Below are 130,056 nucleotides of genomic sequence, written 5' to 3' on the forward strand. Positions count from 1 at the left end.
TATATACCATAAATAGAATTAAATGACTTTGACTTTTTTTAACAATTAAGTATAATTCGGAGGAAACTTTTTAAAAAGAAAGTCTCTAGCATGGTATAGACTAGGAAGTTTTATATTTATGAGTTTGTGTTTTAGTGCTTTAAACAAACTGCCGGCGGTCGGCGGTGCCGGTAACCTTTCTGTTCATGTGTTTGTGTTTTTACTTATGTGCATATTATGCTACGCATATATTTGCAAGGTTACTGTTACCAAATTTTGTATTGTGGAATGAGTTTACATTTTGTCAAACTGCTTTATCTTTTGCCATTCTGTACATGCATTGTTTTCATATTTTGTATTTTTTTTTTTGTTAATTTTGAACTCGCATACCACAACACTGAGTTAATAGATTATCTCACTATACAAACAGAAGTTGAAATGAAAGTTACAACAGAGTTAAAACACTGTAAAACTGTAAAACAATGTAGTGCAACATGCACTCGGCTTCGCCTCGTGCATGTTTCACAATTGTAAATACCCTCGAGTGCACCACGCCTACACTAACACACTCTATCCTGTGCATCATTAGTATAACAACAGAGATAAAACAGTCTCAGATTCAATCCGATTATGCGCTTTCTGTAGAAACAACCCGGTTCCGCTTTAGCGCACTGTTTGATTACGCGCTTGCAAATGCTAGGTCTATCGGATTCTCTGTAGAAACACGCTGAAAGGTTCGCGCACTATAAGCAAGCATTCGCGCACTCACGAGACGCCCATTGGCTAAAGCAGTTTTTCATTCTGCGCGCGTGCTAATGTAGGGAGAGGGGTGGGGAGTGGGAAGGGGGGGGGGTCGGCTGAGACACCGAGTAATGGCGCTGCCCATGCCAAAAATACACATAGCGCGTCACAGAATCGGTCAATAGGCCCGAATTCACAAAGGTGGTTTCGGTCGAAACCATGGTTTCAAACCTCAGATTTGAAACCATGGGTGGTATTCTGAGGTCATAATTAAGTCTGTAATTAACTTCGTGATTAAGTTGAGAAGTTAATAGGCCCTTAATCATGGGCAAAATTGGTAGGCCTATTCTGAGGACGTAATTAAGGTATGATTAAGTCCCCTGTAATTATCTTAGGTCCCTCCCATCTAATTGTTATTCCATCCTATCAGACGCGTTGTTAGAAGCCAAAATGATGATTGCACGCGCAAATATGCCTTTTTGCGCGCTCCTCCATGCCCCCTGTAATTACAATCCAAGAGCTCCGTGCGCGCACTACTACAATACCTCACCTACGCACGCGAAGATCTCAACCTCTTTGCTCACATAAAATGACAAAATTCCTCGAAGATTGGCTTTATTTCTTTTTTTCTCTGTCATTAACTACTCCGATATCACGCATTACATCGTGTTTTCTCTGCCACAACGATGCTTACCGTCTTCGGTAACCGAGGAGCGGTTGAATCTTGTTATCATGGTATCCGTAGAATTCAGAGAAAAAAGAAATATAGCCGATAATCGAGGAATCTTGTCATTTTATGTGAGCAAAGAGGTTGAGATCTTCGCGTGTGTAGGTGAGGGGTTGTAATCAAATACCGGAGTGTGCGCACGGAGCTCTTGGGTTGTAATTACAGGGGGCGTGCAGGAGCGCGCATTGAGGGGATATTTGCGCGTGTAATCATCATTTTGGCTTCTAACAACGCGTCTGATTGGATGGAATAACAATTAGATGGGAGCCCTTACAAAAAATAACCATGAAATTTAAGGTATTACCATGGTAAAACCTCAATTGCCATAGTAAAACCATGGTGTCGATGGTATTACTACGAGTACCACAGAAAAACCATGGTGATGCATGGTGATACCACAGAAAAACCATGGTAAAACCTCAATTGCCATAGTAAAACCATGGTATCGATGGTATTACTACGAGTACCACAGAAAAACCATGGTGGTGCATGGTAATACCACAGAAAAACCACGGTAAACTATCATTACCATGACATGACCATGGTACTGATACGTATACCATAGAATAACCGTGAAGTCTATGGTATTTCCATGGTCTTACCATAGGCGCCACAAAATAACCATGGTAATAGTATGTTATAATTTTTATACCATAGCACTACCATGGTATTACTACCAGTACCATGGAAAAACCATGCCATCTACTGTATTTGCCTGGTATAACTATACAGGTACAATAAAATAACTATGGTGATGCCGGGTTATGGCCATCATACCATGGCGTACCACGGTATTACCACTTGTACCACAAAATAACCATGGTATATAGGGCATTTCCTCAGTATCGCTGCACTAATTAACCATGGATATACCATGTAATAACCATCATACCATAGCACGGTTCTGGCACTACTAGGCCTACTTGTACCATAGAATAACCATGGAGATACCATATGTAATAACCATCCACAACCACAGGGTCTTTAATTGTACCACAGCATATATAACCATAGTCTTTATGTTATCTTCTGTATTATTAAAGGTACACAAAAATACCCATGGTGATACCGTGGTTCAACAACATATCAATTTTGATATTCTTATAGCTGAAAGGGATTGCACAGTAGGTACTGGTTGAGATGATGATTCAGATTTATAACTTTTTTTTCTGTCAGATGATAAACCTCTTATGAAATATGAAAGAGCATGTACAGATGTAATTTCAAGGATTCAATGTTTTGAAGAAAATTTGTCTTGAACTGTCTGAGATTACCACCCCCCCAAAAAAAAAAATCAAAATGAAATTGACAGGCCCCATCTTTCATTAGGAGCTCTTTGTTTTAATTTGTTTTTAGATATCTCAGTCATTTCTCAGCCAGTTTTCATTAAATAAACGTGTGAGTCCTCTTCTGCTCTTTATCATTTCAAAGAGTGGCTTCTAAATATCTCGCAAAATGTTACAAGCTGAATCCTCATCTCATCCAGTACTGTATACTCCATTTGAATGTTAAATAATGACGAAAAAAGGTACATTCTCTACTGCTATCACAAGGAAAAAATGTTCCCATCATAGCTATCCGTTTGACCCACCTTGTTCAAATAGTTGCAAACTGGAAGTAGGCCGATACTCGTTCACATTACCATGGTGTGAATTACCATACAATTAAAGATGAAAATTAGTACCAACTCACGCCATTCCAGCTGACACTCAATTAAATGAGCTGGCACATTCTGAAAAACACCAATCAATTCCAGCTGAATATGGCCTGGCTCTAACTCATTGATTATGAAGTTTTATTTGTACCAACTGGAAAACATGCCGCTCAACTGGCAGATTCACTAGTTGACTCCACTTAGACAAGTTGACTCCAAACTAACCCTAACAAAAAAGTCCTGTGGTACTCCCTGTGGTACTTGTCGGTACCACACAATGCACCACACACTTGTAATGTTACCACAGGAAATGTGTGGTGCTGTACCACAGGCTTGTAGGATACTCCCTGTAGTACTTGTCAGTACCACACAATGTACCACATAAATAAATGTTACCACAGGAACTGTGTGGTACTGTTTTACAGGCTCATGTGGTACTCCCTGTGGTACTGGTCGGTACCACACAATGTACCACACAAATATATGTTAACACAGGAACTGTGTGGTACTGTGTCACAAGCTCGTGTGGTACTCTGGGATGTACCACAGGGCAGTACCACAAGAAAGTACCACAGGACAGCACAAGACAGTACCACACAAATTGTCCTGTGGTATTTTGGGACGTACCACAGGACAGTAACACAGGAGCTGTCCTGTGGTACGCCAAGGGTTAGTTAACACCAAGAATTAGTGAAATAAAGGAATAACCGTACGACTTTGAGGTACGATTTGTGATTGAGTTTATTTACCGTGGCTAAGAGGGTGACGCCAGATGGCGCTACATCACTTCACATTTAGTGGTATCAAATCATATTATAACATATAATGGCGTGACTCATTTTTCTTTTTTTCTTTTAACATGAATATCACAAAAATGTATATGAAACTTTATGCATGAATATACAACATATGGTTTATGTAGGATCAATATATAAACTCAGTTACTATCAGGTGTTCTGCCTCGGTGCATCAACACAACATAATCATTCCAATTATCCAATCTTAGCATGACACAACAACTGGTAGCTATGCAAACACAACTCTTCAATATAACCATATCATTTGAATTGAGCAAAAACCAATGTGACACATAGTCATCAACTTCAAAATGCAAACTAAATTACTTCTAAATATTTTTTTAAACTGCAAAAGGATTGTTTCTTTCTCTCTTATCTTCTTTCCTATATTGATAATAAATCATATCACGTGTACTACTGGACACATGGCCCAATTAACAAAATAAGCAAAAAAAACAAATTTTGTTTTAAAGATGCATTTGATTATATATATATCAAAAACTAACGTCTCTCCTCCAAAAATACCACCATGCATTAATCGAACATAAAGAATAACGATGACTGTACTAGAGTTTACTAAGCTAAACCAATGTGGCTGTAGACCTTCACAAAAACCTAATGACCAAACAATAATCCCTTACATTGCAAGAACAACGAAAAAAGACATTTTAGGTTAGCAATACTCATGAGCCAATGCATGCAAACGTTAAAATAACTAAACCAACTACTAATGAGACATTATGTACATAACTAAACCTCATGTATGCTAAAAAAAACCGGTAGTCCGACAGCACAATAAACATCTTAAAAGGTACATGCACCTGTATTATGCAAATGATACGTTTAACTAACATAAGTAGAAAAACTTACTTTTTGACTGTACTCAGAACTGTTTACTGGTATAAAAATTGAAAAAAAAAATCACTCAATCTCATTGATAACTGTTTCTTGACAAAATAACAGTAGTACAGGTGCACTTCTCATTCTAAAAATACACCATTACTGTAGAATCAACTATCAAAACCCTGTCCATGTAACGTAAACAACCAAATCAAACAAACATCAGAGTACTAGTGTGGTCGCTGTTCACATACATTATCATTTAAGCATCAAGGTCCCTAATACCAAAAAAACAACAACACATTTTAAGGTACAAACATAGCATTCTCTAAACAATTATCACTCACTTTCCATGGGCAAGCAAAAGTTAAGGGTTACCATGACAAATACACACAAATCTGTTACTCCTTTGTGGTTACAAACGTTATAATAACAAACAGCTACTTAATCCAATCAAATCATTAATGACGAGTAATCCCGTGAGAACATAACAAAATCAGGATTAGAGTGATGAACACACTCTTAATGATATGAACAAAGGTCACATCAATATCAAAGATAAAGGCATTTATAATATACTAGTATTATGGCTTGTTGGAATACGAAAAAAATCATGGGATATATGTTACCAAATAGCAAAAAACCAACAAAAACACAAATCTCATACAGTTGTTTAATTATCAAAGCATAAATAATTAAGAGCATTTGTATTTATAATCAACGGTATTGTAATCAAAATTCACTTCAAAAATGCACATTACATTGTATATTTATTGTATAGCGAGAAAAAAATGGACATCCTCAGATTGAGTGATGGTAACATATAACATCAAGCCAGTCTATATAAAAGAAAGGCATGCTCCTAACTATCAAAAAAGGGTATGCCCAATTTGGGAAGAACAATATACATCTCTGTCCATCAACATCACAGTTTGACATAAAATGGTTGCTGGTAACAAATTTTTATATTTACATAAAATTCCACAGGATAAAATGAGAGCTATCAGTTGCCACTATTTAAAGTATCAGATTGGGGGGGGGGGGGGGGGGGGCGGCGGATGTGATTAATATCTGTTATCATCCAACACTGACGAGTCTGGTGGAGCGACCGGTGGGTTCGCAACGGGAGATGGCGTGCAGGTAAGGACACTCAGGACCCGGGATGTAGAATGTCTCATTGCAGACAACATCAGCTACTTTAGTGGGGGAAAATGGAGAGGCTGTGCCATGCAGTGGGTGGGCCAACAAACCAGGACTGTGATGCCCTCTGTAGGGGATAGACGGTTGAGCAGGTCCACGTTCCGTACCGACTGGAAAAGTACCTTGCGGGTGGTCCGGTGGACAAGTGTGGGGAGCGACCTCGATCCGGGGTGAGCTGTCAAGCAGGTTGCCATCGAATGGCCAATCACCCAGTCCGCTAGGTGGCGAAGTCACATGACCTGGGTACCGCAACATTTCTGCTTGCACGCAATACGTGGGCTGTATGGGCGAACTAACATGCGCCGTTGAGGAGCTATCACCATTTGATGGGGATGGAGGCGAAACGGTCCCGTCATCACCACCTTTGTGGCTGTTACTCACACAATCAGGTACCTGTAGTTGCAGATCAGTTAGAGGCGTGACAGAGTGGATGCAGGTACCATTGCTGTTGGATGAACAGCCAGAATCGGCGAAACTTCTGCTCTCAACCGTGTGACTGCTATCGAAACAGCGATCTACTGTAGGCACTGCGTCGGACATGACCATAGTCCCATCAAGCAACTTGCTAATGCCATGATCAAGACTGGAACTCAAACTCTCACACTCTATGAGCTGGCTGTCAAATACAACTGACTGAAGACAACTCTTGACTGCCATGGAGGACTCAAGGGTGAAATCAACACCTGAGAGCGGAGGTTGCAACAGAGCACTTTTTCCATCAGCAGGAATGTACACAGCTGCACAATCCAGGAGTACTGGGGGCTGACCAGCTTTGGTTACACGGCCAGCTACGTCATTCTCATTGAACCCCTGATTACATTTCTCATGATCACTGATCACTTCTTCAGTATCTCTGATCTCTTTCCTTTGATCTATATTCACACCATGTCCATGTGTTGTTTCTATTCCACCATACTCATTCTCACTTGTCTCAAGTTTGTCACCATGTGCAACATACTCTGATGCATCGTCATCACTACTCATCTCACATCCCTCATCTTTGGGATTCATCGCACATTCCTCATCTTTGGGACTCATCTCACATCCCCCATCACTGGGATTCATCTCACAACCATCATCTCTGGGATTCATCTCACATCCCTGATCTTTGCAATCATATTGGCAATCGCATTCAACCCATGTTCTTCATGCCTGAGACCTTCAATACAATCATGTTGACTGTTCCCCGTCAACCATCCTGAATTGTCCCCATTCACCTCTTCCATGCCATGAAAACATGCGAAAGGCGAATCAACAATTGGAGGGGAAGACGAACCGTACGAGCAAGTGACATTATCACCAAACATGATTTGTTTCCTGGAGGGGCGAACAGAGATGTCATTCTGCTCCATGAAGGGAGCTCCACCAACATCAACTCGAGTATCTAACAAGTATTCATCGTGGACCACCACACCATCAAACACCATCTCATACCCGTCAAACACAAACATGAAACAGGTCAATCCGACGATTTGAGTCTGATCGACAAGACTAGCCAGCAAAACGTCATCATCAAGAAAATAGTCACTGAACCCGAACTCATCAACAGCAACATCAAAACCAAAATAATCAGCTGCGAATTCTTTGATTAGATTGATGTGTGATCCACTCTTCACTTCGACTGAAATTGTCCTATTCTCGGACGTGCTTGCACGAAAGCAAGGTTTAGAGTTTAGCTGCTCGTTGGCAGAATCGCGCAAACTGTCTCGCGCTTGCAGTGACCTGCTAGCCGGACGCCAGCGCTCAGGCGCCCCGGCTGCCGCGGTGGCCAGCGCGGCCTTAGCCTTGGTATTGTCCTATCACACATCGTCGGTGTGTATGTATGGGACTATGCACAAATCGAAATTAAATTGAACCTCTCGTCTTACACCGATTTAACACGGCACGCACGGCCCCAATATAAAGGGTAAAATTTCTTTAGTTGGCTTAACGGCTCGATTGACGCGAGTGAAACCTAGCTGCCACCACGCCAAGGATTAGTTAACACCAAGAATTAGTGAAATAAAGGAATAACCGTACGACTTTGAGGTACGATTTGTGTTGAGTTTATTTACCGTGGCTAAGAGGGTGACGCCAGATGGCGCTACATCACTTCACATTTAGTGGTATCAAATCATATTATAACATATAATGGCGGTATTTTAGGACGTATACCATAGGACAGTACCACAGGGCAGTACCACATGAATTGTCCTGTGGTATTTTGGGACGTACCACAGGAGAGTACAACAGGAAAGTACCACAGGATAGTACCACACAACTTGTTCTGTGGTATTTTGGGACGTACCACAGGACAGTACCACAGGACAGTACCACAGGAAAGTACCCAGGACTGTACCACACGACTTGTCCTGTGGTATTTTGGGATGTACCACAGGACAGTACCACAGGGCAGTACCACAGGGCATTACCACAGGACAGGAAAGTACCACAGGATAGTACCACAGGACAGTATCACGCGACTTGTCCTGTGGTATTTTGGGACGTACCACAGGGCAGTACCACAGGATAGTACCACAGAACAGTACCACACGGCTTGTCCTGTGGTATTTTGGGATGTACCACAGGACAGTACCACAGGGCAGTACCACAGGACAGTACCACAGGAAAGTACCACAGGATAGTACCACAGGACAGTACCACACGACTTGTCCTGTGGTATTTTGGGACGTACCACAGGAGAGTACAACAGGAAAGTACCACAGGATAGTGCCACACAACTTGTTCTGTGGTATTTTGGGACGTACCACAGGACAGTACCACAGGAAAGTACCCAGGACTGTACCACACGACTTGTCCTGTGGTATTTTGGGACATACCACATGACAGTACCACAGGGCATTGCCACAGGACAGTACCACAGGAAAGTACCACAGGATAGTACCACAGGACAGTATCATGCGACTTGTCCTGTGGTATTTTGGGACGTACCACAGGGCAGTACCACAGGATAGTACCACAGAACAGTACCACACGGCTTGTCCTGTGGTATTTTGGGATGTACCACAGGACAGTACCACAGGGCAGTACCACAGGACAGTACCACAGGAAAGTACCACAGGATAGTACCACAGGACAGTACCACACGACTTGTCCTGTGGTATTTTGGGACGTACCACAGGACAGTACCACAGGATAGTACCACAGAACAGTACCACACGACTTGTCCTGTTTTATTTTGGGACATACCACAGGACAGTACCACAGGAATTGCCCTGTGGTATTTTAGGACGTACCACAGGACAGTACCACAGGGCAGTACCACAGGATAGTACCACAGGACAGTACCACACGGCTTGTCCTGTGGTATTTTGGGATGTACCACAGGACAGTACCACAGGGCAGTACCACAGGACAGTACCACAGGAAAGTACCACAGGATAGTACCACAGGACAGTACCACACGACTTGTCCTGTGGTATTTTGGGACGTACCACAGGGCAGTACCACAGGACAGTACCACAGGATATTACCACAGAACAGTACCACACGACTTGTCCTGTGGTATTTTGGGATGTACCACAGGACAGTACCACAGGGCAGTACCACAGGATAGTACCACAGAACAGTACCACACGACTTGTCCTGTGGTATTTTGGGACGTACCACAGGGCAGTAACACAGGACAGTACCACAGGAAAGTACCACAGGACAGTACCACACGACTTGTCCTGTGGTATTTTGGGACGTACCACAGGACAGTACCACCCGAATTGTCCTGTGGAATTTTGGGACGTACCACAGGACAGTACGACAGGAATTCTGTGGTAATTTTCGACGTATACCGCAGGAGAGTACCACAGGAACTGTCCTGTGGTATTTTGGGAATTACCACAGGACAGTACCACAGGACATTACCACAGGAACTGTCCTGTGGTATTTTGGGACATTACCACACGACAGTACCACAGGAACTAATCCTGTGATATTCCTGTGGTATGTGTCCCAAAATCCCACAGGAAGATCATATGGTACTGCTCCACACAGAAGTACCACACAGCAAATTAAATGCGTAATATCACACAGTCGTGCCCCATAGCAATACCACACAACAATACCACACATATACAATAGGAAGTACCACAGAAAAATACCAAAGGATATTCTTTTTTTTTTCTTAACATTTTATACCAGAGGACTATCACATCAGGAGAATATCAAACAGCAGTACCACACAGGAGTACCACACAGGAAAATTGTAAGGCAGAACCAACTGAAATAACAAAAATATAACCAAAAAGCACATATTAATATTCCTCAATTAATTGATGGATGAGTTATGTTGTGAATTATAGCAATTGATTTGCCATTACTTGATTTGCCATTACCTGTCCTATACTCCTACCTGTCCTATACTCCTACAATATTACCTATTTAGTGAAAGTGCTGATGTAAAGCATGAGAAATTTCATAAGGACTTCTGTGGTACTCCTGTGGTACTCCTGTGGTACTCCTGTGGTACAAATTTTTACATAGTTCATGAATATTCATAAAAAGCACTCTAGATTTTAGAAAATACATAAATGACTTAAAAAGTCAAAGTATTAATGATGGGACTTACTTTGAACTTTATGAAAGATTGTCTAATTATGTTATGTTATTCCCAATATCATAGATATTGTTATGAAAGTGTAATTTCATATCTTGATAATAAAGTATAATCTAGTTAGTAACCATGCCTTAATGCTTTACGGATAGACGGCCATATATATATGTACTGATACAATCGATGGCTACCTAGGAATAGGATATGACTATATAGATCTAGCTACAACAACTTTTTATAATAGGACTAGAATGGCACTTGGCCATTAGACTCTCGTTTGAGGTTTAGGAGTAGGACAGGTTATTAAGTAGGGCCATGTTTGTCCTGTTCAAAATCCATCACTCACCTATCAGGAATATGCCTTGATATGTGGCTAAAATTCTCCCAATTTTTTTTTTGTTGTTGATCTATCCTGTGTGGTACTCTCCTGTGGTACCATGGTAATGCTGTGTGGTACTGCCCTGTGGTAATGCTGTGTGGTAATGATCGACCTGTGGTACTGTCCTGTGGTACTGTCCCAAAATACCACAGGACAGTTCCTGTGGTACTGTTCTGTGGTACTAGTCCTGTGGTACTGCCCTGTGGTACTGCCCTGTGGTACGTCCCAAAATACCACTGGAATTCCTGTGGTATGTCCCAAAATACCACAGGACAATTCCTGTGGTACTTTCCTGTGGTACTGTCCTGTGGTACTTTCCTGTGGTACTGTCCTGTGGTACCGTCCTGTGGTAATTACCACAGGAGTACCACAGGACTTTTTCGTAAGGGAACATTTCATTCCAACTGACAGACTGAAACAAATGAAATAAACTGGGCAATTGTCTACCAATTAGAATTCATTGACATAACCTACCGATTAACCACTGGATTCCAATTGCAAGAAACGGAATAAAGTGTCATACTGAAACATGAACTACCCGATTCCTGTATAGATACAGCTGGACATAAACGGGCCCTTAATAATTGCATTGAAATTGACTAGACACAACTGGCAGATTTACCAGTTGATTCCACTTGAAAGCGATGGAATGGACTGGTACACTAGGCCTGTCTTCATTAGCCCGAAGTTTCGAAATAGCGCGCTATCTTGCGGTTACAAACTAGTCCGATGTCAAAATAACGCGCTATCTGTGTAGAGTGAATACGCAAATAGCGCGCTATTTGATCGTGAAATTTGAGAAAACATATAGCTGACTCCAGTTTGAACAAATGGATCAAACTGTGATGAGTGAGTTAATAACAACACACGTAATAGTAGTAACATAGCAATAATGGTGATAATGATGATGATAATAATAATAATAATAATAATAATAAGGTCTTATCCAGGAGAGCCTCTCCAGTGTTGCCACTGCTCTATACCACAGGGCCCTGCCATACCACTAACAGTTGAACAGTTCTAATGAAAATGACAGATTTAAAAAATTAGATCTATTTTGTAAACTGGAACATTAAAGCCTATTGGTTGATTCCAGTAGGAAGAAATAGACCAAAGTATGCCCTTTGACAAAGTGGGATCAACTGGACACAACAAGCAGATTTTTCAGTTGATGATCCACTTGAAAGAAATTGTGTGAAATAGCATACAACAACCAATTGATTCCAGTAGAAACAATGAGTGCACATTAGAGTTCGACACCCACAAATCATACAGCCAACAAATCAAACAACCCATGAATTTGACACCTAGCGAACAAGACCCATATGACTGCGACACTAGGTAAATAAGGCCCACGACACTTTTACAATAAGCCCCATGATGCAATGTCAAGCTTGTGGGCCGTATGACTTGTGGGATGACCCCGAAAAATTTGGACCAATTTGGTCCAGGTTGAATCGACTGGACACAACTGGCAGATTTATCAGTAAAAACTGGCATACTAAAACATCAACTCCATGATTCCAGCAGATTCAACTTTTTTTGAACCAGGCTCTTGTATACCTGTTGCAAATGACTTGACACAACTAATAGATTTAGTCAACTTGAAAGCAATGCAGATTTAACCTACATGTACTTTGATAACGTTTAGGCCGTAACAGTTAGTAGAACCAAGGCGGGATAAATGGACCAAACTGGCATGACTGGGGAAGTTCAAACCAGTTCATCAAATCTGGCAGTTTTACTAGTTGATTCCACTTTTTAAACGATTATAAACGTATCAATACATTACAGTCAAAACTATTATGAGTATACTTGCAACAAATGGGAAAAATCAAAATACCGTAAAGTTCCGTGTATAAGACGCACTATTTTTTCGTCGGAAAACGTTGAAAATCGGGGGTGTGTCGTATACACGGGTACAGTCGAATCACGGAAAAAAATCCGTCATGTACACCCAATTTTATAAGGCCAACTTGGGGCCATGTATGCCCATCGACGTTTGGAAGGTAAGCAATCACTAAAACTTACGGATAAAAGAGCGATCTTTCAATCTGGACACACACAAAAGCTGCAAATACGAGATAAACTTACATCGGCCTTGTGCAGTAACGATGTATCAATCTGGCCATAGACAACAGCTGTAACACTAACAGCACTGCTGTACATGCTACCGATGTCAGTCTACCAAGCTACCAACAGCCAACCTACGTAGCTGGAATACGCGATGTACAGGTATCATTACTAAATTACCGATACCGTAAAACTTATCAATGTACTAGTATCGATATGGCCATAGACAAAAGCTGTAAAATACGGAGTAGGATCGACACTATGTCACCGTAAATATGAACGATGTGTGAAGCATGCATGCATATCCATGTCGTTCGTTTGCTCTTCATTTCACGAGTGCAAGGCCAGCTAGGATAGCATAGCTACACTGTAGCTAGCATGCAAGCCTTTGGCAAAGGCAGCAGCTGCAGAGAGGCTTTTGCAATGGACTCGCGTGCACACAGCGATCGGATCGAAGCGCGCTTGCCCGTTGCGCGCTGTGTGTGCAAGTCCATTGCTCTCTGTGTGCGTGTGCTGAAATTATAGCGAGCTGCCTTTTGCAAAAGGCTAGCACTGTGCATACAAGCATGGTACAAGAGACACACATGTTACTGGTAACAGTGCATGAGTGTAATTACCGTACGCACCATATGTCTTGCCGTATGATCCCTCTGCTACACTTGTTGATGTTTTTCTTATTTTTCGAAATGAACCTTCCAGTCTGACATGCGTCAATATGCGAGACACCCTCTGCTATGTATGACAGCAAAGATCGTACTGTACACTCATGAGTACGATATGCATGACATATGTACCACGATTGAAAGGCGAAACAATAGCAAGTGAGTACCGAGACAAGTCTCGCATTTTGCGTCTTCCATATTGTGTTGATGTCCGATGAATACAGTTAAAAGAAAATATAAAAGGAAACGAAAAATAGAGCAAATACATGCTGCATTCTAGGGAAATTTTGAGCTGAAATAATATGTATGACACACGCAATATTTGCGTGGACATTTTCGTGTTTTTGTTTTTTTTTTTAAATTTTAGGTCCGAAATTAGGGGTGCGTCTTATACACGGGTGCGTCCTATACACGGAACTTTACGGTACATACCTTGGTATCAACTAATTCTAAAGGTAAACCCCTTAAACTCTAAGGGACGTGGCAGGAAAGGGAAGGGCGGAATCCACCCTCAACGTTTCGAATCTGCGATGGAAGAGACCCTGTCATGAGACATTTTGACTTTTTTTCAAGTTCAACTTCAAATTCATTGTTTTTTCCACAGCAAAATAATCTATTTGGTGAACATATATCTCGCTTTCTTCAATGAAAGTATAATGCATGTAATTTGTACAGAGAAAGCAATAATTGAAAACCTAAGGGTACAATGCAATGGTTGCTCTTGCTGGGGTAACAAAAGTGAAATAAATGAAATATGCATTGTGTGAAAAAAGGAGGGACCCACTAAAAAGACTATAAGCTTGCGAAGTGCGTTCCCTTCTCCGATTTAAAAAAATAATCGATGCAAAGATTGATTGAAAACAGCAACAAAGAAACTCTTTAAAATCAAATTATTCTTTACCGGAGCGGATCCAGGAATTCCGTAAATGGGAGGGGGGGGGGGTGGAAGGATCTGTCATGGTGGCACTTTTTCATTTTGTTTTCTGTTCATTTATTTATTTTTATCTTATCAAAAATTAAAGAAGGGGCCCCCTCGAGCTATCACTGCTGTAACATTAATCACTGCCATTCAATGGTTGATCTTATGATTATTATGGTATAAAAGCGGTCAATGAGAATTTCCAATAAGAAAACAAAGGAAAAAATAAAAAACAGAAATACATTTGAAACTCCAAAAACAATTATATACGTAAAAAATGGCGTTTGGAAGTCCTTTAATGTCTGATGCATACAGTCTTTAAACATGTAAAAACAGACTTACAAATAATTAAGAAATAGACTCTATATGCTTTTAATTCGGCTAAAATGAGATGTTGGGCCTAATTTGCACAAATAATTAATTGATGAATTAAAATTAGAAATTGACAATTAAAAAAATTCTTAAGACATATAAGACATAATTTTGTAGATTACAATGTGGTTGTAACACGGGCCAAATTTCGCTACGATCTTAATACTAATGGTCAAGATCTTGTGGGGGGGGGGGGAGGATGGAGGCGAAATTCCCTCCCAAAATGCAAATTTTAGCATTTATAGCCAATAAAGCCCGGCCCGTTAAAGATAAGCAAACTAATTAATTCTTTATATATAACAGCATTTTGTTTAGGAACTAATTCACATTTTGTGTTATCTCATACAAATTCCAAGTACGACCCAAAATATTATACCGGTACGTTCATGTAATAAATGTACAGCCTGTATTTAGTATATGTGTGTGAATGTGTGTATGTGTGTGTGTGTGTGTGTGTGTATGTGTGTTCTTGTGTGTGTGTGTGTGGGTGTGGGTGAGTCTAAACACCCGGTTAGTACTAATATATCCATGGACACAACTGACCTCTTCCCATGCAGTTTAAACCTCATCTACCCAACTGGAAAATGTAACACAAGTTGATTCAAGTTGCACGATCCTTGTTTTGAGTTGGTCTCTGTATCGCTCATGAATATTCATGAGAGAGCATCTAATATGCAAAAGGAGAGAAAATAGATGAAAGACATAAAACCCCAAAGTATATAGTCTGGGTTTAAACTTTGAAGTATGTTGGGAAATTTCTCTTTTGTTACCAACTATTTTAACTTGTGTTACAACAGTGCATATTCATATCTTGATAGGACTAACATTATGTTTGACATGTAGTTAGTAACCGTGCCTTAAAGCCCAAACAAAGTTCTGGTACGCCTGCAAAAGTTGTCAAATTTCGCTCCCAAATGTGAACGTATGCTTAGGAAATGTGCAGGATAACGATGTTATTACAAGATATTCGATGGGTGACGACGAAAATGCGAAATATTAACCAAAAAGGTTCAGTCTCAGTACTTACCCGAACGGGGTCAGGCTAAACTTACGAGATGACGTCAACACGGTTTAATCAGCCATGGATTAATACAGATGTCAAGCGTCTGTCCCGACGTAAGAAGCGTAGCTTTGTCAGGGCTCGAAACAGTGGCAATATTAAAGACAGGGAAAGATACCATGTGCTGAAGAAACAATCAAGAGTAGCTTGCAAGAGGGCCTTGAATGAGTACTTGACTGACATAATCAGTCCACAATCAACCAGCAACCCAAAACGTTTCTGGCAGTACATCAATAGCAAACGCTGTGATGCAAGTGGAGTTGCTGCCCTAAAATCACCAAGTGGATCCTTGCAGCTTGATAGCATGCAAAAGGCCAATGTCTTGAATCAACAGTTTTCCTCTGTCTTTAACTCGAATGAAGATATATCTACAATCCCGTACAAGGGTAGAAGTCCATATCCAAGCATGGGAAACATTTCAGTCTCCCCCGCTGGTGTTTTTAAGCTCTTGTCCGAACTTGATCCCCATAAGGCCACTGGTCCTGATGAAATTCCTACCAGACTTCTGAAGGAATTAGCCAAAGAATTGACACCAATCCTTACCATATTTTTTCAAGCATCTCTTGATCAAGGCAAGATTCCTCTTGACTGGAAAGCAGCAAATATATCTCCGGTCTTTAAATCAGGTGACCGACATGATCCCTCCAACTACAGGCCCATCTCACTGACATCAGTAACCTGTAAGATGCTTGAACACATCATTCACAGTAACATCATGGACCATTTCGACATACACACCATCTTGTCAGATGTCCAGCACGGATTTCGAAAGAAGAGGTCTTGCACATCCCAGCTCACCCTAGCAATCCATGACCTTGCAAAGGGTATTGATAATAGAGAGCAGATTGATGTCATACTGCTTGACTTTTCAAAAGCATTTGACAAGGTGCCTCACTCCAGACTTCTCTACAAGCTTGATTACTACGGCATAAGGGGAACACTCCACAACTGGCTTTCTGACTTCCTCCACAACAGAACACAAAGGGTGATCCTCGAAGGTTCCATCTCGAGCTCTGTCAACGTTGCTTCAGGGGTACCCCAAGGAAGTGTCATAGGGCCATTGCTGTTCCTTCTGTTTATTAACGATTTGCCTGAGTGTCTATCCACCGACTGCACTGTGAGGTTATTTGCGGATGATTGCATGATTTATAAAACAATCAAGTCAGAAGTAGATGCCCACATATTACAGCAAAACCTTGATGCCCTACAGTGTTGGGAGACCGACTGGTTAATGCAGTTCAACCCAAACAAGTGCAAAGTGCTTCACCTCACCAACAAGAGGAAACCACTTCTTAATTCATACAACATCCATGGCCAGCCACTGGCAAACACCAACACAGCCAAATACCTTGGTATTCACATTCAGAACAACCTTAGCTGGAACCACCATATCAATCAAGTTGCCAAGAAGGCCAACTCCACCAGTGCCTTTCTTCAAAGAAACATCCATGCATGTCCAAGAAAGATCAAAGTGCTGTGCTACCTGACCCTCCTGAGACCAATCATGGAGTATGCTAACCCCGGGACGCTCCGTATACACAGTTACACACTGTGGGAGCGTCCTGAGTCAATAGAGTGCTATATCGGTAAGCTTGAAAAACATACACAGTCTGTCACAGATTTTCGCACCTCCGTAGGTTTCGAATATCACGAGGAAAAAACGTACTTTTATAGTATACATAAGATTCTTATCTAATTAATACCCTTCGTTCACCTTGTTCTTGTTCACATTGGTCCAATGATCTTGAAAAAACGTTTTTTTCACGGCCATATACGGGTCCGTATACCTAGCTCCCCATCCCATTCACCATTTTCGAAATCAGTACACAGCAGTACACTGCGCACGTAAATATTCATGTGCTGGCGGAGTCGCAATGCGTTTAGCCTTCTGACAAGGCGTGCGCGCGCGCACCCACCCAGAAAGCAACGCAATATACAGCGAGAGGGTTTGCCAACAGTATGATAAGGCCTTGCCACAAAGCTAGACGACTTGATGGCCAGCGCATGCGCACAAATCTCAAATCCATTTACTGTATAAGATGTAGTTCTCCCGAGTTCCTCTCGACCGAGTCGCATTTAACTCATCAAACCGAGCAGAAAGGGACTATTACCAGAACCAAAAGTTGAACGCAGTCAGTCTTCAACATTACATCTTCACCTGTAAGTCTTCATATTGCGGAATTTTTGCGATTTCATATTGATTTTTAGGCGCTATACTTCGCCTGTCATGATCATGTCTGCTACAATGCGCAGCCCCAACACTGCGTGTTGGGGCTGGTCGCAGTTAGGAGTATGCCAGCATAATATGGGACCCTTTTACACAGGTCAATATCAACAGGTTGGAGATGGTACAACGCCGTTATGCCCGCTTTGTGTTTCAGGATTACCAACGAACAAGCAGTGTCACCGACATGCTTCATAAATTGGGCTGGCCCTCACTCCAGGAACGTAGAGCTCAAGCGAAAGTCTACATGATGTATTGTGTTATGAACTCTCATGTAGACATCCCATCCAATACAATTCTATCCACGAATCCCAGGACCCGCAGGGGCCACTCGCAGATGCTGAACATTCCTCATGCACGTACCCTCATCTACCAGAGAAGTTTTATTCCGGACACAACACGACTGTGGAACAGCCTACCAGACCAAGCCATCAATTGCACCTCTCCTTTAATGTTCAAGGAAGAGGTGAAACATCTCCAGCTCCGCTAGATGGCAGGAGCAGTTTTTAGCAGCACATTTTAATTAGCACTGTACATATGTGTCTTCATGAGCAAACGTTTTGAAATGCACTGTACATGCATGGCTGCACCTAGCACCACACCAGTACGCTGATACACCACAAGGTGGCCTGTACTTTATTGAAAGAAGAAGAAGAACTCGGACTCGGGAATAACTCGGCTTCGCTTTGACGGCGGGATGAGTTGTAATGGTTGTCCCTCTGATTGTACAGTGTTGTCCTATGGGAGCGGCCTGCATAAACTAGCGCTTCGTGTTCTGGCTACTCGCAGTAATGGTCCGAGTTGTTACAACGCGCGCATCAAAAACCTCTTTTACGCGCATGCAAAATTAGTGTGCGCCTATCAAGCACCTCTAAAACAATCAAAGGCGATTGATAAACAACAACAAAAACTCCAAAGACCGCGCGTCTCAGCAACTGAGGACCGCGCGCTGTCATTTTTTTTTTTTTTTTTGTACAGGATTACGTTAGCACGCACTTTCCTGTCCATTCAGTTAGGCCTAAATTGGTATTATGCAGTGGCCAGTAGAATGTGGCGATCACTTACTGCGTGTGGATTGTCTGAAGTAGGGTCGAATTTTTCCCGAGACCGAGTTAGTCTGGAGCCTTCTGGAATAAAAGTCGGTTTTCCTACTATTATTATTTTTCTCAAAATACTCCAAACTGACTCATCATTCCGGCAAACCGCGTCAGCCAGGTAAGTTTCTTAGTGGACTCTTTCGATATATTGCAAGCAAAAATGAAATGGTGCTAGACGGGTTCTCAAGCACTTACCGAAACTTAGTTTTCCCTTTAAACACAAACGGCCTAACGTTACAACTAAAAGGATCGACTGTGTGTCATTGGATTTATAAGTAGGCCTAACGTTAGAACAAAGGCCTAACGTGAGGGCTAACTGTGTTAGACCTCTTTCTTTGGGCAGGTAGGATTTAATTCGGGTAGAAACTCGGGTCTATGGAACGTTTAAGAACTGTTAGTTATAGACTCTATTCCAAGTCAACGTTAGATTTTAGAACAGAAGTAGCTGTTGTTAGGATGCCTAACAAAACAGTTAACGGTTAACGTAATAGCGCACTGTTTGATTACGCGCTTGCAAATGCTAGGTCTATCGGATTCTCTGTAGAAACACGCTGTAAAAATTGATACGAAGATTACCGAAGTTGAGCTGCCATCAAGAGTAAAGTGCGTAGGTGTTGCTAAGTAACCTTGCCTTTGTTGTCTTCTCTGCGCATCGCGCAGTCTGTAGTAATGCCAGGGTGCGTGCATTGTGCTTGTTATTATGACATCACAAAAGAAGTTTGCTAAAGCTGTCATCCCCCTCAGCCGAATCATGAGCCAAACTGTGATCGGACCACTGACTACAGTGAATCGGACTTCTTCGGACTCGGGAAAGTGGGCCAAAGCGTAAGCGCCAAAGAGAAGTCGATAGCGTAGGTCTCTATAGGAAACTTGCGCCGTGCGCCCGCGTGCGCATTTGACTAAAACACGGGGACCATGCACCTTTAAAGAGCCGTTCACACTGGAGCGGTTTTGCGGCAGCGGCAGCGGCAGCGGCGTGCCGCAAAAATCCCTCGCATGTTGTTCATGTACAACCGTTCACACTGGAGCGGTAGCGGTGACTTTTTAGAGCGGCAACCGCAAGCGGTTTTCTCGAATCGCTCCGCAGAGCGATTTTTCTAGTCTGCCGCTGCGGCGAGGTTGCTATTGACCAATCATGATAGAGTATAGTTCGTGACGTTATTATGCGGGTGGGGTCATAAACTTCAGCTTGAAAAAGAGTCTCGCGAAGGTACAATACGTCGATCGAAGAGCGGAACGAAGACGTCCAGAAAAGACAACTTTTGTACAATAAACTCAATTATGTTCACAAAAACACTCCTGAGGAAAATGTCGAATTAGAGACCATTGGTGATGAAATGGGGCTAAATGGTAAGTTGCTCGTTTGGTTTTCTCAAGGTTTCGCCATTTGTTTTGACCCTTGACAGTGGTCACTCTCTTGCAGAGGCTACATTGCAGATTGTAACTTTCCACGTATTTTGCCATAGACGCAGACTCGCTAGCGAAAGAAAGCAGTCTATCAATATCACAGTCCCATATACGCCTATCTATGTCTGATACAGTATTCTGCCAACGTGGTACTGAAGCCGTGAAGTCTAGAGTAGATCTAGAACTACTGTTAGGTCCATCCAGTAGGAGCACTCCTACTGTCCGACTAGTCTCACACCTACTGATGACCAGTAATGTATGGGGTCCATAGATGGGAAGGGCTTCTCATATGATAAATGGACCACAATATGGTCGATTGTATACCGGTAGGCAGGCGGTAGGGTCTAATGTAGTAGTAGTAACATTCCTCAGTCATAAAAAAAGTCATTAAAAAAAGGTTACGTAGGCGTATACAACCTATTTAACCACTTGACTGCTGCAGGCTAGTGTGCACACTGAACCCCCGGGTGCTGATGCATAATAATGCATGTGTATATAATATCATGCCGTTCAAAAGAAAAAAGTTTGGCCAAGATATATTGCTAAAAATATGAAATAGTGAGGCATCATCCTCTCCTGATACCTTCACAGATCCTTCACTGAGGGCAACTTCACTTCTATCATCAAAGGTTTCATCAAAACCCTTCTTCCCACTGCAGGTCGCCATTTTGAATTGAGACTCTATTGACACCTTGGAGATCAATAAAAATCCTCACAAATCACAGCTAAATCACTGATTTTTGGGGGCACCTGTTGCCCATAAATTCAATTTTGGTATTCAGTAGCCCGACCAGACGCTGTAAGTACGCTGTGCGACGTACCTACGTACAGCGACTGGGCTGTGTATAGTTAGGTATTCAGGTACTATTTGCACTGTAGGGGTTGGGGCAGCACAGTGCTGAGGCTTCAAATCACACAATATAGCATGAAGACGTAATATTATGTGGTCAGCACACAATGAAAAGTTGCCAAAGACGTAATATTACATGGTCAGCAGCCAAGTGGTTAACGTTATAATATGCTTCTTAGTATACTACGGTAGACACTCTATTGTTAGATATAATTATTTGATATCATAGAGTATTTTTGAATTATTTCTAATCAAATCAAAATAATGTAGGCCCTGCCGAGGGAAAATTTTGGAATTCCAATCCAAGTATGGTAGGTGTCCAACCTACCGACCGGGTCCATAACGACCGGCCGCGCATTATAATGGCATTGCGCGTACTGAAAGAAAATGTACGCATGGGACTACGCGCAACGGTGTTCGATTATTCACTTGGCTACGCTACCGAGTAAAATGTGGCGAAAACAACTAAGTATTCCCTCTAAATTACCGAAATTTAGCAAAATCGAATAAGGTTTATCGTGTAACTAACGTTACATATATTATAACTAGGCCTACCTTTGCTGACTCGTTGTTAGATGTAGAGTATCCTTCCGTAATAAATTTGACGATTTTGACCGCAAAATTGTCACCGCCGCTCACTTGTACGATCGAGCACACACGTTACACGTACACATACACATGACATAAACATTTTGTCGCCCGCTACGACCGTACGAGTTGATGCAGAAACGAGAAATGAATGTGAAAAAACAAACCGACTCATCTAATTTATTTCAATTACGATGAAAAGTTTCCTTATGAAAATCAATTCAAATTCATCAAACGGTCTTTCAAAAGTAATATCGAAGGATTCAAAATATATTCAAATATTATTGGGGAAAAAATGACGACTAGAAAAAAACAGCGGCCTGTCGAAAAAACGCATTTAAGTGCCCTTTATACATATTCTCTGGGTGGTCGGTGGAAATGAGCAGGGCAACTGAGTGCGGAAAAAATGACACCCCACGCGTTCGAAGCCGCCATCTAAGAGCGCGTACCTCAGATCGCATTTTCAGTGCGCGCTTGTGAATCCGGAGTATTTTCTCCACACGTGAGTAAAATTTCAGGCCAATTGTGAGATTTTTCACGTTTCTATTGATAGAAAAACGTTAGGTGTCCAGTATTATGGACACCCAACCATACTAGGTAGTAGATCCTAATTCATAAGTAAAAATTTGGCATAAATCAATACAGGGAAAAAAATGATCAATGATAAACGGCAAACAAATTCAAATAAAAACAACAACAGAAACACCTAGCCTCTAGGCCTGATACTAGATACTACTGTTAACGTTAGACATAGTTCTAGACTCTAGTCTAAAGTATCTAGACCTAACGCGCGTTAGGCCCTAAAAAAGGTATGTTCTGGGTGTTGACTCTGCCTCTGGTAGGCTCTATACAGGACTAGATCTAGGTCACGTACTACGTACAGTGTTTTTTTACTGCCATACTGCCACCGCACTGGTATAAATGCATACACATAACCACAACTTTGTCCATTGGCATCATTTTGGCATGACAAAGACGATCTACTTGAATTTACTCGCGTTCAGTCTCGCATCATCAGACAGGCAGTCAAGTAGGACTGATTTGTCTTGTTAGAAAGTGAATCAAATCCTCTCAGGCTGAGTCTGATTAAGTTAAGGGTAATGTTTTAAAATCACTTTAACTGTAACTGTACTGTAGCTGGTAAGCATGTGCATTATCTTGTCTTGCCTTTCCAAAGATGCCCACATTTCCCACAATCAATAGACTTGGACGGTTTCTTCTATGTATGGTAAGGGTACCAGCTATTGGCAGGGTACATCAACACTCTGCGTATCATGGCTGTTTGCGTATAGAACAAAAAGGTACGCGTGGGATTAAGTGCCATTTTATAGCTATGAAAACAGTAACAAAGAAACGAAAATCAAGCCAACAAAACAAACTAAACACATTTCAATTACACATCCACTCAGTAACAACGCATGACTATGAAATTCACATGTATTACCTATGGAGGGAAGGGGTGCAGATCGTGAGGTACCCTTTTTCAGCCACGCGAAGAAAATGCATCGCATGCACTAAAATTGCATAATTTTACAACGGAGATTCAGAATCAACAGAACGGTCACGAGATTTGAAATTGCAGTATTTGCAGGGTACAGCTTATTTGAGGAAAAACTTAGGCGAATTTGTTTTATACTTTTGGAATAAACGAGCTGCAAATTAATAGGGTGCCGATAGGTGGTACCCTCATTCATACAATTTAGATGCCAGTGATGCAGTGGTTGGTTAATTGCTGACCCTTTACATATTGTATCAAGGGTTGAAGCAGCCACTACTTCTTCTGGGAGGCTGTGCCAGTGTTGTGTTCCTCGGTAGGAAAGATGACCCTCTGTATTGTGTTCTGCAGGTAATTCAGTGCATTAATTCATGTTGGTAGCAATACCAAATGTATATTTTCATGAATAGTTTCATTGATATAAGCACTTGGCATTTTAGTAGCACTTACACTGTACTGCAAAATGAGCAATTTAAGAGCAAAATCAGATATCAAAAGTTCAGGCAATCAGTTCCTGCATGTGGTGTTGGGTGAATATGGGAGTAAAGGGCTAAGGTGCTTTTTAAAAGAGAGCTGTTTAAATTACATTTTCTTTGTGCTGAGTAAAAAGTTCCCCCTACATTCTTGAACCCATTTTATAAACATGTATAACACATCATTTGTATAACACCTCACTTGTATGAATATTATTTACCCTCAGGTAAACAATGATTGAATCTGCTTCCCTCCTATTCAGCGAATGCGGAAAGAACATGCAAAGGAGGCTGCATCCCTGACCAGGCTTTGATGCAAGCTCACTCATTGACTGGAAAGCTGTGAGTTTCAGCTTTCAGGATTTACTGAAAGTGCATTATTCAAAAGATTGACATTCTAGGTACATTTATACCATAACCATTGTTCAGAACTTGACCTTACTCATGTGGGAGGAAAAAACAACAACTTTATTTTGGAAGTGATGGTACATGTATTGTACTGTACCTGATAATTCTAATGACAACACAGGTACATATTTTGTATGTCACCTAGAACTACAAAGAGTGAACTTCTTAAGAGTGAAATTTCTGTGAAGGCACATCTTTTAATCTTTACCCTGCCCCTTCATTCCAAGGAATGTATGTAGATTCGTCTCTTTCTTTATAATGTATATGGCAACATCCCATGCATTTGACAAGTATCACAATATGCAGCGTGGACCAATCAATCATTTTAATAGTGTATATTATAGTGTACCATTTCATTTCATTTCATTTCATTTCATTTTTATTTCATTTCCGGCCAAAACATATAATACGACAATTTCATATAAACAAATTAAGTACAATGTAACTATTACATTTCCAAATGAAATTTAGATACACATCATTTGTTTACATGACTCAATAAACATACTAGTTGAAAAAGTACATGGGCAAAATGTGACTGAATCATAAGAAAAGAACCATAGGTGCCTAGGTCTAGTAATTGGACCATACCAATTTCATCAGTTTCGGAGGACATGAAAATGCAAGTCAAATGTTACTTTGAATGTAAAATTGTCACTTTTATTTATTTATTTTTTTTTTTTGGGGGGGGGGTGGTCAAAAAAAAATTGACTTTAGACAAAGTTACACTTCTTTGCAAAGATAGTTCTGGTTTGTAATTAAGCTAGACATGGGAAAAAACAAACAAACAAACAAATAGCACCATGAAGGCCAGAATTGTGTGAATTGTTCTGTTGTGATCTGTAGCTTTCTTACAGGCCTGTACTACCTCCCCATTCCCTTCTGAAACAATTTTGCCCCCTGTTTCCAGATATCATGTTTGACTCACTCCTGTATGTGCATAGTAGATCTTCAGCTTTAAAGAATGACCTTCTGATCTTGGTCACTCTTGCTCCTAGTTTGCTGGAGTTGCTAGTAAATATATGATACAAAATTACTGGAAATATCATGTGTATAAATGCATAAGAAAATAGTGCACATCGATATGTCTTCAAAATGTTTACACTGTTTCCATATATGCTTGCCTTCTGCGTTCTTCCAGGAAGGACTGTTTTAACTGCTCATATGTGGTCGACACAACATCCGCAGTCACAGCCCTTCATCCTATTTACTGGAGAAAGCAAATTATGCCCTCTTCAGGTACATGTATCTGCAGTTGTGAAGCACAGGGCACAGTCCTCAAGGCATTGTGGGTGCAGCTGATCTTGTCTTCAAGTTGATCTTCGTTCTAAATCGCAACTGCTGGCCACATTGCATGGCGGTGAGACCATTTTAAAAGGGACTCCTGTACAAATAAGGAGGATTTGAAACTTTGGCATCCATCCCTTATTTTCTAAATTTGCCGAGTCAACCATAATGCACCATTTATTTATCATCTCCACCCTTCCCATATCAAGTCTTCATAATAAAACAGCATTTGCTTGAGAACATACAATGTTATAGGGAAATAGGCACTGACCTTTAATTGTGGTCTCCTCATAACAGTGACCATGTTATTTCACAAGCCATTTGCCATATGGATTGTATTTTGACTATGCACGTGTACTGTGTATGAATGATAAGGTACACTTATATTGATACTATTAGTGGTCAATGCTTCTTTGAAATATGTATTCACTTTTCAAGGAGTTAGTTTTACTTATGACAATGTAGACAAGTATTGAATATGTGAAAAGCTGCTAATTCCATTATTACACACCACTCCCACACATAGTGTGTACAAGTTGACAAGGGATGTATAGAGCACCAAACTGTGACATCGCCATGGAAACTAGTTCTAAATGACCTCACCTGGCCTAAATATCTCTCAACACTATAATAGTGTTGAGAGATATTTAGGAACTTGGGCTGGAACCAGGTGCAAGCATGGTTAGCAACAATAATTGTTGCTAACCATGCTTGCAACTGGTTCCAGCCCAAGTTCAACAACTCTCTTGCTTTTTTAGGAGTTGACTAATAGAACTTGGCATATGTGGCCACTATTACAGGTATATGCAGTATGTAATTAATGTGTTGCCAATGTAATGAAAAAAAAATTCATAGAAAATTTAACCAAAATATTGTGGATCAAACTACTTTCAGTCTTTATAATGTGAATGGTAATTTGTGAACACAAGATATAATTGTCTTCAACTGGCATCCTTCATGTATCACTTGAGTAGTGAAGATGTACCCCAAGCAATTTCATCTATGTTCCTAAGAAGTGATCAAGTTCGTCATGATTATCATACAAGGCAGGCTATTGTGTATCACTTCGCAGTTAGAATTCGACTCAGGAGAAGTGTGATAGCATATCATACATGTACAGGCCCACAACACAAGAATTCTTTGCATTGCTCCCAGGTAGGCCAGTAGCCAACATGCTATTAAAAAATGTGACGAAATTCCACCTTTTCACTGTGCACCTACAGTGTACATAGTACCTGTCACATTTGTGTATTTGACTGTGGAGTATGGATGCAATATTGTATTATGCTGCATGGCAATGAGTAAAATAATTAGCAGTAAAGCAAGCACTTTATAGTGTACCTGAAGCATGTTACTACAGATTTTTGAAAGCATCAAGTTTATCTTGAAACCCAAATCTATAAATGTTTTACAATTTTTACAAGCTTTAAAGCTTTTATGTAGGCCCCATCATATTTCTTATACTTACAAGTGACATTTTCACACGATATGACCATGTGTATTTGTGTCAAGTATATTTTTTTTCTTTTTCTTCTACAATCAAAAGACATGATTGTATATATTTTGTATTCTTGTTTTGTTGTCAATAATTTTGTAATCTCATCATTGAGAAAATGGAAATATGAAATGAATTTGAACTTTGAACTATAAATGTTGACATGGCATCGAATATTATTTTCATTACATGTATAATCTTGAACACTCAGTTTGTACTTTCCTTGCATTAAATTAGTATTTGATGTCAGATAACTCATAACGGGTCATTGCATTATATGCGTAATATGTTGCTATTCTGTTTACTACTTGAGTTTGTTATCTGACTAGCTAAATTGAATCATGTAAGCATCTAGGTGCCCATTTTTGTTGTATTCCTTGGCTTATCCTGATTTTCTTGTGTTTGTGTTTGTAAGTTCAATACATGTCCATATCATTGTAAATCTCAAGCCTCATCCACCCCTATGTATCCGCTCTTTCTTGCTCACTTCATTTGATGAACTCTGTACTGCTCTTTTCTCTCAATCCTATTCTCTCATATATTTTCCCTGTCCTACATAGTATGTACATGCGTATCCGGGCAATTGCCCCAGAGGGCAATTACCCCCTGGCTAAATACTGGTTATTGGTAAGGTAAGAGTAAAGATTAGGTCAAGGGTTAGGAGTTTAGGTTAGGGTTAGGATTAGGTTCAGGATAAGGGCCAGGGGAAGGGTCCGGGGTAATTGCCCAAGGGGTAATTGCCCTAGACCCATACATGTAATACAAGTCCTTTTTGTTTCTTATTACTTAGAAAGATTGGTCCTTATGAGGTTTGAAAGGTGAAATGTAAACGACTGATTTGTTTTATGTTGTAAAGTATGCAGTTCTGCTAGGAATTTGCACTGAATTAATTCTTCTTCTTTTTTTTTCAGATGAAGGAGATGAGAATAATATGCTCATAGAAAATTGGTCCAAGAAACAAATTACATTGGTGTTAATTATCATACATGTACTCATGTAATCATTCATAAAATCCAGTACCATACTACCATTACTGTATTGTTTTGACAACTTATGTGTATGCATTCAGATTTACAAAGTTGCTCATACAGTGTCAGATCTTGTGAATTTTCATTTTACATGTGAATGTGCTATATTACTTCCCTTCGCAAATGTTAACAGTATATGTATATACACTGTACTTTATTTGTGCAACAGACTGCCATATTAGATCACATCAAATGAGATTGTATGTTGCAACCATTGTCCTGAATTAGTGTCTCAAGTACTAAATTTAACATGTGTGGTTTGTATTAGTGCATGTACATTGTTTGATGTGTATTTCGAGTGATGTTTGTCATTTACGGACGTAAGTTGGTTAAAATTCCTGTTAACTAATGTTTTCATTCGGTGGTTAAATTATTCGAAGAAAAGATTTAGTGCCATTCCACAAAACTTGCTTAAGATAAAACCGACCTCAGTTGGCTTTTGGTAAACACTTTACCCAACAGTTGTGTGGTTCACTTGGAAATCGACTGTCTGTTAAAATGCTATCCAGATTTCTGAAAGCGTAGATTTGATGGTGTAATACAGATGTATGAATTTGAAATCCAAACTGAGATCGTGTGTGTGTGTGTGTGTGTGTGTGTGTGTGTAGTTTTTGTTTTTGTTTGTTTGTTTGTTTGTTTGTTTTTTCTAAGAGGATTCAAAACTGCCATTAATTTCTTCCCCATGCATAATATAAAACACATGTTGTGGAGAGTGAAAATGCTACTCTTGTTTTTCCATAGCTGGGAGTACAGTATGTTGGTGAGTTTATTATGGGCCGTTTGTGGATTACATTGTACTCTACATATGTATAGATCTAGTAGGTTTGAGTAGGAGAGTGAATGGTAGGCATATTACCCAAAACATCCCCTCACCTTTGTAACTACAATTCCAGAAAGAGCATGAACTGTGACAGAAATCAAATCAAACATTAACATTTCATCCATATAGAGTTCATCGGTAATAATGATAGTAATAATACAGTATACAGTTAATGTGCCAATTCCACATGACTAACATGCTCAAGGCGCAGTAGGAAAAGTGGGTTATGAAGTACAAAAATCATTACACAAACATGCACATGAAAATGAATGACACAATCATGATGATTAAATATATATATATATATATATATATATATCATAATACCGGTAGGCCTATACTATTCTATGGTAAAAGATTGGAATGACAAGTAAAGAAGTATGTTGCTGGTTTTTCTTTTCTTTTTAAGAGCTCATCTTTCATACAGTTGACTACTTTGCCGACACCAGAAAAAAAAAATACTAGTAATTTTCTCATTAATACGAAACAAGAAAAGATATCATTACTTTGGATGCTGACTAATTTTGTAAAAAAACAAACAAAAAAACCCCCACAATAAACAAACAAAAACAAGGAAAATGTGACATTCGCAGATCATATTTGAGATATTGAGGTGTTGGATGTACACATTTTATGTACCGCCTTCTAAGTATATATGGCAGTGGTCCGATGCAATGATTTCTGCGTGCATACCAATATCAGTAACACAAGGAATATTTTGCAGTTTCATTGAACAGTCTGTGTTGAAAGTGTTTTTTTTAAGCAAAAAGTTGAAAAGCTGAGATTCCAGTACTGATTGTCCAATAGTCTTCTTGCATGTTACGCACCCTTGATTTCCTTGATTGTTTGTTTCGTTTTGGAAAAGTGATTTTGTAAATTTTCAGATCCATGGGAAATGTATTCACGGTATACATGTGGATGATAATTATGTAATTGATTACTAGTAAACTGCAGGTGCCCAAGGGCAACAATCTAATTTGCATTTTACGCGCGGCAAACCGCTCCAGTGTGCACAGCGTGCCGCTGCGGCAGAGTTTAGCGGCAAACCGCTGCCGCTGCCGCTGCCGCAAAACCGCTCCAATGTGAACGGCCCTTTAAGAGAGTCTGGCCAACTCGGTTTTTGGCTTATGTGTTTTGAAGCCTGTGATTGGTCAAAAGCCGGTCCCGTGATCTACAGGCGCCATGTCGTTACTGAAGTGCACTCATACGCAGTGCCCATTTAACTACCCCTTATTTGGCTTACTTATTCTGTTACGTCTGAGCGTACAAGCTAATAACCCTGTAACGCGTAATACGCGCGGTAACGACATGGCGTCCAAATTAGCAGTTGGCCATGCAGACTCTCTTTATATACGGCACTGGCTGTTGTGATGTGCGCATTGCATGATGGGATGTAAAAACTCGAGATTCTAATCCCGACCGTTCACACGTACCAGCGCGGGGCCAATTATCCCGCTAATTGGCGAACCAGCGCAAGATTTCTTGGGATTAGCATCGCGATGCTTATCCCGCTAATTTTCGGGTTTTTTCTGTCCACACGTGCAAAAAACTCGGGATGACGATCGCGATGCAAATCTCGAGATTTGTATCCCGCTAATTGGTGTACGTGTGAACCCGGCTAATGTTGCTAGGTAAGGTAGACGTACGCGCACACTAGCGTTGTGCAAATTATGCCCCGCGCCGGAAGTGCCCTTGCTACCAAGTGCACTACATCTTGACGAAAAAGCCACATCCGGGTACTTTTTACGTCATTGGCGATAGCGATAATTAAAGGCGTGGTCTATCACCTTTTATTATTATCGGGTTTTTTTTTTATATCTCGGCCATTTGAAAACCAATTTTCATCAAATGAACGTTGAATCCTTCCTGCAACGTGAGTGTGGTCATCCAGGTCAGGGTCAGTAGTTTCCATCCAATGTGTGTGTGTGTGTGTGTGTGTGTGTGTCTCTCTCTCTGTCAGTGTGTGTGTGTGTGTGTGTGTGTGTGTGTGTACGTGTACATATTTGCATTGCATTGAACATACATAAGACTCAGCAACAGCATACAGGGGAAGGAGATATGTTTTTCATGTTTTAATGTTTTTCATGTTTAAAAAACAACAACACAATGCTAGGTGTGTACTGTACTGAGCATGCTCAGTGTAATATTAAATAGGGGAAATCCCTTTTCTGAGGTCAAGTCCACTGTTGAAACCATGGTTCCAAACCGTGGACTCAAATGAAACCGTGGTTTTTAGAGTCCACTGTTTGTGAATCGCAGACTCGAAACCACGGTTTCTAAAAACCATGGGTTCTAGAAACCGTATGGATAGTTTCATTTTAAACCACCTTTGTGAAGTCGGGCCGTAGTTTCCCCTAATGGTCGTGGTGTTTGAAAAGTAAACTTGGGACGAGAGGGCGACTTGTTAAAATCACCTAACTTGCTATATACAATCCCTTAAGTCGTTATATTAGGAAGCGGGGGTGTGAAGACAACTTCTCAAAAACTCGCGTTTTGACAGTGGCTTGCTCAAACGGTTCTAGGTCAACAGTGTTATCTTCTGGACCATTATACCCTACACCTTTTTCTTCCCTTCTATTTTTACGTTTTATTAGATCAAATCAAAATCACACTATTTACACACAATTGACAACAATTTGAATAGTGACAAGAGAACACTTGGGATAATTCATACACATAGCAACTTTTAACGTATGGAGACACCAGGGTAAAAACCATTCCATGGTGACTCCATATGACACATAATTTTTGTTTTAAATCAATAATGAGTTATGAACATGACATACACTGTATTGCCTTTTGAGTGCACCGTAGGATAGAAAGATATTTAATGTATCAAAGTACTGTCACCAGCAACAAGAGTCTTGATCAGCTCGCTGATCACCAATAAAATGTTAACTATACATGTATCAGAAATCAAACTTCCATTTTTTTAAATGAATTGGAGGCTTATTCCTTTCTCAGCCAAATGATATTCTATTTCTATTTGTTTTTTAACAAATGATTTAAATCCATTGATATTAGGTATAGATGATGCTTTTTGATTTACAAATGTGACCGTGTATCACAAAAGCAACAAAAAAGTCGCACCTCTTGATTTTACGTGAGGCCTAAAAAAAAAAAAAAAAAAAAAAAAGGTGAAACGGGTCAGCCAAGTCAATGTCGATTTTTTTTTTCATATTTTCTGAAATAGTTACTCTTATTCTACATTATTCCGAAGTTTGGGATCGTAAAATGAATTGGAAAGTGTGTTTTCAGCAGTTTTTCTACAACCGTTTTTTTTTTCTTCTTTTTTTTTGTAGATTAGTGTGATCAGGTTTGTCGTAGAGGTTAGTTTTCATTGTTTTTAAAACCCTCACACATTTTCCCATGTCAACTCTTAGTATACTAAGAGTTGACATGGGAAAATGTGTGAGGGTTTTAAAAACAATGAAAACTAACCTCTACCTCTACCTCTAATCTTTGAAAGGATAAAGCTACTGCTTTGTAAGTTGGTACATAGTCACGGAAAGAATAATGCTTATTAGAGTATGAGGCATCTTAGCTTAATTTGATTACCCATTTTTGTTGTTGCTTCGGAGATTTACAGCCTATTTTTTTTTTGTCCCATTCGCTGCACAGCTAGAACGGCCTATTAAGATTAAGTGCTTGAATAGACCTTATACTTTACAGCATCTTTTCTCAGTACAGTAAACGCTTTTCGAGATGATGTGTTTTCTTTTCTATGTTTAGCTAGGTTAGGAGAGTCCATTTGAGTTGAGTTATACATAATCTTAAAGCTTTGAGTCTGGTCTCTCAGAATCTGCCCCCAAACTAAAAACCCATGTCTGGCGACTTTTTGTTGGTTTTGTGATGCAGGGTCACAAATAAATGTAAGATAATTTACCACTAAAATTAAATATGTAACATATTTGTCAGAATGATACACCAAGCAACTTATTGAAATTAGTAAAATCAAAATCAGAATCACGCTTTTGCACACATTACCCAAGACCCAGAGCTTTGCCCTGACCCATAACCTTATGATATGATATAATGATAATAATAATGATGATGATAATAATAATAATGTAATGTTCTTATATAGCGCAATTCAACACTATAGGTTCTCAAAGCGCTTTACATACATACATAATGAAACAAAGTCACAACTGAAAAGTGGCAAACCACATATCATAACAATATAATTCTAATACTCCTGAACATAGCCCAAATTCTAACCCTAATCCTAATCCCGAACTTAATCCTATCACTAAAAGGTAATTAGTCAGAGGTGATTGTCCTTTTGGGGTAATTGTCCTGTTACGGTTCAAACTCATCAAGGCTCTTAAGTGTCTTTCTGTCTCAGACCAATTTAATCGCTCATTTATAGACGAGTCTTGTGTACTATAAAACAAGCTAGTCTCACCAAGATATCTTCTCGTCTCATTGTTTAGAGAAAAGAAGTTTGTTACGGGACGTTCGCTGGACACCACTGTATATAGTCGTGTATTTATAGATGGAGTAGAAGTAGTAGCGGTAAAAGTAGTAGTAGTAGTAGTAGTAGTAATAGTAGAAGTAGTAGTAGCAGTAGTAGTAGTAGTAGTGTAGTAGCAGTAGTGGTAGTGTAGTAGTAGTGTAGTAGTAGTATAGTAGTAGTAGTGTAGTAGTAGTAGTAGTGTAGTAGTAGTAGTGTAGTAGTAGTAGTAGTAGTAGTATGTAGTAGTACATATAGTATAGTATATAGTAGTAGTAGTAGTAGTAGAAGTAGTAGTAGTAGTAGTAGAAGTAGTAGTAGTAGTAGTAGTAGTAGTAGTCGGCGGAGGAGGACGAGGACGAAGAGTAGCAGTATAGTATACACGTAGGCCTAGTAGAAGGAGTGTATGTAGTATCAGTAAAAGTAGTACTATAGTGGTAATAGTAGTAGGAGGAGGACGAGGAGGACGATGATGACGAGGAGGACAAGGACGAGGAGTAGCAGTATAGCATAGTAGGCCTAGTAGAAGGAGTATAAGTAGTAGCAGTAAAAGTAGTACTAAAATAGTAGGAGTAGTAGTAGTATATAATAATAATAATTAAAGTAGTAGTGAATAGTAGTAGTAGTAGTAGTAGTTGTAGTAGTAGTAGGAGCAGGAGGAGGAGTACGAGTAGTAGTAGCAGTAACGGTATAGGCTGTAGTAGGAGTAGTAGTATAGTAGTGACGAGTATTATCATGTACAATCGGTATATGCGAACGTATTGCTTTTGACATTAGTTTTTAAGTCTATTTGCAAATGTCATTCCCCCCCCCCCCCCCCACCAAAGGCTAGGCTCTTAATATGTATACCGTAAGCTACTAGTGTTTACGCGAAGTCTAGTCTAGGTCCTGGGATCCTTACACAACTTCGAACATCGGTCATCGACAATATAGGGAGCTTTAGATTTTTGCGACGGGGACGTACAGAGGAAAAAAAAAATTCTGAGCATGCGCAAAAGCGCGCATCAAGTCGATCTGTTTATAGCTAGCGTCGTCTGAGTTTTTCACTACGCGTTCTTGGCTATCTTTACGTCCGCTCAATTTACGACGCAGCGAGCTACCTGATGCACCGATCATCATAAAATGGGGGCGCCATTTTCTTTGCGTCCCAGCATAATCTAAAGCTATCACTTTTCAGCACGACGCATGGTGAGAGGAGAACGTCCAACGCACTCGTCGTCTCAAACGTCCGCGCCGCAAATCTAAAGCTCCCTATCGTTGAGAGGGTCCAAGACGCAGCAGCTTGGTGTATCACCAACACCTATGGGCAAGACTCAAGTGTAACTATACTCTACAAGACTCCATGGGGCTGGATCCTTCACCAAAAGGAAAGGCCAAATGGATATCAATTACAGGGAATATATTTCTCTGAAGGAAAACCGGGTCAGTAAATGGGGATATAACCACCAATATGCATCAAACATGTTCAGACAGATGTTTATGCACATTCCATTCTTCCCAATAACATTCAAAGAATGGAATTATCTGCCCTCATCAGTTGTTACTCAATCGTTCCTAGGTACTTTTAAAACAGAATTTTAAAAAGAGATCATAAAATCATCGCTTTAAGTTCCGGTGACTGACCGCAAACGACACACTTCCAGTCTAAGCACCTCTTACGGAGCTTTTTAGGAAGGTATCTACCAACTACCATGAAAGCCCTAAACCCCTTTAAAGCTCTCCCACTGATACTATAAGGGCTTAATTTGCCAAACAAAAGTAATGGAAAAATATGCTCAATCGAATCAAAAGCCTTCGAAAAAAAATCAAGGAAAACACCAAGTGTTACAGAAGCGTCGCCTATAAAGCGTGGATATTGTATGATGAAAGCTAGCAAAGTGTGAGTTGTGCTTTATTTTCCCTGCATCTGAACTGTCGATACGAAGGAATACAATATGTATTTGCAGTTAACAAAAAATTAGAAGAGTTTACTTAAAGCCTTTCCAATATTTTTTGAGTTTGAAGTTAGAAGGTTGCATGTATTGGGCGGTAATTATTTACAGATTCTTTCAGACTCTTTTGGAATATGGGATTAACTCTTGCGGTTTAAATATTTTTCAAGGACTTGTCCACTCGATAAGGATTGATAAAGTGAACACTAACGTTTGTCTTTTTCTTCCAAGGCACAAAAGTAAAAATTGCAAAAATGAACAAGTTGTATTTCATGCGTATAATGCTCTTCCACGTAACAATTTGAACAAAAGACAATTATTTAAACACAATAAAACATGAATTCAGAGGCAAACATTTATACCTTTGATCTCTACAATATCTTTGAAGCTCAAAAGATCAATAAAGGCTAAACATAATGGAGGAAAATGAAGAATTTTCTGTCAAATTCAGATGAAATGAGAGAAGATGCAATATAACAAAAATGGTAGGATTTTGAATTGATTTCTCAAAAGGAAAATTGTAAATTATAATTGGTTCTTAAGTTTGTCTAATGAATTCTTAAATTACTAAATTGAATGAATGAAATAAAGATATTCTGTTCATTTAATCAGGTTTGTGCCCTTACTTCCTATGTCATTTGAGTTGACATAAAATTCTTCTTTTCATCCCTTACATTTCCCACTTTGATTTTGTTTGAGGTTATAAAGAGATAAAGAGAACGAAAACTTGTTTTTGCTATTACATTAATGTCTCTTAATGTGTTAAACTGGTCTTTTGTTATCACTATCATATTAAAGGACATTTGCAAATGAAAGGCATTATGTCAATTTTTGCAATTTTCACTTTTGTACCTTGGAAGACAAAAACAAATGTGTTCACTCATGCGTAAAGTTTCCCTTTGTATTGACCTACTAGGTTGATAGCCAATTAAATTACCTTTAATATGGTATATAATACATCGATTTTCATCAAAATTTTCTATGAAACTTATGAACTCAAAAAAGTGTTTGCTCCTATTTTTTCGCTGAATGTATTTCATTTCAGGTTTTTAATCGGCTAATAATTGTGAATTTGAAATTAGATGGGTTTTGACAGTCATAGCCTCTCGAAATGGTTTGCACACACAAACCATTGTCACATCTATGAATAACTATATACTACAGCCCAGTCGGCTGCTTGTGTATAGTTAATCTACAGTATATAGGCCTACATACATGTGCATATAAAAAGGTTCAACATTAGCAGTAGCCTTGTGCCACCACAAAATGTCTGGTCACCAAATTTTCTAAAAGACTATCTTTTGGTGAAAATGGATTTCAATATTATATCTCCTATCATTTTGAGCCACAACATTTCATTTTCGGGCCACCAAAATTCAAATTCAAATAGTTCAACAGGCCACGAAAAATAAAAAGTTAGTGTTGAGCCCTGCATAATCACATATATGTATGCACACACACACACACACACACACACACACACACGCACATGTATGTATATATATAGTATACATGTATATCATATATGTATAAATATTATCTACACTCAGCAAAAAAAAAAATAAGAAAGTAAACACTTTTTCAAGTTCATCTTTCTCATAGACTATCTGGCTAAAAATAGTGTTTTATATACCATGTTAAAGGTAATTTAATTAGCTACCAACCTAGTAAGTCAACGAAAAGGTTAACTGTACGCATGATTGAGCACATTCATTTTTCTCTTCCAGGGCACAAAAGTAAAAACTGCAAAATGGACAAGTTGTTATTCAAGCGTATTTGCTCTTCCATATAATGAGAACAAAAGACGAATTCAACACAATAGAAATGCAAATCAATTTGCAAAAAAATCAAGTTATGATCTATATAATGTCTCTGTAACCCTCCAAAGATAAAGAAAGTCAAAAAAATAATGGAGGAAAATGAAGAATCTTCTGTCAAATCAGCAGTCTAAAGACATGAGAAAAAATTATGGTAATAAAGAAAGTTAAATTTGAATCGTTATTCAAAATTAAGAAAATTTGAAATATTTGGTTCTTGACTTTGTCTCATGCATTCTTATATTCCTTAAAAGGTAAAATGAAGAAATTCTGTCGATTTTATCACCTTTACGGCTTACCCCCTACGTCATTTAAAGTTTGAATTGATGGAAAATGCTTATGTTCCACCTTTAGTTTCCCCACTATGTTTTTGTTTTGAATGTAAAGGGAAACAAGGGAACGGAAACTTCTTTCTGCAGTTTCACTCATGTCTTTTATTGTGTTAAATTGGTCTATTGTTATCATTGCTGCAATCATTCTGCAATTTTGACTTTTCTGCCTTGGAGGACAAAAACGAATGTGTTCACTCAAGCGTAAAATTTCCCTTTGTACAAACCTACCAGTTTGATAGCCAATTAAATAATCTTTGATATGGTATATGACACATTGATTTATATCAAAATCTGCTATGAAAAATATTAACTGGAAAGAGTGTTTACTTTCTTTTTTTGCTGAACGTACATGTCTAAATGTACATACTATAATAATTTGGCAGATTGATATGACTTTTATTAAATCGCCATTCTTAAATCATTCTTAGAAATAAAAAAATGTGACTGTGACTTGGGTCTACATCACTGTCCTAGCAAAGCCTGGAAATTTGGGGATTTTTAAAAAAACTTTTCAAATTCAATGCTCAAGTAGCTCAAATTTTTGTCATATCTCACCACAATCCCCATTGTTTTCCTTGCTGCACTTGGATGTGGAATTTCACTTTTATAAGGAAAGCTCTTAATTATAGTTGATTATTTGTATTCGAAGCTGATCTATGTTTGTTCATTTGTTTGTTGTTGTTGTTTTTTTATCATTGTAAAGCGCTTTGAAACATGTTGTATTTAGGGCTATATAGATATTTCATATCATTATCATTATTATTATCATAGGTTTTTCTCGCCCAATTTCTCAGATTTGCATTCGAATTAATGAAAAGGCGTTCAAATTCAAGTGATTCATTTTAATTATTTGAGTATTCAATTTCATTTCATGTCATTCCTTCTAGATTTTATTTCATTCAATTTAGAGAGAAATTCATTCAATTTAACGAATCAAGTTGGCATTCCATTTTGTGCCAGCTGGATAGACGTTCAAATTCGTGCCAAATACCAGTTTCCATTTCATTTATAGGAACACAACTTCATACCTTGAACATTCGAATTCAACCAACATAATATGTATATACAATTTCTACGGGCCTTATTTCACCGTCAAACGATTGGATGATACAATTTCATTTTATTTTCAAAGTCTCATTTAATCATCTTAATTGTATTGGATGCACATTGTATTTCTTTCCTGTCAACCTTTCTGTCACTTGCAATTCATCTCTAACAGTATGGATGTAACATTTAGGAAAAAGCCATATCCCAGAATCTTAGGGGTCATATACGTCCAAATCCATATCGATCTATTTTGACTCCATTCCTTAGTTCCCCGAGTTCATATCATAAGTTGCCGCAATCAGATCAGCTGTAGATAGACCTATTTCACCAAAGGGTTATATCGTCAGTTTTGCTGGTTGTCAAGGTCATGCTTCATCCACTAATTCTGTCCGTATTAGAGATGTTCATGCATACTCTGTAATGTAGCAGCGGCTAAAATCGTGTATGAATAAAGTGTAAATGTATGTGTTTGAAAGTGGGGTTATACAAGTTATTAGCTAGTATGAGTAAAAAAATCACATTTCAAGGTATATCAAGTTTGCATATATATTCAAACAGCTGAGCAACTACAAAGAATAAAAGCAACAATGAAAAAGACTGCCCATTCTTTGTAGTTGTTTGCCTTATCATGAATACGAATTCCTTAACGCTCTCCATGGCGGTGCTGATGCCAATTTGAATGCATTGCACTTGCGTTTTTAATTTGAATGCCCTTTTTACACCCTTGTGTGAGAAACTCATGAAATCGCATGCTGATGAAATTAAATTGAATAAACTAGTTACCTTTTTGAATGTTGATCTCAGTGATCATTCAAATTCACTCAAACTTGAGTAACCAAATCATTAAATTGAATGCAAATCTGATGAAATTGGGCAGGAAAACCTATATTAAAGCTCTTAACCATAATCATAAGACATGAACCACAGTACATTGGGCAGATAACCAGTAATATACACTAGTGGCAACTCAAACTATTGACAACCATTCAAAATGGCCTATCATTTTCATTCACTCCATTATGACTCTCCATTCTAAAGGAAAATTTGTTTAAAAACTGTCATCATATATTGTATTTACAATCTTATTTATTGTCTTCTCTTAAAACAATCAAATGAAGAAAAAAAAATAACGAAAAAAAAAAACCAACAACACACTGCATTACCATCTGGGCTTCAATAAATTTGCATATTCTTTATCTGGAAAGTTCATACTTAATGCACTCTGTAGACATAGTTATCTTCAGGCAATACCACCAAACCACAAAATTTCATTAAGCATGGCATAATAATCACTGGAATCCAATCTCAGGTTTAATAAAGGAGACAAAAATGTTCAAAGACAGGAACCAAGAACATTTTAGTCATTCTTGCACATCAAAGATCAAAGGAAGATTTTGTTTGTTCCTTTCAACAAGACACACACAGTGCTAATTCTTAGGGTAAATTGAGATGCTAAAACACAAACACGAGATGAATCCTTTTTTGAAACTCTGCGGAAATTAAGGCAAGTTTTCTTCCTTGTCATAAAGTGTAACTCGTCCGTCTTATTTACATATGAAATATATACAATGCAGTTGTAGCAACATTAAGAGATCATACTTTAATCATCACTTCTTATAATAAACATATTGCCACAAGATAGTGGTCCAGCTAGCTGACTAATCATATTGCACGTTGGTGGCATCTTTACATATTCCACCAAGACTTGATGGAAAGTCCCCTTGGAAACCAATACTTAAGTCTTCAGAGAATGAATGCTGTAGAGAAGGCACGGTGTAGTTTAATTAAGAAGCCAAAGCCCAAATATGAATGTTGATTGAGTAAAAGCTGCAATATCAGTAAACACATCACAGAAAGTTTGAGGAAATTCGGTCAGTCGATTCAAAAGTTCTGATTTTTGTCAAGTTTTGGTTACATTGTTGCTGGATAAAAAGACTACTTATACAAGACAACAATATAAAGAAAGTACAAGAAGAATCCCACAAAATTTTATTTTCCATGAAAGTAAATATTCCATAACTGCTAATGACATACTAACCAGTTACAGGGAATATTATTCCCCCTGCTTTCTGAAGAGGCAAGTCAAATGCTCTCCTTATGCTAGAAAATAAGTTGAAATATCTTTATATTTTTTGTATATTGTTGTCCATTATGACATCATGAACTGTAGTAGTCTCCTTATCCAGTGATGACACCACAAAAACTTTAAAAATTCACACCTTTTGAATCGACCATCCAACTTTCCGCAAACTTCCACTGATGTGTTTTACTAATATTGCTGCTTTAACTCAATCCACATTTACATTTGGGCCTTGCTTTCCTTGGTACACACAGGAGTAAATAGTCTGGGGAATTCTCCTTTCTTTCTGTCTTTGGTTCTTTGAGTCAGCTCAAAAAGTAACTTTGCTAAGGTCTTTGCCGTTTGAGTCCTCTCTCTTATTTTCTTCTTCTCTCCCATCAAGGCACAATACTGAAAGGCCACATAAATAGGCAATGATGAATGACACCCAGAAAACGTGACACAGCCATGCCACAACATATTTGTATAACAGTTTGCATTTACAACATTTTTTAAGCTCTTGTATTTGAAACCTTGTAAATATCTCTTGACTTAAACACAATTGTTCCTTTGTGGCATTGACATATAATATCACATATCATATCTGAAATGTCACTACACGCTTTTCATCATTCACCTTAAGTCTTTAAAATTTGGACACTGCTTAAGCGCCCTGTTTGGAGCTTAGCTTTCTCATTCCGGAAAACTTATGTTCGCAAACACTCAAAAGAGCAATTATAGAAGCGTGTTCATAAACATGTTTGGACACCAACTTTAGTCGAAACAAGTCTGAATTGCCTTCGCACTACTTTTACCAAAATGAACATTCTTACCTTACGAAAAGATTCTAATAGCCATTGGATGTGAGATCCCATTCCATGAATACGGGACAAACATGTGTTTCACCTGTACACTTACTAAGTATTGATTGCCCACCTGAAGTCCAATTAGCACAGGGCTCAATTGCTGAAGATATACAAAGACACTACCTGAATTTCATAGAGCATCCCTTAAAAAGACAATTGTCATTTAAACTAGTTGCATTCAAGAAATCTAAATATTAACCTTTTGATGATCATGTTTTCTACATGAACTTTAATGCTCATTGCATTCTCCTGTCCAATCAAAAATGTGAAAACTATTGCACGTTTAAGAAACACAGAACTCTTGACTTTTGGCAGATAGATAGAAAGAGAGAGAGAGAAAAAAAGAAGATAAAAATGAGAAGATGGAGGAGATAGAAAAGAGATTCTATTATCAAACTGCAAGCCTGCCACCTCTGAACACTGCAAGTTTTTTTCACACTTTGGCCAAGACCGTCAAATCAGCAGCAATGGCCATTAACCCATTGAAGACGAGTCCCGAGAATACTCGGGCAGGTGTCTATGGAAAATGCGTGTTAAAGGGATTGTATAGTTTTGGTTGAGACCTAACTTCAGGTTTCTAACATTTTTTGGTAAGATAATGAGAAACCTCGTATTTCAACATCTATGTGATGAAAATTTATTTGAAAATGGCCGAGATATCAAAAACAGAGCGATTCAAATAAAAGGTGGGACCCACCTTTTATTAGGGCCGCTTTGTTCTTTAAAGCAAACTCAGTCCATCCTCAACAGGTTGAGGCAAGCGTCATCTCACTACTTCTGTACAGCAATACTGACAGGACATTTCTATGCCTACTACTACATAATATGACCTACATGTGCTCATATCAACCTTTGGCTGACCAAACAAAACATATATATCAAAACACACAAAACATAGTTTCTTTAAAATATATTGCATGGTGAATTTCTCCAGGTCATTCACTCTGGTCTCGACTTTGAGTAAACATGGCATAATTCACAGTGTTCTCTTCACACAAATTTGCGAGTAGTATGATATTTGCAAAATTTACATCTGGCAAAAGAATATAGCCTCCTATGACACAAATGTGCTGTAGATCATTTCCCAAGTGGAAAACCGAAACTTTTCTCCTGAGATCCAACCTGTGCATATTTGCCGCACAAACTTCAGAAAGTGAATCATAAAACTGTACATCTCAGGGCGAGACAATTCCTGCTACTTCAACATTCATACACCCACCAATGCCAGTATGTAGTTGTACGAGTACAGTATATGAAACATAAGGCAATTATTTTGTGCAGTTGTAGATTTCTGAGCAAAAAAAACCAACAACAACAACAAACGAAAAAAGTAGAAAGGAAATCCTTAGATGATTACAATATGAAGAAGTGGCAGTTCAGCATCAAATGCTTTGGAGTGTCAAGGACATTATTATGAATCAGTTACATGGAATGAGCAAAATGGTGGTAATTCTAGGAGATGATATTGCACACAAAACAATGAATACAAGGTAAATGTAAAGAATTTCAAACTGGTAGTGTCCACATTCAGCAAGTATATCATTTTGCACCATTAAAATAATTTTTTTTTTCAACTGTCTTACATAAATATATACCTGAAATTAATGACTGAAAATATATACAAATGACATGGATCACGTTTAACGATACAATGTATAAAGAGTAGCAGAAAGTCAAATTTGACTTTGACAGCCAAAAATTCAATTGCTGCTTTCCTTTTTTTAATAATTGTTTCTCATTTTCAGTAAGGCTTGTTACATTGAATAAATAGGTGCATGAAAAGTAATACTCACACATACATACAACCACATTGCTTTTGTAAACAAAAAATCATAAGCAACACATAACATACTGACATAACATATGCCTTGTCCTTCATTATACTTTGCAAGGATAAACCTCTCATAGTTGCTTAAAAGAAAGAGTAGAGCAATTGCACTGAATGCCTTGAAACATAATTCAAATATTTCCAACAAAAACTAAACAAAATATTCTGTTGAACATATACATAATCAATGTATTTACTAACTGGAACTGAAATGTACTCTGTTCTTTTTTATGTGACTCCCTATTATTCACGTCCATCTCTGAGAAAAGTAAAAAAAAAAAAGGTGACTTTGCAGACTTTTTTCACGTGATATCATTATACATATATTCTTTTTTTTTAAGTTTAAGGCAACACATAGTCCTTCTTAAGTAGGGTTCAAAATTCATCTTCCACCATTTGGAATTTCCTTCACATACATCCAAAAGGTCTACCAAGAAACTTGTTTGGTTGATGTGATTTGCAAAGATCATGACTTGTTTTGGAGTATTTTGAGATCAAGAGTGTGTAAAATAATATGTTGGTGTCCCCGACTTTTATTCCTGAAGAGCTGCTCCCATTAAGTAGTGGGTGGGTAGAACATTACTTGATGGATAATCGTGCCCTAGCAGTAGTATTTCCTGACAGCCTGCATCTGATTAAACTATGTATAAACACCCAATGATGCACATGATGAAAGTTGGTTTGCTTTCTGTTACAGGCATTATTTACCATTTGCAGATGAATCAAAAACTCAGCTGTAGTGCTTCCAAATTGTTCTAAAATACAAGTTAGGAATAGAAACAACAAATGTAAACATGTCAATCAGTATAATCAATGTTTAAGTGTTGTTAAATCTACAAAATGTACACAAATGTTATAACGAAATTGTTTCTAGAATAAACCGTCTACAGTAATGGTTTATTAAGAAAAATAGTGATATTTCCTTATATTTTAGGCTTTATTGAGATTTTTTCTTTTTATATGGTAGGATGTTTTGTGATACAACTGACCTAAACATATGCATCAAATATAATAACTCAAACTTTTTTATAATAAATCACTGCCTCAATTGGTAAAAAAAAAAAAAAAAAAAACCTTTACCAATAAAATGCACACAGGATGGAATTCAAAGGATTGTGAAAGGACAAGAAAATGTCATGAAAGTGTGAGGAAATGACAACAAATGTCACTTAAGAATATAATACTTTTTTGGCCATCAGAGCCTCAGCAGCTGCCTGTACCCTAGTAGCAGCCAGGCACCAACCAGTTAGCAGTGTACAACTTTACATATAAGCTGTTGTCTTGGCAACAGCTACTTTGGGTAATCTTAATCTCTTAATAAAGAAATAGAGAAATTTTTGGATGACACTCAAAATGTTTGAAAGAATGCGATGCTACATCACAGGTAATGCTGATTAATCCGTGTGGTATTTTCCAAGAACAAAAAAAAAAAATCCTTTACAATGTATGGTCACACAAGGCGGAATCCCCATCATCGATACTAGCAATATTGAACAAATGTCCTCCTCCCAACAACAGCAACAACAACAACAACAGCACAGAGCTTTTTACCCAAGTTTAGAAGATTTGATGTATTCAACGCACAATATTCTACATATACTCTTGCCTATTAAATGTACCTTGAACAAGTCCTGAACAGTGTTATTGATAGAATCACTTTAAGGGCTTCATCTCTCTAGAGCATTGCCAATTGGTCAGGATCACCATGAAGTTTACAGGTCTGCTTCATCCTTAGTCTAGCAAGGTTCAAAAGCAGGCTCCATCCATCACTATCACCTTGCATAGCTTCAGGGAGTTCAGGCAGAGTACCCATTCATGGGGATTCTCTCGAGACGCCTGCTGCCCACATCCTGGCTTGCAGAGGTACTCCACAACACTCTCTGGCTGGCTATGGCATCGAATTCCCCATCGCTGGTGTCGATGCCGGAATCAACGGTGCAGCTGTCAGACACACTGTCCTCGGAGTCCGTGTTGCTGTTGTTGTTGTTGGCGTTGTCCTCGTGGCTCTTGAGTTCCTTGTTGTGCAGGTTGCGGTACATCTTGGCCATCTTGCTCAGCTTGCCCTTGCACTCATCGCTGTTGCTGTTGTTGGCGTTGCTGACCGTTGAGGTGGGGCTCTTGGCGCCACCGGTCGGCGAAGTCGCCTGCTTGCTGCGGTGCACCCTGCCGGGACTGATGGCACGCTTGGAAGCCGCCGGTCCCGGGCTGGTGCCCCTTCTGCTGTTGGAGCCGTGCTTGGCGGGGCCGGGGCTTGTGCCTCTCTTGGTGGGGCCTGGGCTGGTGCCACGCCTGGGACTGGAGGAGCGTTTGCTGGTGGGACCGGGACTAGCGGCGCGCTTGGCAGCTGCTGCAGAGCTGGAGGTGCGGGAACCGTTGATGGTGCTGAGGTTCTGGGTGGAGGTGCTGTGCTTGATGGGCAGCTTGGATCCTGGGGAGGGCAACTTGCCTGATCCAGGGGACATGAGGCGGGAGTGTTTGTTGCTGCTCACCTGGGATCCCGCCGACCCTCGTCGCTGCTTCATGGGAGAGTCAACTGACCCACAGTCTGAAGAAAAGAAGGAAGAAGTTTGTACAGCACAACATTTCTCTCAACTACCAGGTTACAGAGTTGCTTACTCACATCGTGTTCTTACCATCTGTTCTACATCCACAAAAATTGTCATCATTTCACTCTTTGGGTTGCTGTGCTCTGAGAGCTCTCAGACAACAATCTAGTGATCTACTACCCACATGTACAATCACAACTTATATGCAACTTAGATTTAAAAAAAGAAAGATCAGATACTAACTTTGCTTTAATTGCACTATAACATATTATCAATAACAAATCAATAATTACTCATCTCGCTCCTCATAGTTACATGTCTTTGTTAGATGGAGAGGAGCTTCCTTCAGAAACTATTGTAGTCCTAATGCAAAATTAATCAGTATTTCTTCATGCTGTATAATTCCTTTTTGCAGTTTTGCTACATAGTATCTGCATCTTGTTGCCAGGCAACAGGCATCTTGTTGCTAGGCAACAGGCATCTTTGCTCACCAGAAGACTGCATCTCCAGCTCCTCCTCTGCTTCCAGCTGCTTCTGGAGGTAGAGGTTGGGCTCTGACCCACTGCGCTTCATCTGGGGCACCTTGCTCCCCTTCTTCCCCTTGATGCGCCCCTTGCAGGCATTCTGCGCACCTGCCCCTCCACCACCACCACCACCGGGGCTGGACAGAGTGTTCCCCCCACTCTTGGACCGGCAGCGGGTGAAATGGGGCTGGTGGGAGTCTGTGGATGGGGATTCCGGCTTGCCTTTATTCTGCAGATTGCCACATGATAAGGGAGGGGGTAAAGTAAAGGAGAATATTTATGTCACATGTCATGGATATTCAAAGATACTGTGATATCTACAGCTTTTAGGAAATCAATATTCACCAACTAAAAGAGACAATGTACAGAAAATCAATAAAAACAGGACAGGAGGAGCAGAGAGAAAATGAAAAGAATACTGCAGCCTGTACACTGAAATTGAACATTTCATGAAATTCCTAGGTTAGAAAATTTAACAAAGAAATCTTGAAGATGAAACCAAAGAAACTGGTAACACACTTAAAATCTCTAAACTCTTATAAAGCCAAGAATTGATTGAAGGCCTCTTCTCAAAGCTGACTATGTTTCAGAGTGGCCAAAGTATACATTACATATTTAAACTGTCACATACATAATGATTTGGGAAAAATGTTAGGCCCATCGCCACTCGGTACATTCACTGTGTACATTGTCTGCATTGTACAATCATGATATTTCACAAATTTGGCATTACTCATGAGGGCATAGCACCTGATTTCTGAATTTTCACTTTAATCATATGAATAAGTAAACTTGGGTACAGTGAAAAAAGAAATATCATGCATACGTGCAGTCTTTTCATTGAAAAAATAAGTTATGAAAATTGAATCTCAACCTTAGATTACATACAACGCACAGACATGCAATATTATGTTTTAGTAAAGCAATGACAAAATTTGCATGACAGATCAAATGAAATGTAAACTATATTCTTTAACTAGGGCACTTGAAAACGATTTTGATCAGGCATAAATTCTTGACAGAGATTTTGACAGAAAGATGTACAGTGTATCTTGTTTGTCTCGTTTGTTTGAATTCCTTTTTCTTTGCTCATTTTCTCTGCTCATTTTCTTTACTGATTTTTCCACTAACATTGTTTTTTTTTCTTTTTGAGAGAGAGAGAGAGAGAGAGAGAGAGAAATTCATGAAACAATATGGCTATCACAATTCATCACAATTCAGGAGAAGCTATTTCCCACAGACTTCAGCTATTAAAGAACAAAGAATATTTATATGAATCAAGAGAGAAAATTTGTCACTGATTGGGCAATACGAGCATGCAAGCGCACAACGGTATATTCAGCTATATGGTCAGTGGCATGGTGTTTACTAATGCAAGAGGATGATCTGAGCCTGATGCTATATCTGTATTGATTTTGAGGTGAGAGGAAATAAAACCTCATCCGTTACGAGTCCTTGAAATGGGCAGAAACTCCAACAGATGTTTCCACAAAGGGTGCTAATGTGACGTGATTTGTGTGGCATCTCTCACAGCCAGCACAAATATCTATCGGGTTATAATCAGTCAAGATACATCTGAACGCAGCAAGGAGAGTGTACTCATGGACATGCATAATTTACTGATATACCGCACGTAGCCATGTGAGAGTTATTCCTCCAAGTATGCGCTGGTAATGGATATATGGAAAGTGTTGAATGTGAGTGCAACAAATGTCAAGGATTTACAGCTCAGGATATTTGACTGAATGCTGGATCAGTATTGACGAAGTGACAAGGAAGAATCAGGAGGTTGACCTTTCAACTCAAAAATTGTGCTCGAAATCAACAAAATTTGTATGATTGATCATGGCATTGCGACTGTGGAGATATCAATGAGGAATATAGGGAAATCAATAGCGGAAATATCTGAGTCGGACATCCCCGATCTGAGCTAACAGGTGAGCGGCGATAAGGATGAGGGTGAAAACCAACATGTCTGACTGATATGCAAAGCTGCAGACAGGAAGAGTCAGGGCGAAAAATCTGGACAGTGAAGGACATGAAGCATCTACGAGAGGTCCGCAGAATGCACAAGTGAGCCTTTGCATACAGACTGACATCTCAGAGACTGATCTGAGCCATACAGAGAGGCGCTCACAGGGCAGGATCTACACAAGAGGCAGAAATGGAGATAAAGGTTTCCCTGGCTATTCTCTTCTGCCTCCTGCTAAGTTGGGGTAGTAGGCATGTGAAGGGCAGGGAAAGAGCCAATCGCTTCCAAGACAAGTTCTGTGAGACATTCTGCTCCCAGAACAGCAGCCAGCCTCGGCTGACGCTAAACGACGACCAAATTGCTCGAATTCTGGCAAACAGTGAGGTATGTCTTTCAGGCATGTACTGCAATCAAGGCTCTGTTGGCACACAAATAAATTGCTTCATCATATTTAGAGACTCTCAGACTTTGTAAATAATGTTGTTGGAGTTGTTGTTACCTCCGCCAAGGCAAGAGGTTATGTTTTCATTACCGTTGGTTTGTTTGGTAGTTAGTTAGTTTATTTGTTTGTTTGTTTGTCCGTTTGCAAAATAACTCAAAAAGTTGGGCACAGATTTGGATGAAACTTGCAGGGAAGATTTAGAATGAGACAAGGAACAGATGATTAAATTTTGGTAGTGATCTGGAAATTTTTATGGATTTTTGGAAGGATTTTCAATATTTTGGCAGGTATGGTCAATGAACTCGGGAGTTCAAGCTGCGCATTTTTTAGGTTTTCATACGTGCACTAAAGTGCGTGCTCTAGTTTCTGCTAGGGCGAGGCGTGCCGCGCAGCTGCGGGTTTATGACGTAACGAAGGCTTCTACATTGGGAAATCGGGCAATTTTTCAGCATGCATTCGTATGGGTGGAAGTCACTGATCTCTTCTTCTTCTTCTTCTGTAAGTCTGCCTCCTTCAGTAATCTGAAGATTCTATGGAAGAGCACGATCGTCGGTGGAAAGTAGCTGCTTGGTGGAGGTCTGCGCTCTCAGAGTGCTTTTCTAGTTGTTGTTTTTTTTGTAACACATGTGACACCCAAGTGTCTCACAGAAATTTTGCATATATATATAATATATATATATATATATATATATATATATATATATACATACGCACCATACTTTCCATTTTATTATTTTCTTGCCGGCAGTTTGTGAAGACTTTACAACGTCCTTGTGAGAATGTCATGCATGAACAAAAACATATAAACAAATATAAATTGATTGATAAATTGCCCTACGTCAACATAGATTAATACTGATCATTCAATGTTTGAGTAATAGCCATGTAAACAAGGCAAACACCAAGCAATGTCTCGACCGCATATTGCAAATTTGTGACTATAGTTTTTTCAATGTAAGTTCATTGACCTTTTGACCTGTGACCTTGTACACCTTGAATGGCATCTTTAGGTGATGTACCTGTGGCACGAATTTGGTGATCATAGCTGTGGAAAGTTATTGAGAGTACACTACATTACTATGTGTACAGTGCTCATCATGTAAAGTTCATTGACCGTTTGACCTTTAACCATGTCAAACTTCACCCATACTCAAGCTTGATCAGTGTCTTTAGGTTATGGACCATCTTGTGTGAGTTTGGTGGTCACAGCTTAAGTATATGTGGAAAGCTGTAGAGAGTACACAATACAGTGTGAGTACAGTAGGCCCTTACTTATCAGGGCAAGTTCATTGACCTTTTGATCTTTGAACTTATCAGACTGCAACCATATTTGAACTTGACCGGCATCTTTAGGTTATGTGCCTGTGGTGTGAGTTTGCTGGTCATACATGTAGCTCAAAGCTATGGAGATTGGACAGAGTACATTGTACACCACATTGTTGATGACACCGATGACGATGGAAAAGTGACACCTAATGTTTTGCTTCCGCTACACAGGCGAGACGAAAAAATTATGGGCATACACACTTGAGAGGGATTCACATTTACGACCTCCTGATTGCTAGACAAGCGTCATATCCACTAGAGACTACCAAGTTTCCGCCTGATGGTTCTGATCCCTAATAGCACTGGGTATGGCAAAATTCATTCAAATCTGTTTGTTAAATTCATCTTTCTCATTTCTTGCACAGCTGGTGCAGTTGCTGGAAAACAATCCTGAACTCCTGCACAAGATGGACGATCTGGAAGAGTCCTGCCTGATAGAATTCACCAAAGACCAGAGGGAAGCAATCCTGAGTCAGTACGGGGCCTTCTTCTCATCGGGGGAGGACCTCTACTACGACTTCAGCGACCCGCCTCAGGAGTGGGCTGATTTATCTCCCCATGACAGAACCATACTGGAGGAGTTCGTGCAGGGGACAAGCGAGTCCTATGGTGGTGGGGACGGGTATCAGAGTGCATACGATGATGACGGCGAAGCTTGGAGCAGTGATGATGACGGGGACAGTGACAACGGTTGGGGCACCTCGTACAACTGGGACGTTGATGAGGCTGGTGGGAATGGGGCTGAAGTCGGCGACAAAAGCCTAACTAGCAGTAGCCATTCTGGCTCGAACAGTGATCCTGCCAGCACCAAAGACGACAGCACCAGCGTTAGTGATCATTCACGCGGTGCCGGAAGTTACAGCAGTGGTTCCAGGAGACGCAACTCAAGGAGAAGATCGAGACAAGGTGCCCGCGACCCAAGGTCCAACAGCAGGAGGGCTACTGGCCAGAGGGCTATGACCAAACAGGATAAACGAAGAATCATGACAGATTTATCGCAGAGCAGAGTCATGAAGTAAGTGCAGTTGAGTTCACTCCTTTATTGCATTTGACAGATTTCTGGCTCATCTTACCTAGGACAGTGGAAGGGGCCACGGTGTACCCATGATTCAAACACAGAACTGTGAGAAAACATTTCACAAGCAATGTAAAGCTACCGTGCAATAAATGGACAAATGAATGGATGCATTACTAAATGAATGAATAGATAGATAAATTAATAAAATTTGTAAGAGCTCTTTGCCTACGGACATCAGACTTGAAGAGAACTGTAACAAATGCCCACAAAATCACATCAAAACTAACACAATGAATGGAGAAAGTGCATCACAGCAAAAAGGACAAGTTTCAAATAGGATATATTGCTGAAAACTACATCAAGCAAAAAATAGTCCTCTCAGCACCAATATATCATGCAATCTGACTATCTTGTCACATTATAGGACAATCACTCTGCCTAATACTCCAGTAGTCTTTCCTTGGAATGCTACAAAACAGTGACCATGTTTGACTTTTAGTGAAACTCACACTTAAATCCATATGATCCACACACTTTAAATATGAAATGAAATGTGTATATTACAGCAAGATTTGTTTTTAAGAGCACTAATCTCAACATAATTCGCAGAAAGTGGTCAACAACCAAGGAAAACTCTCAAAGGAAATTCCAGAGAGGACGTACGAGGCACAGGGCTCACAGTCGCAGGAAGCGCGGCGAAAGTTTCGTTGAGGTTTGCCACACTAATCAATTTTACTCCACCTTGACTCTGGCTCTGACGACAGCTGGGGAACTTGTCCAGTTACCGCAGGTACCTTGAAACTCATTCATACAATACACCCATTTCAAACCGTGTCTTCATCGAACAAGGACTACTTCAAATACTGCAAGTGGTTCTGCTGGCACCATTTCAAAGCCATTTGTGGCTCAGTAAAGGAAACCAAAGGCTGCTTTCATCAACCATGCCATACACAGCAGGCCATTCACTACTAGCCTATTAGACCTAAAAAGACTTGAAATGTGTCATGCACTGTCTCATACACAGCAAAGCCGGGACAATTCAGAAAATATTACATTCAAAATGAGTCTTCTTTAATATCTTTTTCCCCTCTGCCCCTTTCTTCAAGCCAGCATCACCTGACAACAGATCATCTCAATGCTTGGGACTAACAGGAAGGGAAGATTGATGGGTCTACAACTGTATATGTTTTGTGGGAACTGATTGCCATGACAATTGCCCAGCTATGCATAGCATGGATAGGCTTTGTTTTGTTTTGTTTTGGTTTTTTCTTTGGTCAAGTGAGCCAGATATTGTGAAGGTCAAAACTGAGCCATAGAAGTTGCTTCCTTATTCAATCTGTTTGATTTTAAGTACAGTACAATTTCATTCTTACAAGTAAACTATCAAAGAGAGCCTGTACAAAAGATAAAAGCCACAAATGTTGCTATGGTGACTCTAATGACTCCACCACATATGTCTGAGAGTACATCTCAAATATGAAAGATGACGGTAAGGTTGATGTCTAATGTCAATATCAATCTTTCTTGTGCTGTAGTTTCCTCAGGTGGGACTCTACCAGTGGTTTCTGGAGGAAGAGTGTCTAGAGGAGAATTCCAGCGTCATCACAGATGTGTCCTGCATCACCCGTTCTCGCACGGTCCCCGCCATCGTCATGTCGCTTCTCTCAAACACTAGCATCACCATGACCGAGATCACGGTGCAGAGCTGCGCTGCAGTTGTGTACCCGAGTGCCCAGGTGGGGGTGGAGACCACGACCTCTCATGCACCTCAGGAATCCACTGGACAGGGCACTGCTACCATACCACCAACGGAAACAACGGCATCTCCCCCGATTGTCGACAACACTTAAAGTGACATACAGATGGCCAAATGGCAAAGTATGCAATGTGACAAAATAAGACACGACTCTGTGCTTGACAAGTGTGTTGGAAAATGTAGTGAAGGTGAAGCTTGCATCCCAGCACCTTCATCAAGATGCAGCTCCATTTAACCCGTTCCTCCGCAATTTTCTGAGACCCTTCAATGCCCCCAAACAAGATTCTTTTTGCCCATCGACAAAGAATGGACAGGTTGGTAATTCATATGTGCAAAAGCAGTCTAGCAGTTCCGGGCGTATGTATTCCTTTTCCATAGTCAATTGCATGTGCCATTAAACAATGTAAAATATCGATTGGATGTGAGATTTGAATAAAGCGTGCCCTGAGCCAACAAATTCTTTTGTTTTGCACGATAAGGGCACTGGATTGCAGTCAGCGTAAGTCAATTTGTGAGCTTCGTAAATTATAATAAAATTAAATTTTGAAGCAAAATAAGTACACTAATGCGTTGGAAAAGGTAAATTATGTAAAAATACAAGCAAATCACAGACAAAAAAAGAGCAGATATTGAGAGAACAACTGATCTTTTGATTAAAGTCATTTTTAACCCAGCATAAAACTAACAAATATGAATTTAGGCCACAAGTGCAAAAACTCATGTGGATATTTTGGAAAATTGGTATACCCGGCTCCCGTCTACAAGTCAACGCTACAGGAACTTGGTGTACCAGGTTCCCAGAAGGAATGGGTTAACTTTTTTACAGAGCATTTTCCTTTTGACCGACAAACCAGTCAAATACGATGCATGAGGAACACTCATCAAGCAGCGTGGTGGAATCTAGAATAACAAGCAGCTGCTGACCATGTGTCAGAGCTCAGTATTAGAGAAAAACGAACATCACAGAGGATTTATTATGTCCGTAACAGAGGGATAAAGCCAGATTTGCTCCAGTCTTCCAGTGGCACACACATGAAAATGTGAGCCATATTTCGAGTCCTCTCATCAAAATTCACTTCTTTCTTTGTTATTAAAGCTTCCTTCAATCTATCTATTTTGAGGGTGTAGGAGATCTGCCGGTTGCCATACGTAGTAAAGGTATGTCTGTTCTTAGATTTACACAACATGTTATGAAAAAGGACGGTACTGGTAATTATATGTCTGTTCTGGGATTTACACAAACTGTTAGTACAAGAAAGGAATGTAAGGTACAATGTATTGGTATCTGTTTTGAGAGTTACTCTACACTGTATGAGAAAGGAGGTACTGGTACACGTACAATGTATGTTTGTCATGGGATTTACACCAAATGTTAGTATAAGAAAGGAATGTACGGTATGTCTGTTTTGAGATTTACATGTACACTACACTGTATGAAAAAGGATGGTACTTGTATGTCTGTTGTGCCATTTGGTCTCCCCTCTCCACCATCACAAATCAATAAAGTTTACACTGGGCACGTTCATGTCTGGCGACATCTGGAACGTCTCACTTTTTGTTCTTTTGCTTGATCTAGAACTTTAATATGTCAGGTCCCGTTCACAACTTTATCGTGACAACTGCATGTGGGAGATTAATGTTTGTGGTACAAGCACAAAGAGCGATGGAATGGTATGAAGCCCTCAATTTTGATTGTGCAGTGCTTATAACTTTAACTTTTGTTTGTTTGTCCTTCTATAGTCAGCTGCCAGTGAAGTTGTATTCATATCTAAACCTGAAACATAAGTAGTATAACACTAATAGCATATTTTTATAGAAATTAATTGCCCTTTGGCAGGTTCATCATGGATTCCATTGTGGAATATACATAAAATAAAAACCAGAGTCAATAAACTGCAGAGCTGGGTGGAAAAATGCTAACAAAAAGAACAAACAAAAAATGAACTAAGTTTTGATTATAAAGTCAGACTCATAGTGAGCATACAGTAAATACATTTACATGCCAAACAAATACAAACATAAAGAAGAGTTCAAGATGACAACACTTGTGAACATTATCTCAAACGTAATACTTTGAAAACTACATTATGGTGTAGAAGGATAAGATCTATTATGTAGCTACACTCAGAAATAAAAATAAGTTTTGACATGGGAAAGTCACTTTCCATTTATAATACACATTATACATGTATGTTTTGAGCAAAGAGTGGATTATTTTTTACATCTACAGGGTATCTTTACATTACACAGTTCCACTGAAACTCCATTCTACATGTAGGAATATTGTATCCATGCCACAAAACAAACATTCATGCATTCATCACTATCCTACATGACCAGCTGGCAATCAAGACGAGTCATCATTCCCCATGCATTCATTCCACCATGCCTCAGAGCTCATGCTGACTCTTCAAGAGAAGGCCATCGTCAAGATCGGTACCTGGCCGTTGCTTGCCTGGCTCCCCCCGGGACTCTTCAAAATGTCCAGGGATGGGGTGCTGGTGGCGCGGTGCACCCCTCCCCCGATCCTCAGGAACCCGGTCTTCGTCGGGGAAGGAACCCGGACCATGGGGATGCCAGAGCCTCCGGAGGTACGTGACTTCTGCTGCATCATGGGTGAGCCGAGGGGACTCAAGATTGTCTTGATATTTGATGGCCTGGAGCTCTTATTCATTTTCTCGGCCCTCTCAGGGTCAGATCCCTCTCTTGACTTGCTGCTTTGCTTACTCAGGTCCTGGACCTTTGGTGACACTTGCCTGGAGGTAGAGTTCTCTTTGTGCTTTGACTTTCCCACCTTTTGGTTCTTGGATGTCAGACAGAACGTCACCATCTGCTTGGACGGCCTCCCAGAGGGAGAGCTCTGGTCCCCTGATGAGTTGTCATCGGAAGACGTGCGACTGTCCTCGGTACCATCCACATTTTCATTCTGGCCCACTTTGTGAGACGCAAGCCTCAGGGGCAGCATCCTGTCCTCGTTGTCATCGCAATCGCTCACCGGGAGGGACTCCTCAAAGTCAACCGAGAAGGGGTCGTGACCAATGCTCACCCTGTGGTTATCCTCTTCATCCTCCACCTTGCTGCTGCCTGTCTGGTTCGATGAGTTGGTGTTGGGCGACTTGGTGCTGAAGTTGGCGGCAAGTTTGGACAACCTCGGGCTGGGTTTCGGCTTGGGGCTCTTGACGGGAGGCGGGGCTTGCTGCTCCGCCGCCACACCCAAGTGGGAGCTGTCCCCATTGGTCATGCCCTCGATCCCTGTTGGGGATTGCGGACATGGCACCCCTCCCTGGAAGTCAAAGTTGAAGACAGTCGCCTCCTGCTCCTTCAGAGCAGACTGGTGGAGATGACTCTCTCCCCCCTCCATAGTTCCATTGCACATCTTTCCATCCGATGGTTTGGATGCACCCTCGTCCGCCAGTGACTCTATGACGCATCCGATCAGAGTTTTTGGGTCCAGCCCTTCCGCTTCCGTCCTCGCAATTTTCTCTTCCTTCTTCTCCTGCTCCTGCCCCACAGCATCAGAGGAATCTAACACATTTTTCTTATTCTTCCCTGTATCCCCATTACACACAGCATCCCCATTAACCTTATTTCTCACTACCTCAACACCATTGCACAAATCCTTCCCGTTATTACTGTCACCCATGGTTTTCCCACCTTTACCTCCTTGTTCACTCTCAGGTAAACTCTGCTTCTCTATCGATTCTGCAGAAATATCCTTTGCGTCTCCTTCCTCCTCGTGCCCTGCGGCGCTGGCTGCTCCTTCTGCCTGAGGCCCTTGGTCTGGGGATGCTTCTTCTAGCTGATCAATGGGGACCACCTGGATTCCTCCTTCCTTCTCTGCATCCTTGGTGGCCTCTTCTACGGCACTGGCACCCTCGACGTCAGGCCCAACATCGATGAGCGCTATGATGGCCATTTGTATGGCAGTGTCGATGATGCTCTGGCTCATCTCCACCCCGACAGACTTGGCGATGGCCACTTTTAGTCCGTCCTCGAGGTCCACGACTGACGGTTCCGAGTCAGACTGTTCTTGGCTGACGTCCATCTTCGTCTCGATGGTGCTGTCCCGCTTCTCGGGAAGTATTCCTGCGCTCTTGGCATCGTTCTTCACATTTTTGCCCTTCACGCTTGTGGCTGCCTGCTTTGGTTCTGCCCTCTCATCACTCTTGCTGTCAGAGACCTTGGCAGTCTTCTTGCTAGCTACTTTCTTCTGCGGGTCCTTGCTCTCTGCTGATGCTTTGGCAGCGTTCAGTTTCTTCTGTTGGCTGTCTTTGCTGCTCCGTGGACTAGCTACGGGTCTCTGTTTGACGGGACTCGTGGAAGTCTTCTGCCCATCGCCTTGGGAGATTTTTCTGCTGGATGGCGATGGTGGTAGTGTCACTTCTACCATGTTAGATTCTGTGGATTCACTGTTGGGACCAACCCCTCGCACTGAGAATCTGAACGAGTGAGACAGAAATACACCAAAAACACTTTTAAAATCATCATCCTGTTTATCAGCATCTACAATGTAAGCATCAAATTGTTGTCCATGGTAGGATCATGTGTCATAGAGAAGCAGACATGATGAAACAATATATCTATCAAATTTGCAAGAATGAGCAAGGAATGGTTAAAAGCATGTATTGATATTCTGGGTGCACAAAGGACACAGAAGGAATATCATGCAAAGTTAAAAACTAATTTCTAAATTTCAACTATTGTCCCTCTTCTCTCCTCCTCACACACAAACATACACAAAAACATACACATAAATACACACTGTAAAACCAGAAATTTTTGCTTGAATCTTTTGCGAATTTTCACAAGGGGCCAAAATTTGCGAAAGTAAAATGCGTGCAGAAGTTCTTGTCTACACAATGCATTGATTGCCAGTGGCTATTTACAAAAGTTCATGCTGCGAAAAAGGCCGTTGGCTCCAATCGCAAAAGCTTTGTGCCACGAATGCTTCTGGTCTTACAGTAATTAGCTGAAGCATTTGATACTTTACAGGCTACAATATCCAACAACTGCTAACATCATTACATTTCAGAGCCTTAGTTACACACAAAAAAAGAACAAACAAACAAAGACAGAATAAAGTGGCTACGCTCTCTTTGGGACCATAGAGGGCCAAATACCTATATGTGCCTGGAGTGAGCCCTCCATGGATGGCCTGTGGGTATGGGGACAAATAAACAAACAAACAAAAACAGAATAAAGTGGATAAGCTCTCTTTGGGACCACAGAAGGCCAAATACCTATATGTGCCTGGAGTGAGCCCTCCAAGGATGGCCTGTGGGTACGGTACATCCATGACCTCACGCTGCTTGTCCCCTAGCTGGATGGACAACTTGTAGCCCTTGATGGGACTGATCAGCTGCCTGCCAGCACTACCCTTGTCTCCCGGCATGGAGGACGGCTGCCACTTGAGCGAGATGCTGGTGTCCGACCTGGCGGTGGCCTCAAGCTCGGTGGGTGGCTTCGGATGTATCTGGAAGAATGGCAGAAGAGACAAAATGGTACCAAATTACAATAACTCTAGTGATTGATACGTGCCTACACATATATATGATCATTTGTCTTGATTTATTCGTAAACCTTTTTTCACATAGTGGAACTTATGGTAAACCTGAGAATTGAAATCACACACCAAAAACAAACACCAACAAGGAAAAGTAGAAATTACGCGGTGCGTAATATATGTCCCCGCCGGAAGTAGCATTTTGTAGCAAAATGTGCAATATAGGTCAAAAATCAAGGTCAAAGGTCAAAGAAGTCAAAGGTCAAAATTCTGTGTAAAAGTTTTGAAGCCCTCACCTAGTGCCATCACATAAAGCAAACGGAATCGAAATCGGGTTAGAAATGGCGAAGGAGTAGCATTTTGTAGCCAATGTACAATACAGGTCAAAAATCAAGGTCAAAGGTCAAAGAAGGCAAAGGTCACAATTCTGTGTAAAGTTTTTAAGCCCTCACCTAGTGCCATCACATAAAGCAAAAGGAATCGAAATCGGGTTAGAAATGGCGAAGGAGTAGCATTTTGTAGCAAAATGTACAATATAGGTCAAAAATCAAGGTCAAAGGTCAAAGAAGTCAAAGGTCAAAATTCTGTGTAGAAGTTTTTAAGCCCTCACCTAGTGCCATCACATAAAGCAAACGGAATTGAAATCGGGTTAGAAATGGCGAAGGAGTAGCATTTTGTAGCAAAATGTACAATATAGGTCAAAGGTCAAGGTCAAAGGTCACAACTGAAATTCTGTGTAGAAGTTTCAAAGCTCCCATGTAGTGCTATCATATAAAGCAAACAGAATCAAAATTGGCTCATAAATGACAGAGAAGTAGCAAATTTAACATTTTGATCACACACGGACGCACACACGGACGGACGCACGCACGGACGGACGGACGCACAGACACACACACGTACGGAGCCCGTTTCATAGTCCCCTGCTCAAACTCGTTCGGCGGGGACAAAAATGAGTTCTTTTCATACCTTTTCAGATCCGTCATCCAAATCTTTGTCATCTGGTAAAAAGTGTCCAGCTTGTAAGCCTGATGAGGCCTGAGTTTGATTAGGACCCTTTTGGGCACCACTTCCACTGGGAATGTCTCTGGATGGAACTCCCTTGTCTCCGGCCGATGATGTTTTCGACGCGTCTCCGACCCCTGGGATGGGTGTGGCTCCGGCCAGGCCTGCTTGGTCTGTCATCCACTTGGCGGCACTAATCAGTAGCTGCTGAACGTCCAGCGGATGCAGCCCTTCGGGCAAGTTGTTGAGAGCCTGGCTGATCATTGCTCCCTCCCAAGGGTGGGTAGGGGATCCAACGCCAGTCAGTGGACCCAGCTGTGATGGGGATGTAGGAGCATGGCTCCCGTTGCTATTGCTCTGGGAGGTGTTCCGCTCCACTGATGACGATGACAGTGACGACACACCACTGGAGGACTTATCTGGTGGTGGTGGAGGTGATGATGCTGATTTTGATGCCGCTTTTGCAGCCAGTGAGCCGGGTTGCTCCTTGGAGGTTGGTGATGAGGAGGACAAGGGGCCAGGGAGCTGCTCTCTGGATGGTGCCCCTGGGGTGGCAAATGGTGCGGAAGAGGAGGAAGCAGCAGAAGACTGGTTCATGCTGATGTAGCCAGACGTGATGAAGTTGGTGATGCTGTTGATTGACTCCTGAAGACGACCAACCTGAAGGCATTGTTATTGAGAGTCAAAAGTAAGAAAATATCCAACTATCCTCAATAATGAATACATTTAATGGTGGTATTACATTGGTATGTGTTTCTTGGTAGAGAGAAGTAAAACTGTCAAGGTATCAGGTAAAATGAGAATGAAAGAAATGAAAAAGTCACCCAGAAGCTTTCGATATATTTTTATGATAAAAGAAATGATTGACTAAACCTTGTGTTTATATTGGTACTATTTTATGAAATGAGTAAGCCTTGTTGGTAACCTACAGTCCTTAAATATGTCAGTTGAAACAGTATTACCAAATTACAGAATGTATCAGTTTTCCCATTTGTATTTCAATAAGTGCTCTCAATATGCATTCACAGCATTTCACATGTTATAGACATACCTCAACATCAGTTACATCCATGGATGCTTCACCCATGGCAAAACAAAATTTACTGGATGACGTCAACACAATTAATCTTTCCCATTTGCATCAACCCCACTTCAAAAGAAGAATCATTGAAAAGCATCCACAGGACATGATAGTACAAACACTCGTTGGAGTGAAAATAACTGATTAAACTGTCTGCCATGGAAAGTAACCTCTACATGGAATGTATCTAACCTGCTTCTGCAAGCTATTGCAAGTCTTCTCCAATTGGACCTCCCGCACCGAGGTGGCCGGTTTGTCTGCCGAGGCGGTATTATCGATGCTGGCACTGCTGATCGCCCTGGCCTCACTCTGGTTGAGGGCAATTGATGGGGTAAGGGCAGTCGGTGGAGTGAGGGCAGTGGCTGGGGAGAGGGCAGTCACTGGAGTGAGGGCGGTCACTGGCGCGCCCCCTGGCATCAAGGGGGGACCGGGGGGTAACACATCTCGCCCGTCCACGTCCTGTTTCCATTCCTGGAGGGTCTTGACCTGGTGAGGAGCAGCGAGAATTGTTAAGGTTGTGAGCTGAGGCGACAGTGAGATTTTTGTTAACCAGCAACAGCTGTATGCAGCATAATCATCATCACCATCGTCATCATCATTACACCTTCATGTGTACTCCTATTGATAAGTTTCGTTTTGTTGTTACTATCTTTATTTAAGAGGGAGAAACACTGGCAAGAAAGTGAACAGTACAATCAAAAAGAATTAAAATACTGTATACGCCATATAAATATAAGGTGTATACAGTACTTCAATAGCAAGCCTATTATTTTTTGCAAATTGGGACTTCCCGACAGTTTCGGGAATGGTTAAATTTGTGATCATGGAGCGCAGCAATGGAGGGAGAGAAGTATGCATGAAAGTTTATTCATAAGAAGGTCGGAGTTCATAATTTTGTGTGTTTTAAAATTCAGGAATAGTACCTGACTAGCAAAATTCACAACAAAAACAGAAACCCTTCAAAAATATATTCTTCATTCTTCATTCCTAACTTGATTATTTTGAGTTACTATCTTTCATGACATTTCATGTATGCTATCTTGATCTTGTCGCAACCAGTCACCACCTTACTTTAGTTTCTGAAAGTTGTCAAGCAAATAATTATAAACACATCACTGGCATATTTAGAATTGTTGACTGCATGTCACTTGGTTTCAGCACAAACATCAAGCTAAAGGAGATGGACACAGAAAGCCGATCATCGACCATCATCTTGTTCTTATCGGCAGGATGCAAACGAAAATATGCGCATGATAATTTTCACATTTAGTCTAGGATAAAAGGATTGTCATAGAAACATTTCCATAATCTCTGCAACAAAAGTAGATGAAGTAGATCGAAGCTAGTCAGTGGCGATGTTGATAAGAATGAAATATGACCATGGCAATAAGCGCACTGATATCACGCAAGGGAAATGGCCAATGTTTCTTTCCTTGTCAACAAGAAGAAATCCTTTATTTTTGCTTCTTTCTTTGGCCCTTTTTCCCCTCCTGCTATCAATCACTCTCCAGGAACCCGCACCACAAAACAAAATCGAACGTCTTCGGGGAGCGCGAAAGACCTGCTGTACCCGACCGCCTCCTTGCTTTTTAGATCCTTATCGGGCAGAAACATAATTGGCGAGAGATTATTTTTAGACGCGCAATGCCTGCAGCGAGAGTTTAAGAAAAACCACTGGCCTACAATTTCCTCCCCGAAGGTCTGAGGTACTTCCCTGGGAGGAGAATGGAATTTTGCTTTCGTGTAGTAGTTCACAATAAACGGATGGAGAGAGAGAGAGAGAGCGGAAGAGAGATTGAAGTGCTCAGAATGCAAAAGAACACAGATAAGACTACAGTAGATAGAGACAGATTCTGGGGCGACACACTCACTCACACGAGGAATGCATACATTAGCTAGAGATAGGTTTGGATCACAAAACAAAAACATTCTATCGCCAATGTAACAGCTCATCGGTGGAAATATTGATGAACAATGAACCTACGTTCAAAAACAATTTGGGAAAACTGATTAAAGTGAACATCTAGCATGCATCTTAAATGTATTCATTCTTAAAAACTCAAAGTTGTTTGCAGATTTATGCTCTAAAAGTGTAATTTGTGACACTAGACTTTGCTCTTTTCTTGATATATCAATTCTGCACTCTGTAAACTGCAATCTGTATACTATCCAGCATATTCTGTATTGTACGTCAGTTCTCTTTGCTGATTCCATGGCTTATTGACTAATATTCTAATATTTTCCCCATGACTTCTAAATGTTGACATCAAACTACATTCACTCAAACAAATGTGTGTTATGCAGCCCCCTTGATACAGTAGTTATTGGCATAACATTACTCTCTCAAGCACTGCACTCTCCTTTTTCTATGAAAGAAATATCTCTTTCTGTGAAAACTGGGGTCCAAACAGTAAAAATTGTAATATGTAATAGATAAAATCCATATACATCCATAAGTCATAACATATAAATCAAAACCTTGCACCTGTCGTATTACAAAGAATACACATCACAAGACTTTATTGCCAGGGATGCTGGCATGACGAGGTGTAGCTGAGAGGCCGAGAGGCATGAATAGCTTAGAGCAAGACTGCCCACCTTGTCACAAACCTAGATGAAGAAATTTAGTCTGACAGATACAGCAGTTAAAGCAAGCTTGTCCCGGGGAGGCAGACACACTGAATCTGGTGTACAGATTTGTTTGGTATGGTTTTAAATAGTCTAGATGGCATAACTGCCTGAATTCATCCATATGGAGTGGCTTGCATGTAAAGCTAAAAATATTATTCTAAACTTCATTAATTCCCCAAACTTGAAGACATGTGACTCATACCACATACATAGAGTAATTGGTTTCGTTGCTATGTGTGTTGTGTGTTGTCATGATTGCTGTTGTCGTGGTGTGCATACTAGAGTGGCGGCTGCAGTGAACTATGACATATTTTGGTGGAAATCATGTAGACTCCTTTCAGGGGGTGTCTTTGGGGTTACATGTTTTGAAATGCTCTATGCTGTCATTCTAAATTGAGCATCACACAGGAACGAGATGATAACGAGACTGATTTCATGAACGGAGTACAATGAACATACCCACAATGCACACATGCTTACGCTCTGTGCTGATGATTTGAGTACAAGATCATTACCATCCGTCTTAAAATAAACTGTATAGTATTGGTGAAGATGAGGATTGTCCTTATAACTTTTAGCGAGATGCTAAGAAACCACTTATGACATGTTACAGAGCATAGCATTCTATGAGGAATTCAAAGTCTATTTGATGAAAATCAGTCTTGAAATGGCTGAGATATCCAAGAACAAAGTAATACAAGGCAATTCTAATAAAAGGTGGGTCCCACCTTTTATTAGGATTGCTTTGTTTTGGATATCTCAGCCACTTCAAAACCAATTTTCATCGAATAAATGTTGAATTCCTCTTGGAATTACATGTTCTTTCATATTTCATGAGATGTTTCTTCTTACAAGCATCTCACCAAAAAGGTTAGAAACCTGAAGCTGGGTCTCAACGAAAATTCTCCCATCCTTTTAATACACCCTGACTAAATTTTATAAACAGTAAGCCACCAGACATTCCTGAATAGAACATTTCAATTTGGAGGGGTAATCATGCACCATTTTTCACATTACCTCATGGGGGTCAAGTACAATTATGAAGCAAATGATGGATATCTCTTTCACCATCAACATGGTGTACAAATACCGTACAAATGGCATACAAAAAGATAGTCCTGAACATGTAATCCAAAGAATGCAGCTCAATTAAAGAGACAAGCTGAGTAGCTATGGTTCCATGACATTTGCTCCAGCAACATACAGTGCCGACCGCGGGAAACGTCACGAAAACCCCTAGGGCAAATGCGGGAAGCCCTTTCGTCCGGGCGTACTAGGTAATACGCGGGCGTTTGGACGCGTACAGACGAGGGAAGTCGCCCGCACTTTCACGCTCGTCTAAACACCCGCATTTGCCCGAGCGCTCCAGCGCGGAATTAATGATATGAAAATCAAACTCTCCCGTCAACCATCGGCTACATGAAGGAAATTAGCTGAAATCGATCCGCGAAAATCTTTTGAAAAGTATCAGTAATTTGCCGGATGTTTGCTTTTACGTTCGAAAGTAAAATAATAACCATAACATTCAGCTCCCGAATATGCTAAAGCAAATGTCGAATGATCCCTTTGACGTTTGGAAATGAATAACAATAATACTCCGTACGATGATTAAATAAATGTCGGATGTTTGCTTTTACTTTCGGAAGTAAATAGCAATAACATTCATCTCCGGAAGATGCTAAAATAAATGTCGGATCTTTGCTTTGACGTTCGGAAATGAATAACAATAATATTCAACTCTGTACGATGATAAAAATAAATGCCGGATGTTTGCTTTTACTTTCAAAAGTAAATAACAATAACATTCAGCTCCGGAAGATGCTAAAATAAATGTCGGATCTTTGCTTTGACGTTCGGAAATGAATAACAATAATATTCAACTCTGTACGATGATAAAAATAAATGCCGGATGTTTGCTTTTACGTTCAAAAGTAAATAACAATAACATTCAGCTCCGGAAGATGCTAAAATAAATGTCGGATCTTTGCTTTGACGTTCGGAAATGAATAACAATAATATTCAACTCTGTACGATGATAAAAATAAATGCCGGATGTTTGCTTTTACGTTCAAAAGTAAATAACAATAACATTCAGCTCCGGAAGATGCTAAAATAAATGTCGAATGATCCCTTTGATGTTCGGAAATTAATAACACTAATATTCAACTCCGTATGATGATTAAACAGATGTCGGGTGTTTGCTTTTACTTTCGAAAGTAAATAGCAATAACATTTGGCTCCGGAAGATGCCCAGAAAATGGCAGATGATTGCTTTTTACGTTTGGAGGTGAATAGCAGTAACAGTCTGCTCCATATAATAAAATAAATGTCGGATATTTGCTATTACATTTCGAAATGAAGAACAGTAACATTCAGCTGCGTTTGATGGTAAAGTAAATGTCTGATGTCTGCCTTGACGTTCAAAATGAAAAAACAGTAACATTCGGCTCCGTACGATGCTAAAATGATTGTCGGATGTTTGCTTTTAAATTTGGAAATGAATAACGGTAATGTTCTGCTCCGAACGATGCTAAAATAAATAACAGATTGTTGCTTTTACATTTGGAACTGATTAACGGTATCAATCGGCTCAGTTAGATGCTAAAATAAATAGCGGATGTTTGCTTTCACGTTTGGAAATGAAAAAGGATAACATTCAGCTCCGTAAGATGCTAAAATGAATGTCGGTTGTTTGCTTTAACATTTGAAAATGATTAACGGTAACATTCGGCTCCGTAAGGTGTCAAAATACTAGTAAATGTTGGATGATTGCTTTTGCGATCAGAAATGAATAACGGTAACTTTAGCCTCTTTACAATGCTAAAACAAATGTCGGATAAATCAGATAATTTTGCTTAACATTCGACGTCGTGCGATACCAAGTTGATTGCATAAACCTTCGACACTTCGTTGCTGCTCAATTTTATTTGATCTCGACATTATGGACGCTATACCTATTTGATTTAATTGTCCTTATTTTATCAACTTTCGACATCAGCCGCAACTTTATAGTTTTCTCGATCACTAACGTCGGACGGTATGACCTAATCAACTTTGGACATCGGTCGCTATTTAATAATTTCATCAACCTTACACATCGGTAGCTATTATTCCGATGTTCGTTATTCCGAAGGCTCTCTAGTCCGAAGATTCGTTATTCAGAAGGTATATTGTTCCGTTAATTTCATTTTCGGATTCATGAATCTTCAGAATAACGAACCTTCGGAATAACGCCACAAACGTTCGAATTAACGAACCTGTAGGTTTAGGGAATTTGTGTGTTTCGAATTTAACGACCCTTCGGAATTACGAACCTTCGGAATATTACGAACAGCACCCATCCGATTATCAACCTTCGACATCGATCGCTGCTTACTGATTTTATCAACCTTCGACGTCGACCGTAAATAACGTATTTGATTGACACTTTCGACGTCGATCGCTGCACATTAGATTGGCAAACCGTCGAAGTGTCGATCGCTGCCTATTTATTTACTGGTTCCCCAATTTCTGACTTAGTTACTGATTTAATCTACCTTCAACATCGGTCGGTCATTATATTGTAAGTGGCCACTTATTGTCTCGAGCTTGATATTTCCCAATGGCGTCCACGTCTACACACACACACATAAAAAGAAAGAAAAAGATCTGAGTCTTAAAGGTCTAACGAGGCGTGAAAGTCCTTGTGTGATGCTTTTAATTGTGTCATTCACAATAGTGTCACGGTCCCTAAGATGGATGAAAGAGGCGCAGATCTTAAGAAGCCACTTGAGTTGAAGTTTAACACCGTCTGTCTATTCTTAAAGTACACGATTTGTAGGGGAAAAAAAAAGACAAAGAGAGGGAGAAAACAAAGAAAACGTAGGAGAGAGAGAAGGGTATGGCGAAACCACCAGAGTGGCATTATGTAATCAACAAAGCTGCGTTTAACTTCACTCGAGTCCCCGAGAAGTGGTACTACACGTGCATGCATAATGTTTATCTTGGATACATGTACTGTAGGTACCCTTCTCTCCTTTCATGATAAATTGTTTATACGTATCACATAACTATGTCAATGCATGTTTACGTCGCAATTTGTCCAATCGGGGTTTTCCCTCTTTAAGGAGTGCTTGCTTTCCAAGAAAAAAAAAGAAGGATGAAATTAATGATTATGAGCAAAACTGAATGCATTTAAGCAGCGGAATCGCGCTACATCAATAGCACTCCAAAATCTTCGAGTGATCCCGGAGGTCACTCCGAGTGAAAATGAACATTTTCACTCAAAATTCACTCCAATTTCACTCTAAATTGACTCCGTTTTAAATGTATCCACCCCTTCAAGTGTGAATGTTTTCATTTTTTTTTTTTTAGAGAGAAAGAGAGAGAGAGAGAGAGAGAGAGTAGGCCTACTGTGCATTGGAATACGAATCTCTGCTGTGCAGCGATATTATGATCGCTATAAAAACGATCAGTTCGATGAGCAAAGCACGTGCTTGCCCTGCCAGCAGTGAGTGCGCCATGTGGTTCCAACATACTCATCTTGTGTGCCCAGCGTGTTTTTATCACAGAACTCTTGTGTGTGGAGTTCTGTCGTTTTTACGTTATGGTCAATTCATGACGTGTGAGTGCTTCGACTTGACGCCTGTGAGATTGACAGGTGCCGTTTACGAGAATAAAAACTGTCAGTAGTGACTATCAATCCCAAAATCAGTTGCTATATAATAATCAGACTAATTACTTAAATGTAGAGTTACATGTAGTTACATGTATTTCGAATGACAATGCGCACATCCCCTTTATCATCACACTTTTGATACGGCGGACAGAAGGCCGTTAAATTTCATTTCAATGATTCGATACAATCATAGCTTTTAAAAGGTCCAATTAAACAAATTGGATATGAAATCACGGTTACAGCTCGTTATTCCGAAGGTTCGTTAGTAAGGTTCTTTAGTCCGAAGGTTTGTTAATCCGAAAATGAAATAAGGTTCGTTATTCCGAAGGTTCGTTAATCCGAAAATGAAACAAAGCTCGACTTTGAATACTTCGAAGGTTCGTTACGGACCCTATATCATTTCGGATCCTATATCATTTCGGATCAACGAACCTTCGAGATAACGAACCCTATTTCATTTTCGGATTAACGAACCTTCGGAATGACGAACCCTATGTCATTTTTGGATTAACGAACCTTCGAAATAACGCCGCAAATGTACGAATTAACGAACCTCTTTTCGTTTTCGGATTTAACGAACCTCTATGGTTTAGGGAATTTATGTGTTTCGGATAAACGAACCTTCGGAATAACGAACCTTCGGAATAACGAACAGCACCCGAAATCACGTCTTTATCTTGTTAAGATATAAGACAAAAAAAAAAGGTCCCTCAGTTCATGAACTTGCAATGTTTCTTTATTGCGTGTGTTTCTAGCTTGTATTTGGCACTCACGGAATGAATGCGCGTACAGTATATGGTAGGCTACATACTCGTGCTCTTGTTGTTGCTGAACATTTCCCCTTCACAGTGATTGTGTGGCATGATCGTTCAGTATGTTCAGATGGTGTTAGTGCGTTGATTAAAATGTTACCACAATAGATGCACGTGTGCTATAACAACGATCTGAGGTCTTTGCTACGCGCTGCTTTCTTGTTTACAAACATGGAATCTTGGTGAACTTAATTCACTATCGTCCCCATGCTAACATGCAAAAGAAGAAAACGCTTTTGTTCTTGTTTATGTGTACCATGCAGTGAACAGAAGGTAGACCTGTAAACTGTGCCGCTAGGCCCTAGCTGTAGTTTGCACTTTGACGGATTGTCACTGCTCGTCTACTATTCGAAGCGAAATGAAAATCAAACTAGAGATCTCGTGCTGTATACTTTCTCGTACTGTGTACTATATACCATATTTAAAATGCAATTTGTGGTAGTACTTGTCAACGCTGTGTTTTTGGCTCAAACTTTTCTCTCTCAAACTTACTTGGTTACGCAGGGGCGGATCCAGGGAGGACCGCAACCGGCGCCCGCCCCCCCCCCCTTTATTTTTTTTGTTTGTTGTTGAAACAAAAGAAATGTAAAAAAAAAAAAAATGGGGGAGGGGTGCGTGCGCCCCCCTTTAATTTTGTAAACGCGCCCCCACTTTACGGAATTCCTGGATCCGCCCCTGTTACGGGATAATACCTATCAGAATTGTGATTTTGGTGCAAGCTGCATGGCAGTATTGATTTTGAGACACTTCTATGGTCCGTCAGCACCTGATTCTCTTTATGTGACGATGTGCACGTGAAAAGCATTCAAACTTTCCCATGTTTTTGCTCTTGCGTTAAAGGCGTATTAATTCACCACGTACATGAAACAAAACCCCCATAGTTCTGAAATGTGAGTTATAGGGATAGAAACAACCGCTGGAAAAAAAAAATGAATCCGTATGATCGAAAATACAGTACACTATGTGAACGGTTACAGTTTGCTATTCCGAAGGTTCATTAATCCGAAAATATGAGGTTTGTAACTTGTTATTCCAAAGGTTCATTTATCAAAAAATGAAATAAGGTTCGTTATGCCGAAGGTTCGTTAATCCGAAAATGAAACAAAGGTCCTAATTCCGAAGGTTCTTTACAATCTATAAGAGAAATACTGATATCTCCTTATATTCTAGGCTTTATTACAAAAAATTATGTAGGATGCTTTGCACAACGGACCTATTATGCATCACATGTGATATCTAAAACATCTTTTAAATCACTGCTCCCAAAGGTAAACATATGACCTTTGTGTATCTACTCGTTTGTGTGTATGTGTGTGCGTGTGTGTGTGTGTGTGTGGGGGGGGGGGGGAATAGTTTCCTCCTTCTTCTTCTTTTTTGTTAGAGTTTATCTTAGTTGATCTTGATACAGTGTACCTCTTTCGGTGCGCCCTTTCTCTTGTTATGTCACTTCATCTGTTTCTACATTTTGAAGCAAAGTAATTTGTTCAAGCATTGTGTATGTCCTCGTAACCGTAATGTGTCATTTTGCTGCGATGAGTTGGTTCTAGTAGGCCCTATTATCGCTGTGAGATGTAATTTTTGTAATAACGTGTTGAGAATAACAGATTTTTGTTTCTGAACGAAAGGAAAATGACGGAATTGTTTTGATAACCAATGTGGATGACGTGTTGAGAATTCTGATTCCTGTTTCTGAACGAAAGGAAAATGACGGAATTATTATTTTGATAACCAATGTGGATGACTACCTTCTATAAGTGATTTTGGTGTGAAAAGAGAGTTTGCTCAAAGAAACGCTTCTCATGAATGGTCAACGAAACAAAATACATCATACAATGCAACGTGACTCGCGTGCATTTAGCAAACGAAATGTCTAGACCTTTAAGTTCAAGTAAAATGCATAAAACACAGAATAAGAAAGCAGACAAACTAACATATATGGAATTAATGACCGCAGACGTAACGTAGGAAAACCTGACACCTATGCTTGAAGAAATTCCCACAAAAGCAGAGCGCAAGATAAAAGAATACATGTGCGTAGTCCATACAGGTCGTGATGCGCTCGGTCGAAATGCGTATGTCGCAGTAAACGAAATTTTAGGCATGTCTACACATGTATATATAAATACTTGAATTCTACATACATTGTATAGTTTTATCTTTACAATAATATATAAAACAACCCCTTTCCGCATCCCTAGAAGTCATAAAAGAAAAAAAAAAAAAGAAAATCGCCCTTTAAGTTCAGGTTATGTTCAAGCTCACAAACCCGTTCCCCCCCCCCCCCCCCATGATGCAACAGTCCTGCTTAGCGACGGCGTTAACGCTTCATCGCACACACATAAATGGCGACAGCTTGGGTGTGTGAGAAAATTCATTCTTAAATGGATGCACCCCCATGGCACTCAGGATTATCACTGACCCTCCTATGCCTTTTGTCTATCCACCCTCCTGCTTTAATCCCCCTCCCTTCACCTGTTGGCCTCCTTGCCCATGACCTCCCATCCTCTCCTTTTGTTTTCTTTGTTCCGTGTCCCTAGCCTGTCCCTGACTGTTCGTGTTGTGTGAACTTCTTTGTAATGTGATTGCTTTCCCTGCCTGATTATCATTTTGCCTCTGACGAAGATTCTTCTGGAATCAAAAGCTCAGGCCCCTTTAGAGTATAGACTCCATTTTACTCCTTTGGCACGCCACTGATATTCGATAAGCAGTTTTCAGCATTTTTGTGTTTGTTTGTTTTTGTTTTTGTTTTGTTTTGTTTTGTTTTGTTTGTGCTACAGATAATTAGCCAATCACAAGACAGATATAATTCGATTCTAACCAATACCAAAATACGGTTGCCTGAATGTAAACTTTGGTGTGTTTGTGTTGTGTGTCGGCTGCAGTGTAGTTTGAAACAACTGAAACAGAAAAAAGAAAGAGGCACGCAATGTGTGCTATATACGAAAAGCCTCATTTACCGAGAAAGTTGATCGCTTCCATTCTCCTCCCATGTTGTTGTCAATGGAAGCTAAAGAGAATGCTTTTAGCAAGTATACCAGTACCTAAAGAGGACCTGAGAAACCCGTTGTTTTGAATGCTGTGCTCGGTACGAGTTCAAAACGCAGTCGAAGTTATCAGAATGCCATTATAATAGAACTGATAGCTCTATAGAAAACTTGTTTAGGTCAGTAAAGGTTGCCGTAATGCAATCTTTGTGGAATTGACTCATTACATCTGAGCATTTTGAAAAACGTGTAGAGTACTTTCGTTTTGCATATAAATGTTAAGAAATAGTTTGAACTATGAAAATAAAAAAGTATGGTTACTTCAACGATGTTGAATAGTTCGATTAGCCGTGATGCATAAAGTGAATTCATGAATTCATCTGACTAATCCTTACCGATTGATGATCACTTCTATAAGCCAACAGTTAAGCTGAACTGCTTTGGAGTGATAAGACAGGTAAACGATGAAAACTTGGTACATGTTGTATGCTATTATAATTATTATAAAATCCTGTAGCCAGAACTGATTTTACGATCATCTTTAACCTTTCAGAAAGTTCCAGTTTTCAACTTAAATAGTAGCGATAGCTTGTAAGAGTAAATTAGCATCCCTCTGACTATTTTTGGTCAATATGCATGCTCTTAACCCTATTCTAACTGGGGGGGGGGGGGGGGGGTGAAATGGGTCAAATTGACCCCCCCCCCCACGTTTCGCGTCACGATTCTGCAACGCGCAAAGATTTTGCCGCGTCGTTTCACAACTTTTTTCATTGAAGTCTTCCGCATATTTTGAGACCAAATTTGCGACGTCTGAGTACACCGTTCTGAAGTTACGTAATGTTATGCAAATGCATGTTAACCGGAAAACAGCTCAAATTCATGATATCGTGTGCAAATTGAATGTAAATTGTGTTTTTGGGGTTAAATTGATATAAATTATAGTATTTCATCTTTGAACCATTGAAATTAATCAATTCTATATAGTGTAGATAAGCCTGAAAAAGTGCCTGCAACAAATTTTGAAAAACAACAGAAAACACAAGGTCGAAAAAACAATAAAATACATAAGAAATTAACAAAACAATAAAAAACAAAAGAAATTGGTTTTGACTGTGCTTTATTTTTAAATGAAAATTGGTTTATATGTCTTGAGGAATTTTGACACAAAAATTTAGCAATACTTCAGTCTTTTTTACGGAGTTATAGGTGAAAATATGATTTCATGCACAACTTTGCATAATCAATTTATTAAAAATAGAAAGGCAATATATTTCTATTGTATGACCATGTAATCTTGTAGTTGACATCCAGCTCTATCTTCAGGAAAAATTTCGCAGCGATCGCGCGATCGGTGGCCGAGATCTGAAGGGGGGGGGGGGTCACCCCAGTTAGAATAGGGTTAAGCCAGCTGGACAGAGCGATCAATGGGCGCGATTATCACCACGCGTGGTTAACCTAAACAATGCTCGGCCGGCTTGTTCGGTTTCAGTGTTTTTTGTTTCTATTTCCCCCTTTTGAAAACGAAGGTTCCTTAGTCCAGCCATTGTTTTCGCTTCCTGCTCAAGACATTGAACAGTTCAGCAAAGCTGAAGTTTAGATCACTAAACGGCGACATGAACTCATGATGATAATAGGACTTAGATCACAGCCGAAAGTGCGCTCCTTCATTACTCTAGAATGAGAAAGAATACCCTGTCTGTGTTCAAAGTTGGGTTACGGACGATGAAAAAAAAAAAGGTTTGAATCATGAATTGTCGGATGACGTCGGCAGATTGATGATATAAATATTAGCGTATCATGGGAAAGATTAAGTAATGATGAGCCCAATGATATCGCAGGGCTCCAAACTAATTTTTATTTTTGACCACCAAAATCATTGATTTCTATTTTTTTTTTTTGGTGGCCAAAAAAATCAAGAAAAACATAGGAAAAACTAAATCGGTCCTACTTAAAACAATTATTAAGCATTACTGACGTGACAGGTACCCATGTCTAAAATAAATGAATACAAAAGTAGATCATCTTATCACCATTATTCTGAATTCTAAGATTTAGCAAATAGGCTTATAGATAATTATAAAAGTTGATGACTATGCTATTAGGTGGTCATAGCTTACTTTTGGGATGAGAAAGTGGGAGCATTTCCAGATTGTTTGTTTTAGCATTGTAAAGAACCGAAAGTTACCGCTATTCATTTCTGATTGTAAAAGCAATCATCCAACATTTACTATAGTAATATGTTAGAACCTTACGGAGCCGAATATTACCGTTAATCATTTTCAAATACACTGTATAAAAGCAAACAACCGACATTCATTTTAGCATCTTATGGAGCTGAATGTTACCCTTATTGATTTCTGAATGTTACCCTTATTGATTTCCGAATGTGAAGCAAACATCCTCTATTTATTTAAGCATCATACTGAGCCTATTTATACCATTAATCATTTTCAAATGTGAAAGCAATAATCTGTTATTTATGTTAGCATTGTACCAGAGCTGCCAACCGTTCCGAAAAATTCGTATACGAAAAATCGAAGGGAATACGACAATATGAAAACGTCCTTAGAAAGTACGAATTCACAGTGGGGAAAAATAATGGGTAAAAATATAGCAAACGCACGTCGCATGTGCCATGTTATCTGTATTCAGCTGGGATATCGATGCAACGCGTACGCACCGTATGTGGAAAGCGCTGAATAGAAAAATGTGCGCACACGCATATCGCTGCTTGCGTACTGTGTACACCGAACAGAACTTCGCGCGCGTGAATCCCTGTCGCCTACGGACCCTGGATGTTTACATGGATCGCCGTGGTATCCCAATGTGTGGCCGGCCGGCTGGGGAGTGTCTACACACTGTAGCCAGCTGCCACTACAGTACCGTATGAGGCGGGGTGAAAGCGTCCCGTTGTGCAATGTCTGCTTCTTTTTCTCTTCTTTTCATCCTCTTGTCCCTTGCCTCCCAAGTACGAAATGAATTTTAGAGTGTTGCGTGTTTTTTTATAACGCTATTGCATCATTTTCTGCGAGGAAGTTGTAGAGGTGAGTTTCTGTTCGTGTATTGATGACTGATGTGCACTGCCCTCTGCAGTATATGTGCAGGTGAAAAGCGTTCGAACTTTCTTTCCAGAGTATCGTGGAAACTCGATTATTTCTAGGCCTATTAAAGGAGATCTCATATAACACAATACTTATAACAAACTATTTTCCCGTCAAAATGAATCAATTTCCTTTGTTTTGTATCGTTTATTGACTTGATCCCATAGGATCTCGTCGCAATACCGAGTTTTATATGTGTGTTTATTTTCGCGTAGCTTTCGGTGCTGCAAAACTTTTGCTAGAGCCTAAGCTTACTACTAAACTTCGTTTTATTTCCGTCGTTTCTCACACCTCGTTTAGTACGATTTCTTACATTTTATATCACTTTATCTGTTCCCTTTATACTTTGAAGTATTTAAACGTAATTCTCTTAGTGTCTCGCACTGTTATTTTCGTAACGGCGATTTCTCCGCTTCGCTGCAATCAAAGCGACGGAGTTTGATCCCAGCCGCTTCGATGTGCTATTTGTTGTCTTTTCTAAATGTTTGTGTTGTTGGGAGGTGTTGATACTTTGTATTTATTATTGAGTTTCCTAGGTATTTATCTCGAGGGATTATGCGTGTTTCTTAATGTTGATCATAGGAAAAGGCTAAAATGATCTTGAGTGATGTCTGATAGTGATGATAACTATGCTGGTGACTGGTGTAAAAAGACGGCTTCCTGTGAATGCTTAGCGTACGTGACGTTTGTTTTATTTCCCTTTCCCTCTAGTCTTCTTTCCCCCTTACTCTTCTTTCCCCTCTCAAGAATGATTAAAAAAAAAAAAGAAATTACGTACACCTCACAACAAAACGAACCATGTGCTATAGCAACTTTCGTAAAGTTAAATCTAAATGTTCAATATCAGCAAAGAATAAGGCGAAAACACGAATGACAATAAATAAAAGCGAAGAGATTGTGTATGCAGTCTCTTCGGCTCGAAAAAACTTGACACCCCACCCCTCTCCCTTGTGGAAATTTCCACAAAAGCAGGTGCCACACCCAGGTGCGTGCCAGACGAAAGAATGCGCGCATTGGAATAAACAGCGTGTAAGTATCCTGGAAATATCGATCGAAGAACCAGCTCATTAGTTGAATTAAAGGAATAATTCCAAAGATATCATGATTCTATGTCTATAGCCTTTCTTTTGGCGCATAGTAGGGAACATCGAAGAGTCGATTATAGTGTACTTGATCGAATATCTAATGTTCCCTGAACAATAACAAAAGGATTGATTATTTAGTCAATTAAAAATGCAATCACAGAAATACATGAAAGGTCTCGTATGCCCAGACAAATTCACTACGAGAAGGTCCAATGAGATGCAGTCATCACCTGGTTAGACAGCAAAATACAACGTGTAATGACAATTAATTTCAGTTCACGCGCATCAAAACTGCTTATTACTTTTCAAAGTTTTGGCTATCAACATTCGTTCGTGGGTGTATTTTGTTTGTTTGTTTGTTTGTTTTGTGTGTTTTTCCCTCGTGAAAGACGTAATGATTTCTTCATATCGAACGTAAATTGCATGTTTACCGTAAACAAGCCATTCAGCTCAGCTCAGCTATGGCGCATTCGATCCATCGAACTTGCAGTAACATCTTATAGGCAGGAGCACATGGCGCATTCATTTAAACTTGAAAATGAAGCCACGTGTTTGCACCACAGGTCTGTGGTTTGCACCACATCGGCGCTTCCACACACAGCGCGGCATTTTGCGATCATCGTTATAGCAGACTTTCCGATTCCAGTCAGGGGAAAAGGAATTGGAATACTTCGAAAAATACTGATGTTTAAAATCTAATAAAATGAAAAAAGCCTGAAAACAACGCATGATTATGTTTTGATAGTACATAATTGGAAACACAGAACAGAGTTTTGCATCCGCTCACACAGAAGCTCTCTTGAGAAGATCAAGCATTCCCCGTCCCCTGCTAGAAAATGGAAGCTTCCATAATCAGCCCAGAAAGATTTTGGAGGTACAAACTTGTACACATTGCGAGAAAGCAATCAATCAACGCTGAACATTGCGTAGTTTAGAATCTTTATCGTGCTGGTGACCAGCTGGATGCTTCGGCATGTGTCATAACGTTATGTTTAGAGCCTGTAGGCCTCATAGCAAAAAGAGGGAGATAGAAAAAAAATACCAATTCTGGTGGAAAATACGAATTTTGGAGCTGCTGAGTAGTAATTTGTGCTTCGAAAGGTTGGCAGCTCTGTCGTATACGGAGCAGAATTTAACAGTAAGTCATTTCCAAATATAAAAGCAAACATCCGACATCTATTTTATCATCGTACGGAGCCGAATGCCACTGTTGTCCACTTGCGAAAGTGAAATGAGTCATCTGACAATTATTTCATCATATCGTACGGGGCCGAATTTTGAACGTCAAGGCAGACATCAGACATTTTGTGTGTGTGTGTGTGTTTTGTTTTGTTTTGTTTTTGTTTTGTTTTTTACCATCAAACGCAGCCGAATGTTACTATTCATTTCGAAATGTAATACACATGTAGCAAATATCCGACATTTATTTTAGCATAGTACCGAGCAGAATGTAACTGCTATTCACTTCCAAACGTAAAAGCAATCATGTGACATTAATCATTTTGGCATCTTCCGGAGCCGAATGTTATTGCTATTTATTTGCGAAAGTACATCGCAATATAAATTATAAGCAAGCATCCGACATTTATTTAAACATCGTACGGAGTTGAATATTATTATCATTCATTTCCGAAAGTCGAAGGGAGCTGATTGTTATTGTTATATTTCGAACGTAAAACCGAATATCAGACATTTATTTTATCATCGTATATACGGAGTTGTTTTGGTTATTCATTTCCGAACGTCACAACAAACATGCGTTATTTATTTTAGCATCTTCCGGAGCTGAATGTTATTGCTATTTACTCTTGAACATAAAAGCAAACATCAGACATTTATGTTATCATATACACGGAGTTGAATATTATTGTGTTCATTTCCGAACCATCGAACGCAGCTGAATGTATACTGTTATTCATTTCGAAATTTAAAAGCGAACATCCGACAGTTATTTTAGCATCGTATGGAGCAGAACATTACTGCTATTCACTTTCGAACGCAAAATCGTATATACGGAGTTGAATATTTTTGTTATTAATTTCCGAACGTCACAGCAAACATTCGACATTTATTTTAGCATCTTCCGGAGCTGAATGTTATTGCCATTTACTCTTGAACATAAAGGCAAACATCAGACATTTATGTTATCATCGTATACACGGAGTTGAATATTGTGTTCATTTCCGAACCATCGAACGCAGGTGAATGTTACTGTTATTCATTTCGAAATTTAAAAGCGAACATCCGACAGTTATTTTAGCATCGTATGGAGCAGAATATTACTGCTATTCACTTCCGAACGTAAAAGCAATCATCTGACATCTATTTTGTCATCTTCCGGAGCCGAATGCTATTGCTATTTACTTTCGAAAGTACAGGCAATCATCCGTCATTCATTTTATTATCGTAAGAAGTTGAATATTTTTGTTATTTATTTCCGAACGTCAAAGGGATCATTCGACATTTACTTTAGCATCTTCGGGAGCTGAATGTTATTATTGCTATTTACTTCCGAACGTAAAAGCAAACATCAGATATACATTGTATATTTTATAAACGTATATACGGAGTTGAATGTCATTGTTATTCATTTCCGAACATCAAAGCAATCATTGAACATTAATTTTACCACCGAACGCACCTGAATGTTACTGTTATTCATTTCGAAATCTAAAAGCAAACATCCAACAGTTATTTTAGCATCGTATGGAGCAGAATATTACTGCTATTCACTTCCGAACGTAAAAGCAATCATCTGACATTTATGTTAGCATTTTCCGAAGCCGAATGTTATTGCTATTTATTTTCGAAAGTAAAAGCAAATATCCGTCTTTTATTTCATCATCGTACGGAGTTGAATATTTTTGTTATTCATTTCCGAACGTCAAAGGGATCATTCGACATAATATAGCCTACTCAAGCATCTTCCGGAGCTGAATGTTATTGCTATTTACTTTCGAACGTAAGAGCAAACATCCGGCATTTATCTTATCGTCTTACGGAGTTGAATATTATCATTCACTTCCGAACGCCAAAGCAAACATTCGGTATTTATTCCAGTATCATACGGAGTCAAATGTCACCGTGATTCATTTCTAAAATCAAAAGTAAACATGCGACATTCATTTTTGCGTCTTACGGAGCCGACTGTTACCGCTGTTCATTTTCAAAAGTAAAGGCAAACATCCGACTTTTTTTGTAGCCCGATTGGGCCACCGAATTTTCAGCAATGAAATTTTGGTGGCGCAGGTCGTTAAAAGTCGTGAATAGCGAGATGATCGTAACCGATGTCGATATGTTCTAATAATTATTGATACTTGAGTGATGAACGCATGTGCACAACTTCCGCAGGTGTACTTCTTTAGAAAGTAGCGAACAATCAAGGCAGTGGACATCAGAGTGTGATTAAATCGAAAAGAAGCCCCTGAAATCGGAATTTGATGAAAATGGGCAAAGTCGGAACTCCATGAAATGTATTTTGATTGAGCGGTCAAAATAAAGCTTAACGGGAATGTGCCCTTGAATACCCTCGTCCACCCTCGTCCACCCTCGTCCAACCCGCGTCAATCGAGACGCATATTCCCGAGGATGGATTATCCGTGCGGGCGGATGGACTCGTCCAGTGAACGCGTATACCCGCGGGTACCCGCGGGGATACGCGTCAGTGGCCTCGTCCAGATCTCGGAAAAGCGTGACGTTTCCCGCGGTCGGCACTGTAGGTCGCATAATACTTTCCATCCATGTAGGCACATGTATTAAAGCACTGTTACAAAGTTTAATTGAGGGTATTGCCAATTGTACGTAAGTGCCGTGCGCAGAGCAGCGTTTTAGATGCATTATGGGATAGCTCATGGGACAAACTTGCCCCAGTTTTGGCTGCACATGCACCTACATCACACTCTGTCTCTATAAAGAGATATTTTTTGTTGAAGATTTCTTCACTTTCCATCATGTGACCAGCACATTGAAGCGTTGCAGTAGTGAACCATGACTTTAGTGACTGCAAATCAGTAAAGCTTAGACACTTTCAACTCTTTTAAGCTGAATTATAGCCAAGAAAAAAAGGGTTAACAACGGAAAAGCAGACAAAGAACTCCATTGAATCGTATGGGAACTGCGACCCGCATGAGAAAACCGGAAGCGAACAAGGGACCGAGGAATCCCACAGTGCACCTGTGACAGAGCTCTTCAGCGTGCGCAGGAGTTTTTTACGTCATTGGCGATAGCGAGAATTGGATGCACACAACTTAATCACAGAGCTGCATGTTGACATGCACACATTTAACATACAGTTAAATACATAAATCTTATATCAAACTGATTTCCCTATGATATGCCCCATGAGATTTAGAAGAGGAAAAAAAAAAATGAGGCATGAAAAACAACCCTCAAATGCTGTAAAAGTGGACATTTTCGCGGTGTTCAAATTTTTGTGCATTTTGCGCAACCAGGAGCTGGCGCGAAAATAAAAACACGCGAAAATTTTTGCGTGCCATATGTCCCAGTATAGTTGATGTCGTGATTCCGCGAAATTAAAAACACGCGAAACTCTTCTTACCCTGCCAAGTGTTAAAAATTAGTTGCGCGAAAATATCTACTTTTACAGTGATTTGTACTCTCTTCCCCTTCTGTAATCTAGCTAGAAATGTATGTAGAACTTTGCTTCGTATTTCCAAGGAGCTTTGTATTTCAAACTGTGTATCATTGGTTATAGTTCTTGTCAACGAAACTTTTGTGCATATAATATAAGATGGTTTGCCCATTACTGTGGACTACTCTTTTGATGAACTTTAGTAAACAACATTTGCATTACAGTTTAATGATACATGCAATATTAAATAATCCATGTTTCCCATGTTTCACTTGCTTCTGTGACTGTTTTACAGATTTATCTCTCTCTATTTGTGCACTGGGTGGGTTAGGGGTTGATTGGGAATGGTAAGGTAAGGTAGGATAGGGTTGGATGAGGGCATGATTTGGGATGGGGGTCTCCACTTAAGATAGCATACTGGCTCATCATTGTGTTTTTAAACTCTACATAACTACCATTTAAACTGGCTTCAACATAAAAGTAGTAGGAGAAATTAGAAGAAAATAACCTCTTGAGGACGGACTGATTTTGCTACGACACGCATTTCCCATAGAACCCTGCCCGAGTATACTCGGGACTCGTCCTCAACTGGTTAAAGTGCTTTCACTAACACCTAAAGACAACCTGAATGTCACTTTACCCACTACATATGACAAAAAAATGTTGAGTTTCTTCTCTATGTTAGAAATGTGAGTTACAATCTGACATCCAAGTTTGATATGGAAAGGTAAGTTTTAGTGAGCAGAGAGAAGTGTATCCGGGTGGGGCTGCTCCCTCTCTTCCTCAGTGATGCGGAGACCAGGCTGTTGCTATGCCTGTATCCATCTCCCCTCTAGGAGAAATTAAAGTGTTTTCACACACTCCTAAAGACAATATGAATGTCCCTTTACTCACAATGTAGGACAAACTCAAGGAGTTTCTTTTCTACATAGGAAATGTGATACTCTGACATCTAAAGTTTGATATGGAAAGGTAAGTTTTAGCGGACTGGGACAGCTTGCAGAGAAGCTGTGTATCCGGGTGGGGCTGCTCCCTCTCTTCCTCAGTGATGCGGAGACCAGGCTGTTGCTATGCCTGCATCCATCTCCTCTCTCCATCCTCTCATGCAGGTGATGAGAGGCACGTCTCGCATCTTCTCCCGTCTCATCCCTTGACATCTCACTCATCTACTGACCCTGAAACTCTACTCGGCCCATGATGTGTGTGTGTGTGTGTGTGTGTGTGTGTGTGTGTGTGTGTGTGTGTGAGGGAGAGAGAGGAATAGATAACCCAGGGATGGAGGCATACTTCAACGTGCTCCACAGCACTATGCACAGCAGTAATGTGTGCTTTGCTAATCTATTTCACGGTTTGCCTGCCGACTGTTCGCTCTCATCAGCATGCAAACGCATCTAATGACGTTTTAATACCTGTCGTAATGGTCGTTTGTGACTTGCAGCTAAATTTGACTTCCTAAAATACCACAATGATGGAGTCTTATGAGGCATGATGTATGCCTATGACACCTCTGAGCACAATCTTCTCTTAATATGCTCACACAGAAATATTTATATCCAAATATGCATCATGAACACAATATAGCTAACCTGACATCTTCAAAGGAATGCAGTGATTAAACATGTAAGAATGCATTTGGGGAAAAAAAAAAAATAATTCCCATAAAACCACCTGAATATAATGCGCTTTGCCTAACAATTTGTGAGAAAATAGATTGAATGGCAGAGTTCCTTTAATGTTAAAACTTTCCTATTATTCCATGCATCCACATTGTTCTACTGTACCAAGTCTTTCACTTAATCCATAATAGCAGTACATGTTTGATGATACATCTGTCAAGAAACGTTCATATCAACGTAAGGAGAATTCACACTGTATGAATGCACAGAAACAAAGCAACAGAGCAGAGAAAACTTGAGTTAATAGGTCAAGCACTCTGAAAGTTAAGGTTACTGCATTTGTACATCATATCAGCCATTGGTGTAAGAGGCACGGTACATATTATTTTACAAGCATCTCAAAACAATGGATTATCTCGGTCCATAACTGTGGCTTTCTCTCCTTACTTACTCTTCATTTAAACTGAATATCAAATATCATTATTCCCTTCTCATGAAACATATTTTCTCCTTGAAGAACCTGTATCAAAATACATTAACTGGTTTAGCAATTCTTGAATTGAGTTACATTGTATGTATGTAGCCTAAGTTGTGTCTAAGTTTTTTTTTGTTTTTCTATACTTGACAAACACTCAAAACTGTACTATTTCCGCATCATTCTGCTTAAAATACAAATGGGGGGATCTTATATGCAGCACTAGATCGTAGATGTTTCTTACACTTACGCTTTGGCTGTATTTGGGGTAATTTCCTTTTGAGACCCAGAGATAATCTGTGCAAATGCCATCTACAACAGCTACATGTGCTACATACTTCCTAATGTGACGGAGGGCATAAAATTTGTCCTGCGTGCTTGGCATATCACTCACGTAGGTGCAAGAAGAACCCCTCATCTAGGTACATGTGCACAAAGTATGCCTGTTGTTGTTCATCAATCTGCCTCCCTGTAGGAGCACTGCATTTAAAATATCACTGACATCTCACATGGCATAATTACCTCTGGTACTGGCAGAGTCAAAGATGACCTTTGACCCTCTCAGCAGCCCACAGCATTTTTCAATCTCACATGGTTTTGTGGATGAGTCTAATCTAGTCCTTGCTTTCCGAAGACAAATCTCCTCACCTGGCAGGGATGCCCTCCTCCCACACTGTTAAAAATACCAGTACTCTTATCTACTCAGCCTCTACTATTCATAACCTATCACATTCAGGTTGCATTTATCATCTTTCTCATGTTCTTGAAACAAGTTTCAATACCCACTATCAAAACACATAATGTATTTGCAAAGGTCTTTCGCATCACGTTTCTCGAGTTGCTGCATTTACCAATCTCTATCGTGAGTTGAGAGGGAGGCCTTGTCACTAGGCAGCTCCATTGCGCAGTATGCGGAGTGGAGGTGTGTAGTTGGCAGTGGTTGGCATGGGCAGGTCCTGCTGTAAATGGGCTTCAAATCAACTTTGCGTTTATCATCTCCACATCATCTGTTTGAGAAACATGTTTCTAACCCCATAATCATAACAGCTTTGCATTTACTCATCCTAACCCCCTACCCCCCCCCCCCCCCCCCCATTAAAAACTAGGATTAATGTGCATCATGTGTACGTTATCCTATGCAATTAATACAAAGCTGAAGAAAAAAATACTGCAACATGGCTCACTTTGTTTCCAGCCCCCTCCACAAAAAAGTAGGCGCAATATACATCACAATCACATGGCTATCTAATGAATAAGAATTTATTGAAATTTCAATCATAAACGCATGCTATCATATGATGAAAAACTCAGACCTTACAAATTAAGGAGACTTCTATAGAGTCTGAGCCAAACAAAATAAAACAAAAAAATGAGGGAAAGAGAGATGAACGCACATAAATAACCTCAGGGGAGCTTTAAATTGGATCCCAGGCTGACAGTCTGGAAGAGATAGAGAAAAACTTCTGCATGAATAAAGGGGAAAGAGTAGGAGAAAGCAGACGCAGCATCACGTTCAGAAACAATCATGCAAGCGCGACTAAATTAAGCCATGAATACCTCACAGAACAGCTCCTGCTTTCAGAGTTCATATTGCACAATGCAGAACCAAAGATTTGTATAAATACACACCTTGTAATGTGTGTGTGAGAGAGTGTGTATATCATAGGCCTATAAACGCATATATTTGTGATTGCTACAAGCACTATCATTTCAATTATCTGTATCTGACACGTTTCAGCATGTCTACATATAGTACTAGTGGAATCTAAACCTTACCAGATCACTTCCAAGAATGGCAAGAAGGCATGACATCATCACCGACATTCACGTCTTTGGGACAAAGTCGGTTTCAGAATCTATTCAGGAAGTTGTAAAGAATTCTACGAATTGAATACGGAGCAGACAGATTGTAATAATATGCCCTGTGGAGACTAGAACATCCTTTATAGTTTTCAGTGTGAAAGTGATAATCATCAGTTAAATGGCAACGTCAAAACCAAAATTTCTTTACAGTGCCTTGTCATCCATTTGGGCATCTTTTGCAACAAGCTCGTGAAGAAAGCCATTGATACAATAAGAGCTGTGGTCACAAGTGCCACAGCTTCCAAACTACAATGAATAGGCCTACATGGTGTCTCAAGCTTGAGAAATAATCTCCATCAAAAGTTTTATTAACACCAGACATCCCAACCTTTCTATATAAAGTGAAAAATAGGGATGATTTGGCTCAAAAGTAGGAAAGAAAGAGCAGTTCCCATAGTGAGTGAGTAGTAGAAATCAAGAAAAATAGGAAACTCCTAGTACTATTGAGACAAGAGCTGGGAATGGTCAAAATTCAGATTCTTTCTTCCAAATTCAGACTAGATGAGAGGTCTGTAACACTATTCTCCTAGAGTAGAGGTCTCCTGGAAATTTCAATTCCTTTCATCCAACTGTCCCAGGTTCTCTTGGAAGTCCTTTGATAGGTCCCAGGTAAATTCTATTGCGCTGACCACAAACCAGCCAGACGGAACGACTTACACTTACCACCACAACAGGTCCACTGGAAAAGAACAAATGCATTCACATGTGACCTACAGCTTCAAAGAATACACCTCTCCCATTCTCAGCTCTTTCTTATGACTAACTTCTTTTCTACAGAATCACTAAGCTGTGGGTTTTGTTTTATTTTTCTACACTCTGATCATCTACACCCTATTTTTCCTGATTTATTGATCTTTCTCTTTATTTACCATGAAAACATGGCTATCTTCATTATTTACCTCATTTCACCTAATAAAAAGAATCTATCCAGACAAATAATATCTCAGATTCATCTTCCAACATGAAAACAAAAGAACTGCTTGCTAGAAGCAGTAGACAGAACCAGAGTCGGATCAGCAACATTCAATCGCTTTGTCCAATCTCGTTCCAAATACGATACATCAAAAATACCATCTATCAACATGCCTGCCACAAAAGCTTTAAAACAATCCTGGCCCGTCAAAGACTCGAGGCTCACTCACCTAGATGAGAAATTGCAGAGTCATGAAAGTATCCAAATTCAATTTAAAATTCATCTCAAAGACAAGACAGGGGGGGGGGGGGGGCTTGGCTGCTGCTGGAATGACAGAAGACACTTGTAATTAAAATGATGGAGGAGGAGGAGGAGGAGAAGAAGAAGGAGAAGGAGGAGGAGGAGGAGGAGGAGGAGGAGGAGGAGGAGGAGGAGGAGGAGGAGGAGGAGGATGGGGATCCAAATGATATCCACTGCACCCATACTCGTCTTGGATCCTTCCATACATTATTAAAAAATACAACTAAATTAGACTAGAAATTCATGATCCATGACGCCCTGACGCTCATTTTAAAGAACAACAAGAAATATCATACCCACAAGAAGAGGAATAAAATGGCAGATCAGCCTCTTCTTTCCCCCATTTCAATTTATTCTGACAGTTCCCATCCTTCCGTGAGTTCATCAGAAATTGGGAGCATTGAAATATGGCAGACTTTAGCCTCGACCTATGACCTTTTACCTCCTGGCCTATAATACTCTGATCAGCTCGCCTTGGGAGTAACCATACAACATAAGTTTCACTTGGGATGATTTCTCGAGATATTCAATGTATATTTGATCATTATTTGGTGGGGGGGGGGGGGGGGGAGGGTAGTCAGAATGAAAACACAATTTGGATATTTCAAATCAGGGGAAGATGCACCATTGGGGTGATTTTGGGGAGGGGGGAAGTAACTTCACAGAGGAACTTACTTGGAATGAGAATGATAAAACAAATACAACACCTCGCAAATCAAAAATTTGAGCAAAATTGGGAAAGTTTTACCAAAGTTTGAACATCAAAAGGTCATTTAACAGAGTACTCTGATGCTCTCCACATGACCATCTCTGTCGTATCATTGTAAAATCTACACTTGTTTTAGAACACAAAAATGGCAGACAATTTCGTTCTCTTAAAATACACAAAAAGAAATCAGCTACCTTTCATTTGAGCAAGCAGTGACTTAATATCTCTCAATCTTCCTGACATTTCATGTTCAATACAAATGAGGAGTGCTCTAAACATACCATCTTTGCACCCTATTCAAACTTTTGAACCATCACTCAGGTACAATAATCATAATGATACAAATTCACAATAACATCACTTCAAAATTTGTTCAATTTATGTGTTCATAGAAGATCTGCTTCCCCATGTGCAAATGAATCTCCCATGCAGAATTTTCCCATAGGCAGAAGGGGAAAAAATCAGATGAAATCAGCAAAAGAAAGTGCTCATCAAGAATTGTAAGTCAATCATAAAGAATGATACAAACATTTGACAAATTTCATTAACAATTCAAATGTCAAACAGCCTACAGGTGTACAATGTACATCTCAAACTAGCCATCATACTCAAATTGAGTGTCATGGCAGATAAATTTCTGTGGCACAGAAAAGACTAGTAATGTCACTTCTCTGTAACAGATACAGCATATCCAGAACCAGTTCACACAATTATTTAGGACACTGACTTTGTTGTTACCACTAGCAGCATCTTGTGAACAACATTATTAATGGCATGTTGATGAAGTGGTCCCAAAAGGCTTAATCTTTGAGACATCTTCCAAGACAAATTTAATCTAAATTTCTCAGGAATGCACATTAAAAGATATTACAGTTTCGTACAGATGGTGTGCACTGCTAATGTGGAAGACAAATTTACTAGAGGTATCACGATGACTTTGCTACATACTTTACAATGTTTACTTACACTATCACGTTTGCAACATTCATTACAATTCCTTCAATATTATTTTGGTCACGTGTGATGCTATTATAGAGTTCCTCTTAAAGCAGTTCTCCAATTGTCATGGTCACAAGAAATAACTAGATCTGTCGTCTTTGGGACATGATACATACATGTATATGGTATAAGTTTGAAATTGATAGGCAGAGGACTTTCTGAGCTAACCTCTACACAACTTTGGAGGAGAAATAAGAAGAAGAAAGAATCCGTACAAAAACAGAAGGTGATCCACGAAGATACTCGGATCACCTAATTATCAATGCCAAGACAAACAGACAGACTAACAGACAAACACTTACAGTTTGTAGGTGCCTAGGTGCATCTCTTCTACATTGTACATAAGTAATAATAGAAAGAAGAATGACAGAAAACCTGGCAGTTTCTAATGTGCAGATGGAGAGTCTGTTAATTCTTGGTATTTTCCATGAAGTCTTCTTCACAAGCCCTGGAACTTAATGGAAGCTTACACACACACACACAAAATAAATAAATAAATAAACAATGTAGTCTCGAATAAATCAGATTACTCAGAGGATAAATGACATTGTTCATTACAACTAATCATCAAAGAAGTTTTCACTATATCCCATTTGTATTTAATATGTGTTTAAGTTTTATTTTCTTATTTTGATAGGTAAACTGCACTTTCTTACAGACAGGCATAGTGCTTTTAATGTAAAGTGATTAACAACATTAGAAAACTGATATTGTCACGTAATCATGCATCCTTCCATAAACAATGAAGTTATTTTGCAGGGCTTTTAATACCAAAAACAGTTCCCTTCTCCACAAATGATTAACTTTACGGGGCATGTCACAAGGAATGTTTACAACTTAGGCCTGCCAAACGGAAAAAGAAAAACCCACAAGAATAGCTTTGACCATAACATCCACACCTGCAAAACTGAAACCAAGTCATTCTGTTTTACAGTGTTTATTCATGTTTTTCATGACACATTTTAAGAAAATGAAAAGATCCAGCTGTCATGCACATACATCCAGCTGTTGACAAAATGAAGCTTTCTTCAAAATTTGATATTCAAACTGTTGATGTCACAGAAGACAGTTACAGTTTGTACAACTTATCACTTGATATTACAAGGAAAATTCTGAATGCACAGCATTTGACTGATCTATGAATTTTGAGAAATAAATTGTCTCAACAAGTAAAGGTACAAGTGTATCATGTTTGCCGACAGAAGGGTGGTCATGAGCAGCCACAAGCTTTCTAGCTAAACACATCTTGTGCACATACAGTTTGTACAGTGTACAAAACTGTATGTTGGCCTACCACATTTTGCTTGCAGTGTTTAAGCTTTTGATATCCTCATAATTCATTATTAGCTAACATCATTTGTATGCACATTAGACATAACCAAGCACTAATAAGGCTGCAGTGAAGATTACTTGTACACGACAAACAAAAAACTGTGCTACATATTATGTAGGCCTAAATGATTAACAACTTTGATTCTATATGACAGATCAATACACAATTCATGGAATTTTATATGGAATGTCTATAACCCACCAGCTAAATTTGGTCTCTTTCTCTAACTAATTGTATGTTGATAGTCGAACATGTCTTCCTTTTTTTTCTTATATTAGTACATGTATATAACCTACATACTGCATTTTCAATAAAAACATTGCTATTCAGTTAAGCAAAAAAAAAAAAAAAAAATCTGATAACAGCAAATAAACTGTATTGAGGGTTGAGTAAGATAGGAGCGTTTAAAAGGTTCCCATAAACTATGGCCTTAGCGGCACCTTATGCCCTTATCTTTCTCAACAGACGAAATTATATGACGAGTTTGATCGCAAAATGGGCTGTGCGCCATTTTTAAGCATTCTAAAGTAATCCATCATCAGATAGAGCAAAATAAAACCTTTCCAGTAATACCTCACTTGTAACACAGCAAGAAATATTTGTGAAGTTATATGGTTAGAAACATTCTGTACTTTCTAACTATTTTTTTCAAATGTTTTTTTTAGAGGATTTAATCACAAATATCTCAAATTATCAATAATGGAGTTAATTCACTTTGTGATGAAACTCTTCATACATCTATTAAATGAAGGGATCTTCTTTTCTTACCTAATGTGTATTTTTTTTTTGAATTTGTAGACAGCAGTGTAAACAGTCGTGTAAACAGCAGTGTAAACAGCCCTCTTTATCATCACCATAATTAACCGAGCAGATTTACACATTACGCATTACTCTTCCAACGTTATCACTGTGGCAACCTTAACTGCCATTTGGCAACCTAAAAAACTCTATAGGTTGCCCGGCTGGCAACCAAGGAAAAAAGTTAAGTGAGAGCCCTGCTTACGTCCTAGATAGGCACAGATACATGTACAATTGTAGGTCCTACACAAGAGACTAATAGTGATTTTGCAATGCCTGCAATATCAAAAGTTTATGATATCCATATTCAACCCTGTCCATAGCAACCATCAAAGGGAGACAAAAAAAGTGGTCATTATAGACAGGTGGCCACTACAGACAGGTTCTTTAACATGACTTTTCACTCAGGGGAACTGTTTTTAGTGGCCATGTAGGGCAGGTGACCACTATAGACAGGTGGCCACTTAGGCAAGTTTGACTGTACCACACAATCACAGGTGTTTTTAATAGTACAAGGAGTTTTGTAAACTAACATGCATACTTTGTTTCCATGCCTACCATGTTCTTTCAATCACTGAACAGCAGGTGATGACTTCATAGTCAAGATGACATACAAACAACACATGCTTGTTGCCAGTCTACAAATAATATCTCGTGTACAACCACCCACACTACATCATTATCAGTAGTTACTGATGTAGGGACAAAGCCACAGTTACTCACACATTTGAGGAGTTTAGGAGGTAAAATCCACCATACTAAAATGTACCTCAAAGAGTCAAGACTAAGCCAGTCACTGAAAACATGATCGGCCGTCAACTGTTCTGCTGCCATAGCCACTGACAGGGGAAGCTAATCGTCAACACATAACACTCAATCCCTACATTGTCGCAGAGAAGCAGTAATTATTTTATGTCCAACATATTTACTTTTTTTTAATACATCAAAACTTATTGTTTATCAACATCAGAAGCCTCAAACAGCATCAACAAATATATTCTTAAAATCATTTATACTGCTTCTGTACTTCATGACAAAGGTGTACATTGCAGTTGAGCTGGCTTGATTCCTATGGTGTATAGGTACATTGTACTCAGGGACAGGGTGCAACCCCACATGCAAAGTTGGGCAACTATAACCCACCACTGGGACAAGGAAAATGAGAGGGTGCACACATGCGAGGTTCAATGCTTGGGGATCTTGCTAAAATGCCCAATTGGGCAAGTGAAAAAACAACAACAACAACAACAAACAAATTCTTGTAATGCTTGAAAGGTAATGATGAGCAAAAGAAATTATAAATTCAGAAAGAAATGTTGCAGAAATTCTAGAGAGCACACAAATTTGTATGATAGATGAATCATGCTGCCTACCGGTCTTTATGCATGTGTCTACATTATTAAAGTGTGGTTGGTTATCTCTAATTCAAATCCATGACTTGCTGCCGGCAGCATGGTACCGGTAGTCATATAGCAGACTGGCTCTAATAGCCTTAGCAAACAATGGCCACAGACTACTGTAGTTTGGACTTAGTAAAAAAACACACATTTAACACGACACTCAAACATACACATATACACAAACACACACACATTAACACACACACACACACACACACATATGCACAATCAATCAATCACAAACATGCACACACAGGTCTGCAAACATTGTGGACACACAAACAAACACAGACTAATTTGCCACACTGTGAGATATTCATTACATACACCCTTCTGATCAATATCGGTCGCTCTGACACCTTTAACGCATTTTAAAAAGAATCAAAGGGCACCAAAAGTTATCCAAATTAATTTCAATCTAACTCTTTAGAGATGGAGAAAAGCCCACTAAAATCAGCGCAGAAGAAGAGAATAAATTTAGAGTCATTTCCAAAGAGAAATAAAAAACTGCTGTGCAGGATCAAATAAACAAACTTTCATCATATCTTCTTCAAAATCAACGGTGAGAATTATTGTAGGAATAATACTTCTCATGCTGAAAAATGATATTTTAACAAAGTATAAGAGAAACTCTGTCCTTTGGTATACTGTAACCCTGGCAACATCTTGTTGGTGGAACAAAGACCTTGAATGCTTCACATGCCATTTTGCAAAATTCATAGACCTGTGTTTTGACAATCAAAGCACATTGTGCATAAAATTTGTTCTGTCTGAGCATATCCCACACAGTATCTACAGAGTACTGGAAGAAGACTACATGAATTCATATATATGCCTAATTGTGGTTGCTCCAAATACAGTATACTTTTTTGGGTTTTTTTTACAGTTCTGTATTCATTTAACATAATACAATGCAAATTGATGAATAAAGGGATTTGACAGAATACTGAAAGCAGTGCAAAAAGGACTCAACTTCACTGTATGGATCATTGCATGCCAACTGAGTCCAAGTGGGTAACAAGTCTATAAACTTGATTAATCTACATTCATGTATCACAAAGGCAGATGCACATCAATACTCACAAACATTATCATACCCACACACACATTGTTTTCATATTCTTCAAGGTTTCATTCAATTGTATAAAATGGCATACATAGGCCTACAGCCTGTACATGACAACACATGCATATAATCAGAAAATCATGCACTCAGAGACTGTGCATTTTTATCAATGCATGCATACAAAAATTGCACAGATGATGTAACAATAACAAAAATGTTACAAGAACACAAACTCACAACCACGGACCCACACACACACACACACACACACACACACACACACACACACACACACACACACACTTTCACACATCTTTACCACACAAGTACTGAACTCACTACATGACTGTATGGACTATCCCTTTTTTCATTAGTCTGAAGATTGCCATCAGATTGACTCAAATGCCTGTATAAGATACAATAAGTCCTGTACTAAATAAACAGATCTAGTACATACACTTGTAGTGTATCAGTTTTCAATCAGCCTCATCATGTCAAACTGCCTGAAAAAATATTCTAGCCACATCGGTTGAACAGTAAACACTTCATTGCCTTTGCTACTCAGCATCCATAAAATTATTTTCGTCTTCCATTAGACTTTATATATAGGGCCTACTGAGTCAACCTGTCATTGCACCTATTCAGTGTACACCCATCAATGCATGCATATATTATGTATGATGCACACTGTATTGAAAGCACTTAAAAATACCTGTAGATAATGTGGGGAGTAGGTTGCAGTCGCAATAATAACATTCATCAGGATGTGCAAAAATGACGCACATTTATTTATTTATCACCAGGGTTTGTAGTCTTCCTCTCCTCTCCACCTCGTACCTCTACACGGTTTACATGACAACCAATACATTACTCACACAAAGTCAGATAATATCATAACATCCACACTGCATGTTAACCCGTTGAGGACGAGTCCCGCATATACTCGGGCAGGGGTCTATGGGAAATGCGTTTTGCAGCAAAATCAGTCCGTCCTCAAAGGGTTATTACAGTTGCAAATTTTGATGGTAGAATTGCTAGTCATCCACGGCATAACACTGGACCCTTGTGATCTAAGTACCTGGGAGACCATATTTCCTGTTTCTCTGTTTTTTCTATGATTCATATGTCTTCTATCACACACAGCCTATTCATGTGTAGTTGGCAAGACGAGTTTCAATAGATCATTTTCATAATGTATTCAAATTCATGAATGTTTCATTCCCAGGAACATAGGGACAAGCTTTTCCATTAACCTGCTCTTCTTAAATCAAATTCAATTGCTGGAATCCAGTTTGCATATATATTTCTTGTTGCTATGTCAGACAAGCCTCTGACAAGCTATCAGGTTGTCAAGAGCAACCTTTGTTTAATTAGTATGCTTAGAATTAGAATACTGTAAGAGTAGATATTTTTGGGCGACTAATTTTTCGCGCCCAGCCCGGTAAGAAGAGATTTGCGTGTTTTTAATTCTGCAGAATCAAGACAGTATTAAAGTACGGGAACATATGGCAAACAAAAATATTCGTGTGCTTTTATTTTTGTGCTAGTTTCTTGTAGCGCGAAATGCGCAAAAATTTCAACACTGCGAAAATTTCACTTTTACAGTATGTTATGAAAATCACCTATTCTATGAATATTTCCAGAGCAACAACTCAGATTTCACAACACAGAACAGAAGATTAATGTTTGTATCTACACAGTTGACCCAGCAAGAACTTAACCAAGTCGGTTCATTGTGCAAGACTGGTAATAGGTTGAAGACGATGAACACAAATTCCAAGAGCACACAACTTTCAGATAATGCAGATAATGAGAACGTACTCACTTGGTTTCTAAAATGGGAAACACAGAGCCAAAAGGGGCATACCATTTACTTGATTGCATCACAACATCATCAGTTTAAAGAGGCACTTGTAGTTGCATGGATAGCATCCTGTCCTGTTACAAAATGGCATTCCATACACACAACATAATTATTTCTTACTACGGTTCAGTACTGTTCTCAAATCACAGAGACTTATACTAGTACTACTTATAGATGATTTCGGAAGCAGCAATGTGCGACTGAGAAACAAACCTTTCCAATCAACCATCAACACATAGCCTACTGAATACCACATTGCCCTTTTTGTTTATTTCAAAAGCACGAATGCACCAATGACTGCTCAGATTAAAGAAAACATCCGTCGATACCCGATTGCATCTACAAAAAAGTATCTCTTGTTGTTGTTGCTGTGGTTGTTTTCATGTTCATTTTCTCCCTTCTCTCTACTTTCTCAAATTCTTACCCCACCCCTTCAACTGTATGAAGAATCACATAGCTACCTTAGTACTGCAATCAGTGCATATATCTTTCCTACATAATAATATGTATGACATGAAAATTTTGCACGCATGCACCTAAATGCTTGCAAAGATGTGCTGAAGCTCTAGTTAGACAGTGCTGCTATATGCCCATGAAATGGCTCATACTTCAGAGAGAGAAAAAAACTACCACAATACACTCACCAATTCCCCATTTCTCCGGTGTACGCTACGAGTGAGGCCTATAAATCGCAACGAAGGAGAGGCAGCGATATTTCTCTCGAAAAAATGTTTCCACGGGCTACTGAGAGTTACCAGTTCACATAAAGCCGATGGCAAGGTGCGAAGACACGGGCTAGTAGAAGAAAGCTGGCAGGGGTGATAGAAATCCAGGCATTTACATCCCTCCCAAAATTGAGCAAGAAATAATGTATCCCCCGTGAATGGCCCAGGCATGTGTGAGAAGGTAGAGGGCCACTCCTCAGGCTCTGGCTGTATGCTGCACGGTAGGGCGCCTGGGAAGCAGCTAACTAACTACATGTCCCATTTTTGCCGATGAACGAGCGGTAGAAATCCTTCAGCACAAAGAGGGGACACAATCTTGAATATGTGGGTGAAGAAATGTCCACAGACTATGTCCCAATGTGGCTATTCCCCCTCGCCTCTCCACACAGCAGTACTTGGCTACATATACTCCATGCTTGCAGCGCCCAAAGTACGGCACAACATTTCATTATGTGCGTGCACATTACAGGCCACAGCTATGCTATGGTGCTGCGCCTGGTTAGGCGATTCTTCTCAAAAGAAAAGGAATAGGTAAAGCTTGGTGCAGTGAGGGAGCGATGGAGAACTTGTGTGTATCCGTAGCAGTAGTTGTATGGCCTCTATCCTTTCTCTCTCCCTCTCTCTAATACTTACTGCTCTCTCCCATCTATTCTTCTCTCTCTCTTTCCCTTATCCTATGGCAAGTGCTCAAACGCTTGGCTATGTGCGTTTTCCCTCTGAATGCGAATCTATGCCTTGTGTTCCCATACACACACCACATACACACACACACACACTGCTAGCTACAACACTGAGGATGCACCTGCAAATGCCATGCATTAGTGCATCCACTATGCTAATAGTCTGGAGCATTCAGACCAGCAAGTGTCATCTGTAAACATTGAGTAGATGATTTGTTCATAAACCTCAAGCAAAGAAATAATAATTGGGGGGAGGGAAGAACACAAAAACCAGGCAACCAGGCATAAAGAAATATCACATGTTTACAGCTACATACTAGTAATGAAACTGACTTGCAGAATACATCTCCTAAAAAATGTAATAAATTTCTTTGGCATGTTACCCCAAGTGTCTCCCGGAATTGGCAAATAAAATGAAGTCATTATTTTATAAGCTCAATAGCACATGTTTATTTTCCATGCCTACTTTCATATAAATCATGACAGCTTTATAGCAATTTATGAGCACTTCCATCTTTTTTTTTTTGTGCAAAAGACAAGAACAATGAAGTTTGTGTGAATAAATGAATTGATTAACATTATTCACGAAAATATTGATGACCTAGCTACTAGTTGGTAATTCATTTAAAGGGATGGTATAGTATTGGTTTAGATGATGATTCAGATTCTATTCTTTTTTTGATACTTAGAAACCACTTTATGAAATGTTAAAGAACTTGAATTCTATGAGGAATTCAAATTTTATTTGATTCAGATTGGTTTTGAAATGGCTGATATCCAAAAACACAGTAAAACAAAGCGATCCTAATAAAAGGTGGGTCCCACCTTTTATTAAGATCACTTACTTTGGGATATCTCACCCATTTCAAAATCAATTCCTGTCAAATAAACTTTGAACTCCTCTTAGAATTATATGCTCTTCCGTATTTCATAAGATGAGAGGTTTCTCGTTATCTAAAAAAGGAACAGAAAATGATCATAAAAAAAGTCCCAACCCATATGAAACTATATTATCCCTTTAAGATGTCTTCAGAACTGATGTTCAAAGTGGTTACAGCAGCTTTGTGACTATCAGAGATTTCAAAATTTCAAAAATGAAATGGTCACAATTTTTTCCTAGAATGATTAAAAGGCATGTTATATTAGATTGATTGACTGATTAATTGATTGAGTGATTGATTGATTGATTGATTGATTTATTGATTGATTGATTGACTGACTGACTGACTGACTGACAGACTGACAGACTGACTGATTGATCGAGTGATTGAGTGATTGAGTGATTGATTTATTGATTGATTGATTGATTGATTGACTGACTGACTGACTGACTGACTGACAGACTGACTGACTGATTGATTGATTGAGTGATTGAGTGATTGAGTGATTGATTGATTTATTGATTGATTGACTGACTGACTGACTGACTGACTGATTGACTGATTGATTGACTGATTGATTGACTGATTGATTGACTGACTGACTGACTGACAGACTGACTGACTGATTGATTGATTGATTGATTGATAGTTAGATATAGATAGATAGATAGATCGATTGATTGATTGATTGATTGATTGATTGATTGATTGATTGATTAAGTGCAATCCTCAGTGGGCTCCAAAACATGCAAAGGTACAAAAATCCCAAAGTAAGGGTGAAAGTCACCTAGAAACTACCAAAATCCACCAGAAGCTTTGCAGGAAACATCACAAGTTAGAGTGTGATCATCCCACATGGCTGAGATATCCAAAATCAAAGAGGTCCTTATGAAAGGTAGGACCCTCCTTTTATTAGGACCACTTTGTTTTGCTTTGTTTTTGATATCTCAGCCATTTCAATACTGATTTTCATCAAATGAATGATGAATTCCTCTTAGAACTGTATGTTCTTTAATCATTCATATAGGGGGTTTCTAATTATCTAGCAAAAGTCAAAATCAGAATCATCATCTCAACCAAAACTATACCATCCCTTTAAAGATACTGACAGCCTTATTTTCAGATTTACAATCAAAGAAGAATACACATGACATGAGTGCAAATGAAGACTATTTCATGGATAAGATAAATTCTTATGAAAAAAAAATGAAAATAAACCATTACATTTACATTTCCAGCTACATTCCCACGCAACTGTTGCCACTTTCTAAAACACACAGTCATCAGCAAATGATAATAACAATAATTTGTATCTATAAAGCACATAGTAATTATTAATTTTTGATGCACCTGACATAAATTATATAATCACTAATGCTTTAACCTGAGCTGTCTTCAAACAATCAAGGGGTGTTACTGTATACCGCATTTATTCAGCGAGTCTAATTTTTCAAGAATTGGGACTTCCCAACAATTTCATGACTGTGGTATGTGATGAGGGGTGCTGTTTGTTATTCCGAAGGTTCCATATTCCGAAGGTTCGTTAATCTGAAGGTTCGTTAATCCGAAACACACAAATTCCCTATACCTCGAGGTTCGTTAATCCGAAAATGAAAAAGGGTTCGTTAATCCGAACATTTGTGGCATTATTCCGAAGGTTCGTTATTCTGAAGATTTGCTAATCCGAAAATGAAATTCGGAAAAACGAACCTTCGGAATAACGAACCTACGGAATAACGAGCTGTAACCTTCTAAGCCTACAGTACTGAACGGAGAATTGTATGCGTGCACATCAAATTCGTGTTGGGATCAGAGTTCATATTTTCGCATGTTATTTAAATTCACGAACAGCACCTGACTCACAAAATTTTGTGAAAAATAAAACTGTTATGAAATTTTTGGCATATACAGTAGTCTCCTGAATTGTAAGGGACTGCAGTAAATTCCATAAGTTGGTGTTGAAATCTATATCCTCCACATTGCTGTAACACACAATACTTTTGCAGCATGAAATTTTCATGAATTGGAACGACAGCCTTTTTCGTGGCGTGAAATTTTCGCAAGTTGCCTCTAACATTCAATGCATATAGCGTAGACAAGAACTTTTGCGTACATTTTAATTTCACAAATCTTGGTTCTCGCGAAATTCACAAAATTCAAACACACGCGAACATTCCTCGTTTTACAGTACCACCACAATCTACTGCTTTAATCACTGTGGAGCTGTACAAGTGAGTTCCATTGTGATGGATATTGAATCATCTGACTGATTTGTGACTTTTTTGCAGTCAACACTGCAAACAATTCCACTTGCTACTTCAGAAAAATCTCTTTGTGTTTTTCAGCTCGGTCCAAGATGAATAGCATTATATGTTCCGCACAATGTCATCTAAATACTATAGAAATACCAACGTCTCACAAAGTCAATACTGCTCACTGGGTTTATACAAAAAGAATGAATATTACAAAAATGCAACGTTGGCGGATATGGCTAAATACACACAATTATGGAAAACATCCCATGACCATGATTAGTCTACAGTCTGGAAAAACAAATGAATAAAACAAAATTGAAGTAGATAAAGACAGAGAGAAGAGTGGAGCCAACTGTATAGAATGTCTGCGATTTTCCAAAGGCTTTCCACACACACACATACACACACACAAAATCAAACATTGTCTCAATGACACATTCCACACAAAGCATGTTTCATATTGGTTTCCAACTTTACTATCCTTATTTCATTTCAGTTTACATATTCTCAAGGAATACTGTAAAACCACAAATTTTTGTATGCATTAAACTTTCATGAATTTCATGAGGAGTCAAAATTAGCAAAAGTTAAGTAAAATGCATGCAAAAGTTTCTTTTTCTATACAGTGCATGGAATGTCAGTGGTAATTCGTGAAAGTTTCATGCCACGAAAATGGTACTCGGCTCTAATTCATGGAGGTTTCATGCTGCAAACATTTCTAGTCAAAAGGGCTTTTTACACTTGTAAATTTTTGCTTAGCCCCGGACCAACGGTGGGGCTAAGGGGGGGCCTTAGCCCCACCGTTGGTACGGGACTATCCTTAGCCCACTTTCTGTTTACACTCGTTTTTGCCAAAGTGGGCTAGCCCCACCGATAGTACGGTACTATCTGGCCCTGCAAAATAGCAGGGGTTAGCACCGCAATTGCGGTGCCAAGCAAGTGAGTGTAAACAGAACGAAAAAATAATCCTGGGCTAAGCGACGGAGACGAAGTCCGACCCTCACTGACCAATCAGAAACGAGGTAATCAAGTGCTGCCGGTGCGTGCGTGTACGTGTACAGTACACAGCGTAATTATGAATATTCATGTGGTTTGGAAAGTCGGGGCTAAGAAATACGAGTGTAAAAAGGTCAGTTTTCTCCTTAGCCCCTGGACAAGAGATAGTACGGGACTAATTGGCGAGTGTAAAAAGCTGAAAAAATTGGTACGGGACTAACGATAGTCCTGGGTCAGAGAAAGTCCGGGGTTAAGAAACACAAGTGTAAAAAGCCCTTTACAGTACTTTTCAGCTAACACTTCACAGAGGGTCGTTTGTATTGGACCATAGTCATCAAGTTTGCTGATTTTTGTTTAAAGTTACCGATTCAATTTTTTACTTTATCAAAGACACGAATGTGCTCATTGTAATGCAAAAATTGTTACTTTATATCCTAAGGAATATTGAACACTTGTTTCCAACTTGGCATATCATCACTCCTGATTTATATTCTTATATCATTTTATTTGCTCTGTGAAACTAATAAGACTATTTCAGGTACTAGTATGTGAAATGTATGATATGTGATAGCATGCTTTCCTTTCCTGCTGTCAAATTACTTGTTTTAGGCAAAAATGAAAATAAAACTAAATCAAAGAATCATTTAACAGGTAATAAGAAACAAAGCATCAAAAATGGAAGAGGGACAATCACGCTCATTCTCATTTGCTTTTTAACTTTCTACTTTTCTCAACTGTAGCCTATTAAACACTACTTTTGTTGGTGACATACTGACAGACAACTCTGATTACATGTGCACACACACATACACACACACGCACACACACACACACACAAACACCAACACCTAAATTTCACTTGGTTAATTCAGTGTCTGCACAGAAGACTAGTTCTAATTATTTGTGTGCAGGCAGGGCTCCTAGCAGCCAGCCTATGTGTGTGTGTGTGTGTGTATGTGTGTGTGTGAGTACTGTAGTATGTGTGTGCGCACACACAAGCCATCCTACACTCCCTGGCACTCTGCTTGTCCCATTCAACTGAGCTGCCCAAGCCCCTGCATACAAATGCACTGGGTAAGCAGAAGGTCAATTCTTGTGACAAAGCCTGCCTAGCTACCCTATACACACTCACACACACACACACACACACACACTCACACACACAGAGACACACATTCTCTTGATTCCCATACCAAGTGCACTATTAGACATGCACAAACACACAAACACGGGCTCACACACAACGTGCACGCACACACACAACATATACACACACACACAGGGATTCAGATTACACAGAACTGTCTTTGATATGAGGCTGTTACTGATCCAGACTTACAGAAGAATGAATTATGTATGAGATGAAAGGCCGTCAGAGAATAATTTCAGAGCTCCGCTTTTCAACACAATTCCTGCAATTGCATGGCATAAGTCAAAATCTCAGCTCTAATTCTTTTGCAAAACATGTCCACTCAGATGAATTATGATTTATTCATTTTGTTGGCAGGCGATTGCCATGGATATCAAGAAATATTACCGAAGTGGGGGGGGGGGGGGGGCGGTTCAGATTGACAAGACAAACCTATACAACCTGGGTGAAACATATAGGCCCTAATAATATGTATAGATATCTCTCTATCATAAACCCCCTTTGTGTATTCAACTATAAAACATATCATTTTTGCCTTCTCTTGCCTGATTAAATAATGCCAGTCACAAATAAAGAAATAAACCATAATTGCATCTCAAAAGAAAAAATTGCAGTAAGAATATCTATATTGCAAGAGTGACATTCTCTGTTTTGTACAATTTTTTTTCGTGTTAGGTCCACATGAATTAATGGATTGCTAACATTAGTAACTGTCTATGCATAAAAAATGTATGTGGATAATACAAATGAAACAAGGCATTCGTATGATTTATTCCTTATTGGTATCATATGTTGTGAGGAATGTGAGAAAATGTCCACATTCCAATCACTTTCGAGCTGTGCATTCTAATAACAAATGCTTGAATACATTTCTTTAGAAAATGTGTTTTTGTTTTTCAATTTGCTCTTCCCCTTGTGTTAATTTGTATGTCTTTTGCTTTCAGGGGTGATTATGGAAAATGGGGGCTTTTCCCCCTGTAATGTACACTTTCTGATGTATACAAACTCATTTCCTTGTCACTCAACCTGACAGGCAATATCCCATGGGGTGATAATGGTCTTACTTTTTGGTATGCATGTCTGTTGCTTTACAATGAATTTCCCAAACAGATTGGGAACATTTTTAATGGTGGAGTCTTTCAAGCTCTCCCCTACAGACTAGACTATAGCCATCATAAATATGGATTGCATAATCTCAAAATTACAACATGCATTACCGTTTGCCTATCCACAGATGCATCACCACAAGTAGTTTTACATTTTCACTCCAGCAAAAGAACAAGTGGAGAAAGAGGTAAGAGTGAAACTTGACAGATATATTATAATCTGTTGTAACTCTAGTTTTTATCCACTGTTTTTATCAGGTATTCTAGGTTAAGGAGAATATCGTGAGACTTGCAGGGGCGGATCCAGGAATTCCCTAAAGGGGGGCGCGTATACAAAATTAAAGGGGGCGCACGCACCTCTCCCCCCATTTTTTTCTTTTTATTTCTTCTGTTTCAACAAAAAATAAAGGGGGTGCGTGCGCAGGTTGCGGTCTTCCCTGGATCCACCACTGGACTTGTAAATTGAACCAGTGGAAACACAAGGAAATAAGCAAAGAGGCACAGTTTTTGAGAAAAACAAAAACAGTAGAAGATTGTCACAGACTGAATATGAAGTAACAAAGATATGTAGACCTGCATAGTGTCATTCCAGTACATTTAAATCTTATATGGGTATAAACAAAAATGTTGTGTTCTATATCAACTTTTCTCAATGCAAAAATTGCTTCTGTTTAAAGGATGGAAACCATTACCTTTAATTCAGAACATATTCATGAAAAAGAAAACAAAGAAAAAAATCTTGTCAAAAAAATGTGAATAAAGTGAAGCTCCATGTTTACAAGGAGTAAAAAGAAAGAAAGTAAGGATTGTTACCAACAGGTATCAAAATCCTGTGACTTCAAAGACTTTTCTGATGTGCCTGATAGAAACTTGAAGGGATGACTTATCGACATATTCACGCTCACATTCATATTTGTTTTACATGTATCATATCTCAGACTTCCACAGTGCAGATGTTTTGCTCTCACAAACTGACCAGACCAGAAAAAACGGGAAAAAAGAAAAATCTCCTCTCTTGTACAGCACATTTAAACTCCTAATCTACTCACTGGACTTAATCATTCAGAATTATGTATGACTGCAGGTCAATTACAAGCATGAGGCAATGCCACCCTCCTCTAATTGCTTGCAACCCTGCGGTTTCAACTTCCCGTCTTATATTGACTGACATCTCATTAGCAACCACAGAGAAGCACAGGGAAAAAATAATCATGGACACATGAGGGCAGCAGACCGAGTTATGATTTTGTACAGCATTGACAGCAATGATGTACTTTTGCTGATTTCATGTGCTGTGGGGCCACAATGTAAGTCATTTTTACTGTCACGTAAATGTGGAAGAATTTTCTATGAGGCACAGAGTGGTATGAGATGTATATTTCATAATGGGTAGGAAAACTTTTTTTTTTGTGGGGGGGGGGGGGATTTTTCGCAGATCAAGGAATTCAACAGAGAACAAATTTTTGAGCAAGTTTGAATAGCCAGCCAGCATGACAGTTGTTTTTGTTTTGTTGTTGATCTTTCCTGTGTACCACTCTCTCAGTAGCAATTAGGGATATACAGTAGTCTCCATTTAATTGGGTAGTGTCTGGCAGAGCATTTCCTACCTGATTAAGTGGAGGACCCAATTAACCAGAAAGCATGTTAATTCATTCACAATGCAGACACCACATACTAGTCACACACTTCTTTGCATCAGATACACAGCACGGTATGTCAATTACAGTTATGGCTCACCTTAAGTCACACAACAGCCTTCGTTACAGTGCATGGAGCAGGTGCCAGCGCCAAAGGTTCGTGCGTGGCATTCACAAATGCCTCTCCTTTTACCGCAGATCGGTTGTACACTGCACATGTTAAAACATCAACCTATACAATAGCTCTCTATAGCCTTTCAGCATCTCACATTCTTTTCGAAATTCATATTTACACAAATTCTACAGGCTTTTCTGTGGGAAACTATGGAAATAGATCGGGTAAATCTGGAAAATTACTACCCGTTTATCCAGAATGCCTCCCGATTATGTGGTATATAACATGCATCGGGAACTGTTTTTCAGTTTGTGAGTCGATACAGGGGAATAGCCGATTAAGCGATACCCAATTATAAAGCAGGGAGTACTCCATCGATAGGCCTGTTTGCATGTACATGTATTCAAGATGATCTCTAAAGAAGCACTTTGATGCATTTCGTCGGCGGTCATCCCAACCATTGTATATCTTGATTTTCGGTCAAATTTTGGATTTTTCGATTTTTAGTCATTTCGATACTGACCATTCTGTTATACACATTGTGAAATTCCCAGTTTCTAGTAATTTGGTGTAATTTCTGTGTAATTATCACTTTTAGAATCTTGTCATTCCCACATTGTTCTAATAATTACTTTTTCCCCCAAGACGCGCATGTTAAAAAACAGCGATATACCGGTCGCTCCCACATATGATGGTTCGGATGACCACAAACAAAGTGCGCACAGTCAACCAAACTGTCGTATATCAGGGAGACACACATGTTATGACAATGGTCTTTGCGGACCAAAAAAAAAACCCAAAATAAATTGCATTTTTTTTAAAAAAGGGTATGTGATGCTGTTGTAAGTGCAGGTAATAATAGCAATGAATAAGGTTCATATTGTTCATTTGTCAGGATGTTAATATTAACAGTTGGAATATGAATAAAGATGATCTGGAGGATTTTCTTTTTTTTGGGGGGGTGGGGCATAACAGGGTGCAGACAAGAAATTAGAAAACATATTTATAAACACGAGATGCACATTTTCATGAAGTATTTTAACAGTGATTTGGTTATGTACAGACCAAAAAGCATCCATACATGTCAGTCAATGTGCATTTTGACTGCAGGAATTCACTTTACAGTGAACTAGTGCTGTGACCTACCTGCACAATGCAGTCTACCGTCATTTACATTGTTCCTATATATAGCAGAGAATTTACCATATCACATGTCAAGCTCTATTGTCAAAAGTTACTGTCAGGTGCATAACAAGGCTTTATGATTCAATCATTCTCTCTGTTGCATTGTATTTATACACAATTTTTATTGCTTCCAACATTTATCAAGACAATTCTGTTGCATACTTCATTCAAACCAATCAGATGGATGCTGTAGAGTGCTAAAGTATGATGTCATAACCATTCATCGCTATGGAAACGGGTTCAAAACAACTGCACCAGGCCTGAATGTTTATGCACGCACCTGGTCCAACCCAAGCTATACAAAATACTGTGACATCATCACTTTGGTACTCTATTGTTAAAATGTGTCACTGGTTTAGATATCAAAGAATCTTAAATTGAAACCCATCCCGGAATAAAAATGGAGGAAAATAACAATGATAAATAAGAACTCTTTCTTACAGTAAGTAAATCAATAAAGGACCATTGCACTGAAACTACAACTGAAATTTCACTGTACCCATTCAGTGGTGGCAACAATTACGATGTGCTGCAAATCAGTATAACTGCATGGATCCAATTCCATTGAACTTGCGCAAATTTAGTAATTAGCTTCATCTGTAATGGGAGGGTTAGTCCCTTGTGCATCCATACGTGCACAATGCTGTCACGCTCTGGTGCACAAATCTATACCAGTTGATAACTTGGAGATGAAGCAGATGGGTAATCAGTCTAGCGCTGCAATCAATTGGAGATGGATTTGGCCATTTATCAATTTATGATAATCACCCTCCCCACAACAGTCGCATTCACACCTGTAGACAAAATAGCAGGATAATCATCGCAATCCAAATACTGAGATTGTTTTGCTCCCGTTCTGACAGGGAGACATATCCCTCTGACTGCAGACTGCAATTATTTGTTGACCAAACTGTGTTCATGTACCTGAATGTTCAATCAATGCCTGTTTTGAATGGCTTGCTAACAAAAAATTTCTAAGATTTTTGCTCCAGCGTTCACCCTCTCGCCGCCATGCAAATTATTGTGCTATTTCTCAAATTATCACAATAATTCCAAAATGATAGGGAGATTTCTCCAGATTAAGCGGTGAACACTGTACTATGATACCATTTGTGTGTGTGTGTGTGTGTGTGTGTGTGTGTGTGTGTGTGTGTGTGTGTGTGCGCGCACTTATGTTGATGTTATTGGTGAGGAACAGTTATATTGTATTTGCAGCTGAAACAGCAGCAGTCCTAGCTACAGCCTGGGAAACATACCCTGGTGGGGAATTATAGACTGGATTCCAAGGGAAAATATACAACTGAGAGTAATACATGAATCATGCAAAGATACCATAAATCATTAAAAGAAGAGAAGAATGAAGAAAAAAAAACTTGATTTGTGTCTCTAGGCTTCCTTTCTCCATACATGCATAAATATTTAATGTTTCATGAGGTTCCATGACAGGCACTCTTACAATGTAGTTTATTTCTATCTTTCTTTCTGCTTTTTTTTTTCTCTCTCTATTTCTTATTTTCTCCCCTATCTTTTCCTCTGTATCTATCTATCTACCTATCTACCTATCTATCTATCTATCTATCTATCTATGTCTCTCTCTCTCTCTTTCTCACTTTTTCTCACCCTACAGGCAGCAAGCTTCAAATTGAATTCATGTGAGATTGATCAATGGATCATTGAACACTGCACCTTCTGATGCATTCACAACATCATGTTATTTTGTTGAATATATTATCCAACAAAAGTACAGTAAGAGTAATTTCAATCCATTCTATATTCAAGACTGAGGAAAACAACTACATAACATACATACAAGCCTTTCCGGCTGATGAGCACAAGATTTGCTAAAGCTAGGTGAGCATTGAGCTTGGAAAACCAACATACTTAAATAGCAACATGCATGAGTTGTTCTGTGTTTACGCCACTTCAGTTAGGTGATGATATGAGCTCGTGAATGTATAGGGCAACACACACACATAATAAATGTGAGTAAAGAGGGCATCAACGAGCCTATTCCTCACACAAACTTTTTCCCACAGAACAGAAGAAACATTCTTCTCTTCTGCCCTGTATTCTCCCCCCCCCCAAAAAGAAACAAACAAACAAACAAAACAAAAACCACCAACAACAAACACAACAAAGCCCACTGGTATATAGATATACATCTATGAGGGCATTAGTAAAAATTATCCATACACAGTAACTTTGGAGCAGTCTAACATACCCAATGTTATTACTGAGAGTGATTGGACTGTTTTGAAGGTACTGAATGTGGGCAATCATAATACCCACACAAAATCATGTGTATTATTTGTTTTACAAAATGATGAAGCAGATCCCTCACCCTGTCATAAAATTCTGTGGTAACCATTTTTGCGAGTAAATGAGACAATGAAATCTCACGCCCAGTCATCATTGCAAAGGGAAAGTACTACCGGTAATTCACTGTACTCTACCTATGACCAGTCATATGCTTATAAGGCAAAATGAATGCCTGGTCACATGTATTCTCTCAACCAATCACTTGATTTGGAACTGCTTTTTATAATAAATGCTAATGTAAATGCAGAAATTTTTGCGGTGCATTAATTTTTGAGTATTTCGCCAGCTTCTTCTGGCTAGGGCAAATTCTAGAACCCATGAAAATATCTTTAAATTTTTCTCTGCACATTTTAAATGGGTTTACAATTATGCAGCACGAATTCAAGAACCCACGAATATATGTTTTTGAGCCGCTCAGCGTGAAAACTTGATCACACAAAAATATCCACATTTACAGTAACAGTCAACAAGCTATAGGGTCGAGAGTGAGACAGGTACATTGTGAATAAAGAAGAAAGAGAAAGATGGCAAGGGAAAGATCATGAGAGATGAAGACTGAACAAGAGGACATGACAGGGAGGTATGATTCCAAACAATTGGTTCACAAGCATACTGTAAAACCATAAATGTTCGTGTGCATTTTAATTTCGTGAATTTCGCGAGAGCCTCGATTCGCGAAATTAAAATGCAGGCGGAAGTTCTTGCCTACACTAACATGCATTCAACGCCAAGGGCAATTTGCAAAAATTTCGTGTGCAATATCAAAGCATATCAAATGAAATATTTAAGGACTTATGTTGTAATTCCCTGGAGGATAGTGTAATTATTTAAAGTGGATGTGCAATAATGCACTGTATTCTGTCTCCTCTACTGGGGGAAGGCTTGTTTCAATTAAGTACAAGTCACTCTTGTTTTTGTACAGAGTCCACTTCAAATTCTAGTTAAGGTAGTAACTACTAGTACTTTTACAGTTTATCCCTTCTCTAGATCATGATTATGGATCTATGATTATGGTGGATGGCTTTATTTCATGGAATACCAGGGAAAGTTTTTTTTTTTTTTTTTTTTTTTTTTAAACTCTACCAGGGTACTTCATCAAAGTCAACTGGAACATAATGTGGAATTCAACTTCAAGCTATAAGAGCTTGTCCAAGAAATAACCATAGGCTTTCATCTCTTTCTTGTAAGCACGAAAGATAGCAAAATATTCCAAAACATACCTGATCCAGAAATTCAGACAGGACAATTTGATGACACTAAACTCTTGCAACTGAAAATATTGATAATGAAATCACTATCAAATTCATTGCCACTAGCAACAATTATATACAAATAGCTAAGAATAATGTCCCTAAAATAAAATACGATAATTTTTAACATATAGCATTATGGCTTGAAATCTATTTCTGCAAACTTAACTTAAGCTTGTCACCACTTTAGTAATTGGTACTATATAAATACTATTTTTACTTAGTCTTTTATTTTCTACTAAAATTACTGCCAATAAAATTAAAACTAGACATGGTTTACACTACTACTACTACTTTTACTTGTTATGACTCCTCGTATTACTGCAACTGCTGTTTTGTTACTACTAAAAATAGATTTTATCAAATGCTTTTTTTATCATGGTTTTGTCTTAACCTGTTGAAGACTAGTCCTGGGTATACTAGGGCAAGGTTCTATGGGAAATGCGTGATATAGCAAAATCAGCTTGCCCTCAACGGGTTAACCCATTGAGGATGGGCTGATTTTGCTACAGCACGCATTTCCCATAGACCCTTGCCCGAGTATACCCAGGACTCGTTCTCAACGGGTTCATGAGTGTGCATGCATGATCCTTAAATCACGTCAACACTGTAGACTTGTCTTAATCTAGCCTTCAGAAAGTAATAAATTGATAATATGATAGACATTAAAACCATGCTAAATTTATGAGAGTTGTATACATTATTTTTAGATCTACCAAGGCTGACCCTGTCTGTTGAAATGGATGTGTCATTAAAAAAATACCTTGGCAAGATAATTCCTCCATCAACATCAATAATTGTTAGATTTTAGCACACTCTGCTATGTCCATGCCAATGCAAAAGGAGTGCACTTTTGTCTAGCACCATTTATACCCACCTGCAACCCTCCCCCCCCCCCTTTTTTTTCATATCCCTGGGTAGGTGCTAGCCAGTGATAACATACAAAACAAAAACAACAAATGACACAATCAATTACAGGTAAATAGGTGTGACGCCAATGTTATGTCACATAGGAGTAACAGACTATACCCTCTTACAGCAAATCTTCCACTGGCTCTGTGCAAGATGGGTACGATGCCTCCTCGCTCTGTGAGCATCCGTGTCCTCTGCATGTGAAAGACTACTGCATTAGTATTTGATACATGGTAAACATCTATAAACAAGATGATTGGCTCCATGCAAGAATTCATTACTTTAAATAAATATGCAGTACCGGTACCGACTGCTACGTGTAAGGATTAGAACACCAGCACTGACTGTTGGGCAGAAGTGCAGTAGCTATAGTCTCATAAGGTGCCCGTGTTGTAATTAGGAGATCATTGATTTGAGTCCAACCCAAGTATGTACAACGTGACTACTATTTTTATCATGGCTACTATTAAAACACAGAATAATTGGTGCTTATTTATGTCAATGAAGGCCAATTTGACGGTCACTTGAGAGAAAATTGGCTTTGGAAATATAGTTTGCAAATTACTGAATAAATCAAGATGATATCTATTGTAATGTAATCGTGAAATAGACTTTACTGGGTATAAGACAGGAATACAGAAACTAAGTTCATTTTCCATGACTTCATGTGGCACCTATTTAAGTATTTATGATGCATAGAATTTCAACTGAGATTTATATCAATCATATATTCTCTGATAGGCAAATTTCTAAATTCTCAGGGGATACAGTACAGTAATATTTCCTCAGGGGCTGTCTGCACAAAAAGTAGTTCCACACATTCCTATTAGTGAATCAATAATCTCAGCCACAGCCTAAAGGGCCTGACTCACTGGAGGAGACATGTCGCGACTCAAGCATCTCGAACTTGAACAAAGAAATGGTTTGCGCTCTCTCCAAGAAGGCAACTCCAGGGCGATGTCTACGACATATGTGTATCTCCAAATAAGGTGACAACTTATTTGCCCAGAAGTTGTGGGGACATCGCCACAACATCTCACATCATTGCCAGTAGGTCACCAAGGGTGTTCCCAAGGTCGCAGAGACATCTTGGAGACGTTGCCGACGAAAATAAGTCTCCGTGACTCGGCTCCAACTAAGGAAACATTGCCAAGATGTTGTGGAGACCAGCTAGAGACTGTAAGTAATCTCCGAAAATACTGAACTCGTTTGATTCTTCTCGAGACTCCATGGAGACCAGGCTAGTCTCCAGGAGACGTCATGGAATCATTGCAGAGAAGCGTCTGTGACCTGCAAGACATGAGTCGAACCAGGTCGCCAGCTAGTAGGCTCCAGGCCATAGTTATACCCACTTAAAACTTGGGATTGAGTGGAATATTATTGATTATTGACTGAATTGTATGGGCGTAGCAGAACTCCTGCACTGAATCGAAGAATTTCATCATCACATATCATTGATTCTGTATGATGTTCCTTGTTTCCTTAAAAATTATGAAATTAGTTTTTTTTTTTCCTCGAAAGAAATAAAGTAAATTACTCTTAGAGATGGGAGACTTTAAGATTTGAGCTTCAGCATTACCAGCCCTAAAGTTGACATCACACACACACACACACACACACAAACAAACTTTTGACCAAGACAGTGCTCTCTAAACAAGAAAGGCCAAACACTGAATTGTATTCGTACACTGCCCAGAGCAGTAAACAAAAACAAGTGTGCTGTTACTATGGCAAAATAGTCTCCACTACTCTTGGAAAAATATGTGATATCTGCGTGTGCACAAAGTTTTCTCTGAATTGCTTACAAACTGAAGAAGAATTTCAACCTGTAAGTTTGTTTGTTGTTTGTTGTGTTTGTTTTGTTTTTTCCTTATGTGGGAGCTATAATAGACTGTTACCATGGCAGGCCATGCCTGCTACATTTCAAAATTTGTTCTTTATATTGAGTTTTCATGTGTGCCAAGTTTCTTATGAATGGTGATTTGTGGGTCATAATGTGCTGTTGCCATGGCACCACCATTCCCACTACTGTTTAAAACTCTGTCTTACACTACTTTACATCAAGCTCAACACGAGCACTAAAGTTTGTTCAAATCTCTTGAAAACTGGAGAAGTAGTCCTATCCGCAAGCCTTTCACCCTATTTGTGAGGACATAATGTCTTGTTACCATGGCAATGCACTTCTGCAATTGTTGCAAAATGTCTTTCACTTAACACTTAACTTAACATGTGTGCCATATCTCATTTGAATAGCTTGAAAACTGGAGAAGTAATTCAATCTGCAAGCCTTTTACCCGATTTTGAGGCCATATTGTGCTGTTACCATGGCAATGCAGTACAGCTGCTGCTGAAAATTGATCTTGCACAACTTTACACTGAGTCACATGTGCCAAGTTTCTGATTAATCACTGAAAAAGTTGGAAAGTAGTTTTATCTGCACCCTATAATGTGCTGTTACTATAGCAATGCACTTCCCACTGGTGTTAAAATATGTGCTTCCATAACTTTACATCAAGTTTTTCATGTATACATGCCAATTTTCTGGTGAATCATTTGAAAACTACGGAAGTTTGATCTGCAAGCCTTTTATCTAATTTGGAGAGCTTCCAGAAATAATCATCTGAGCCCACATGATACATGAATCCATGGGAACATGTACAATCAATCGACAGGAGCACCATTAAGCAAACTCTTCTTGAAATCAATTTCTACTAGTAAACTGCCACTTTCATCATGACCTTGATAGTTAAAATCAACACCTTCAGCAGTGATTGTGGCTGATACAAAACAAAGGGTTTACATCAACACCTAGTGGAAATTTAAGACAAAGGAATTCTACGACTCTGCTCTACCCTATACCAAGTATTCACACTATCATTGTCGTTGGATCCAACATTCAGCATTCGCTGGTATGTTTGTGACATCCGTGCATTAGCATCATCGCCCCAACAACTCTAGTTGCCAAAAAAGCGGCAAAGCATTCGGTTCTGCATAAATGCCTCCTACAAGGACAGTCCACCGATTCGAACGACGGTGGATTCATGATTAATGAAACAAAACTCATTACTCTGAGCCTCCCCAAGATGGAGGGCTCCATTTAGTCAGTTAAAGGGAAAATCCCATTAGAAGGGTTTGGGAGATAATCCTTGTTGCCAATATATTTGAAGAAAGTAGAACGTAAGATGTGTCTTGAGTATACTTGGGCAAGTGTCCATGGGAAATACGTGTTGTAGTAAAATCAGTCTGTCCTCAACAAGTTAAAGGGATGGTATAGTTTTGGTTGAGACCTAACGTCAGGTTTTTAACATATTTTGGTGAGATAATGAGAAACCTCTCATGAAATGTGAAAGAGCATACAATTCCAAGTGGAATTCAATGCTTATTTGATGAAAATTGGTTTTGAAATGGCTGAGATATCTAAACCAGAGCGATCCTAATAAAAGGTGGGACCCACCTTTTATAATGATCACTTTGTTTTACTTTGTTTTGGGATATCTCAGCCATTCCAAAACCGATTTTCATCAAATAGACTTTGAATTCCTCTTAGAATGGTGATGCTCTGTACTATTTCACAAGTGGCTTCTTTGTATCTCACAAAAAGTTAAAAGCCCAATCCTCATCTCTACCAATACTATACCACTAACCCTTTTTTTCTACTGGTCTAACCTGTCTGTCGGACAAGTAGGTTCACAGTTTTTCCATTTTTTACTGGTCCGTTCCTGAAAAAGTTACTGGTCCAACAGTGATTTTTACTGGTCCTGGACTGTCGGACCAGCGCCAGTGTGTAGCGTTGTCTAAAATATAAAATGCAAGCCAGGCCAGCCTTTCCACTCCATGGTATCCACATGCTACCGTGTTTTTAAACTGTTCTGCCTCTCCTTGCTGGATTGGGGGGGGGGGGGGGGGGGGGGGGGGGGGGGGGGGGGGGGGGGGGGTGGTGTTGTAGTGCTGCCGAATTGGTGATCGTAGATTCTTAGTGCTCACTTCACATTCTGCAGTATAAAATTATTCCCCAAGGGCGGATCCATGAATTCCGTACAGAGGGGGCGCCTTTACAAAATTGAAGGGGGCGTACACACCCCCATTTTGTTTTCTTTTTAGTTCTTCTGTTTTAACCAAAAAAAAGGGGGGGTGTGCGCCCAGTGCACTCCCCCTGGATCCCCCACTGTTCCCATCACAAAAAATATATGAAGAAAATAAAAGAAAACAATCACTAAACATGTCTCCCACCTGAGTTGTTTATGTCTCTACTCTCAATAGGTCAAGCAAGCCAATGCTACACATCATGACCAGCATTCTCTTTTGTTCTCATGACTTCACCTTTCAACAAAGCTCACTCTCTGATACGATTCACGTCTTCCCTGTCAGCAGGGAAACCCACAGGAGAGTTACATTAACCCATTGAAGACAAGTCCGGTGTATACTTGGGCAAGTGTCTACAGGAAAGCTGTGATGTAGCAAAATCAGCCCATCCTCAACAGATTAATTAAATGTCACAAAACATCCTTCAACTTGCCAGCAACATACCAAGTGATACACAAACTAGAGATATCCATCTCATCTACTTGCTGATACAACCATGCCTCCATACCCCCAGTTTTTGTCAATTCTTCATTAACATTTCATTTCATAGAATGAAAATCACACAAATAATGTAACAGACACACAGGAAATAAGAATCCCAAAGGTTTGTTGTCAAACTACTTAATATGTGCATATTGAAATCACACAAATATATCTAACATTAAGTATTTGAACAAGTACATGTGACATTATTAAAGGGTGTGTACAGTTCTGGTTGAGGTGAAAATTTAGCTTTTAACGTTTTGCGAGATATTCAGAAACCACTCTATGAGATGTCAAAGAGCATGCACTTCTAATGGGTATCAAAACTTTATTAGATGAAAATCGGTTTTGAAATGGCTGAGATATCCAAAAACAAGGTGAAACAAAGAGATCCTAATAAAGTTGGGGCATGTCGCCTTTAATTATTAGCACTTTTTTTTTAATATCTCAGCCATTTGAAAACCGATTTTCATCAAATAAACGTTGAATCCTTCTTAAAATTACATGTTCTTTCATATTTCATAAGAGGCTTTTCATTATCTTACTTAGGAATGTTCAAACCATGAATCCCTACCTCAACCAATACTGTACTGTCCCTTTAAAGATAAATAGAAAGAAAATAAACTATTATGACATTCTACTTCAAGTCAACTATGAGGAATATATAGATAAGTTGAATTGAACAATCTGAACAGACAGTTGAGAGAGAGAAAAAAAAGCAGACCCCCTCCTTATCACCCCACATACATTTATACCTTTATCTAAGTTATTCTGTCTGTGAAGATCAAACTTTACAGCAGACAGATCCACTGTTGTGTTAAAGGGAAATGAAATTTAAATGTACATGTGGATTGTGTGATTGCAGCAGTCTTAGTAGAACACATCAGGGATGTTTCAGGAAAATCGGGCAATCTGTTGAAAAGTTATGAATTTTTACAGTTTCGGCGCCACCATAACAAGACGAGAAGACTGCAATAGTTCATAATGTCAGTGCAGGACAATGATATTGAGAAAATATACATAAAGAGAATTCCACAAAGTAACATGATTTTTTTTTCTTTTTACAAAAAGCACACATTCCCTCAACTTGTTACTAACACATTCTAAGGGTAGTATAATTCCCTCTGCTTTCTGAGAGAGGCAAGTAAAGTGCTCTTTCATTGTGTTAGAAAAGTGAAAAATGTTGAATTTTCTTTATATTTTCTTCATATCGTTTTCCAACATGTGATGTCATAAAGTGCAGTCTTCTCATCCAGCAATGGCTGTACCAAAAACTTCATAACTTTTGAGCAGATTGTCCATTTCTTTTTTCACATTTTACTGATGTGTTTCAAATAATATTGCTGCATTCCCTCAATTCACATATAAATATTTGGGGTTTCATTCTCTTCAAAGTCTGAATAAACTATACCCTGTCCCAAAGGAATTTCACAACACATACACACAAGCACACACTATGCATAAATGTCCTTGCAAAATTGTTGTCGTGTGAAGTGAACATCTTGATCTCAGGCTCATGACATGCCGAGAAGCTCTACAGTATGTAAAAAGAAATCCACTATGGGGGCGCTTTTCAGTACTACTGTGTATTCTTTCAGTTCATCTGCTATTAAAACAGGCAAAATGAATTTTGCTTCTTCTTCTTTCTTTCTTTTTTATTTCTGAGGCAACTGCAATCCATGTAAAATCTCATATCAGCAACTGTCAGGGTGTAGGCTCCATTTGCAGAACATAGTAGCCATCCTGCGTTCAGCATCATGGTATGCCACAACTCGGACAAACAGCCCCAGCTGAAGTACCCACATCTCCATGCGGTGAAATCTGGCTGATCTACATGCACACGCCTTTCCCTCCGTGACAAACAAGGCACTTGATCTCCAAGGCTAACACTCTCAATGGCAAAAGGCGAAAAACCTTAGCCTTCTCGAAATTGGTTGCGCAAATCGATGACCATGTGTCGTACCCTGGACTGATGTCCTCTTTGATAAAACACATCCTGAATTTCTCATTTCGTGTACTCAGTTTTACTCACTAGATTTGTTTTGTCAGTTGGTCAATCTCACATTGAAAGGCATTGGCCTGTTCAGTAATATGAAAGTCAGCTACAGAAACTTGGTGCAGGGTGGGAAGGGGCATTTTAGTGGAATGGTTCTAAGAGAGGAAAGCCATTTGATGTATGATATCAAAAGGGAGATCTGATAAATACATGTAGATAGTGATATCAAAATTGTCAGACATCATAAAAAAACATGTGGTTAAAGTTACATTTTCAGTCAATAGCTGCGGTCACACAGGCAAAAGATCACAAAGTCTTTGCGATCTTTTGTCGTTCATTCACGCTGGCAGCCGAACTTCTTGATCTTAGGATCAAGAAGTTTGGGTCACTAGTGCGCGTGTGCAAGGAAGAAGAAAAGAGTACACAGTCTGATGGCTAGTGATTGTGACATAACAATAAATGCCTGTACATCACAATGGTTGCGTGCTTCGGAGGTACAGCCAGCAAGCAGGTGGTCAGACTGGTCACCTGACAAACTTCGTGAAGTTTCAGTTTCAAGTTATCACACTAGCAAAAGAGCGAGAAGTTTGGCAATTTTTTTTTTTGTATTCCCAGGCCTTGGAGTTTTTATTTTTATTTTGATAAAGATCTTTGGTTGAATTTTGTGATTATTCACATGTGTCTTTTCACGTCATTGCTCTGCTAAGATGTGATAGTTTTGTGATTTCAAAACCTGAATATGGTTGTCTCCTTTAAAAAAGCAAAAAGGTCATAGTATTTGTAAGGAGCTTTGCCCTTTCTAATATGTCTCTGAAATATCCTAATAAAATTAAATATCCATCAATTGCTTTCGTTCATGCAGAAAGCAAACTGTTACAACAGGAAGAAATGAAATTATGTTGTGAAGACAAGCTTTACTGCTGCAACACATCAAAGATGCGGGGTGTATTATTACGCGATATCACAAACACACACGATCCGCATTGATTAAAGCCGCTACATGACGGAATCCGCAGCCTCGCCGATGTCACTGACTCCAAGATTCCCTGCTCTGCTGCCTAATTCTCATGTGAGCCGTGTCCAGAGCAGACAAAGGCAAACATTTCCCTGGATATTGTGAAAAATGGCACTGTATTAACATACGCCACACTTCTCATCAATCTCACGCCTCATCTCGCCCCTACCACTCCTCCCCTCCCCCATTTTCTCACCTTTCTTTCTTTCCCATTCCACCCTCACCCCACCCCCTTCCCACACCTGAAGGTTTCAGTTTTTTCTTTTCTTTATTTAAATCTAATATCAAGTTACGGTCCGAGCTGCATAGTGAGATCTGTGACCAATGACTCCAGCTTGGCAGGATGAGAGAGAGAGTCTGCAGTGAGGTTTGGGCCCATGAGCTAAGATTACTACGCATCGTTGCTTACTCCCTGTGACGTCAATGAATTAGTTGCCATGGAAACCCCGATGCTCCGGTGCAGCACTTTTTTCCCTTGTATCTGTTTGCTTGGTTGTCCTCATTCGTTTCCTTCAGTCTGCCTCTCTCTCCTCCGTCGCTCTCTCCTTCCATTACTCACATGGTATGAGCCTAATAGATGCCTGAGAATGATGATGCTGTTATGGGTGATGAGGATGATGATGCGCTTTGGCGGGGACGATGATACTGCGCGAGGGCGGAGACAAATGAAAGTGAGCAGGAAGTGTATAATGAGATTGGTGGGCCCATGAGGAGTATACCAAGCCTGCCACACCACCTGCATGCCCCTTTCATTCACCCATCCAACTTGCTGGTGAACTACACATCCACTCCACTGGTGTTGTACAAGCATTTACCGCACGGGGAAAGCCCCTTTCAATGATGCAGAGAAAAATGCAACTGCTCAAGGACAACTGTGAGCAAGCTCATCAAAAATAAGAATTAACAAATTTAGTAGCAATATAGTAACAATTTGGATGTATAGGTAACTCAAGTAAAAAGCAACAGGTGGCCCAAAATACATGCTCAAGTGATTTTGTTCTGATCATAAAGTGTCAGTACTTTGATATTTTCCTTGCAAAAAAGGAGACCCATTTTTTCTTCTGTGACTGTTAAAGTTATAACTCTCAGGCAGCATCAGTGTACACATTAACATACCTCTCAGGATAAATCAAGAAAAAAAATAAATATAAATAAATAGATGAATACATATTACTGTGGTCATGGTACATTAGTGCCAAGAATTTTATGCGAAAGGCATCACATTCTTGTGGCAAAAAAATTAGTTCAGATTTGAGTTTTCTTAGATTTGTCTCCCTCAATTTGTAAGATCTCAACTCCTGGGCCCCATTTCATAAAAAGTTGACATGACAGCAACTCTTGCAGAAATGGCAACTGTCATGGTAATGACAAGAATCCAGCTTTCTGATTGGCTGTTGCTATGAGAAGTTGCCATTCCAGCAAGAGTTGCTGCCCAAACATCTTTTATGAAATGATGCCCAGATCTATATTTTTAACAAACATGTCGGAAGAAGAAACCAGCAGGAATTGAACCTGTCATCTTTTTCTGACAAGTTTGTTACAAAATGTACATCACCAGTTGAAATTTTACAATTTTCACTTGTACAGTGACAAACTGAAGAAAACTCATACCTCAAATTCACCCCTCTGCTTACTAATCTCTTGTTTTAACAAAGAAAACAGTTGATAAACTGCTTATCGGGGGCATATTAAGCTATATACTCTCATTCACAAAGAAATGGCCTTGATGTTCTCATAATCTTTGTAACTTCACTTTGGTCTTTCCTTACTCTGTTTCTTCCTCATAGTTCTATTCATTCAAAATAGCAATCTCATCGGGGTGGAATTCCTTTATTAAGGGCTTTCAAAAACCGGCACGATGCGCCGTAGATTAGACTGCTGAAAAATTGATGAGGATGTCAATATATATCATTATGGATATGAGAAGCATTATGTCGCACACTGCTTAAAGGTCAGTTAGGAACAGTGTTAGGATGAATCACAGTCTTCTCCGAGTGGAAAGGACAATCCATAAACGTGCATGGCAAGCTCAGCATGTTGTGATGAATTTTTGATAGGCCTAAGCAGTGACAGGAATTTTTTTTTTTTTGGGGGGGGGATTTTCTTTAATCTACATCAATTTATAAAACATAAGTATCATTTAAAAAGAAAAAAAAACTATAAATACTTGGTGTTATTTAATGGATTATGAAGTGCCCTTTTGCAGTATTTTTATCTTAACAAATTCTACAAGTTGACTGCTACTTGCAAACTCAAGAAATACCACCTCTTCTGACAAAAATGCAGGAATAAGAGATATGTGGTGTTACCACAATAGAGTCACAAACATTTAAGTTATTTAAGTAAACTGCAAAGCATGGTGATTTGGCTGAACCGCATGAAAATTAATATTTCTTCAAAAATTTGAAGGTTTATGTAAACAACCTCCAGTCTGATTATTAAAATTAGAGATTGTTTCTATATCTGACCATGTCAATTTTTGTAAAGCATCTATGTAACCTGAAGTTGACTTATTCCACTCCAATGATTAATGGGAGCTTCAGGGTAATTTTGTTTCTTTTACTAGTTCATTTTTTTTTCTTCACTTACATGAATGATACAATTATGACAAATCTACAATGTTTACATCAAAATATACATAAAACATGTTTTTTTTAAAGAAATTGATATAGTTAAGTGTATACACATCCATACATTTTAATTTATCTTGAATACATACAGGTGGAGGAGACATTTATCAATTCTGCATCTATTCTTCAAAGCCAATTTTCTCAAAACTGGGCTTATCTTATTGTGGGTTTTATTCATCATTTCTGCTGCAGGTCAGTTTTGAATAAAAAAAGTAGGATAAGCAATGTTTTCAGAAAGCTAAACAGTTTAGACACTTCAAAGGTCCAGATCTATAAATATCATGAAATCAATCATGTTCAGCAAGGTCATCAGGCTTTACAGATGATGGAACAGTGTGGCCCTAACAGCTTTTGTTGATATAGAAACAAAGGCTCCATAGCACACACACACATCAGAACTTTAATAGAAAGGACAATTCACCATAATCTCAACTGTTATAAAAAACTTCTTTATGAGAATATTTCATCTAATCATAAGGAAACATAAATAATAAACATTGACTCTCTTTAACCAGTTGTCTAGTCGACAGTGGGAGCATGATTGTAAAATGTTAGTGTCCATTCTCTTTTTTTTTTTCTTTTCATCCTCATGGAACTGGGAGCATGTACGCATTTACATTATTGAATGAGCCATCTGTTTGTCTGTCTGTCTGTCTGTCTGTCTGTCTGTGCTTACATTCATACATCGTGCCTGAGGCATATCACAATAGCAGTGCCTAGCAATTAATGATTTCCATTGATTAAATGCCCAAGTAAATTTGACTTTTTTTTTCCTTGTCCATTCTGAAATTGATTTCTACATTATTGCTGAGTGGGCACGGTTCCAAAACAAGCTCTCGTGAATACACCTTCATAAAATCTGCTGGTGAGCAAAATGTGCCAAGTCAGCAGCCCGAGTGTCCAAACGAGTAGCTGCAATGTTAACATCTACCACAGAAAGTCAAGTTGTCAGCCCTGGAAGCAAAACATCCATATAGACAGACAGACAGACAAACAGACGGACAGAATCCATCATTTATGAGGCAGTTGTGTGCAAGCTGTATTGACACTTCCCCCCTTGCATCGAGACATTATGACAATTTCATTATCATACCTCCCACCTCACTCTCAACACAGCTGTATCGATCCAGAGCCATTCTGCAATTCATCAGATTTTGCTCCTCAACTGCATGAGAGGTCAGCTGGCAAGGAGCCCGGCCATGGAGGAGGTCAGGTTTGTCTCCTCGCTTGGGTCAGATGTGTCATCATCCATATTATAACATCATGAGTACTGATAGTATGATGTAATTCAGACATGGATATCCGCTTATTTTCATGTACAGATATTTTTGCGAATGACAAGGTCAAAGACATTTTTGCCGAGATGTTGTTTTTACAAATTAACATCGATGCTTATCATTAATGCACTTTTACCCTAGCACATGGCAACATTTTCGTTGGTTGTTATATTCCTGATCCAACTATAATTAATGAAATTCACAAAAATAACAGCTTTTACAGTAGGAATTAGCAATGGCCTCTTGGAGGGTCTTACCATTATCATCAAACCATTACCACTCAATCCCTTCATCTTTCCTCGAGTCTAAACAGAATCAGCATCTGAAGGCAACATCATGACATGCATCAATTTCAATTTCATTTCAATTTCAATTATATCCTTGTATTTCTCTGTGGAAAAAATATAAAATATAACAAAATAAGATAATTTACATAATGTCCAGCTTGGATATACAAGAAAAGAAATATGAACATAGTACAAGTCAGTCAATGTGTCAGTTTCATTCAAAGTTAGAGAAATCTATTAAGAGAAATATGATGGAACCTATTTAAAAGCAAGCTTGTTGAGTATAGGTCCCAATAAAAGCCTAGTGTGAAGAACAGGATGAGGAACACAGGTACAACTACAGACCACACCAAAAAAAAAATTTTTTAAATGCTTAATTTCTGTTTCATGAGTCCAGAGTCATATCCATTGGACCACAATCCTACCATGCTGCGATTCAAATGAGTATGATTTCTCTATTCCTTTGTTGCTATATGGAGCACACATTGCCATTCCTACAAGTGGATTTCAGTGGACATTCCAAGGGTCTCAATCCCACTTGTAACTGCGTTGTAGGTTTACAATGTTGAACACTTTTTGAATACAAGCAGGCCTTAATAATAAAAGCACAGGAGACAGGGGGGATGAAGCTTGAAATTCTACACGAATAATACAGAGTTGGAGGAAAATAAAGTCGAGAAAGATGGGAAGACAGACAGACAGACGGACAGACAGAAAAGGGGGATAGTGACAGGAACAGGGACAGGAAGAGAGGCACAAATGGAGGTAATATTTGATTTGTCCTTTCTAACATTTCCTAGCAGCTGTGAGAACCAGAGAATTAGGTGGTTCAGGATGGCCACAGGCTGTGCATCTCCAATGTCTCCAATTACTCTGGGAAGCGCTCACGGATAAAAGTTCCCCTGTCTCCCCCCCCCCCTTCTCTTTCTCTTTCTGTATATATCTCTATCTATCCCTCCCTCTTTCTCTTTCTTTTTCTCTCACTATATATATCTCAATCTATCTATCTATCTCTGCTTCTTGTGCCTTTCCTTATCTTCAAAATAAGCTATGGCCAATATAGAATGGTGTGGATCATATTTCCAGTTCTGTTAATAAGGAAAGAAAAGTGGCTCCATCTTTACGGGAAGTACAATGCCATAACCAGAAATGGAACCTATACTGAATGATGTATGCACAAGTTCGGTCGCCAAACAAGATGACTTGAGAGCAAGACCTTTGTCCCAATAAAGCCACTGCCCTGATCTTTTTTTTTTTTAACAAAGTATGAAATATGAATTAGGTGATCCGAGTATCCTCTCGGATCACCTTCTGTATCTGTACGGATTCTTTCTTCTTCTTCTTCTTTCTTTATTTCTCCCCAAAAGTTGTGCAGAGGTTAGCTCAGAAAGTGCTATGCCTATCAAGTTCAAACTTACACCACGTATGTATCGTGTCCCAAAGACGGCAATCGAACTAAAATCAAAGTGATCAGTTGACCGTGACGTCACTATGACGTCATTACATGAAAACACATTCTCAATCATATCTCATTAATGGAATGGAGTTTTTCAATGAAATTTACGTCACATAAAGTTCAAATCAAACGCATTCTGCTCATATTCTCAAAATTCATCTATACCTTAAAACGTGCGCGTACGCGCGCGTTGAAATATTTGTATGCTCAAATCGAGCTCAAAATTTTTTTGCACACGTTTCAGACCATTTGGAGAATTTTTTGAAAAATTGAAAAAATCGGACGGACGCGTACGCGCGCGCGCATATACGCACGCACAGCTCATATGCAATAGAAATTTCCAATTTTTTTCACACGGATCGGATGTCTGAAATGTCAAGGTGTATTTCTACCAAGTTTCAAGTCAATCCGACTCAATATGACGTCATACGGGCCCGTCAAAGTTGAAATTCCGCGCGCGCGTCAATGGCGATATACAGTGCAACTATGCCAAAAAACCGATGATTTTAAATCCGATTTTACTCGTCAGGATGAACGGTGACCCCCCATTTTCTTTACATATTTTGAAAGCTGATGAGTTGTACATGTCATTTCATGGGCTGGCTATGCTGACAAAATGATTAAAAGATATCAAATTTCTTCATAAAGTAAAAAAAGTAAATTGTCTAAATGACGTCATCAAATTTCAAATTCACTCGAGCGTATCTCACTTTAATTTCGCCAATTTTCACCCAGATTTCAGTATGTTGTAGCTTATGAAATGTTCTTTCATTAATGTAAAAACAAAATTTTGATTGGATAACGTCATCACCTCGTAAAAATGGATTGAAAGTATCCTTGTAAAATTTGACCAGTTTACGTGTTATCTCTATGGGAGAGCAGTTTTTCTGGCAGTGAAAATTGACATGACTATCTTTTTCGAGCACTAGCTCACTTATGCTTCGGTGAATTCTTCCCAGATTTTAGTATGTTGTAGCTGAGACTTTGGGCTATCGTAAGTGTGCCCTCCATTTTTCCATACGACGTCGGCATCACGTCGAAAAACTTGGTTGAAAATGGCACGTGGCTTCGATGTAACGTCATTTTGCTTAATACACAGGGCCTGTGGAGCATGAAATAGGTCATTGCATAGCGCATCCGACTCGTAATCCTAAGGTCCCTGGTTCGAGGCTCACCCCTGCCAATATTTTTTTTTTTATTTTTTAAACACTTTTTTTCCTTCTTTTTCTTTAGTTAGTCTTAATCTCCTTTCCTAACTTTATCTTTTTCTGATTTTTTCATGCTTCTCCTACAAATTTCTATAACAAAAACATAATTTTTTCTTTATTTTTCTTTCTTTCTACTACTTTCTGTGCAATAGACGAACAACAACAATGACTATTAATCCCATATTTTGCACATGTTTTGTTCATGTCACGTACATTATTTCATAAGATAACAATTACTTGATCGGACACCATCTTGGGTATGTAAATTAGGGTCAAAGGTCATAAATGTTTCATCCTGTATCTTGGTGAATACATGTCCTATCTCTCCCATATTTTGCACACGCAAAGACCATGTTATAAGAATCATTTCACAAAATAATCACTTTTTGCTCAGATGCCATCTTGTCTGTGCATATTGGGGTCAAAGGTCATATGTACTTCTTTCTTCATCTTCGTTATGACGTGTTATCTCTATGGGAGGGAATTTTTTAAATGTGACAATTAACATGATTGTCTTTATCGAGCACTAGCTCACTTACCCTTCAGTGAATTTCTCCCAGATTTTAATATGTTGTAGCTGAGACTTTACGCTATCGAGAATGAGCCTTCGATTTTTCATACAATGTCGGGATCATGTTAAACACTTGGTTGAAATTAAAGCTTATCTTCGATGTATTGAGATATTTCTTTCTTTGTGCAACTTTCTTTGCAATAACTCAAGAAAAACAGCCCCTACCACCTCCATGTTTTGCACCTGTTTAGTTCATGTCACGTACATTATTTCATAAAATTACAACTACTTGATCGGACACCATCTTGGGTATGTAAAATAGGGTCAAAGGTCATAAATGTTTCATCTTGTATCTTGGTGAATACATGTCCTATCTTTCCCATATTTTGCACACGCAAAGACCATATTGTGAGAATCATTTCACAAATTAACCACTTTTTCCTCAGATGTCATCTTGGGAGTGTAAAGGTGGGTCAAAGGTCATATGTATTTGTTGCTGTATCTTCGTTATCTAGTGTATACAGAATTAGTACCAAAGATGGCAGACATGACTCCCTTTTCTAAATGAGAATCCAAACATCACACGGCCAATGTATCTAAACACAGATGAAACCTGTATGGTCATGCCTATTGCGATCATGATTCGAATCATTGATTAAAAAAAAAATCGGATCACCTTAATTTGTCAGTAATGACAAATTACAATCTCTAGTTCTTCTTCTTCTTCTTCTTTATTTCTCCTCAAAAGTTGTGCAGAGGTTAGCTCAGAAAGTGCAATGCCTATCAATGTCATACTTATATCATATATGTATTGTGTCCCAAAGACGACAAATTTAGTAAAATCATTGTGATCAGTCGACCGTGACGTCACTATGACGTCATTATATGAAAACACATTTTCATGAATATCGCATTAATGGAATGGAATATTTCAATGAAATTTACGTCACATATATTTCAAGTCAAGTGGATTCTACTCATATTCTCAAAATTTATTCTTATCTCAAAACGCGCGCGTACGCGCGCGTTGAAATATTTGTATGCTCAAATCGAGCTCAAATTTTTTTTGCATACGTTTCAGACCATTTGGAGCATTTTTTGAAAAATTGAAAAAATTGGACGGACGCGTACGCGCGCGCACATATTCGCACGCACAGCTAATATAAAATAGAAATTTTCAATTTTTTCACACGGATCGGATGTCCAAAATGTCAAGGAATATTTCTACCAAGTTTCAAGTCGATCCGAATCAATATGACGTCATACGGGCCCGTCAAATTCAAAATTCCGCGCGTGCGTCAATGGGGATACACAGTGCAACTATGCTAAACAACCGCCAATTTTAAATCGGATTTTACTCGTCACAATGGATGGTGACCACCCATTTTCTTTACATATTCTGAAAGCTGATGAGTTGTACATGTAATTTCATGGGCTGGCTATGCTAACAAAATGATTAAAAGATATCAAATTTCTTAATAAAGTTAAAAAAGAAAATTTTCAAAATGACGTCATCAAATTTCAAGTTTACTCGAGCCTATCTCACTTATCCTTTCCCAATTTTCACCCAAATTTCAATATGTTGTAGCTTATGAAATGATCTTTCATTTATGTAATTACACAATTTTGATTTGATGACGACATTACCTCGAAAAAATGGATTGAAGGTAACCTTGTCAAATTTGACCAGTTTACGTGTAATCTCTACGGGAGTGCAATTTTTATGGAAATGAAAATTGACATGACTATCTTTATCGAGCACTAGCTCACTTATGCTTCGGTGAATTTCTCTAAGATTTTAACATGTTGTAGCTGAGACGGAGAGCTATCGTAAGTGTGCCCTTCGTTTCTTCATACATTGTCGGGATCACGTGAAAAAACTTGGTTGAAATTAAAGTTTATCTTCGATGTATTGAAATATTTCTTTCTTTTTGCAACTTTATGTGCAATAAATCAAGAAAAACATACCCTATCACCACCATATTTTGCACATCTTTAGTTCATGTCACGAACATTATTTCATAAAATAACAACTACTTGATCAGACACCATCTTGGGTATGTAAATTAGGGTCAAAGGTCATAGATGTTTCATCCTGTATCTTGGTGAATACAGGTCCTATCTTTCCCATATTTTGCACACGTAAAGACCATGTTACAGGGATCATTTCATAAAATAATCACTTTTTGCTCAGATGCCATCTTGTCTGTGCAAAGTGGGGTCAAAGGTCATATGTACTTCTTTTTCTATGTTCGCTATGACGTGTTATCTCTATGGGAGGGAATTTTTTAGATGTGAAAATTGACATGACTCTCTTTATCGAGCACTATCTTGCTTATGCTTCGGTGAATTTCTCTCAGATTTTAATATGTTGTAGCTGAGACTTTGCAGTATCAGGACTCGAATCATTGATTAAAAAAAAAAAATCGGATCACCTTAATTTGTCAGTGATGACAAATTACAATCTCTAGTTATTTGTGTAGTACTGAAAGTTCTATACATGGTCTCCCCATCACAGTGTAACTCACACAGAATGCCAGCTCAAACTATCTTGCAAGTTTATTTCACATCTTAAAAAGAATGACAAACTGGAAAACATACCTGTGTGCAGTCATTAATGATCAAGTTTTATATTGCTCCACTTTTGTTGGCAAACTTTGTCTTGATAAACATTTAAAGGTGCATGGTCCCCGTGTTTTAGTCAAATGCGTACGCGGGCGCACGGCGCAAGTTTCCTATAGAGACCTACGCTATCGACTTCTTTTGGCGCTTACGCTTTGGCCCACTTTCCCGAGTCCGAAGAAGTCCGATTCACTGTAGTCAGTGGTCCGATCACAGTTCGGCTCATGATTCGGCTGAGGGGGATGACAGCTTTAGCAAACTTCTTTTGTGATGTCATAATAACAAGCACATATGCACGCACCCTGGCATTACTACAGACTGCGCGATGCGCAGAGAAGACAACAAAGGCAACGTTACTTAGCAACACCTACGCACTTTACTCTTGATGACAGCTCTACTTCGGTAATCTTCGGCAGTATCATCAACAGCGCCATCTACACTACCGGGACTATGCCCCTTTAAGAGAATCCGTATCCTGCCTTAACAGACTTTACTCAAACGTCCTCAGCAGATAAAACACAGGATAACATTCCACAGATAATTATCAAAACACAGTGAATGATGAGTACACTGTCTTACAGGCGTTGTTCTATTCTCCAAGAACATTACTAGAGGAAACTCAGCTGCCCCTGGCCAGTTTGTTACTGACATAGGGAAAATATGTGCCACCACCACATTGATATCACATCATTGGTATTGCAGGAGCATACATACTATATATGCACATGTGCATTAGTACAAGTATGTATTCAAATATACAAAGATGTTTGAATTAATTAATCTTTTCTTTCTCAAAATATTCACGAGATCAGAGAAAGTAATTTGACTTACATGTATTTCAACTTGCACAATTATCAAAACACATACTGATATCCATCCCAGGTAATTTTCTGCATCTTAACCAATTTTCTGACTTGTGCGAGGTCGACTTTAAAGGAGGTTGACTGTTATATTTATGGAATACATCAAAGAAAGTTATCACATGGAGTAACCCGACACAATTTCAATGGTAGAGAATTTGTCGATAGTAATCTCAAAACATATTCAGGAGATCTGATTTAATTAAGAAGAAAAACACAATTTCCCATACATCCACCATTACTACAGCACATACAAGGAAAGTGCACCATGTTCTTGAAATTGTAGAAAACATGCATACACCATGCAAAAGTATTAAGGCTGGCCTGGAAATATCTTTTTCCATACCTTGGAATCGAGGCATAATCTTGAGAAAGCACTTGGAATATATACATGACCATGAGTGGTATATTGATACCCTAGGGTTAGTGCGGGAACTCCGCAAAAAACATCGTAAGTCTGTCGCGTCCCTTCGTTGCCAAGCAGAACTTGCTAAGCCCTCCATGGGATTTACATGTACTTCTAACAGAGTAATTCCTAAAAATAAACTGCTCTCTTTACATGACCCCAACAAAGTCTGGACAAACAATTGAATACAGTCATAAAAGGGGAACCTATTAATAGTATGATGACCATTTTTTTCTTTCTTACGAGGAAAAAGATAATCATCTGCACTGCAGTTATACTCACTTTAGTAATGCTATCTAACAAAGATATGAAGTTTTTTACCAAACATCATTCTACTTTTAGCCATTCGATATGATTAATTCACAATCCTCCAACAAGACAATGACTAAAGTCTTTGGTTGCACTCATCTTTTTTTCCTTGCTTATTTTATGATCCTTACATTACAAAACATCAGAAACACAGCAGAGCAGAATTTTGAGAATAAATGGAAGAATAAGAATGTTAAAAACAAAAATTGAGCCACAAGTACGACAGCTCACATTATCTACTTACTAACATTTCTCAAAGAATATACAAATATATACATGATACATATTTGTGTGTATTCAAGACACACACAAACATCCATCAACGCATGAGCACACTTGAACACCTTGATGTATACTCACACACACAACACAAACACAGACCAGGGGCGGATCCAGGGAGGACCGCAACCGGCGCACGCCCCCCCCCCTTTATTTTTTGTTGAAACAAAAGAAATAAAAAGAAAAAAATGGGGGGAGGGGTGCGTGCGCCCCCCCTTTAATTTTGTAAACACGCCCCCTCTTTACGGAATTCCTGGATCCGCCCCTGCAGACACACAGGTTTCAGATGCTGTGTTTCTATGGGTATGCATCCAAATGCATATTTTGGGAAGGTAGCCAATCAAATCAATAATACAGTGAAACAAAAGAACCAAAACGCAGAAAGACAGCGGGGAAAAAAGGCGAGAAATGCATGCATGATATATCATGAAATCATTTGCATATGGGGCGCATGGGAACAAATTGAAACTACTGGGACCATGGTAACAGATAACATGTGACCCCAAATGACGTGCCCCTGCCCTGGGAAGCCTGGGATATGCATTTGCACGTCTCTGTCCCATCGATTTGCCTCTTTTTGTCATCTCGGAGGCAATTAAATGTACCTCAGTATCTTCAGCACACTGTCTGGCAGAAATTGTTGTACTGTACTGGTATTTGGTTGAGTTTTTTTTTTTTTTCTTCTTCTTCTTCTTCTCAGAACAGAAAATGTCAGTCCCTTTGAGGTCGTTGTCCCCTTTCTTCTTACTCTCTGTCTCTCTTATTCATTGTGTTCCAGTATCTCTCCTTAGTTCTTCTGTCTCTCTCCATATACATCGTCAAACCTGTCTATAGTGGCCATCCATGGGAGACCATGGCTGCTATAGACAGGTTTTAACATCTTTCTCTTGGAGGGAGTTGTCTTTATTGGGTGTTTATATGACATGTGGCCACTGTAGACAGGTGGCTGCTAAGACAGGTTTAACTGTTTTATATACATTACATTTGTGTATGTGCATGTGTATAAAGTATACTTAAACATGTGTGGAGTTTCATGTCAGACATGGGATGTGTTTTATTTCAGATACAATATACTTCCATTTGGGGGGGGTGGTAATTTGCTGTACTATTTTCAGTCCATTTGTTACAAGGAAAATGAAAAGTGTGTCTCAAGTATTTACCTTTGTTGACTTCCATTCCCAAGTGCAAAAATGTTACTAAAGGAACTGTTTTTATTATACTGTAGAATAATACTAAATTTAATTGCTGTTTTCGGGGTTACTGGAATGGAGGTGAATTAGAACATTATTGGACAAAAATATACACAGCTATATAAATATCATAGCAAAAACACATACCATACTTCGTACTGGATTTAGTTCTGTACCTGATACACTACTAAACTGCACACCTGTATACTGACAGGTTTATCAAGCAAACTCAAGGTTGCAGTCTACATGCACCCTAACAATGTGATTTCCGGCCAGAATGCCGGGCATACATAAGACAGGAAGTCCACACATAATCAATACTTCTGATCTACTGTGTACATCATTCAGTATCTTTACCTCTCACTGCTAATTATGCAATATGGCAGGTCTGACATAAACATGGATA

The 130,056-nt window shown here is 39.2% G+C and overlaps 1 protein-coding gene across 1 annotated transcript; it reads right to left on the reverse strand.

Moving 5' to 3' along the window:
* Window positions 1-44,841: 44,841 nt before the first annotated feature.
* LOC139724516 (uncharacterized) lies at window positions 44,842-120,381 on the reverse strand. The gene is made up of 9 exons (XM_071635650.1): window positions 120,339-120,381; window positions 117,175-117,260; window positions 60,823-61,116; window positions 59,643-60,209; window positions 59,514-59,582; window positions 58,282-58,502; window positions 55,482-57,480; window positions 46,495-46,756; window positions 44,842-45,990 (listed from the first exon to the last, which is right to left on the reverse strand). Exons 1-9 carry the CDS (start codon window positions 120,379-120,381, stop codon window positions 45,254-45,256), a joined length of 4,278 nt encoding a protein of 1,425 aa, XP_071491751.1. The 3' UTR covers window positions 44,842-45,253.
* Between the last annotated feature and the right edge of the window lie 9,675 nt (window positions 120,382-130,056).

The sequence above is a fragment of the Diadema antillarum genome, unplaced genomic scaffold (assembly GCF_040938485.1).
Source record: "Diadema antillarum isolate AM-2024a unplaced genomic scaffold, OU_Dant_1.0 scf00000218, whole genome shotgun sequence".
Taxonomy (NCBI): Eukaryota; Metazoa; Echinodermata; class Echinoidea; order Diadematoida; family Diadematidae; genus Diadema; species Diadema antillarum.

What these genes read in the sequence shown, in the direction of transcription:
- LOC139724516 (XM_071635650.1), bottom strand. Translation starts at nt 120,381, where the DNA reads ATGGCTCTGGATCGATACAGCTGTGTTGAGAGTGAGGTGGGAG. An exon ending in CTCACTCCAGGCACATATAG is followed by an intron (nt 57,481 to 58,281) that starts GTATTTGGCCTT and finishes TCACTCGTTCAG; the next exon opens with ATTCTCAGTGCGAGGGGTTG. An exon ending in GCTGGAGATGCAGTCTTCTG is followed by an intron (nt 45,991 to 46,494) that starts GTGAGCAAAGAT and finishes ACTGTGGGTCAG; the next exon opens with TTGACTCTCCCATGAAGCAG.